At 40.4% G+C, this 106,271-nt stretch overlaps 1 protein-coding gene across 3 annotated transcripts; it reads right to left on the reverse strand.

Moving 5' to 3' along the window:
- Positions 1 to 33,134: 33,134 nt before the first annotated feature.
- On the reverse strand, positions 33,135 to 91,018 carry EGF (epidermal growth factor). 3 transcript variants are annotated; one of them, XM_054632809.2, is made up of 25 exons: positions 90,382 to 91,018; positions 81,248 to 81,379; positions 77,615 to 77,814; positions 76,503 to 76,684; positions 75,286 to 75,516; positions 73,526 to 73,728; positions 69,414 to 69,539; positions 68,299 to 68,421; positions 65,960 to 66,082; positions 64,675 to 64,800; positions 63,587 to 63,723; positions 61,563 to 61,711; positions 59,844 to 59,948; positions 57,888 to 58,111; positions 53,975 to 54,142; positions 53,108 to 53,257; positions 52,504 to 52,650; positions 51,760 to 51,876; positions 50,619 to 50,744; positions 48,351 to 48,470; positions 46,055 to 46,205; positions 43,305 to 43,481; positions 40,352 to 40,454; positions 37,332 to 37,434; positions 33,135 to 35,888 (listed from the first exon to the last, which is right to left on the reverse strand). In XM_054632809.2, the coding sequence occupies exons 1-25, from the start codon at positions 90,506 to 90,508 to the stop codon at positions 35,665 to 35,667; spliced, it is 3,774 nt and encodes a 1,257-aa protein (XP_054488784.2). In that variant the 5' UTR covers positions 90,509 to 91,018; the 3' UTR covers positions 33,135 to 35,664. The 3 variants fall into 3 exon arrangements, with proteins under 3 accessions (XP_054488784.2, XP_077033274.1, XP_054488785.2); XM_077177159.1 differs by lacking the exon at positions 81,248 to 81,379; XM_054632810.2 differs by lacking the exon at positions 37,332 to 37,434 and having other exon boundaries at positions 35,727 to 35,888; positions 90,382 to 91,017.
- Between the last annotated feature and the right edge of the window lie 15,253 nt (positions 91,019 to 106,271).

Below are 106,271 nucleotides of genomic sequence, written 5' to 3' on the forward strand. Positions count from 1 at the left end.
CACCAGAGAAGACTTAAAAGGGGTTATTTATAATGACTTTTACAGTGATGGAGCAGGCTCTGTTGCCTAAATTATTGATCTGGGGGAGACAGGTGAAGCCAGCTGAATTCTGCTGGGGGCACAGTGCTCTGTCTTGCCTCTCACCTACGCTGCTCTTCACATTTTCTCTCTGTTTCGCCAAGCCCCAGGTCCTGCTGCTTCAAGGATTTTGAGTCTGTCTGTTCAGCCCAGGCTGAAATCCATTGCTTTGTGTAACAGAGGATGACTTTTCTGTCCACCTGCTCCAGTCCCCATCCCAGTGTTGCCAGCTGCAGTTTGCAATCCAGTGCTCAAATCCTTTCTGCTGCTGTGCTCACGGTAATTCTTCATATTCTTCATGCATCACATCTCAGCTGCTGCCCCCCAGCACAGCTGGCACCTCCACAGAGTGGGTGATGAAGAAAATCTAACCACAGAAATGGCAGGAGGTGAAGGTACAATAAGGGAAACAGTAATAGAAAATACTGGTTTTTGAACATTAGAATAATTTCCTTTTGCTGAAAGGACCTTAAAGGTCACATGTAAAGGATTTTTTTGGGGTCAGTATTTTTTCCTTTTAAAATTTTACTAGAAATGCCAGGGATCTGATGTTTGTCCAATGCAATGCTGGCACTTGGATACAAATGGTGCCACTAGAACTGCTAAAAGCATTTAAACCCTTTTTCCTTAGTGTTTGTTAGACAGACAGCAAAATACAGTTAACAAAGACTTTGCTGTTCACCTCTTCTGCTTTCTCACTGCAGGTTTTCTTTCAACATGGCTTTATCCATGTAAGATAAGCTTATCCCACAGAGACTGATGGGCATTAAGGGTATCTGTCTGTAGGACAGGTAAGATCATGGCTATTTGGGGCTGTGCTGTCTGTTTGGGAATGTTTTTTCTGTTGTGTAATGGAGTCTTTGTCTAGGGAGATAAAAGCTGTTCAGGCCTGTTGTCACTTAAGAGTGGTAACACTCATCATTTATGCATTTCATGATGACAACTCTGTACCATTCCAGTATTTAATTCACAGCTATTGATGTCCATAGAGATTTAGGCTGGAAGGATGTTAAATCACTTCAAGCATATCTCATCAAACTGTTGCCTCAGGTGGAATTTTGCAAGCCCCAAGCAGAGATGGCCTCCTTTGTTCCACATGGCAATTGTTCCAAAGCTGGAGGGTGCATCTGCAGGTGAGCTGGGCCTGGCATCCTGCAGCTGTGAGAAATACCCACCCTGGGGGATCCCTGGCCCTGTCTGTGGGCAGTGAGTCTCCACAGAGGGGTGCCAGTGCTCCCAGGGAGCTTGGAGAAGGTCTGGTCAGCCTTGCACCACGGGCTGACACAAGGCACGGTCTGTGGGCTCCTCTTGGTGGGGTTTCTGCCCCTCAGCTTGGCCCAGGCAGCTGCTGGCTCAGGCTGGCAGGAGAGGACCTGGGCACAGCCAGGCAGAGTGCCTGGAGCTGGGAGATGCAGTCTGGGGGCGTGTGCCTGGTAATGAAAGTCATGCAAGGATAGCACTAATAACTTCACAGGGCTAATTTAAATCAGAAAAGGACAAAACATACAGGAAACTTGGCTTCTGAAAAACATCTGCTGCTTTTAGCTGATGGAACATTCAAGAGAAAACTGGGAAAAATCTCAAAGACTCCAGCTTAAGGTTTTGGTCTTATCTGAGGTCCTCTGTGAGCTTCCACCCTGCTTTTGCAGCCAGCCCTGTCAGTACAAAGCCATCCAATGTAATACACTGTGTGGGCCAGGAGAAAAATTTGCATGGGTTAAAGAGTTTTAAGTATGAACTACACCCAGGGAACAAAATTTCAGAGTATCTGCTCCTATGCAATATATGTCTCTTCAAGAGAACACCTTTGAGCTGCTATTTTCCCTGCTTTATCCCAGACTCATTTGAATTGAATCAGGACACCTGTTCCTTCGAGCAAGAGAAGAGCACAAGAAATGAGATGTAGCAGCTGGCCAGGACCATTGCATGCATGTAGAATGTTGGTGGCTTGTGTGGATCTGCATCCAGAGGCTGGGAACACCTGGCTTGCTCAGTGTGAGGAAACCATGCAGAAATCCCAAACAGGCAGCTACCATGGGCTTACACAGCCTGGGCACTGGGTCGCTCTCTCCCATGCAGCTGTGAGCACTTTTCACCTCCCTTCACTAAATTGCCCATCCCTGGTGCCCTGGGAGGTGGTGAGCACCATGCAGCAGCACTCTGACACTCAGGGACTGCTCACTTCTTGCACTGCTTTGACACAATAGTGTTTACTCCCTGCTCTGCCACCCCATGGTGTGGCCTCAGCATGTGCATGAGGCAAAGGGCTTTTCCCTGAGCAAAGGAAATTAATTTCTAGCAGGGAAGGAGGGAGCTGCTGTTTTAAGGCGGTGTGCTGTCCTGGAGGGCAGCAGAAATGCCACTGGCAGGTCCTGCATGCTGCCCATGGGACTGGTATGGGCTCCAGGCCACCACACAAAATGGCATGGCTGAGAGAGAGCAAGCTTGGCAAGGCCACTGCATGGGAGCCTCAGGAACAAAGACATCTCTGTCTTCTAAAATCATACAGCACCATGGGGAGGATTCAGTGAAGGAGCCAGCAAAAAACTGGACAACAAAAAGGCTCCTTTCCCATCCACCTCCCTCAGCAGGGTAATGCTTATGAACTTGAGGGTCTTAGGTTGGAAAACAAAAGCACTTAACTTCTAAAAAATTAACTTCAGATATAAAACAGAAAGAAAAAGTTGCTGGTATTTGAAAGAGGACAAACTGGTTGTCATCATTACCCAGCCAGGCTTCCCCAAGCCTGTCTTTTTTATAACTGCAGATACTGCACACCTGACCAAAAGCCTCTGCCACAGCTTGGCAATCCAGGACATGCTGTGATGTCTCTGGTCCATCAGCACAGCCTGAGCCACCTGCTGACCCCTGAGTCCCTGAGAGGCTGAGCAGCCCCTGAGCTGGGCTCCCTGCATGCCCAGGGCTGGTGGATGTGCAGTGCTCCTCGGCAGGGAGAGCTTTCCGCCCTTTAAAGAGGTGAACTTCAACCATGTACAGCTTCAGTAACTCCAAACTGTACAACTGTCTCTTGAAAATTCAATTGCTCTCAACTGTGTTGAGTCTTTTTTATATTCTTTCTTTCTTTTTTTTTTTTTTTTATTTCTTTCTCAAACTCCTTTGTGTAAAATAGTGGCAGTAAGAGGAGCCAGGAGCTAATTTTGCTGCTCAAATTCTGTGAACTCTAGAAAACTTATCAAAAGTATGTGTGTATTTATAGATATATAAAATACCAATATTTTAACTGCAAAGGTCTCATAGGTGAATATTTGATGTATAGAACTTCCTGGAGTCATTTTCTTAAAAGGCAGCAACTGATTTTTTTCTTAAAATCAGGAGATTTTTAAAAGAACATAAAACTTTCATTATGAATAACAGCTCACTGCTTGAAAGTATCCCATGCAAACTTTGAACTTGCAGTGTTACAAGCAGTGCTGTGCAATGGCAACCAACTGTAAAGCAAGTTTAGAGAATACAGTTTTGTTCCTGAGTGTGCCTTCAAAAAGGACTTGTATAACTCCATGTGCAGCATGCACTTGCCAGTCCTTCATGAATTCATTCTTCAGAGGGAAAGTTCTCAGCAGTCAAAACCCCACAGTGCTGGTCAGCTGCCTGCAGAGTGAAAAGTGTATATCAGACACCAGCAAGTTGGTAATTCTGCAGCTGACACTTTTTAATTTTGAAATTAAGCAATAATGCTTAAAGGAAATTGTTTTTTACTTGTACTGATAAGCTTAATCCTTCAGTATGGCAGACACTCTGGGTTTAAGATCTATAATGTATTTTTGTGGACCTTTTTTTTTTTGTAAATTGCTACCTGTTGTAATTCTACTCACAGCTGCTTGTTCCTGAGTCATCCCCTTCTGAGTTGGAATGAAGCACACAAATCACCTCTGGCTTTGTGTCCCTACTCTGGGCAAATCCTTCTCCTTGTACAGCTCCTCTCTAATACACTGGCAAGCCAAAAAGAGGAGAAAAGAGGGAAAGGGCATGAACTATTTTTCCAGAATGATGCCTGGTGAAACAGTGAAAGAGCCACTTTAAGCCACCACATGTCTGAGGAGACACTCACAGCCACTTTGTTGCTACCAATGCCAGGACTGCCAAAAGCTCAGGATGTCTGGGCACTTGGGTCCTCTCTGCTGCAAGAGTTAGAAAATGTGAGTCTCAGGTGTGGCCCCAAACAAACCACAGAAATGGAAGCACTAAGAATGACAGCAAGGAAAGGCTTTGCACATGCAGCAGCCCACAGAGATGTGACTGTGGTATTGTGATGTAGGGAACCAGTTCATTTACCAAACTCTCCATGTAGGGTTATTTCTATCCACTGCTTAATGACTGTCTGCTTGGTGAGATGCCTGCAAGTGCTTGGGGCTGGTCAGTTGTGAACCTGTTGTTAGCCACAATATGTTTGTTGATGAATTCTTTTCTTTCTATTTCTCCCCCTGGTAACACTGGGCTTAAGTGCAACTCTCAACATTGATGGTCCTGTTTTGTACTGAACCCAATCTTTACCCTCTCAATCTGTGTTAATTAGACAGGTAAAACTTCTATTTTTTACTTATTTTAAGATTGCCTGGGTAAGACAGACACCATCTGGGTAAGGCAGTAGTAGTCATTCTACATGTCTCCAGAATTTAAGCTACTTATTTAACTTCCTCAAAGTTCTTGTCAGGTCTACAAGATATTTCTTTATTTCATCATCTGTTACTCTTTTTTTTGGCATGCTCCAATTAGATGCCTTTCTCTGGTTCCAAAAAGCAAGATAAAGATAATATTATCCACCACCTTTCAAAATCCTTTACAAGAGCAGCAAACGTGAAACTTCCAGAAAAGAAACTTGCTTGCTATTTGGTTGAGCTGTTCCATAGCAATAGTCATAAATTGTGCAAGAGGAATACAAATAGTTCTTGCATTCACAAAGACTATTTATGCTCTTGAGCAATATATACCTTACAGGGATTACAGCTCAGTAGAGGGTGGAATAGTTAGAATAAAAAATCAAGTTAAACTATAGACCTTTAACTTTAGAAAGTAGCATCCAGCAAAGAATGACTCATCAGTTCTTTCTTTATGTCCACATTTACAGTTTGAGCTGAATACTGCTATAATTAAATGGGAAAGCTTCCAAAACAAACATAAAGATCCAGACAAACATATTTTTATATTTTAGCTGAAGGAAATCTCCTCATTGGTCATGTCAATGGTAGAATGGGAGCCAATGTTTTTCTTAAAAATAGATATTTCACCAGCAGGACTGTCATGAATTCTATGCTTTTGGGTAATTATTGCAGCAGGACCCTTGAACCTTGAAAACATTTTCAAAGACACAAAATTAAAATCTTGATGTCATAATTAGAGGGCAGGGGATTTGTGTGACCTACTCTCTAGGCATGAACCATCTTTTAACAAAATTCTTGGCACTCATTACTTTACTCATGTTTCTCATGGATACAAATGCCCTCACTTAGCCTGACAGCTCTCCATTTGGAGAGGAGTTAGAAGATGTGCACAAAAAATGCCTCAAAGAACCTCTCCTGATTGATGAGAGGCTGTGCTGGTGTTTCCAGTCTCTGCTCTGCAGTACAGAACTACCACAAAGCTACCTCTGTCCATCTGCAGACCCTCTACTGCTCTGCCTTTCTCTGTTTCTTCCAGTCCTCCCAAAGATGGGATGTGAGGATCAAAGACACTGTGGCTGTTGCAACCTGCCTGTTCACATGCTTAGCCAAGAGGGCAGTGGCTGCTGTGATCCTGCATTTGGATTGCACCTGACTGACCAGTGACTGCTGCTCTTCACAAGTTCCTTCTCTCCAGAGATGGTGTTTTAAGGGATGAGGGATTATTTACCTTCCTTCTACCAGCTGGACCTGGAAAAAAAAAAAGAATTTTTTTACCTTAAAAATTTCTGGAATCTGCCATATCAGGAAAAATACTTCCCAGCTTTCATCACAACCTCAGAGCCTAAGCTAGTAGGTTTTCAACTTTCTCAGCTTGAACTTTACAAGAAGCTGACTTTTGTTCTTGTGGTAACTCTTCTTCCCCTTCCTCTGGCACCAGGATTTAAAGGAAACTTCGAAAAAATTATCTTTGTTTAAAATTCAAGGAAAAACTGTCTCTACTCCTGCCTGGAACAAACTTTATTCCCATGAAGGAAGCCATCAAGTAGCTCCTTGCCAACAGAGTTTCCTTGCCAACAGAGAGTGTGACTGGGTGATCAGCTAACCAGAGGGGTGACAGATCTGTAGACAAAGGACTCACTTCAAACACAAAGTATGTGGAAGAAGTTGGCCTCCAAGATTTTTTTTCCCCTAAGTTGCTTTCCAATTGAGAAATACAATGCCCTTCCCAGCTTCAGCTTCCTTTTTGGCACACAGCATGGAGGTGAAAGCTCTGTGCCAGCCTTCCATCCCCTGTTGGCAGCACATGGATTGTGCTGACCTGGATGAGCAGGTGAACACGAGTGTGTGCCTTGGTGATTGGAGAGCTCTGCCTCTGGGTGCACTGCCTGCAAGCAGAGCCTGTGCCACCCAGTCCCTGGGCAGGGAGGGCAGGAGCAGCAGCATCTGGGCTCTTCACAGCTGTGAGGGTCACCATGGGCTAGAAAAATTGGTTTGATCAGCCATATTTCTTCTCCCTAGAAATACATTTTGCTACTGAACTCCAGGCTAAGAGCAGAGAGCACCAACCCTAAAAATCACAGCGTGCCTGGGCTTTTGCTGTTGCTGCTCAGGAGGAGAGGGAGTGGGTGCCCCAGCTGAGCCCTGGAGGTAGTTACTGTGGAGGATCAGGAGCCCAGGGCTTGCAGAGAGAGAGGGAAATGGAGTAGCTTGGGCAGGCCAGCCTGCAAGGGGAGACAAGCAAGCCCGTGCAGAAGCCTCTGGAGTAGGCATCAAATGGGCTTTTAGCTTGCCTGCCCTGATGTAATTTCTTACTCTGTCTCATCATACTCAGTCACAGATGGAGGAAAGAAGACTTCCTTAGGATCTGGAAAGGGATTGTCCCATGTTTGCATTTGTACAAACTTTCAAGTGTGTAAAGGGATTTCCATGTGAAAAGTCAGCCCTGATGGAAGAAAATATGGATACTCCAGGGAGCACAGCAGGGAAGAAGGAGTGTTTTCTCTCTTATGCTCCTTTTCTTCCTTCACATGTAAGCCTACCTGAGGTTTTCTGGATAGAATCTGAAGGAAAGGAAAAGAAATGAGTTTCCAGCAGGACTGGGTTTTGATGAAGCTGTCCTGAGAGGCAGTGGGTGAGATGCAATTCTGAGCACGTGTCCACCGTGCAGCCATGGCTCTCTGTGACCCATGAGCAAAGCTCACTGAAAGGCATATGCAAAAGCTGGGAGAGAAAATGACTGGCAGGGTACCTGACTGCTTAATGCTGCATAGCTTCCAGGGGAAAATACCTGTTTGACAACCCTCTCAGTCACTCTAATAAGGGGAAAAACCTCCTATTCACAAAAACTCCTGCTTTCTAAACAAGAGAGCTGAGATCAGGCAGGAGCTAGGAAGTGACTGCAAAGGAGTGAATAACAAATATCTGTGACAAGACATGTATCATGGGAAGAAAGTGAATGTCTCTGGGGCTTTCTTTAATCATCCACATAGGAAGCCCTCAAGAGGAGCTCAGGGGACATTACAAGAGAGAAGGAATCTTTCTTTTACTCTGCCATGGAAATTAAAAGTGAAAACCAGTGGATGATGTACGCTGCAGTTCTGGACTCCTGCCTTGCACAGCCTTGTGACCAATTGAAGGCTCTCCCCAGGAAAGGTGGGAAGCCCCCTCTGAGCTGCAGTGCAGCCACAGCCCTGCTCTGTTACAGCAGCACTATCAGTCATGCCAGTCTGACCTGTCTGAAATGCAAAAAAAAGCCCAAAAATAATTTGGATACTCCATGGGACACCAGCCTGAGTGTAGAGACCCTGCTAAAAGTAATGTGGGCCTGAAAAGTGACAGCTGCTCTTGTTTTCCACAAGTGCAAGACTCCTGAGTTTGCTAATCAGGCTGCTTCACTACCTAGTAAAACATCAGTCCCTTGAATAGAAATTTACAGACTTAAAATTAAAGAAAAAGTCATGTTACTCCCCCTGTCTGCAGACTTCTCTTAACAGAGTTTTCAGATGTTCTGCTGGAAGAAAATGGCTAACTAAACTGATTCCCTCTCTAAATCCTCATGTAACAGTACAAGGTGACAAGTGCTGAACATGAAAAATTCAGAGAACAGAACCAGGTAAGGGCTGGCTCAGTGCCACTTGTCCCACAGTTTCCCTAAGCACTTTTGATTTCCATTCTTTTACACACATTAACTAGCTGCTTCCTGCTGGATAGTTTAATTTGCTTCTAGGAAAACCAGAGAGAATTTGCAATGGAGAGGTTCACTCAGTAGCCTGGTGTATCTGGTTTTCCTGTGTAAATGGCCATAGTTCACATTCCTGCTCCCATAAAATATTTTGTATATAAAAGGGAATGCAGTAGCTGTGAAGAAAAGCTGCTCTGTTCACTTTCTCTTCAATTAGTGGACCTTGTCTGATTGATGAGCAGATGATAAGAATGCCTTCCCTTATCAATCCTGATATAAATCAAGGAGAGCAGGGTGTGGAAGCAGCCTTTCCCACACCTTTGGGAAAGCCCCACCCAGCTGCCAGGCTCTCACCTGCCCAATCACACCAAAGCCCTGTGCTGCCTTCCTTTGGCAGATGGGCCACACAGCTGGGAGTACCAGCAATTCCTCCCTGCTGGTGCCCCTGAGGAGCTGGATCACTGGCAGAGCTCTGGCATGGAGAGCACCCCTGGTGCCAGCCCAGCCAGCGTCCTTGGCCCATCAAGGAGAAGGGCAGTAGGACATGGAGAAACGTGGCCTCCTTACCCATAAGGGGACTGATAAAACCATTGTCCAGAGATAACCGTGGCTTTGTAATTTATTTGGCTGCATTCAGAGCACCAGAGGGACAAACAACTGCAAGCCAAGCTAACCTGTATCAGCTTAGAGCTGGCAGCATGGTGAAACACTCTCAGGTGTGTCAGACAGGTCCCTCCATGACTCCCACTAAATCTGTGCATTTCAGATGCACATTCTCACTCCCACCTGCTGTCCCTTTCCTCCTTGCTCCCTTCTCACTCCTCCTACCCCTTGGCCCAGGCAAGCAGAGCAGGGGATGATTGCACATGGATGGCAGATGGGTCAACCCAGCAGTTCTCTTCTTTCATCAGATGCATGAAACAACATTTCAGACATCACTCATGCTTTTGAGTTAATCTTCCAAACCTACAAACTAGCTAAGCCTGGGAGCTAGCCCCAGGGTTTTCTCTACATTAAATGTGGTGCTTATGTGATTTGGGGGAATGTTTGACAGAGTAGGAGGTGTTCACATAAATAATACAGGCCAGCCAGAAAGTCAGTGGGGAACTACTTGCCCAATGGCAAAGATGGCAGCATCCCCTTGAGAAGAGTCAGAAAATTAAATTGAGGCAAAAAGCTAATCTTGTTTCTATTCACTAGGACTAAGTACTCCAGTGTCACTTTCTTTCTTAAGAAAAATTTAAAGACTTCTTGATATTTCATCAATCAATGTTACACACAGCTGTTAATAAGGCCTTGGGAAGGTTTGTCCTTGAAGGAGCCACCCAGAAAGTCAGCAGCCCAAAGGGACAGAGCAGCCCTTAGGAAATGGTGAAGGCAGAAGTGGTCTAATCCTCTGGGACTGCAATCCTGCACAGCCAGTGGGAAGATGGATGCACTGAGGCTGGAACAAATGTGGGGACGGGCAGTGAGAGGAGCAAACAGAGGCTCTGACTGGGACTTGGCCTCCAAGTGAGCATGAGTTCATCTCACAGCAGGAAACCAACCAGCACAAATTGCTGTCCCGAGTTTCCATTGCTTTCCATAGCAGAGGTGAGCAGTTATGCAATGATGTAAGGAATTTTATCAGGATTAAGTAATTTTTTTCTGAATTGAGAGAGTGATCTTTGATCTTTCCCTCTGCAGAAAGGATCTGTACAAGCATGGTGAGCACGTGGCTAACAGGAATGGCTTGCATTGCTGTTAGCCAATACATCAGCCAGGAGACCAACCTCCTGAGAAGTTAAACACTTCATTTCTGCAGGTCTATGCTTTGCCACAAGAAGAAATGTCAGTATCAATATTTTTTGCTTCAACTCACAAAGCCAGGAGACCTCTCAGTATTTTCTTTCCTTCTCATTTTCCTTCTTCTCCTTTCTGAGGAGTCTTTGTCTGTCTCACACATCTTGCAATGTTGTTAAGGCCAGAACAAAGTAGAGCAAATCAATCATTTCTTCATCTTTAATGAGGTGATCAAGGAAAGAATGAACATACACAATCAAAGCAAAGTGGATGCTCAGAGCTTTCAACAAGACAGACTCTTGTTTGGGAATAGAAGCCCCTCTTTTCCTTTCTTATGATGTAGTTACTTATTTTACAGGAATCTGACATAAAGTATATTGAAGCAAATATATCTTTCCTAACAGCCTGACTACCATAGGGATTTTCAGCAGCTGCACTAAAAAAAACAAAGCACTATATTATTGATCCAAAAAAATTTGCTTTAAATGGCAATGCTAAAAACTGTCAAAAGAATCCTTTTTCTATGACAATTCACTCAATTGCAGTTTAGATTGTAAGAATCTTGCCAACGGAGAAAGATCAAAGAGCATTCCTAGAATTAAATTCACAGCATTAACTGGAGTATCTAGGTGTAAAACACAGCAAATTAGATGGTTTGTTATCCTTTTATTTTTAATCCAGAAAGAAACAGTGAAAAAGAGGCGGAGATCTGCCTCCTAGGCCTATCCACTCCCTTGCCATTACTCCTAGCAGGTGGGTATTGCTGTGGGAGTTTGGTGGGTGATCTGGGGCAGTGGTGAGGGGGGCTTCAATTTTAATCCAGCCAGGCAGCACCCAGCAACACCACCCTGCAGGGCTGCACCAGCTCAGCCAGGCTCTGGGCATGTATTCCTCAATTCTTCCTCTGCCAGGGCCGTTGCTCTCAGTGCCAGGCTGTGGGGCTTTGGTCAGAAGGGACCCTAGGCACACTTGAGATGCTGAAGATGCCTCGTGCCTGCACTGAGGTAGCATTTGCAAGCCTCAGCTAAGATGTAGGGCTGGTTGGGCTTTGCTACAAGGTGGTCAGGTCTGCAGTTGCCCAAATGTTGGCTGTCTGGTTTCATGGAAAACTTTGAGGGGAGGCCATTCTCACAGTTGCATCCTTTCAACACATTTTTTTTTACCCCTTGTCAGCACACCAAGACATAACACAGCCTGAGCTCTTCTCTTGATTCACTGTATAATTTTTCCCTTAGAGTATCAAACCACAGAAACAGCTTATAGGAAATCTTGGCAAAGTTATTCCCATTTGTCCAAAGGCAGTCACTACTCAGTGTGATAAAGAGCAAACAAGGATCAGTGGTTTGCTGCTCTCCCTAGGTTACAGATTAACTCTGAAATATTAACTATTTATGTATCAGATGAGATTTGATTTCTTTTTTTTTTATAGTGATCCACTTCCTTTAATTCTTTACAAAATTGTTCTGGGGATAGGTAGAAATTTTCAGGGGCAGCAATAACTTGTAATATTCCAGGGTCTTTCAATCAAAATGACTGGACACAGAAGAACATCTTGTTCCATTTTGACACATAATTTCAAAACTTTGTGAAATATCCCTCACAGAGCTTTTTCTGAAGCATGCAAATCACAGAACATCTCCTTCTCTGGGTGAAACTAATTCTGGTTTTAGACACAAACATGCACAAATATGCAAGTTGCCATTTGGCTCTTCATGTCATGGCATGTACAAAGGCTTTGGTGGGGGGGGGCATTTTTCTCCACTCACACTCATAAGCTAAAATGAAATCATGTTTCTTGATCCTGATTCCTGATTCACTCCTGATTCTTCATAAATCAGAAAGCCCCACAGTTTCAGTGATGCTGATTTGCAAATCCACCATTTTGAGGAAGGTCAGTCAGAAAGTTTTGTTCTAGAACAGATGTGTGGCTTGACTTTTGGGGCTCATCTATAACATTTCAAAGCATCCACAGGCTGAGTGAAGGATTTACAGCTCACACTGTCTCAAGGTGAGACAAAGGGTAGTGGGAAGAGGAGATGAGGACTGCAGTGTGTACTGCAGGCAAGGCTGTGGTGTAGTGTGGCCTCCACCCCTGGAAGTATTGAAGAATGTATTAGGAAGATACAATAAGATGACAGAATAAATATTTTTATAAAGGTAGTTGTTCTTATCCTGGAGCAGAAAGAATCAAGCAAGCTACTGGATTTCTTTTCAGCCCTGTTTGGCTATGATTTTTATTGCAACCCTCAATGGGTTTTCCTCAATTATTTTTTCCAAGCAAAGTATTTGCTAAGAAACATAAAACTCACAATTACCAAATTGTATGGTCAGTAGTAAAGCTGTAAGAGTTCACTTTCTAAACAGGAACAGATGGGCTTTATTCCAGAGGATTATGTATGACCAAGAAAGTGTACTTAACTTGCAGAAAAAGGCCAAAAGAAGTCCTCAAGCGGCTACTAGGCAAAATGGTATTAAAAGCATAATCAATCTTTCTGCCATATACAGCAAATTATAGAAAAACTGTAACTCTCTAAAAATCAACTTGTATTTTTCCAGTGGTCATCCTTGGCCAGTGATGGTGGCAGAATTTACATGGATTCTCAATAGCAAGGATTGGGGCTTAGGGGTCAAAAATGAAGCCATAAGCTCTACTTATTCACTGAGGCCCTGCTTGCATAAATAACCAATTTTTATTTCATGGGGTTTTAATTTTCCATGAGTAGGAATCTAACTTAACTATCAAACAAGACATGTCAGAGCCACAAATAGAGCTTTTGCTTTGTTAGAAAAGGGTCAATCAATTCTATCAATTCTAGGTGCTGCATGAATGTAATTCTAAAACATTTTGAGGTTTTATATAATTACTTTTTCCAAGATCATATCACTGCTCCTACTTTTCATCAGTGTGAGCATATTTTATAGCAATTTTTGAAGCATCCTATGACTGGGAAGGTGGAGTGACGACAGGGGAATGTTTTGGTAACAGACATAACAATACTGCACCAGATGAGTGGTCCAGGCACAAATAAAAATGGGAAACGTCTCCTGCACGGCAAATCTAATGCTACAAACCCACGGGTGTGTTTCCATGGGAGGTGCTTGCTGTAAGTGGATTCTGCTCAGGCTGCTGTTTCCTGCTGCTGTTTCCCGCTGCAGGAGCGCTCGCCCGGGCGCGCAGGGAGCTGCCCACGCCGGCCGCCTCTGCTCTGTGTGAAAGCCCCCTCTGCTGGGCCAGCCCGACATGGAAACAACGCAACATCGAACCGGCTGATCATCCCCAAAAATGATCCCAAAAATGGACAAGGCAGCAAGCCTCCTCCCCAAAAATGGACAAGGCAGCAAAGCAGTTCTCCATCCACCGTCCCTCCTGGAGGGAGCCCTTTCCCTGACTGATGCCATGCGAGTCACAGGAGTGGTTTTCTAAAATACAGCGTGCTTGGATGAACACACACCTTACCTGTCCCACGTGTAGGGTGCACACAAGGCCTTTGGTCCCAAATGTGGAGGACTCCTGAGCTTCAGGCTGTTTCCTGATATCCTGTAAGGCAGTTCTTACCTGGTTGAGGGCAATGCCATTCTCCAGGAGATGTTTTGTGCTGCCAATCCTTTCATCTTTATGGAGAGGATCCTCTTAATACTGAGGAACGTCTAAACTGGAAGAGATGTCAGAAGGTCGAAGAGTGAAACGAAACCAAAGGGTCCCAGTGAGGTGAGCAGGCTACTCTGATATGTTGAAGTCACTCAGCATCAGAGAAGTCCTGGAGCAAAAGTAAAGATTGTTATTATCCTTGACATGGTGTTAAAGAGTTATTTACTCTGGACAGAGAGAGCAACAAAGAAATGAATGTGTCGTACTCTGCTCTAATTTAGGTGACTGTTGTCTATGTCCCCTTCACTCAAGAGGCACTGGAGACAAAGGAACTCCAAGGCTACTTTTGATATATTCTCATTACTATCTGATTCTTTAGACCAGCACCATCATCATGAGCTGTCCATTTTCAGCTGGATCTTGACTCCAACAAAAGCTTCCCAACTGCCCCTTCTCCCTACTATTGCCACACCCAATATCTGAGCTGCACCCAGGGCTGACCCTGTCCAGGGTCAATAATGCATTAGGACATCAGTCAATATGGCTTTTGTCAATGAGCTGCTGCCTACAGCAGGAGTGCTTTTAACATGCAGGAGGGTGAAGAGCTGTGGGTGTTTGCTGGACAAAAGTCAAAAGACCAAAAGAGGTCAAAACTAACTTCACAGGTGTTGCAAAAGCAGGGGAAAAAATAAGGGAGGAAGACACAGCTTGGAGGGGAAGATATGAGGGACATGGCATGGATATTGACAAAAAACAAACAAACAAAAAAAAAATCTTTGGTGAAGGGAAGGCCATGAAAAAGCATGGCATATCATCAAGTGCAGGGACATACACCAAAGCTTGCCCAAATTGATCCCCGTTGAAGGCCAAAACAGAAAAGAAGGACTTAGGAACACTCTGGAATGGAGATAGCACCAAGGGAAATAAAATTGAAGGAAAAAAAATGGGAAATTAAGTGACTACAAGAAAATGGACAGGGATTACATCAGGTGCAGTGCAAAGGACCAAAAGAGGCCAAAAGTAACTTCACAGATGTTGCAAAAGCAGGGGGAAAATCAAGGAGGAAGACACAACTTGGATGATGCTGTTACTTCCTGACTTCATAATAAACCAAGTTATGCTGTTTTGTCAGTGTGAATTCTCCTGCCAGGCACTTCTGCTTAAGCAGGTAACAATGGCACAAATCTGTGGGTTCAGCATCTAGCCTGGCTGTAACAAAGTCATTTATACAACCTGTGTGGGGTTCCTTCTGGCATCTGGTGACAGGGGTTTCAGGTTTCAGAACTAACAAAATGGATTATCTTCACCATGCGGTGTTTTATAACACATGCTGAAAATGACATTTAACACAAGCTTGTAAGTGAGAGGCAGTGATGCAGCCACTCACTCTGCCTTGATGGAGACTAAACATGACAGCAACTCAAATAAACACAGGGACTATCATTAGTTTGCAATGAATCTCTCTCACACATGGCTTGCTGGAGCTGTGTGACAGCATCTCACAAAGACAAAAGAGAAATACCCCCAGTGAGCAGAGGAAAGAACTGGAGGGGAAAGGTCCACAAACCACTGAGAGGTGAGAGTAAAAAGCAGCTGAAACACATGACTGGGGAGAAAGGAGCCCTGTAATTTTGTGAGGACTCAAGTGAAAAGCATGTGAGCCAAGATACTCACGGAAAGGCTCGCAATTAAATTTTTGCAAATGGAGTAATTAGTAGAGCTTCAAATGTAACCAACATTTTCAGTGCAGATAAAAATGGCAGAGAGGCATTAAGAGGTGGTAGAAGAGAAACATAAGTGTGGAAGAGGTAGCATAGATTCATGGAAGAGTATCACAGGGTTGGAGAAGGAGCAGTCCATAAAGCTGTCCAAACTACTCACTGGGAATCAGCACACCTGGAAAGCAATGAAAATAAATAATGCTCATTTCTTTTGGAAAACACATTTTAAATCAGTATTTAATCTGAGCCCCCAAATTTAGACTTATTTTCTGGAACGTGTGTTCCATATGGGCAAACTGTGAGGTAATGACACCTTTCTGCCTCAAACATGCTTCTGTCATAGCACATCCTCTTCCTGGTTCCACCACCTGTAAAATGAGAATAGTAGTACTATCCTGCTCTATCAGACCTTCTCAAAGATAAATGCTCTGGTATTGTGAGGGCTCAGGTACAGTGGTGTCCTGAAGGAGATGAACACAGAGCAGGCTTAGCCTTCTGCTCCAAACATGAATATCCTACCCCTCTGAGCCAAAATAAGGGGCAGTGTTTGCTGCTTTGCTGTTGTAGTCACAGTCTGTTCCTGATGGCCAATCTTTGAACTCATGTGGGAATCAAACAGATCGGTAAAACCCACTTCAAAGTTTACTGTTAAAGTTCACCAAATTTTTGACAAAAACCCCCCCACAAATCTTGGTCAGCAGTGTTAGCTAACACAATATTTCCAAAGTTTCCTCTTTCAATCTCTTGAAACAGGAGACAATAGAAGTATCTGGCAGAAGAGGGTATGACCAAAGCTTTCACAATGCATCTCCTTGACATCCAGAGGTTTTGCTAAGGTCTGAAACAGTGCAGTTAACTTTACCCTTTTGTCTTCTCCTTCTCATTATGCACTCCACAAATTTCGTTCATTCAAGCCCTCCAAGCAATTTCTTGCTTGGACCAAGGTTGTGTCAAAGGGATCTCATCCCTAGTCATCATCTCAATTCAGCCATGTGGAAACGGCTCTTCTTCATTTCTGAGCTTCCACTTACTTGAAGTTTAAACCTCATAGTTACAGCTCTGTAACAACTCTGTAATTTTTGATCAGTTTAAATTTTCTCTTTCATCCACAACTGGAGCTGGAAAAACTGATTCTCAACAAATAATACATCCCATGACCTAAGACTCTCTTTCCATCTGCAGAATATCTGAGAACAATTGTTATTTTCTCGAATGTATTTTGTTTTCTACAACTGCCAAAAGAATTTTTTTGTTCTGTAAAACTCTGGTTGCAAACACCCTTCTGCAAACATCTATGCAACTGTTTAATTTACCAATTAGTTCAATAAGTAAATTCATAATTATCTACTAAGTCAGAGTGCAAAGAAATACTTAATGTTCCAGGCTGAGGTTTGCTCAGCTGTTACTTGCCATGTTTGGGACTGCTTCCAGCCCTTGGCTGAGAGAGCAAAAATAACTGTGTAGCTTATATGTATTTCTGTTTCACTGAACACTTGAATTTAGAGTTTGAATGCAGCTCCTCTCAGATATTCCAGATAAAGTTTTGTACCAGAGAACAGACAAAACCAGACATAAAGTACCTGCCAAAATTCACTCAAATGTTAATTCATAGCAAACATATTTTTGCAATACTGACTGTCAAGCACACTCCTATACACCCTCGGTGAGCAACAAGGAGTCTCACAGATAGTGCTAAGGTCAAAAGCTTTCTGATTAAATTACAGTGTTTATGGCCCCCTCCTTCAGAGAGAATAGGAAAGCTTGTTAACAGGTTCATAAATCCAGGTGTAAAGACTAACCCAGCCATCCAGGCCTATTTGTCATTACTGAATGTATATGTCTTTGGAAATTGGTGAATAACAACATTAGTGTTTACTGTTATGTGCTGAATGCAAATTGGAGTCATCTTTTCCCTTTATATTGCAGGATATATAATAAATCCTGAAAACCATCAGCATTCTTCTACAGCATGCTTCAAAAGAGCTTTTATTCTTCTGGGTCAGGTTGAACAGTTCCTGGATTCCTGATTATACTGAGTGGTGAGCAAAACTAACACAAGATGAAACCAGCTCTCTGTGTTAGCTTGCTGCAGAACTTGCCTTCACACTTATCTGAAGTGGCAGCCCCTCTGGGTATGCACTCCTTACTGCCCTTCATTTAAATGCTACAACTTCTTTTTTTAAATGCACTTCTTTTGAACAGAAGACTAAACAACTCTTATATCCTAATTTAATCCATGTAAAACCTCACATCTAAAAGGGTTGGACAATAAAATGAAGGAAGATGTTAACACTGAGTACAAATGCCCATAACCAGACTCCAGCACACAATTATCTTACAAATAAAAACTACATGACAAGCCTCCAATGTAGTTTAGAGCCTTGTTCCTGATTTTTCTACAAGATACTCTGAAAACCAGAGACACTGAACCCCTTGGCAATTTAAAGCTTGTTTTATCAGAGTTACAGTTAACTTCTGGTTATTCATGGACAGATTACCCAGGTTGCAGCTCAGCGGGCTCCTGCTTTCCCAAAAAAGTTCTTTGGCTACCACACAGAGCCCAGCACAAATCTTCAACTTTTCCTGCAGGAAAAGGAACCTCTTTCTAAATCAAACTCTCCAAATCCCCTTTTTCTTTTCCCAGTTACACATTTCTGTACAGAAATCAAATTCGTTCTTTATCTCTTTACCTTCATGTTTGCCATATTAAAACAATAGTTCTCATTTCTATTCCTTAAATGCATATTTTGTGAAACTTCTTCCCAATTTATAGTCTGGGGAGAATATAAAGCAAAGCAATGTAGATATTTTCTTTCCCAAAAAGGGAAAAAATGGCACAAATTCCCTAATATATTCAATGCTGTTGCTATGCATTTTCTCTAATATATAGTCATTATTGTCAAATTCTCCCAACATGTCCCCAGAAAGGTTTGATATGAGCTTTAGAAGAAACACCAAACAGGTTTTTAAGTACATACAAATTAGTTCACATCTTTGTTTGGTGGCACTGTCAGGCAGCAAGACAGGTTGGACTCTTAATAACATCTTATTTTACAGCTCCAAAGGAAACATAAGCTCCTTGGGCTGTCGACTTGCACTTGTGCATTTTGATAAGATCATTGCCAATACCAGGAACTGGGAAAGTGAAAGTGAAAACAAAGGACAAAACAATGTGTAGTGTAAAGCCAGTGAGGAGCTCACCTGAGATGCCCCAGCTTTGATGATGCTCCATCCATCTGCTGCCTTGGCACAATGTTTCTCATGCTCAAGCTGTCTACCAGGAGCTAGAAAACAAATAGACATCATCTCAATAACAGCAGTTCACAAATTATTTTCCTTCTGATTCCCCACATGGAAAACCACCTGCTGGAAGAGAGCCTGTACCATTCCCTTGCCCAACAGTTCCCACAGGCTGTGATCCTGCCCCAGGCAGCTCCTTCATACGCTTTGAGAAGTTGAAATGAGTTGGAGACCAGGTGGGCTCCACTTGGATTCAGGGAGCTGCTGCTGAACTCTGACTCTGCTCCTGCTCTGGTACATGTGTCCCTGGCATGGTCCAGGATCATGTTGTCCTGGTGATTCATGCAGGGACCTGGCAGAGGCTGTCACAGCTCCTTTCTCTCCTGCGCTTTGAGGTTTCCATCGCTTGGAAAAGAGGTGCCAGCAGAAGCAAGTGTCACTGAGTGATGGTGACACATTTGGCCAAGGCAAACAGGTGACCTGGGAATTGATCCCAGTTTAGACACAAATCCTGGTATCTTGCGTTATTTTTTTCCACCATGTCAATTTGTGGCAGCTCCCGCACAACCAGAAAATACTGAAAGCAATGAAAAGTGCACCAGGAGGTCTGCAGAAACAGCCAGACCTTTGAAAGTGTTTGGCATTTTTGCTTTAGGTGGAGGACACTGAGGACAAGGAGAGAGGGATAGAGGAGGGCTGATGCTGGCACCGTCCACAAGGATGCTGCTGAGCCCCAGGTGTCAGAATCCACCCAGCCTTAGTAAATGCAGCCACAGAGAAGAGCAGGTTGCACAGGTGGACCTAAGTGCCTTTCTGCACTCACAAAAATTACTCACTCTCCAAATGCCTCAGGTTTCCTGTTCAAAAATACAAATAATGTTTCTCTCCAGCCAGGATTCATTAAGACCAGTGAAACACTTAAGGGTTTGGATGGAAGTTTTTTCTCAATAAATATGGCCAATGATATTACACACTGAGCTATTATTCCTCTAAGAAACACAACTAAAATACATTAAGTGTTGTAGAAAGTTGTCTGGATGATCTGTATACTTCCAGGAGCTTCAGAATGGCTCAGAGAGCAAAGGCTATGAGATGGCTCTGCTCCATTAATGTAAGTCCTGCCCTTTAATTTTTGGTCTCACTTTTGTTGGGCAATTATATAATTTTTCCATGACAGCACTGGACAACCCAAGATTTTACTTTCTGGATTTTAAAAATAACAGTCCCATTTGCCAGAAGCCCCTTTATTATTGCATAGTATAGAAAACAGCAACCAGTAAATTTAAAAGGGTTCTTAGACACCTCATAGTAATAATTAGCATTTTACATCTCTTCTTATATTCAAAGCAACTTGCACAAGTTACCCAATTAATCCCAGCTCCTTGGGATTCTCTTGCCCCACTGCACTGGCCAGCTCCATGCCTGCCTGCATGGCTCAGCAGCCCCTGCCAGGAGGAGGATGGATGGTACAGCCCTGAGTGTGCTTCCCAGCTGCCTCCAGCCCACCTGGCCACCCGTGGTGTTCCACAGACCCCCTTTCCTAGCAGGCTTCTCCAAGCATGGCCACTTGCCAGAAGCTGCCCCTCTCTGGGCTGCAAAGCAGCTCTGTAGCAAAACTCAACAGCACTCTGCAGGACCCAGAGAAAGGGCAAACCCTTGTCCAAGCATCAAATTCAGCAAATAGGGCAGGATGGGGTCATGGTGCCATAACCCCAGATTATAGGTGAGGATGCCCCTGACAGCCAGCATTGAAGGTGTCTCCATGTGCTCAAAGCACTGGAGGAACTCCTGGCTCCCTCCAAGAGGCCCAGGACCTTGCTGTGGGATGAACCTGCAGTAAGGCATGATTCGAAATTCAGACCCTCTGAGACCACCCACAGTCTCCCCAAAGCTTTTGCCACTCTCCCCTACCACTAAACACAAAGTTTCTTTTCCTAATGCAAAATACTGTGATAAAGAGGTTAAGCCAAACAAAGCTCAAGTGTCCCTCCTGTCCTCTGTGGAGAGGGCACAAGTTTCTCCCTTCTTTCATCAAACAGACACCTTTGGACAGCTAAGTGGGTTAATGCACATGGCTGAACCATAGGACTGTCCACGTGGGAAAAGTGAAAGAAAAAGCCTTTAGCATAAACCTTGGCAAAGGAGGTTTTTTCCTGCCAGTGAAAACTTTGAATGTGTCCTACTGTCTTTCCTCAGTCCTCCATTTCACTGCCAAATTTGCATCAGTTTGAAGCACTGCTTCAAAATACTAGTAAAGTCACTGATCTCTGGTTGCATCTCTGCACTAAATACGCACAAGAGCTACAGAATTTTTAAAATACAAATTATTTCAATAACTGAATTGATAGTCCATTAAGGCCTAAATTATCTTTGATATTAACAGGATCACGGCTTCATGATATGATGATATGTGTTAATCTGTGATAAAGGTGCATGTTTTAATGACAGAGATCAGCTAAAGTAGTGGCAGCTTATCTCTGCTCTCTAAAGATTCCTTAAATATGGGTCCCTAGATCCCTATTTTATGTGTTCTCACATAAAGAGCACTGTGCTCTTTCACCTCCCTCTGCTTTAATCTTCTCACAGTCAGTGTAGTGTAGTACTGTGAGATTTTGGGGTGAAGGGGTTGTCAATGTTTGGACTTTTAAATTAAATCTAAGTAAACTTTTAATGTATTGCAATCTAGGAATATCTAAAAAGTTATTTAAATATCCTTGTTCATAAACAATTCAAGCTGCACTAAATTCAGACCCTAAGATTAAATCCTGGAATATTCCAGGGAGAGTTTCAGACTGGCTCTGTGAGCTGTCCTGCAGAGCAGATCCCAAACTCAGAGGCACAGGTTCTGTGTGCCCCAGTACACCAGCTGGTAGCAGCACCCCAAATACCCTGCAGACAATATTTCAGAGGTGAGCCAAATCCTAATGTAGGTTTGATGACATGGTGCCTCAATCACAGAAAGATTAAACTGCCTCCCTTGGTCCACCTCCAGAAGAAATGACCTTAGGTGCATTACAACAACTGCTCTTGGACAGACAGACTGAAGATAAATGTGCACACTGTTGAAATATTTTAAATAGTTTTTGCTCTTTTACTTACTAAAAATTTCTTTCTAAGTTAGTGCTTATGCAAACAGTTTTAAATTCCCTGCTCTTTTAGTTTTTCTCCAAACCAGCAGGAAAGAACTTGATTTGAAACACAAGATTTCATTTTCTCTTGCTTATGGCAGACTTACATTGTTTTAGTCTCCTTCCAATTCACTCTTCAAATTTTCATTTCTTGAGAGTGATTTTTTCTGAAGGTACAAATATGTCTGTTTAGAGAAACAAAATAATAGAATCATAGAATACACTGAGTTGGAATCAGTTTTTTGCCTTTCTCTCTCTTTTCCCCATTCTTTCTTCTCAATAGGCCAACCCAAACCCCTCAGCTTAGGGCTCTGAACCTGCCTGCAGCACCAGTGAAGGAGCTGCTGGCAGCACACAGAGCTGGACATCCACCTCTGCAAGGCTGAGCCCTCTCCAGCTCCTGGTGTTCCTCAGTCCAGTCTGGCCCTGGAGTGATGGATGGGGGCTGCCAGCAGCACAGCCCAGTCCCTCTCCTGGGGCTGAGCCCTCTTTCAGCAGGATGCTCAGCCCTGCTGTGCCCAGCCCCTTGGAGAGCTGTTGCTGCCAGCCAGGAGTCTCCCAGCTGAACCAGGCTTGTTTTTTAACAGGGCCTCACGTGTAACCCTAGAAAGTGCTTGTCAGCCCTCTCCTTGCTCACAGCATTTCGTGCCTCACACTTTCCTTCAGGGTGTTTCCAACTCCTTGTCACTGGTGGGAGGTGCAGCTGCATCACTTCAAGGGGCTGTTTACCAGACACCACGGGGCACTCTAGAGGAAAATCATGAAAATTTGATTTTTATAGCTCAAGAGCAGGTCTGTCCAACTAAAGCCTGATGGTAAGAGAGGACAAGGACATGCAAATGTACATTCAATGTGACATGGGGTTTACTTCCTGTACTCCTTTTGGTTGCCACGGATCTTTGCAAAGCAGAAAGGAGATGGATCAGGCCTGAAGGTACCATCCTGGTGTAACAGGTCCAATCTGGTTAACAGGAATTACCCACTTACAGCAGGTCTATACCAGCACAAGGATATTCAGCCTGCTGCTGCCTGTATTTCATATGATCTATAGATACACATTATATGCAGTTAATCGTGCTTACAAGAGCTTCATATTCATTACTCAGTGATATACAAAATATATGTCTTCATCTATTAAATCTTCCCTATCTGGAATTATTCCCCAGGGTACAATAGATAGTGAGTCAGCAGGCACAGATTTAATTATCAGTTTTTACTGTAAAATGATGATGTTTATTGATATCACTATCAGACAAATGAAGCAGATGCTAATCTGAGGTTAAGCTCCAGGAGGCGCCTAGCAGTCTGACCAAAGGGACTGATGTTCATCAGATAATAAAAGAGGAGACCTCCCTCCCTCCCTCCTCCCTCCAGAAGCCTGCACAGAGCTCACAGATATACAGTCTCCTGCAAATTCCTCCTAGCACAATTTCCAACTTCCTCTAACAAGCACTTGCCCCTCATTGCAAAGCATTCAGCCAGCTCTAGCAGACAGTTTAACCCAGCATCTTATTTTGCTTGCACAAGACCTTTGTGGCTGGATTTGATTTATTTTTTCCCCAGTATATCCTAAAGGGTGATGCCAGAGAAGTTGGAAACAGAAGTGAAGTGGTGACAAAGCTTCTGTGACATCACAGTTGTGAGCAGAGCCTGTCACTGATGCCCATCACACCAATGCCTGCCTTAAGTAAATCCATAGCAAGGTAAAACAGAGCTCCCAAGTTCAAATAGTACAATGTAATGGAAAAGGACCTTCTGTGGGGAAGGACAGGCTGACAAACAGCAGATTTCCATGGGTCTCAGAATGCCATCACTTTCTAGCGTTGAGTGCAATAATGTGACAGCCTATAAACTAATGAAAAATATGCTGGCAGCTGACACTCCCCAAAATATATTGATTTTTATTATTGGAACTTGCAAAATGACTGGTGAGCTGGTGCAAATGATCATTTTATAGGTATTTCAGTGGTACACTTCTTTCCTAGCAAGAACATATCTGTCAGCTTCAGTGAGAGATAAAACAAACCTCACATGATATCTTTTCTACACAGACATTCGTGCTGCATCCTACAGCAACCCCATAATTTTTATTTTTACCATTTGTGGATCAGCAAGGGAATTATTTGGCCATACCCTAATGGCCTAATTGCATTCAGATCTTTCTGTTTTGCTTTCAGATCCTACCCTGTTGCATTCAGATCTTTCTGTTCTGCTTTCAGCCCAGAAAAGGCATGGTCCAGCCTCATGCCCTGCCTGCCACAGCAGCTGGGTGATCTCCCTCTGGCCCTGGCTTTGGCTGACATGGACAAGTCTCTGGGCACAGGACTGCAGGCTTTGCAGGCTTTGCAGGCTTTGCACCAGAGCTGGTTATCTTGAGAGGTACAAACAAGAGACTCAGAAATAAAACACCTCATTGACCAACATCAAAGAGCAGTTGAGTGGTGAACCTGGAACCAGAACAGAGAGTTGCTGGATCACATTGATTCATGCAGTCCCTTAGGTCATTTTTGCACTGTTAAAGTCAGAAAGAGTTTGACAGAATGTGAAGATCCTCTCCTTGAGGTCCTGCTCTTAACACCATCCCAGCTTGATATCTGGTTGCAGGACCCTCAAAAAGTTGACAGTGGTATATGTTTAAGTTGATGTAAAAGGGTTGCTTTAAATTACTAGGAAGAGAGACTTAATACCCTAGAGACTAGCAGAGTTTATGAGATGGGGGAGCAATGATACTTTTTTTCAATTAAAAAGATAAAAAAAGGAGAGAGACCAACCTCTGGAATTTTAACATATGAGAAAAGATCATTTGCAAAAGAGTCACACTCAATCTCTGTGCCTAGCTGAAAGGAATTTGTGGTTTCATTTCAGGCCCTTTTGGACTGTTTTTCATGTCAAAATTACATGTTTGCTGTACTTTTTCATTCTTCCAAGACTTACTGAAACAAAGGAAACATTTGAATGAGATTTGAGACAACTTCTTTCTCACCTGTCAGAAAGGTAATCCCCAACCTTCAGATAAATGTGGGCATGTGGTTTCCAGTATTCTCACTCCATATGTCTTCACAAACACCAAATAGATCTAGAGTAAAAGGACAGGTTTTCCCCCCGCAGATCAAAAGGTTAAAGTGATGGACCTCGCCCAGGATGATCCAGACTTTCTTCCAAATAATGCCTTCATTTTCACTCCCTATAGAAATACAGAGTCCCTGGCACAGAAATTAGGAGAAAGATTGAAGGCACCAACCCATCCCAACTACTGACCTCAGCCACATCAGCAATTACTGGAACAAAAGCATTATGCCCAATTTAGGAATTGATCCCTACAGGTGAACCACTGCAATATTTTGACCACTGTAACTCTGAAATGAGGTAGATACTAAATTGTTGTTGTTTTGTCCTGACTCTCATCCCTAAAGAAAAATGGTGCTTAATGTTTTGTGTCAGCTCTCTTCCTCCAGCATTTTGGAGTAAGCACTATACACTAAACACTATAGCTCTAACATCTCCTGCTCACATGAAACCTTGTGGGTTTGAAATCTGCCTTCATGTGCTCATGTTCCCACTGGATTTGGGGAAATATCCATGAAAGCAGAGGGACGGACTCTGGCAAAAAAGCAAAAAGAAAAGGTGGACATAGAAAGCCATGCTTGCACCACACCACACCTCCATCCCCAGTTAAAGGGAAGCTTAGTCTTCACTCCTGGAATTTTTGCTTGTAGAGCTGTTACAGTCACAAATCACATCTCTTGGCACTCTGGCCACTGTTTATACAGTAGGTCCAGCCCTTGCCTTACCCCAGAGGCCAAAATTTCCTGTGCTATAAAATATAACACAGGGTTAAAACCTAGTGACAAGCTCAGGCAGCCTGGATGCAACCAAAGCCTCCTTGTTTCCAGTGTGAGCTCTTGGCTCTGGCACTGGCATGGACAGGCCAGGCAGGGAAAGCAGCAGCTGGATTGACAGCTGCCCAGCTGGCTCCACCACTCTCTGGCTGGGAGTGCATCCCTCAATACCTTTGCTTTTATTGCTACATGGCTGCACAGGCTGCCAGAACAAAAAAATAGTGGGAGAAAAATAAAGGGGGAAAAAAATGCTTTATATGGGATTTTTTCATTGGAGAAAGATGTGGATGTGCAACTAGTTCTTTCCAAGAAGGCAAACACTGAGCTGGACAAGACTTTATTTGAAACCCCATTAAAACACCAATACAACATTGAGCATGCAATACAGGAAAGGCTGTATGACACACTGTGGTGTTTCTCTCTGACATGAATGGACAGAAATTATACATAATGCAAATCCCTAAATGCTGACAGACATTTGCAAGAATGTTTACATTTATTTTTCATAGGCCAAAGAAATCAATCTCTTAGGATATCCCATGAGAGACTGCATTTGGCCCTGAAATACTGTCCTGGGAGAGTGATTTCTGTCTTCCATCTGACACATTTTACAGAGGGTATCAGCCTAGGGATTTGCACCTCAGCCGTGTCATGAGCAAAGAACTGCAATTGTTTCAATATGCTACACTGGGACATTTAAACATTGATATTGTGAGGCTCTACAATTCCCATTAGATTTGGTGTAAAGCACACATTTATGAAACAAAATATTTCTGTACTCACCCATAAAACTCTATGTTATAACAGTATTGAACATCTGGTTTGAATCAGAAGTCAGGAAATTCACTGTTCTAACTGGAACTCCAACCTTTCTTAAACTCATTGTGCTCAACTTCTGCAATTCAGATGTGAACAGGTTCTTTAAAAGTCTCACTGCCCCTACTGAAAGATAAGCACTGCAGGCATAAGGGTTTGGAATTAAATGACATTATCAGGGTCATTTCTGCTTTCTGGGTCTTTCTGAAGGAGCAGCTTGAACAGTGCTAGTAGTAAAGCAGAACAAAAAGACCACACAGAACATCATTGCTAACAGTCTACACAACGGGTTTATGTTGTGAAGCAGGCACATTTGAAGTCAACTTTCAAATCGAAACTCTATCTGAAAATGGTTTATTACTTTTAAAGATTCTGCTTAAATTAATTTAATGCTTCCTTTCTCTGAAATCTCATTAGGGAGTTTGCCAATAAAATACAATCGGGATTGAGAACAAAAATAATCTTTTTTTAATGAAAATATATTCTAAATAATTTTGTTCATGAGTGAATCAAAAATCCATAGATGGAAAGGAAATAAATGAGACCAATGCCCATAAATGAAGTGATGGAAATAATGTTGGACAAAGAGTTTTGACTGCACCATTTAATAATTTTCAATTGATCGGCTTTTCTAGTGAATAAATGAATTTTCATTTATGGGGTTTTTGTAAGTGTTCTGCAATATATCTGGTATTGTCTCATTCATTTCAGTCCTTGTTCTTGAGGTTTTCTCATCTCCTACAACTAAGTCATGATGTCAGCTACAAGTTTGGTTAAAAATTGGGCCCCAAAACCCTTCCTAAGAAAATAAATGGAGCATCTAAGTGTAGTTGAACCTTCAAAGGTTCCTTTCAGCTGTGATGCTACACATTCACATAACTCTTCTCTGAAGCTTAGCCAAACTCTTGTGATCTGCAAAGTTCTGCGAGAAAAAACTTTTCAAAAAAGCCTGAAGGGGCCAAAAAAAACCCTGCAAACCCCCCCTGAACATCTTGGAAGCTGCAGGACTGGAGCTGTGACTGGAAATCTTGCAGAGAATTAGCCAGCCTCTCCATTTTTTTGATTATAGATATTTATCAAGAGGGAGATGCTACCTCAAGCTCTCTATCACTTCTCAATCCAGCAGCCAAAAAGGCAAATCGTACCCTCACAATTATATTTACTTCTTAGAGTTTTAAAGAAATATGTATCATGCTGCTCAGAGCACTGGTAGTTGGATGCTGCTTTCACCTAACATCTGAAACACTGAAGCAATTCACTGCTGTGCCCCTTTCATCTGATAGGACAGAAAATAGTAGGGTACACATTTAAACTAACTCACAGTGTGGTAATGTAAAGATGGGAACACACAAACATACAGAAGAGCCTCAAAACATTGTACTAGAAATGGTAGTTTCACAAATGGAGATAACAGGAAAGACCTGTAAAGAAAAGTTTACATTAATTTATGTCACATTAGATATGATCTAGGTTTGCCTCAGGAAAGGCTGTTCTGATTAACCACTGCCTTTAACTACTGTTTCTTCATCCCCTCTGTCTCTTGGAGAGCATTTACAGAATAAAAAAGACTCCTATTAATTTTTATGATGAGGAGATTCAAAACCTGCCCGCCATTGTTATTTGTTTCCAGTCCTTGTGGGCATTTATTTGGCTTTTATGTTTTTGGAGAAGCACACTGTGGACTCCTGTTATCTGTGCACAGCATGCAGGATAAATGTAAATACTTAGTAGTGTACCAAATGTGACCCTTTGATTTTGCAGATGGGAAGCAGAGGAATACTACCCAAGTTACTAAGCTATCTAAATGTAAGGCTGAATGACCTGTAACAGAACAATAGGTGGTGAAAAAAAAGTAACAAAAACCAAACCAGAAGAAAAAATACACATTAAACTGGAAAAAGGTGAAATGTGAAATCTATCCCTTTTCTATAAACACATGTGGAAAGAATAACACCTAGCCGTTTTTATTCTTGGCTTCCCCCCGCCACCTCCTTTACATTCCAAGAGAAGATCTGCCAACTTTTGGCCATATCCCTTTCTGTGCTGTTGTTTGCCAGTATTAGTGCACTCTAGCACACATTCTTTCCTAAGACTTCAAACTGGAGCCATTTGTTAGGTCCAACTGTTTGAAGGACCCAGCCTCCCTTCCCTCCTGTGCCTGGAGCAGGCTGGGTGGTTCCCAGGCATGCACATCCCCCCTTTCCCAAGGCTGACGAGCCTGGCTTTGGCTGGGACCTCAACTGAAAGGGCTCCTGGACCAGCCTCCACAGAGTGTCACTGGAGACCAGAAATGCCTTGTGTCACTGGAGACCAGAAAACCTCTCCCCAACACATCCAAGTGCTCCTAATGCTCCCTTTGTCCCAAAGGATACACTGAGGCAAGCATACCTGTGCTCTGCTTGTTGAAGCTGCTCATGCAGGCCTCCAGGAGTTCTGCTCTGTAAAGCATTTGGAAAATCTTAGATCTGGGTCTGCTTAGCATTACATATATAAACAGAGGGTGGATTCACCTCTGCACTGCAGTTTAGCACAGTTTTAAGATTTGAGTTGGACTCTAAGGCTCTAAACAAAGGGCTGAGTTTTTACCAAGAGAAATTAATTAACATAATTTAAAATAAAATATTGAGTAGTTAGGGTGTACAGTACTCTCTCTTTGCACATAATAATGTGAGAAAGGGGTAAGACTCAAATCCCATGTAAAATTGTGCCAACACAAGATTTCCAAAGCTTCATCCACTTCAAACAGGTTTTAGTGTGTCCATGGAGAAGAAGGAAATATAAATCTCAATCAGCTTGATTCCAACCACACTGATTTGAATGTTAGCTTTGTTTATAAGAGTAGCCCTTCTGTTGGAATTTCTTTAAAGGATAAAAAACCCAAAACAGCTATCATACCAAGAGCTATTACAATATAGGCAATAATTCTTGTGTCCTGCTTTCTCTCCCTCCCTCCCCCCATCCCTCCCCTCTCTTTCTTCCTCTCTTTCTCTCCCTCTCACAATTTTTTTTCTTCTAGTGGAGAGGAAGCTTGCAAGGACCTGCTGAGTTGTTTGTCTGCTGTCATCCCTTGAGCAGTGGAGCAAGGAACAGATCCAAGAGCTCCTGAGTGCCCACAACCACTCTCTAAGGTAGCAGCATCCTCAGCCACACAGCCCTGGATTTGCATTTTGAGGGAACATTATACGGGATGCAGAAGAAGAGTAGTGAAACACTGGCTGGACAAAGACTTTAGGTTTGGTTTATTTTTACATTCAGCCACAAGGCAAGATCCAGATCCAGCTGCCTCAGCATTTGGTAGTGTTCAGCTCTAGGGTCAAGATTGCCTCTCCATTATGAAAGTGGGCCCAGGGTGTGTTTTGATGTACTTCCTACAATTCCTACAGATTATTAGGTATGAGAAAAGAGAAAAGAACTATTATTATTACAACATACAACAAGAAGTAGGGGGTGTTTTGTTATATATCTCTGTCTGCTGAAGGTGGTGTTTAGCACATTTCTGTGTTTAGGCCAACAAAACTCTCTTAGAGGTAAAAAAAACCATTGTATAGTGATTAAAGACATTGACAACTCCCAAAAAAATGGACAGTTAATACCATGTTTAGGTTCTCATTTAAGAGATTTTGCAGAGAAGAGTGTTACTTAAAACTAACTGCTGTTGACCATTGGAGAAATGAGGAAAGATACTATAATCTTATGCAATCCCAGTTTTGGTCTGTTCCCTTGACCTGGATTAACCTTTTTCCTTTTATCTGTATTTTAATTCCAAACACCTCGCTTAAATGCAACTGTATCCAGGTCTCAGCTAAAAGCTTTAATGAGCAACACTAGGGTCAGCGGAAATGTTTGAACTTTATTATTATTTCATACAAATGCTGTAGGGATCCCTGAATCTCCCACAGTTATTAGTTATTTTGGTCTCCAGTGAGATGTTCAGCATCTGGCTGCATTAGTTTATTGATTTCTTTTTTTAAATGGTTGTCTTTCAAGAGCCATTTAAAATACATGTTTCTTCTTCTTAACATACTTACACTGAACAAAGGCTGCACGGAACCGGGTCCTACTTTCTTTTGTAAAGAAGAAGTAAACAGCAAAATGGTCTTTATAATCTTAATGTAAATATTTCTATTTCTTTCTTTAGTGAAGAAATTATAAATTTATACATAGCACACTTCCAGCACTTCTACTACATTATGGTTAACTGCTCTTAATAGACTCATGAAATATCAACTGTGCATTCTTTCAATTTATTACATCACAATCAAATGTGTTATTTTGTGCAATCAATATTAACAAAGATCATGTCCATTTGAGTGTGCACTCTGTTTTATAGACTGAATGTAACACATAAATCTTGTTGTCTTTAGTCAATAGAGATCCCAGAGCAGCTAATTGTTTTATAAATTATTAAGGATTCTTTTCATTTTCTGCATCCTACTAATACCCAGGGAATTTATTACTGGACCAGCACTCCAGCTGTTCTGTGTCCAGTGTCTGCTCATATAAAAGTGAGTAATTCCCTTACATGGTGTCTTTTGACTTTCTTTTATAATCAATCCAAATTGGTTTGGATAAAGACCACATGGATGAGGTCAATATTGCAACGTGGATTGAAAACTGGCTGTCAGACAGGATCCCAAAAACCACAGTGAGCATACAGTGAGGATCAGGCTGGTAGGGACAGATTAGGGACAACAAGACTATCTCTGAACTGAAGCTCCAGCAATGTGTGTGGTATAAAACTGGGCACTTGGAAAGGTAACAGTGTATGCAGCAGTGAGTGTGAGCAAAAACAGTTCTAGGACTCAGATGTTCTTAAAACTACTCTTGGAGATGATATCCCAACTTCTTACCTGGAAAAAAGACAGTTGCCAGACTACAGGGTCTTGATCTATGAAGTCTAGATATTCCTTTCAGGCTTTGGGCTAGCTTCAGCTTGAACCTAAAATAATGGAAGAGCCACAACCGTCCTCTCCAAAGACAAAGTGGGCAAGCAGAAGATATTTTGGTTGTAGCACCTACAAGTGTTAACCTTGAGGAGGAAGAGGTGACAGCGGCCACAGACCCACTATAAAAGGATCCACTACTTCTGCATCTTTATACATGATTCTTGCAGCAGTTGCCTCAAAAGTCAGGTTCCAAAGTCTTGGAGTTGCAGGGTGTAAAGGATGCCTAGGTCTGGTTAGGAGGGATTAAGACTTTCCATGGGTCTGAACCTAGTCCACCTCGGTACTGAGGAGTGTCTGAAAGTTAATCCCATGATGAATGGTCTTCAAAAGTTAGCTGGTTCTGGTCCACATCAAAATCGGCATTAAACAGCAGTCTCAATAAAAGATCAGAGAAACATAAGCCAAATTAGGCTATCATCCTTGCAGATTGTGTTTGGGGTGCATTCCTGGCCTCTGGGGGAGGCTTCTAATGCCACTAACTTCTTTCCTTTTCACATGCACAGAGATAAAGATGGCCAGTTATCAGAGAGTGAAGCAATAACACCAAGCGTGTCCTGAAGACTAATGGAACGCTGTAGGCATTACCCTGAAGTAACATGAGATAAAATTACTCTCAATATGACAAAAACACGATATGTATTGAGAAGGAATAGGCTTCCCCTAACTAATCCCATTCTGAATAACTTTTCACTTTTTCCATAGTTTTTTTTTTTTTTTTTTTTTTTGGTGGGGGGTGGTGGGGAGGTGCAGGGGGGAGGTTTTCATTCTGGAAGAGATCAGCAAGATGAAAAAATTTTGCCTGAACAGATAAACCTCTGCAAAGCTGCAAGGAACTGAAAAAGAGATGTAAAAGTAGATGTGTCATGCAGTTGTATGGCTAGGAACCATTGCATCCTCTGTGTCCCTTATGAATGAACATGAGTCATTCCTCACTTGCTTACAGTGAAAATATAGCTTTAGAGGATTGAAATGCTAATTTCAATAAGGTCAAAATTTACTGAACGAAACAAAGTCACTTTACTCTTTAAAATGACCTATGGTTTTCTCACTTTGGACTTGTCAAGCTTTTCACCCAATGTGTTTCTGAATTCCTCTTTTACAGCTTAATATAACACAGGGTAATTTCATTTTAAAACGTCAGAGTACACCAGTAGGATTTAAGATCAATGCTAAGTTTGTTAGGTACACAGAAATTCTAATAATTTTAAAAAGCATTTTTGACAACAGAAGTTTAACCAAAAAAACTGAGCAACCTCCAGGATTCAACTATTTTACTTCAACCAATAAGCATGTAAATCCTGAACAGAACATCTTGGCAACAAATTAAAAAACATATCCTGAAGCCATGGATAATATTTCCAGATTAATAAGTAGCAACATTCCTAAGAGTAATTTAGATGTGAACAAAAAGTATTACATGGATTTTATTGGTTTATGGGAAGATATAAATAAAATATAAATGAAAACTTACCATATTCAAGGTGGAATCAAGGTGTGATCTGCAGCAGATAATCCTCATTAGCATAGATTCTCTGGCTGGAGAATAAGAAACCCATGATACCTGCACTTGCTGCACCAGCACAGTATAGACTGTGGCTGTATGAAACCAGAGGAGCTTTCAGCTTACCTGATGGGAGTCAGCTGAAACCAGAATTGTGCACTCTCATCTCTTAAAACAAGAGGGACACCAAGGATTTTTGTCTGGTATTTTTTAAAATTTTATTTTATAAATCAATAACTTTATAAACATACAAATAAACCAAATATATTATATTTGTGTTGAAATATCATTTCAAGTTTTTACACTAAAGATTATTTTGAGTTTAGAGCTGAGTTTAGGAAACATTTAAAACTCCAAACACTCTAATTACAAAACCATATCAGCTTGGTTTCCCTATCTTATTCTATTAAGAATATTATCAAATTTAAACTCAGATCCTTGGAAGGAAAGCAAAATAAAAAAAAATACCCAGGATAGAATAGCAAACTAATTTTTAAGGAGTCTGAAACATCTTTATTCAGGCAAGATTCAAAGTTACAAATCTTTATTTCTTTTGACTGGGGAAACTTCCAATGAAAAGTTGACTGTCACTCGACACAACACTTGCATTTTAAGCACACAAACATACTTCACCAGAGAAACTCAAAGTGCAAGGATCAAAGTCTTTTTACTGGGAAGATCTCATGGGAACAAAATGCTTTTTTGGACTGGGGCCTTTAGACCTGGACTCTCTTCACATTAAAATACAAAAGATCAGTAACTGAAAGACCAGGGAATCCAAACTAGATGCTTTGAACAATGTTAGTGAAATTAAACAATACCAAACTTAAAATCAAATCTATCAAATCCTAATGATTCAACACAGTTGTTGCCTGCTCCTGAGCACAGTTTAGTATGCCAACACCTCTCAACTATTTCTCTTTCTGTGGAAGTACCCTTGATACCATTCACACAAGAGAATGAGTCTTCACTGCTAGTAGTTCCTACTAAGCTTTGGAAATGAGTATTTTACAAGTTTGTTCTGAATCCAGAGTTGGTGTGGTTAGAAAACAGACTCAACAATTCAAAATCACTTTAGAAGTTAAATAAGTGACAACCCTCTACAAAACCAGGACTCAGTGTCATTATTGTTTCAACAACATAAAACAAAACTGACTTCACAAAGTTACTCCAGTGTGTAACTATTTTGGATAAGAGGTAAAAGCCTTTCATTACTCTTTTCCTTATTGGCCTACAGAGCTGGTAAAAAAAAAAAAAATTACAACATTCCCTACCTTTCTGGCAGGATTCAAAAAGAACCCAGAAAAGCAGAATAGTAAACACAGAAATTAGTAATATTTGCCACTATTATCCATCTTATGAATTACAAGGAGCATTAGTGGTGGGCACCATAGCAGAGTTTAAAGGTTACAACAGCAGGCTTCAAAAATGGAGGACTGAGAGATCCCCCACAAATAATAAAATCATTATTAGTAATTCAGCTGATGTTCAGGCATCTTCCAAAACATTATGAAAACAGCCTTAGGAAGTCAGGACAAGTTGGTGAAAGTCACTTGATATCACAGAATGCTCTGAGTTGGAAGGGACCCACAGGGATCATCAAGTCCAACTCTGAAGTGAAAGGCCCATATAGGGATTGAACCCCCAACCTTGGTGCTACCAGCACCAGGCTCTCACCTACTGACCTCATCTCTGTGTACTACAGAGCTTTGCAAGAAGCAAATAACCTGATAGGTGTTAGAAATCCAGTTACGAGAAAAAAATGGTTCAGTTTTCCAATTGTTCCCTCAGATTCCACAGGCAGCACAAATCAGTTGAGTGGAAGTCAGTCCAAACTGAGGTGGCTTTTTTGTGTTTTTGTCCCACTCCTCCGGGTCTTTTGGAACAGCAACTGGACTTCTGTCCTCACACTGAGTCCCATATAATGGACGAGGTTTTGGTGCCAGGCATACCTTGTAAGACAAGGACAGCTCCAGCACATGCCTCTCCACAGGGCCGAAATCAGACACAAACGCACTTCCTCAGCCCAGAAATAATCCTGTTATGCTCTGAAGGACCAGTGTAGGCTGGGAAAAAAATGGAGGAATCACCTTTCCCCTCAAATGCTGCCCATGATTAATAACATATGCCTGCAAACCATCCTCCAGTACACAAAATCTGAGAAATTCAAGATCCTATTTGGTGCTTGCTAGACACAAGAACATCTCAGGTGGAATCCAAGAAGTTGCACTGGTCTTTCAGCAGCACTGGGGAGAGGCATATAGTGTCTATAAAAATCTTTTAATAGTAAGAATATTTTGAACTAATTTTTCTGCTATATCCTCCATTCCTGTTTCTCTGCAGCTGTCCTTGTGTACCATTTTCTAGGCAGTTTCTAAACTCTGTGTGTGTAAAGATCACTACTTGCAACAAGCTCCCTTAGAAATACTTATCACTGATAAATCACCCACTTGACTCTCTTCCTCCCAGTGACCTTTTAGCAGGCAGTTAGTTGGCAGTGAGTACTCTATAAGTGATACTTATAGAGTACTCACGGCCAACATGTTCCTCACGGTAATTCCTCCAAGCAGAGATGACAGGGAAGGAGTGGCAAAAACTCTGTTTTGTTCTGAATAACGGTGGGGTTTTTATAAAGCAGGAAAAAAAAAGAATGTTGTTTCAGTGTTTGTGAGTTCCCATCCTTTGCTGACTTCTTCCTTTTCCCATTCAAACACAGACTGCCTCTAGTCTGGCTGCATCAGCAAGCTGGCTGGGGCAAGGTTGCAAGGCTCCCTTTCTGGCAGGGGATTGGGATGGGTGCTCCAGGGAGCCTGGGGAGGGCCCTTCGCCGCTGCCGTGGACTGGCGCGATTTCTCACCAACAGGACCCTCTTCTCGGTGGCCTTGCTCTTTCTCCTCTTCTGCCAAAGTCTCTGCTGCTTTGTCACATGTTACAGGCTGCTCTTCCTCTGGTGAAAACAGATATGTGTTACTGAAAGCCAGGTGAAAAGATTCACATTCATTTCCTGAAAGAAATGTAGTGGCAACCTTGAGAGAAGAAAGCTGTGAAACAATGCACAGAATCAGGTTCAATACCTGACAGAAGAACAAAAAACCAGGCAAAGTCAAGAACTTGTATCAGATTTTAAGAAATTACTTGTTTTAGGCTAGATTCATGGTTTTCTCTTTTAATACATAACAGAGAAAGGCATGCCAAGACTACCTGCCTGGAAAAATTAAAATCTCTGCTTTAAAGCCAAAAGATCATAGAATTATTTACTGACATGGCATAAGAACTTCCTTTAGCATGTTAAAAAAAATACCAGATTATTTACCCATCTTGTTGTCCAAGAGAGTGGAATCACTTCTGCTAAAATTTTAATGAAAAAATCAGACATCTGTCATGGGAAATTTCTGTTCCATACCTGCATCTGATAAAGCTGTAAATGAAAATAGAGTCTCCTAATGGGAAACATTAGTGTTCCTTTGCTACACAGTAAGGTTCTACACATGTTCGCAATATGAGTGCATCTAAGTAAATGTGAGGCACATTTTCTACTGATGAATAAAGTGACTACTCAGTGTATGCCTAAGGACAGGACTGGATATTCTGAAAATATCACAAGATGCCTGGATGTTTGTATCCTCAAACATTTGTATTTGCATATTTCTAAGTGGCTGAGGCAAACTGGCTTCTCTAGTAACTTCTGCAATTAGGAAGTATATATGGTAAATAAAAAAAAGTCTTAGGGTATTAGTCTTCTCCATCAGTTTTCACCATCTGAGCAATTAACAGATCCAGTTGCCACCTAGAAGGCAGTAGTTCCTAAAATTCAGAGTGGTTCAGCTGGTAATTTGAGGGCCATGGAGGGCCATTCTGTGCTTCTGTGCCACTTGCTGCCTCTAGACCAGTGATGAGAGGTGCATCTCCTCCATTCATCTCGTCTTAATTTAAGCACCAAACACTGCCAAAGCAGTCAAATACCTGGTTTAACACAAAAAGCAGAGCTGCAGTTGCTGCCACAGGGTGAAACCTGGACTCCTCACACCTTTCCAGTTTTCCTGCCTGAAGGAATAAGGGCTGTCAAAGTGTGCTGTTCAACAGACATCCACTCTCCAACAGTGTGATGGGCATAACTTCACCTGCAAACTCTGAAGGTCTATATATTAATGCAAACATCTAATATCACTCTATCACAAGAATCCTCTGGCTTGTTCTGTGTGAAAGCATTGTTGTAGTGTAGTTTTGCATGATTAATCTGCAAAATGTAGGACTGAGTGGTCTGTTCACATCAATAAAAACATAGGCTCTGCCAGAAAAAAAATCTGGGTTTTTCTGTCTCCTCTACCAGTCACTGCTACTGCTGGTACAAGGTGAGGAGAGATCTAATAAGGAAGGACATCCTACTCACCAGATTCTGAAGGACAGGCAAGATGAGGATCTGCTGTCTCACACTCAATTAGATCAACTGCTTTAGTCTCCAGAGAACTGTTACCCTCCTTAAAAACCGCAAACTGCAAATACATACAATATGCACAAAATATGCAGAGCCCAAATTAATAAAAAACGAATTGGTTTTCTGAAACCCAAGAGGCAAACTAAAAGGGCCACACACACCAACCACAGAACAGGGAAAAAGGTCATCCTGGCTTCTGGGATGACCCCTCCCCCTGCAGGTAATTAAACATTTGAGTTGATGACAGCCCCAGTCTTTCTTTGGAAAGCACACAGTCTCAGTCTAGCTAAGAACTGCTGTCTTGCTTGCAAATCAACATTTCCAATGGCAAGGACAAAAGTTCATGAAAATCAACCCTCTCCATAGTACTGAGGGCCATTTTAAAAGTATTAAAGATATCTGCAGGAATCTAGACATCAGGAAACGCTGTCAAACACAGGGAAGGAAGCAAGTCTCATTTCCTGGCTTTCAGCATCTCCTGCAGGATGTGGCTCCATCACGCCACAGTGACAGTGCAAGTCAGAAGATGAGACCCTCTGGGGGAACATGCTGAAAGAACCAGGGGTAAAATTGAAAAAAATGGGGTAGAGGAAAACAATGTGAAGCGCTATGATAAAATTGTACAGAGGGAAAGATGAAAAACCCTTAAAGGGGGAGGTTTAAAGAGCAGAGACAGGGAAGAAAACATCTGTAAATAAGATGTTCCAACCAAAGGACTGACAGATTCAGGGGTCCAGGCGGATAACTGGTGGATTTATGTGATTAGAATACACATGTAGCAGGTGCACCTATTTAGGCACCAGTTAATTTCTGTAAAATCAGTACTCTTACATCTGCTAACTCACATGTGACCAACCCCTGGCAGAGATACACACAGTTCTGAAAAATATATTTGACTGTACAAAGCAAAATGGTTGGTGGATGAAAAGTCTCAGAATAGCATCAAAATCCAGGCACATGCAGAAGTTTACCAAGGCTTACATATCAGCAGGAGTAACCCAGCCTGGCTTATGGAACTCTAACATGAATGAATAAAAATATGCAGGCATACCCTCAGCTAATTGCACCCTCACCTGGCAGAAAAGATGTAAAGGGAAAAGTGAATGATGCTTCATCAGTTTGTAGGTATAGTTTCAGTATCATGATACCTAACTTTTGATGTGTGTGATAGCGTAAAATCTTGTTATCCTCTGCATCAACCCAGACAGGCAAAAGCAAGTAAGTCTTTGCACTCTCTCTCAGCAGCCTCACAGATGAGCAGCAGCAGTGAGGACCACCAAATGAGTGGAATTCATGAGCTCCTTACAGTTACTGCATACACCAGACACAGTCCCAATATGAAGTCCTTTGTTAAGATCATTAACATTGTGTAGCTCAATAGTACCCAAAAACCCTAAAAGTTGAGCAGCTATAGTTTTCTGTCCCTGATGTAGTATAACCTTTTTTTTTTTACATAAAGCTCTGCAATAACCTCCTTGAAGGTAATTGCACAAATGGACAAGTTCCTGCAGCTTTTTGGCAGCTCTAGATGTTCTTACCTGCATGCATGCATGCATGAAGCCCTGCTGAACTTAACAATCAATGGCTACATCGGCACAGAGAAAATCACATGCATGAAACCACAGCAATCGTTACTGAGTAAGCACCAGCAATTAGCAAAGGGTCAGTGATTTCCTCTTCCAGTGTGCAACAAGCCATTGCAATAAATTACTTTATTAATGTATTCCATGTCTCCTGGTGCATAGTGAAATGTAACACAAATGTATAATAGAAGTAAGAGCTTGATTTGTTTTTGTTGATTCAGTCCATTGCTTAGCTGTTTAGTTACTTTATATTCAAGCAAAAGTGTCACTGGTGACCGGCATTAACTGCAGGGTCAGCAGAAGGTGGGGACAGAGCTGATGGGCTGCAGGCCTCATAGAGCTATGCTCCCTGGCAGTGAATTGTTCTCAGTCCTAACAAATGTTTCTGCTTTTCTCAACTTCAGGTATTTTACAAGCTATGGATTTTACTTCTGCTGTGCACAAATTATGGCATTGCCATGACTCAGCTCATTTGCTGTCCAATACCTGAAGGAAATGTGCTGATAATAAAATGTGCATAAGGGTATGCAGTTGACCAGCTAAGGAACAATATGCCACAACCAGGGTCAAGTCGACTCAGTACTACCAACACGTGTTTGACAATGTGCTTCAATGCCTACCCACTCACAAGTCCTGCCAGACGCTCTCACCAAATCACTTGCAAGGCCATTCTAAGAGTCTCAGACTGAGCACAGAAGCAGCCACAGATGCCAATTATGTCACTTGACAACTTCAAGTTCCAACTGCAATCACCCAGCAGTGTAATGTTATTCTAATGCCAGTCAGAATCAGATCCTTAAACCAGATTTTATAGGGCTAAAAACAGCTTCAAAAACGACAAGAGCCACAGGCCCGTACAACCAGACCATGTCGACATTCTTACCTACACCAGTGCAAAATTGGAACTTTATATATCCTACCAAGCTGCCTGATAAAATCCTGGTTATTTTTCTTTACAAGGCAGCAGCTTCTAATACAAGACATTTAATTTCATCAAGCCTCAAAATAGAGCTCAACATCTCATGTAGCACACACAATACTTGGCTTCCAAGAAGGCTTTTTTACAGAGGGCATACTTTCCTGTGAAAATAACTGTGTGATATGCCATGTCATCACATTGCCATTTCCTTAATTTAGAACACAGTTCCCCAACTGTTGTGTTCAAAGCTAACAATAACACTGGCTAATGGTTGCAATACATCCAGGCAGCTGTGAACTTTGAGGGATAACAATGAGGTAAGATGAACTAGGGTTCACAGCAAAGCGCTCGATGACTCTAGCAGTTATTTAATGTATTTAAGATGTGAATTATTTGATGGATAATCTCAAGTGGATCCCTAACACTCTTTGATCCTTCCTGATTCCCTCTCCACTCCACATTAATATGGTTACCAGAGAGTTGTTGCCAGTAGGTGTTACGCTCTCGTTGTCAGCGCGGCTGCTGGCAGCTCTTATCGCTTCTGCACAGAGATTCTTCTTATACAAATTCTGACTTCTGCAACAGAACAAAAGCTGAAGCCAATTATTTTGCTTTGAGAGGAACAGATGCTTTTTTCACACATTATTCTATCAGCATTCACAGAAGTACATATATTTTGTTTTCTCTCACTGGTTTGTGTATTGTATCCCTTACCACACAGTGGTTAAAACAAACAGCTTGTCAGAAAAAGAAGTCAGTAAGAAGTGCACAAATGCTTGTTCCAATGTGCCATCTGTAAAGGGTCATTCATTGGAATGAACAATAGGCCTCATAATTTTAACTAGAACCTTCCATTTTCTTACATTATTCTATTTATAATACATTTATCTTACAAAGATTTGTTTCAGCCAATGCAATGAAAAGTGTTTGTGGGCGAAACTCAGAAATAAAAAGCTGACTGTACTTTTGTACACTGTTGGTAGCTACAATTATGAAAGTCACTTTTGTATTCATCTGCATCATTTATGCAAAGCAACAGTTTCAGAAGTTTCTATGAAATAAACAAAGTGAAAGCCTCAAAAATTTGGAAATAAGCTCTTCCAGGAAAAATTCATGACCCGCAGAAATGGCTTTAGGGGAAAAAGCTATGAGTACAATCTGGAGCCAGAAAAGGTATGAATAATCAGCTCTAAGAGGCTACTTCCATAAATTCAAAGACTATTATTTTTGTAGTTAAACAGTAATCACTTATAAGGCAGTATTAAAAGCCCATATAGGCCCAAAGAAAAAAAATTATTTTACTTCTCTTGAGATCCAAATCAGTATATATTTATTCACTTTACAAACACATTTTTGCCCTTCTAAGCATCAGCTAAAAAAATTAATGTTATAGTCTTCAAATTCTGGAAGTCTGAGTTTATAACATCCTTTTGCTTGACCTATTTTAACTAAAATTTAGTAGATATTTACCAACAAAAATAGCAATTTTCCTTTTACTTAGGAACTTTCCTTTTATTTCTACATAGCTTTTATATACTAACTGAGAAAGTTCACATGGCACAATTATCATATATTGCTCCCTTCATGAAAATACAATGTAAATAAATTTTGCTTTGTGTGGTCTTTGCCAACTGAGGTGGAGAAATTGTAAGTGTTGAATCTATGCTTCAGGTTTGGCTTTTTTTTTTTTTTTTTTTTTTTTTTTTTTTGTGGAAAAGAGTTATTTCTTTTCTTTCCAAGAAAGATAAGAAATTTGGCATATTATACAGTCAGACTGCATAAACGTTACATTAAGAATCACCCAGTGCTCTTCAGCAGACAACAGTGATTGAACAAACAAACACAATTCTGCAGCACACTTGGCCTTCAGTTCCCACATTTTCAAATTGGCAGGTGTAGACCTCCAGCTTCATTTCCTTCAATTAAAAGGAGATTGGCATCTCCTTTTTGCAGGGGAAGAAACAGGACTATCAAAGACTTAATCGGTACATTTTGAAATACAGCAGATTATCTGAAAAAGTGGTATAGCAATTTCAACCCAAATACTGGTTCCCAGACTCCACTTAAATAGGGATTTTAGATCTGCAGTTTAATTTTGATCTGGTTATACTAGTAATTGCTGCAGTTCAAACTCAGTCAAGTGTGTAATTGAAAACCTGTTGTTGTGGTAAATAGTTATATTGATCAAAAGCATTTGGCAAGAAAGAAACATAAATCTGGGAGAAATTACAAAAGAGAGAGGAAGGGAAGAAATTTAATCCTTTCATACATTTAAACAAATCATATTCTGTCTATTTTTCATAAGACAATATATGAAATATATAAGAAATATAAGAATCTTGCAATTTTTCTGTTCTTTTTATATCCACTGATTGAAATCTGAACCCCAGGTTATGAGAAAAAAACAGGCTGCACTTAGCTTTAATTCTGGACCCCTATCACTAATTAATAGAAAATAAGAAATTTTGCTGCTTTCCTACTCTTGTGGACTAAATATGCCAAGAACCATTACATAAGAATGAAAAACACTAGCTTGCATAGTTAACTTCTTTTGTAGCTAAACTTTTTATGTCTAGGAGAATCTAATTTTAAAATTGACCTAAACCACAAACAAAAATCCTGCATTTAAATCAGCCTCTGAGAACAGCTGTCTGCCAAGGTCATGGCCAAAAGACTGTAGCTTAAATGCTTAATACTTTCCAGTCTAAGGGACACCAATGACATTTAATTTCACATCAGACTGGGTTCTTAAATAGTGACCGTTGGAATTCTTTTTGCCACAGGAAGAATCCCAAATCTGTGCAATTCATTACAGCCATGGAAAATGCCAGGGAGTACTTTTACAGCAGATGTGCTTAGACTCACTCCCCTGATTTTACTCTCTCTGCTGCCAGGAAAACTGTTTCCATGTTCACTGCTGGAAGCATCACTCTGTAAGTTTGCCTTGGGAAGGTTAGTAGGCAAAGAAATTTTCAGGTGGAATTCTACGCTCGTTGAATAGCTGGCAGAGAAGAGCATTTTCAATTTTGAAAATGTTTCCTATTATAGAGTAGGAAAGGGCTGCTAAACTAGTGCCTAGACCAACCCATTGGAATTTTCTTCAACTAGTTCCTATCTGGAGGTCTGGGAAGCACATGAGAGTTTCAGACACCTAGAGCTGTGAAGGAAAGGCAGGAAGAAGTAAACGACATGTTCCTGAGCTCTAGCAAGGTCTGTTCCCCTTCCCTCTAGACACATTTGCTCACTACCACCAAGGTGAGTTCTGCGGGCAAGGAACATGCCAGAACTCTCGGCATGATTCCCAGAGCCAGTGACTGAAAAGAAAAGACCAGGAGCTCCCCTCAGGTGAGGAGCAGCTCCCGTTCCGAGCCCCCGGCCCCTGTGAGGGCAGCAGCAGGAGGAGCAGGCCCGTGTGGGCAGCAGTACCTGCGGCGGAGGGCAGCCAGCGCGGCCAGCAGCAGCAGCAGCAGCAGCAGCGCCAGCCCGGCGGCCGCGCCCGCGGTGATGGCGATGCTCCGCACCTTCGCCCGCCCGGCGCGATGCTGCTCCCACCACTCCAGGTCGCTGAACTGGCAGCGCTCGCCCACGTAGCCCGTCACACAGCTGCCAAGGAAAGAGGGACACGAGGGACACTCTGAGCGGCGGCAGGGCACGGCCCCAGACCGTGCCACCCACCACCTCGCACCGATTCACCGCTGGTCACCACTACACAAACATCTGGCTCACTTTAGCATGGGGAAGACAAAATCATTTTAAGGGTATGTGGTTGAAACCTGTAGAAACCAGTATTAAAAGTCTTTTTATTTTTCTTATTTTCTCTCTCTCTCTTTTTTTTTTTTTTTTTTTTTTTTCTGTACTGTTATTTTTTAGTGGTCTTGAATTGCCTACAGAATTGTACAGAGAGGTTGTTATTACCAGATTCCTATGGGATAAAAAGTAGGAAAAAAAGTTTCTTAAATCCTGTAAATCCTGCTGTGTGATTAGTGTTTCCCTAGGATTTTCCATTAAACTTCTTTCAGCAGCAACCTTCCCTTTAAAGTAGGCAGGACAAGACCAACTTGTATTTTCAGAGAGACTTGATTAAGAGAATCAAGTTTTAATCTCAATCTTTACTGTAAAATTAAAGATGAATGAAAGTGTTTAAAAAACCCATGCATAAGAAATATCTTCATTTAGAAATATCTTCAAAACTTACTTTGAATATAAGCTTTTTCTGTACACAGTTTTTGTTTATTTGATTGGTTTTACCATTGTAAAACCCAGCACAAAAATATCCTATCGATGCATGAAACCCCCAAATCAAAATTACTAGAAAGTGAGAAATACATCAAAAAAATCATCTCAGCCTAGTTTTACTACACAAGGCAAGACATAAATAATAAATGGAAAAAAATGAAAAGTCTATTCAGTTCATAACCATCCCTCAGCAATGTAGGCTCAATTCATCGCAATTCTAATTTGTCTAATTTTACTCAAGTCCAAGAGCTAGTCAGATGAGAAAAATAAGCAGGATTTGACCTGCAGCAGCTTTTACCTAATGTCATGAAAACGTTATATCAGCATTCATTATTAAGTCAGGCACAAGCACTCTCATTCTGTTAAAATTTAGAATGTGTGTGTGCTGGAAGGCAGAAAAAATGCTAATTTTTTAATGTTAAATTACAATAAATTTCAAACATGCTGGCAGATCTACTTTCTAGTGTATGATCATTTATTAATTAAAATACAAATCATATTTGGTATGTGGTTTTTGCTGGATAACACTTTTCCATTCCTTCCCCTCTGTAGTTAATAAATCGGAGTCTACATGAATGAATGCTGCCATCTAGTGAGGATTCAGCGGGGACAGAATCCAGCAGCACCCACACACATATCCCAACACCATGGCTAAGCAAGGTTGCTCTTAAATTTTTTTACTGCTTCCATTTCCAATACTGAAAAATATGTACATTTCTATTCTCATTATGCACTAACACCTAACAAATAAAAGAAAAATAAATGTGATCTAATTTGAAAGTTCCGCAGGTTTAGACTCTTCTAAAGAAGAAACTTCCGAGGTGAAAATAGATGGTTTACTATGCCTCTAAAAGTTACGCTAAAAATTCAAACCCAGAGACAAGTACTTCAAAAAGTACCAGAGATGACCCTGAGTCTGTCTCCAGTAATGTCTTTGCCCAAGGGCTTTGCTGAGCTCAAGAGATCCACAGCACAAAGCATTGACTTCATTCCCACATATGCACATGAGACACATTCCTTTCATATTCCTGCTGGTACAGAGGTCTGTAGGCAGGGGAGACCACTCATCCTTCAAAATAGGAAAGCCTGAGACACAGAGAGAGATTTGCCTACCCTGGAACAGCATCCAGCCCCTGTACAGGTCCTCACTTACCACCTGTGACCCCAAGGGAGGAGGCAGGCATTGGATTTGTCCCATTGCAAAGATTTTATGCTTGATTTTGAAGAAAGATTCTGAGTACAGCTTCAAATATAATCAGGTTACACACTTAAATGCCAGCATTTAAAGTTTTGAAGAAATTATTACCCCATGGAACTAGGTTGTCACATTGACTAAGCCAAGGCTGACTTCTGAGGAGATGAGATTCTCCTTGATTTATCCCTACCTGCATTTGGGGAACCCAGAATTAGGCTTCACAAAAATATTGACAGGGTTAAAAATATCGACAGGGGAAGTAGGTTTCAAACTTGAGGTCTCATTGTAGCTCTCCCTGTTTTTAAGAGGGCAATTATATCCTACCCATTTCTGCCTTTCTGTAATGGAAGATTGCTCCCTGGCCCCAGTCAGAGAAGGCAAGACAGAGGTGTCCTCTTCCATCCCAGTGAATGCTACACATGAACAGCAAGGCCAGCAGGGAGGTGCAGTCAGGGGGACGTACAGGAGAGAGAGAAGGCACCTCTTTCAAGTCATTTAACAACTTATCACCCATTTCCAAAGTAAAGAATCAAGCGCTCAGGGAACAAATCCAATCCTACCATGAATTGCAATGGAGTGGCCATGCACTGAAAATTACACTGATGACTTACAGGAAAGAGGAGATTCAAACACGAGGGATGAGCAGATCATTCATGAACAAACTCTTCACTGCCTACAGTAAACTGAGGGTAGCATTCCAAGGGTGCCATTGTTCAGCAGAGAAAATACAAATTTCTGTACTTACTTGCAAGCATAGTCTTGCAGGTCAGAAACATAATTGCACACTCCACCATGGAGGCAGTATGACTCGTACGAGGGAGGACATCCTACAACATCACCTTGCACAGCCTTTGTAGTGTACTCACTGCTGACAGCAGCTGGGGGAACAGTAGATTCTGAAACAGAGAGTTTCAAAAGGACATCTCAAACTTTTGGCCTCATTGGTAACAATCTTATGAAAGAGTTCCAGAACTTCAAGGTACTAAACTAGGCAAAAATATCCAATTTCTATTAATTACTTGTTTTTTCCTATCTTCTTATGCTGTTATCAAACTTAGGCAAGCATAAATATAGATAAAATTATTAAATATGATATATTGATATGGAAATATTATTTATAAATATATAAATTATCGATTACTATTTATAAGTATTCTTGTTTCTATATTATTTATAATTTAATTTTATAAATATATATTAATATATTAATATTAATAGTGTTATTAGTATGATACAATAATATCTTAATATATTAATACAGTATATAAATATATACATATTTTAGATTTACAGTGAAAGACCTACAGTGATTAACTGAGTTCTGTGTGTTTACTTGTATGAGCCTAGCCCTGAAGAAAATGGGACCAACTGTCTAGGTACTTACTCTGAAATGATTTTTGCAATTTATTCAGCTTTGAAATATGGTAAATCTCTACTATGTATAAATCACCAGAGTGAGAGGCAGAGGTGAAGGGTGACTGTATTTCATGCACTTGGATCTCAGACTCAGAAGCTTTCACAAGAAACTTGTCATTCTTATGCAAATTGTTTCTACTCTGCTGCCATTCAGTTAATTGCACCTATGTGTGACAGCAGATCATATTTTTTACTGTTTCAGGCTAGTTCAGGTGCAGATAAGAGCATCACTGGGGGAGCAGGGAGCCCCGTGGTTCTGCCAAAGTGTTCTGCAGCCTGCTCTGAATCACACTTGCTGCCACCTACACACCTATCCAAACCAGCTGGTTTTAAAGGTAGCACTAATATCTCTGCACAGCATGACCACAGTGCAGACATGCCCCTACAGAAAAGGAGTGCTTTCATGCCTACTTGGATGCTACAACAAACCTGTAGGTCAGAACAAAACAGCTGCATGGCACAGAGTTTCTGGCAGCATGGATTGGCAGAGACACACCTGATCATTCTCATACGATTATGGGGTCAGTTCCATGACTCACACCAGTTTTATTGCAACATGACCTTCAATGACATTTGGGCTTTAAAATTTCATTTGCAGGAGAACTGCCATGGCAAAGAGCCTGAATAGAAAGGGATGAGTGATTATAGTGAACCCCAGGTGTGCATGCATTCAGCAAAGAAAATTTCATCTTGCTAAAAGAGCTTATTAGGCAAAGAGCTAAAACAGTGTGTTAACGTCTACAAAGACATGGGATCAGACTGACACATGAGGGACCTAGGAAACATTACTTCCAAGTCATGCATCATTTAAAATCATCATTTCCTGAGTGACACCTGAAACTACTGAAAGATTAAGTGACTGAAATGGGAGTGGAAATCCTGATAGGTGCTCTATTTAAGAAAGCTGTAATTTCCTTGTTTTTCTGAACAAACAGCTCTGTGTCAATGTCCCTCCATCATCAGAAAGCCACTCAATCTGGAGTAAAATTCACCCTGACCAAGTGGGCTGACACAGAGTAAAAGAATCAGTCACTCTCAATTTCAGAGAATGCTGCTACCTCACTGAGGCACCAAAATGAAGGTCAGATAGTCACTAGTGCTGAACTTTTAGCAGTTCCCTTCAGTAAATTGATAATCAGATTTTCTAAGGAATTTCAGAGCCCTTTTGAACAATTAGTGACTGGAACTGAAAGACAAGCTTATACTAAAGAATCAAATGGCACTTAAATCATGTGTATTTCCTCTGCTAGCCTTCTGAAGAAAAGTAACAGAAGGCATGGGGAGTTTGAAAAATGGCACTGACTGAAATTACCCTCAAAAAAATGTTCCAAGGAGCATTTACTTCTGCTGTAGATTGTAAATGACATTTGATAGATTTGTTGGTACATTTAGACAGTAAAAAATTTACATTGAACCTCAATGTAGATATTTCCTTACTAAGCTTGGATCTGTTCTCCTTAGTTCACTATAGAACAGCCTCCTAAAGGCAATGCTAAATGGATCCACAATCTGGTCAGGATGTTACTATACAGGGGTGCCTTAGTTTCCAGGTATAACAATTTATCTAAGGACACAGCTCTTAATTTAGGGCCACTTTGCTGTATTTGCTCACTCCATTTACTCACTGCAACCGTCGCCAGTTCCAGAAGCCTGATCAGCACACGAGCAAGTGAAGTTTCCTTCTGTATTTGTGCAGGTCATGTTCTCTCCACAGGTGTGGGACCCCGTCTTGCACTCATCAATATCTGTCACCCAAACAGTCTGCAGTTAGAAGAATGAAATGCCTCAGAGCATCGGCTAAAAGGGCAGCAGTAGCAGCACTGCTCTCCCCAGGCAGTGGGGAAAAACTCCAGAGACCTCTCCCTGTGCAAATATGCCTCCATGGAAAGCCTAATGGGAAAGCAACCAGCCTACTTCCTATAGCAAGAGCATGCTGTGCTGCTGCAGACACTCTCCACAGGGAGAAGGAGGGAAAGGCTTCCCCAAGAAATGTAACAAGTACAGCAGAGTTGAAGAGGAGACTTATTTGTACCAGATGCATTCTCCTGGCATTGCTAGTCCTAGCTTGCAGCCTGGATCTATATGTTGGCATTCTTGCAGAAGGGTTTCGGAGTGGGGAGCTGCCCGCCCCTGTACCACCCACCTAGTTCAGCCTAACAAGAGTTTAGGCAGAAGAAAAGTGTCTAGAAACCTACAGGTTTATTCAGTTTGTGTAAACACTTCACTAAGTGAGGTTCTCAGTGACTGTGAAGAGGCTCTCTGACTACAAGAGTTTCCAGGCTCAGAGACCATGTTAGGTTCATACACATCTCTCACCCCCATTCTGCTGCACACCCTCCTCCTGCCCCCACACCTTCTCTCCAAAGCCCATGGCAGCAGCTCCTGCCAGGCTGGCCACCTGCACCTTGCTAAGTGATGAAGCACCCCCCTCAAAGGTGAAACCTTTGGTTCACACAGCAGAGTTTGGGAGCTTTTGATTCATTTTATGACTGTCAGCAGAATAAATGTGACAGGTCTACTTCAGGGAATCACAGATCTGCTTCCCCAATTTTTGTGAAATGATTGCTTAAACTGCTTGGAATTTTTCTACAGTAAAATTAACACAATCTAGCTCAAAACAGTACAGAAAATTCAGAGCACTTAAAAGAAAGGGGGAGAGGAGGGGAATACAACTGCTGCAGCATATTTCACAAAATGTGATTTCACCAACACCATATGAACTCATTGTGTGTTATCACTGAGCATACCATCACGTTCCTGGACACTGTGCATGCATGCAGGCACTTACAACTGAAGCACAAAGTCACTTACCAGTTTCTGGCTTTCATAGTACATTTCAAGTCATCAAACACAAAATTAGTTTCAGTTATGTTTACATCTTAGTAATACTACATCTTTTATCAGCTGAGAATCTATTTTCTGGACTTAAAAGACTTCAGGAAAATAATAGACTGTTTGTCAGTGACAGTGGAAGGTACTACATCCTGAACAACTATTCCACAGTGCAGTGGTAAGTAAGACAGTAAAGCCCAGGGCTGCTTGAGGATTTGCCTTCTAGGTTGTGCTGGGTCAGCAAGAGGACCTTGTAACTTCTGCGTGCACTTCCATCTGCACTTCCAAACACCCTCAAAGACATGAGCTCTGCCTCTGACCCCTGCAGGCAAAAGGCCTTCTTGATGCTTCTGCCTCTGATACATTCCACATTCTACACATAATAATGATATTGTTTTTAATTTTTCAGTCATCCTAATCAGTGTTAAAGAACCAAGACCAGTAAAGATTATGTAAGAATTGGTTAAAACTTATTGGGCTTTGAGTTAGGCTATAAAGGAAAAAAGTAAAAGAAAAGGACAGAAGAGAAGGCAAGATTCTCATAAAGCTCTGAACAAACTGTGTGCTAGTCAAATACTGGAGAGAAAAAGCTTCCTGTTCATATTTACCACTAAAATGGATTAAGAATTTAAGAGACGTAGGGAATGAACTAAAGACCTGGCATTAGAGCTGGATGGGAAAATCAGTGGGTCTGATTATTAACAAGACTCTAAATGTACTCAAGTTGTCAGTGTCACACCTTGAACCTCATGCCTATTAAACAGACCTGGAATTATTTGATGAGTATTATGACACACTCAATACCTGCTTTCGTTTATATTCATGGCAACGATTTCCAATAAAGCTCTACTGCTTCACCTCCCCTTCCCTCCTCCTCTCTCTCTTTCTATAGCCACCAAGAAGAGTGCAAACACTGAGAGGAGATATTCACTGACAAGTACAAGCTTTGCATATTGATCAATTGCTGATGTTACCACTCTTCAAACAGGGAGGACGGCACCTACAGGGGCAGAAATGCCTCAGCCTTCCAGACAGGGCAGAGCCCTCCCACGTGCCCCTACCATAGCAATGGACTCCATCTCCAGTGTAGCCGCCCAGGCACTGGCAGACGTAGCCCCCCTCCGTGTTGATGCACTGGGACACGCTCCGGTTGCAGCCGTCCGTGCGTGCCGCGCACTCGTCCACGTCTGTGGGACACAGCAAGGGACAGGACACTGGGTCAGGAACCAGCACATCAGTCAGTACACTGGGACATCTGCACCACAGAGCTCCCTCGCACTCCGCTGTCACTTGGCAGTTGTGCACGTGAAGCAAATGGGAAGAGAAGGACTTTGTGGTCTTTTTTGGTATGAAGTTTGATGGGGGTGTTCTAAAATCCAAGAGAGTCAACAAAATGATATCACAAATATCATTTGCTTAAAGAAAAACTGTTCAGAGGAAATGATCTGATTCAAAACCAGCTTTATCTTATACAATCATATAATCTATTAAATTGGAAAAGATCTCTAAGAGCATTTAGCAACTTTGTTTTATAAAAGGATGCATAGGCTTAAAAAAAGAAAAAGTACTAGAGTGGAAAAAAATGTATGCTCATTGCAGCTTACAATTTTTTCCCTTTCCACAGCAACACATATTCTTCTGAGTCTTCACACTTAGCCACCAAGTGGCATTTTTTTTTCTGTTTCTAACACCTTCCTCTCTTGACCTTTGTGGGAGCAAAACAGTTATTTCATTTATGTTGCAAATAAGTCCAGAAACTTAAAGACCACCCTGAGCAATGTTTTGCATGGCTCTTAGAGTCTTTTTCTAGTGCTAGAAAGAAACTACTTTTTTATGCAAATATTACATCAGGAATACTAATTTTGAAGAGATTTCTTATGTCTAAATTATACATTAACTATAATGCCTATGGACTGAGCTTTTATAATTAGTCAAATTTTACAAATAAATACATTATACTTCTATTATCTGTGTTATTGCTTGTTAATATTAATAGGATTAACACTCATGGCTCAAGGGGAAAAAAGGCATGTGATAATTAGCCATTTCATCTCACATGCTTTCTGCTCATCATCCCTTTTATACTACTGACCTTTCTGTGATGCCTCACACAGCAGAGCTGCCAGTGTGAAAGGAGATAGATTTTCTTCCTCCCCCCCAGTCTACAATTTTTCAAACATTTATAATAATGTTTTTTATTACCATAGCATGATTTCCCCTTCCTGGTAAATCCTTTCAAACACTGGCACATGGCACCATCTTCCAGCAAAACACACTCTGCATTGACATAACATTCTAGGGCAGTGCAGTCATCTTCATCTATAGCATAAGCAAAACAAAAGAAAAACCACTAGATGTATTTGGAAATATCAAAGGAGGTAGTGTATATCTATATTACAGAAAACAAACTGAGAAAACCACAACATACAGTCAAAGTTTGAAACTTAGCTCTCCAGGATTAATAATGGCAAGCCAATACACTGCAGCTGTTCTCTTTGTCTAGATAGAGTTGACATGTCACTTAATATCAGGATTTCTGAATATTTTATTCAAAACATATTGCAAACGTTAATGATCTAGTGTCATCAAAGATATGTAGAATTCAATGGGCTTAATTTTAACTTTTTTTAAAGGAATGCAATATACTTAAAAACCTAAGGGAGAGACTTTCTCAAGTGTTCCAAATTAAAAATGTTTGTTCTCTAGACTATGATAATATTATCAATTTTTGTTGATTTAGCCAAGGAATAAAGACACAAACAAAAAAAAGCAGTCCTACCTGGAATAATTGCACAGACCCAAGTTCTTGTTAGAAGCTTAAGAGCATGAATACCATCAGTCTCAACAATGAACCTTTCTTTCTTTAAGGTCTATTACTTCTTTCTGCTCTATAAACCTGTTCAGAGCCTCAGAGTAAGCATAAGGAAGATAACCATCAGACTATACCTGATACCATGATTTCAGCAGTAAAAAAAATTATTTTCTGCTTTTCCCCATTGTCTGCATCCTTAAAAATCCCAGTGCTCCGTGTGCTCTGGAGCACAGTCTCTGGTGGTGGCATTGGTATTACCTCCTTGTGCACAGAGACACTTCCTGAAAAAGACAAGAAAAAAATGACATAGACTATTTAAATCTACTGAAATAGCCATCTGATTTTCAAATACTTCTGTATTTTCCAATAATCATGGTGGTTTCCTTCTAAAATAAGCATCAGTATCCTCCCAGACTAACCTGTTTCTGGCATCAAATTATTCCTAAAAGCACTCACTGGTGAGTTTTCTCAAATACAAAAGAGAAGAAATGTGATTCATTGCTCACAATAATTGTCAGCATTGCACACACTTTTTTCACTGCTAAAATGCCAAGGGAAGAATTACAGTGGTCAGACAACATCTGTTGCCTTGCTGTCCCAAGGACAGCATTTCCAGCATTTTCATTCTTCAGAGAAACCATCATTCCTTATTTTAGAGCAAGGTGAATTTTTCCAGTGCTCCCTGTCAGGATCCTCAAGGGTTTGAGGGAGGGCTTTTTGGGAGCTGGAGGACTGTACCTGCTGTTGAGTTGGAAGAATCCAGAGCACGACAGGATTTTCTGCCTTGAGTTTTCACAAATCCTGGATAGCACTTGCAGTGGACAATTCCAAAACTGTTTTCACAGATCTGATCACAGCCTCCATTCTCATAAAGGCAAGGATTTGCCCCTAATGAGGAAAACCAGGAAAATTAACAAGCTGCTTCTTCAGTAAACATCTCTGTTTAGATATGCAGAGTTGAAGCAGCTAGAATAAGGACAAAAACTAGGATTTAATTTTTTTTTTTATATAAAAACAAATGCACATAGTAAAGCGTAGATATTATCACCTAGACGCTGTGAGAAAAAGAGATTCATGTACTCTGTATCTAATGCATGTACCACATTTTTAAATTTTATTTCCTTTATTGTTTCTCCTTTGATATCTAGAGTCCTAATATTTCAAGGACATAAGGAACCTGTGATTACCTTCTCTCAATCCTGACCTATTGAATTACTCGTTTCTGCTTACAGGGGGATTGTTCCCAACAGAAAATCAAATTATTTGGTCAAAAACTAATAAATCTCACAAAATCTTTCCCCATGTCATTTTTTATTATTGGTGTGTTGGGAGGTGCTAATAGACTAGGATAAATAGGAATTAGAAGACTGTGGTAGCCTCATGGCAATTGATCAGCATCTATTCTTGGGCATGAACATAAATCTGTCAGCATTCCTGGGACACATGCCCAGATGATGCTTTCAATGAATGCCAGTCTGACTATGCAAGCTTTTTAAAGAGCCTATTTCTGAGAAGATAATCCTCTAGCCAGGGACATCTATTTTACTGGTATCAGTGAACAAGAGGAGGCTGGAAGGGAATGACTGCTGGATTTTTGCAGTGTACCTGGTTTCGCCAAAGGATGAGCTACAACCACTGATGAGGGTCTCAGCATGCTGCCTCGCAGACGTACCCTGTTTTGGCCGGTCTTCTTGTCCACCCTCACCAGTGATGGCCTAGCCCAGTCAGAAAACCACAGGTGGTCCTCAAACACCGCTACAGCAAAAGGCTGCCCTACAAAGACATGAGGTTTGTCATTTCCACGTCTGTAGAGCAGACACAAGAAACCCTGTAAAGGAAAGCATTATCTGCATATAGATCAACTTCTAACACAGGGACTTAGCCATAGCCTGTGCTCCCTTTGATTTCCCATGGGGAGGGATAAGTGTTCGTGCGCTGTCACTGACATGTTTTCTGAAAAATCCCTTCACCAGGATTTCTTCTCCTGGGAAGCTGAGAAGCCTCAGAGAAAAAGGAAAACAATATTATATCCTTTGCTCCTCCTGTGTTCTGCTGCTTTGGAATGCGGTTGGAGATTGTTTATCCAACAGGTGAATTGCTTTTACTTAATGACCAATCACCATCCAGCTGTGTTGGGACTCTGGAGAGAGTCACAGGTTTTTCATTAGTATCTTGTTAAGCCTTCTGTAAGTATCTTTTCTCTATTCTTTAGTATTGTTTTAGTATAGTATTCTTTAATATAATATAAGTACGTAAAATAATGAATCAGCCTTCTGAGAACATGGAGTCAGATTCTCAATTTCCCTTTCGTCCTGGGGACCCAGAAGATACCACAATGAGCAATGGACCACAGGCACAGGTTACTTGTGCTCTTAGCAAGGGAGGCTGGCACACTTGCCTGGCTCAGTTCACACTTTATACTTCTTATGGCTTCCAACCAGACCTAGTTCACAAGATGCTTCTACCTCAGACATCATCATTCCTTGAGGCAGCTTTGGGACCAGCCTTTCAGAACTAGAGTACCTCCCTCCTCTGCCACCACGTGGGCTGGCAGAGAGCTGCTGAGGTGCACAGCCCCTTCTGCAGCCTTCCCAGGGCAAGCAGGAAAGGAGCTCATGGCATATGCCATCCTGCACAAGCATCCTGTGCCAGGGCAGCCTGGGAGCTGCAGACACTGCAGCCACTGACTCCAAAGCTAGTGTGTGGCCTCTGCAAGTGCCAAAAGTACACACAAGTGCAATGCACAGGGGCATACAGCCAGCTAACATAAACCACAGGAGGCAATAGGTCATCCAGGTAACTTCCTCTCTTTTCACTGATGACAACAGGATCCTAGACATCAGCTTCAACCAGGCACCTAACAATTATAGGACTAACTGTAGCTGCAAGAAATTCCACCCCAAGTTCAGAGCACAGGAACTTTTCCTTGGTAGCACAATATTATCTGCACTAGGAAAACTCAGATCCCTAGTTTGACTTCCAGAGATAAGCTCGGCAATTCAGAATCCAAAGAGTAATTTCATATAAATAATGGCAGACATAAAGATCTTTGCAAAATGATTCTGACTCTTTTTAATCTCTCATGATAGAAAATTGTCATTAGTTCACCTGGGACTATGCATTTTTTCTATACACTCAGAAATCTCCCGCTTTCAAGGTAGTCTTTGGGCAAGCTTTTTGCAATGGAAGGTAAGAACACATGCTATTCTTCCATGGGTGTACACCTGGCTTCAGAGTGGATGCTTCCTGGCTGAAGCAGGTTTGCTTTGTTGTGGTCCTGAGAGCCTCAGTGGCACTGCACTCTCCCACTGCAGTCTGAGCCCCTCTGAAAGGTATGTTTTTTAAGTATATGATTTTTATGGTCTTTTTTGCTTCTTGATGTAGACCCCAACTAGATAGTGTTTCATTTCAGTAATGAAACTGGGATCCCAATCTTGTATTAGCTTAAAAAAAAAATCAAAGGCAAGCAAACAAGAAAACAACACAACAGATAACCAATACAGATAACCATTAGAACCTTGGGAAAGGAGTGTGTGTTGGTATATCTTAAATTCAACTCACAAATAAACTGAAAAAAACAGTCCTTTACAAAAAAATTTCTAAGACACTGTGTAAATGTTCTTTAGTGTTATTTGAAGAGTGTATTATTGGCATCTAACTACCTCCACTGACCCATGCTTAATCACTGATCTTGATTCTTACCTTTTCTTCCCATTAAATTTGAACAACTAGACCAAGATCTAGATACTGTCCCCAAACACCCAAACATTTCCTCACAGTTTTAGGATCTGTAGTTTGCACTATTCACAAACAGCACCCTGCTTTGTCCAGCACTTTATTAACCTCTTATTTTGCAAATACATTAAGGATTATAATCAGAAGTGTAGTGTCAGTCAGTGGAGACAGCAGGAACAGTGCAAATGCGACCCACTGCATAAACAAAAGTTATGGTTATGTTCTTCATTGCCTCGGGCAGGTTATTATGGGCTGTTGTACTTACAGCTGAAATGGGGTTAGGTGGAAGAGCAGAAATAATTTAACCTGTTTTGCATGCAGCTCTACTGAACGAGCTCTCAGTACAGGGGCACTAGAGGGAGCTGCTGTAATAAAAATTCATGTTACAGCAGAACATCTATGAAGAGGTGCCACCTTCCGTCCTCCAGTGTACAGCTGTTCAACAACAAAATCTGAATTCCAGTCTTCACTAGCAGCATTAGCAAATGATCAGGACATGCTTCTCTAAATTCATACCCCTACAGGCCTTCATCTCTTTTCACTTCCTTGCATACAGTTCATGTCCTTTTCTCTCACCTCCAAACAGCTCTATTGCTGCTCCTTTAACATAATCCATGTTTCTATAGTGCTCCTAGCTCTCCTTCTCTTTTTGCTCCCTGTAAGACACTGTCCCACTCCTTGTGGAGAAACAAAATGAAACTTGGATCAGATTTCAAGGTCCTCCTTTGTGGATCTGCCCCATTCCTGGAGGAGGCAGTTGCCGTGGGAGCAAAGGGAAGAGAGAAGAAGGCTGGAAATTACTAGGAAATTACTTCCTGAGCCTTTTGATGTCTTATAAACTGGAGAACACTTATTCCTCCAGGATCTCACTTTGGTCACCTCCAAAAGACTGGGAGGGTATCTGGCTTTGGTGATGAACACAAGTCTTCCCAGAGCACAGACTAGAACAGAGGCTGCTCGACAAAGTAACCGTAAGGTTACCCACAGCAGTCATGGCATTGAGCTATGAGTCCTCACTCTGCCCATGTTTTGTATGCACACCTACAAAATGGCCCCCAGAAAGATCCCATGATCAAAAGAAATCATCCTCTCTAGAAACTAACTTGTCATGTACAAGATTCTTAAACACATGTTTTACTTTAGACGTGGTACAACATCAGTTCCTTGTTGCCAACACCTCTGTTCTTTTGCTTCAGAACAGCACAGTTATGTGTCAAGCAGTAGAAAACTTAGCCATAAAAACTACCACCACACTGTAAAATCATTTTTCATTTGGTATCTATTGTGTGTTTAGAATCCTTCCAGTGCTCAATGCTGCAGATACAGGTTTGCTGCTCAAGGACCTTAACGACCTAGATTAATTCCCTTTCTTCTTCTGTCAATACAAATCACTGATGCAATAAACACAGCAAAACCTAAATTAAACTAAGCAGCCATGCATGGGAAAAGCAAACCACATTTTTTGTTCTTTTATTCTTTTATTCTTTTATTCTTTTCATTTTTCTATGAAGGCAGAAAGAAGGCATCGCACAAACCTCTCTGTGCAATGCAAAGTGACTCGTTAATGAAAGCAGAGAGTGTTAGAAAGAAATGCTTTTGCTAAAATTAATAAAAGTCAGCTGGATAACAAAATGAAGAACTCAAGTGCTGTCATTAACCTCAACATAGCATGGGATAAATAACACAGCAGCTGGCCAGTAGTTTTCATGCACATATGCAGACACACACACACACATGCACACGGACAACCAGCACTTGGTAATTATCAACCCCAAAGCCTCACCTACATCATTCTGTGCAAGAATTCGACGACCAGAACCATCCAGGTTAGCGCTCTCAACCACGGCCCGTTTAGCATCACACCAGTACACCTTGTCAGCCAAGTAGTCCAGAGCTATTCCACTGGGCCACAGCAGGCCAGTGCTGGCTATGACCCGGCGATCGAAGCCTTCCAACGAAGAGCTGCCAATCCGCGGGTTGACCCCCATGTCAGTCCAGAATAATCTCCTTCAGAAAACAAAATGAATACAGGCAGTCAGTAAGTAAATGTTTGTCCTCCTCTCCATGGAGTTCTTTCAAAGCAGAAAGGTCAGATCAGAGCAATGCAGCCCTGACTCACAGGAGAAAAAGTGCACACATCAAGTAAACATATTGGCTGCTCATCTTTCCACGCTTGCCATGAGACCCCAGGTGATTGCACTGAGACTTATGCAGAATCCTCACTCTGTTCACTGGCATGAAACCTTAGGAAAACAACTCCTCACTATGTTAACTGCCTATGTTAACTATGTTAACTAACTATGTTAACTGTTAACTCTTCATATCTGCTTTTTGATTTTCCATGTGACAGCTGATGGTGTTTTAGCAAACGCAGACAACAGAAAATTATGCATCAGCCAGACCCTATCTAAAGAGGGGTACAACAATAAACAAATGAAACTAAAATTACCCATTACCCATGAAAAACAAGCCAAAGTAGGAAGATTGTTTAAAAAAGATACACCAATATCAGGTTCAGAATCTTCTTCCTTTATTAAAATCAGGATTCTCAGGGTCTCCCTCTAGATTCCTGTGTGTTACTCACTGGGTGTTTAGCAGTTTTCAATGAACAGACAATGCTAGAAGGCAACTCAATATGGGGATAGCTATAATTGCAAATAATGTCTGAAGTTTGGGCTCATCTTCCCAGGTGCCAGTTGCCTCTGTCAGGTTTACTTAAATAACTCAGAGATTCACTTAGCTTTAGTTACACAAGCAGTTTTGCTCTAACTAATGCAAGGATCAGTATTTTCAAGAATTTTAATTGTGTTTCATATTCCTCTTTAATATTTCAACTACGGACATTGCCATAATGTCTGTTCATCCTTTCACCATTACCTTTCTAAAAAGTTAGGTTTTGATGATGTTTCCTCCTCCCTTTCCCCTTGCATGCTTTGCCTCTACCAATGATTCTAGAAAACAATCTGGCAGAACCTACCTTTCTTCAAAGTTTTCCTGCAAAATGTTTCTATAGCATTCGACCTCAACTGAAAGGTTCTTTCAGGTCTTTTATGGGCAGAGGCAAGCTAGCAAAACACCCTCCCCAAACCTGCTGCTTTCTGATTCATCAGTTATAGCAGGATGTGAGCATCAAAACAAAATTTAAAGGACCAGATTTAAAATTTTCCTACTATAAGCATACTGACTAAAAATCCATGGGACTTTGCCATTGATTGAAACAGCCAGAATTTCATCAAGAGTGTAAACACATGGGATCATTTCAACACTAGTTAAGAAGATAGAAGGTGCATTTAAAACAACAAATCTCCAGTACAGTAAATTAGGTTTAGTTTCCTCTGAAACTGAAACATGGACCAAAAAAAAGGCATTTTTGTAAGAACTGCTCATTAAAAGTGATTACCTTCTTCACACTACTAGATATGGAGCCATTAAAGTTTGTACTGAGGCACCTACAGCTGTCAGTGACCTCAGTTGCTCATGCTTATCTTTAGCTTAAACTGCATGTAGTATCATTAATGCTCCAACTTTCTTCTAAAATCTATATGAGAAATAAACATGTCCCAGCTCATGAAAGAAACCCTGCAATAAAACATTACAGTTCACACAGCCCTGTGAGGCAATGACTAATCCAGCACGAGACCAATGCATATTTTGACTGCCAAAAGGGCAAAGCTTGCACACTCATTTTTAAAAATCATCCACAAGCATTACATGATTTACTGTGTTTATCACTCCTTACTTAGCAAACGGGTGAATGGCAATCCCTCGGGGCTGGGAGAGATCCTCCCAGATGATCATTTTTCTTTGCATTCCATTCAGATTGCTCCTCTCAATGCAAACCTTCCTGCAACACAGAGAGCACTGTTAGGTCCTCCCTGCCATCTTTTTAATTGCCTTCTTGGGCTGAATGCACTAAGATTTTGCATTGCTTTAGTTTAGCTGTAATAAATCATTTCACAGTGACAGGAAGTAATCCTGCTGATGTGGGATGTCTAGTTGCTTTATCAACAAGTAATTCATGTTACAGCTTCATTATCTGGTCCAGGGCATGATGATAAAGTACCTGCTGGTCTGCAGAAGACATGAAGTTCTCCTTCTTTGGGTGAATAATGAATTGCAAGTATGATCACTAATAGATAAATGCTAGCTTTAAAAGGAGTCAGGAGGAAAACCAGCTCCTAACTGAATACCATTACCAAATGTATAGAGAATTTTTTAAAATAGTACTTTTACATAGCATTTTTCATCCAGAAATCAGTGGTCATTTTACATATTACATCTATTTTGCAGGAAATGATGAGGCTAAGGTTCTTAAGATTACTCATAAAATCCGTGGTCAAGTCAAGTATAGAATCTACATTGCCAATCTTTCAATTCACCTTTTTTCCAGAAAACTGATTTTATTGCTGCAATATTCATCTTGCCAAGCAAATATCAGCCTCTACCTGCAAGCAAACCTACAGCCTTCCATGCCTTTTTGAACCTTCAAAGAAAGGCCCCACAGAGATGGAAGGAGAAATACATTCCTGCAAATGTGGAATACAAACGGGTAAATGCAGTGGGTGAGAAGGAAGTTCCAGGTTCAAATTCTCATATTCTCCCTGAATATGTTCTGTCTTGTGGAGAGAAGCACCATAATCTCCCATTCCACAAGAAACATTGGCATATTTCTACAGCAGCTCAATCATATGACAATATTGTACCTAAAAGCAAGGAAGTGGACTAGCAGAATATTTAAAATGGAGAATGAGGGTGGTCTAAACACTCAAAATTACTTTTTACTGACTAACGAATTATGGATCATGTTGAAAGTTCATGACCACTCTTCAAGGTGTCTTCATTATCTGTTGTGATCTGAAACTGCCTTTTCATCAAAGGTCATTTTTGCTTCCCTCTGCATATAAGGTTAGGTATCAGCTGAAAGGTGGGCACATTGTCTGGCAGCGGTCATTCCTCTTTTATCAGAGATAATTGACAAAGACTCTCCAATAACATGATTCTAGCTGCCAACAATGCTGACTTCTGCCCAAAATGTACTCAATACCATAATAATCTTTTTTATCTTTTTTTCTTTTGTATAATATGTATGTATATACAAAGATATACCTATACACACCCACTCACATGCAGAGTATGTATATAAAAAACAGTGTAAGGAAACATATTCATGTACACATATGTATGCATGCAGTCCATGCTTTAGATTCCTTGCAACTGAGTCCAAATCCTTGCTTCTTGGAAAGACAAAGATAAAAACACAATACAGACTGCAAGTGAACTTCCATCATTTTAGTTTTACAGAACCTTCCAACTGTATATACTTGGGACTAAAACTACCCAATCAGAATGGGAAGCACTACTGAACTAGAGGGATATCTCAGCTATTTCTGCATCACCAGTCATTTATTCCAAATATTTAATGGCATGCTTCAGCATAAATGCCCTGTGTAGCATGTACCCTCTGTCTGTCCAGTACAATTTACGGTTAATCCAGTCCACAGCAAGGCCTTCAGGTGTATCCATAGCTCCATGAATAATCTTTTCACGATCTGAGCCATCCAGATTAGCTCGTTCTATCCATTTCAAGGCAGTGTGGGCAAAGTAAATCTGTGAATAAATAAGAGACAATGTGTCATTAGTTCTCATCTCACTCTACCTCCTCTGTCTAGTAACTCCATTTCGAAAACACCTTTTTCGTCTGGAAAATTCCCTAAACTGCTTATTCACAAAAGGCTGCACAGGTAACCTGTGATCCCTGATCAAATAAAAAGACACTTATCCTTCAACCAGGATGACTTCTACAGGCAGCTTGTGCTTAGCTGTAAATCCTGGTTGCCCTATATACAGCCCTCTGAATATCCTGTAGTTTTGTTTCAGCCAGCAGCTACTTCACATGAAGCACAGCTGAGGAAGCCAAAGTAGGAACAGGCAGAAAGAAGCATGTTGTCATTTCACTGGCTGCTCATGTTGAAAAGTGACAAGTGTGGAGAAGATAGCGGCACCCTATGTATATCAAGGAGCTGGGAAGGGGAAAAGGAGGTATAAAATTTACTTGTATTTTTTTCCACTTTTCTATCCTGCAGCTATCTTAATTTTTTGCTAGGTGTCTATTCTGTAAGGTTCCAACATTTCCAGAAGAGGTTTCTTAGTTTGAGGTCAAAAGTAAAGTTCTTTGCTGGTAGGGAAACCAGGTTTGCATTTTCCAAGGATGTGTAAATTTTATCTTGTATCCAAATACCAGAGGAGGCAAACATTGCATGGCACAACCATATCAAAAGTAGTGCTGAGGCTTTCTTTGGAAATGGTAACAGCAAAACAAATAACTTTGCTTTGATGCTGGCCATGAGGTCAAACAAAACAGGAGGGAGCCTCTAGCCTTAGCCCAGCTAATTCAACACCCTGGGAGCACAAAGGGGTGCTGCCTTGCCCCTGAGCTGACACAACCAGGCTCCTGCAGCCTGGCTGGCCCCTGCATGTCCCCCCACCTCTGTTCTGCCACCCAACACCACAGGAGGGGATCCCTGGTGCACACCAGAGTCCCTGGCACAGCTGATCCGCACTTGGCACAGCACAGGGCAACTGCTGCCTCTCCAGAAGGGCTCTATTTTGGGAGTAAGTGGAGATGTTCCAGGAGTGCCTGAAGTGCTCCTCCTGTAAATGCAGATCTGGTAACATTCACATTTGTTTGGCTGTGTCCCTCTGGGCCTTGAGGTGCTTCCAACAACTTAACTGAGCTCCTCATCAGCTTTCACTGTACCATCCAGTATTTCTTTGCAACACTTTTACAGTAGAAATAAGGCTCTCCATGGGAAAATATAACTGTCTGCCACAGAAGATTTAGCAAAGCACAGCTGAACTCCTATTCTTCCCAACTCTGCAGGCAAGGAGTAGGGCATTAGGATGTAGCCACAGACAAACAGGTCTTTATACAGATAAGATTCCTCTTTCCAACAGCACTTCTAGTATGTGAGGAGTGCATTTTGGAAGAGCAATAGACTCTGTGAGCATTCAGTAGTTTTGCTCAATAATACCAGGACACGGGAAATAATTCTTATTAAGATTACTCCAACATTTACTAGAGATCATACAGATTTAGCTGGATAGAATAAAAGATACTTTTGCTTGTACCACTACACAGTGAAGAAACTTGACAATATATTTCCAGAAAACAGCACTGCAGTCTTAATGGAGAAAACTCACACAAAAGTTCTTTAAAATTGAAATCATGCCTGAAGTGAATTTAGACATCGAAATTCTCTGCAAAGTATCATTTTCAATGTACAAAAAGGAAATAAATAAAGGATGAAACTCTTCAACTAATGTTTGGCAGCCTGTACCAGTTGTGCTCCTAGACAGGCAACAGAACAAGGAGCAGCATAATGCATAATCCAGATCACTGACAGAGGAAAGGTTAAGGCACATGAAAGCTCAATCCTTTTGTCCTTGCAACACTCCAGAATCCTCTCATTTTTAATGCCTTACCTTATTTTCCACCGGGTCAGAGTCCAGTGCTAAGACTACTCCCATCTGCCAGTCAAGTAAACTTGTGTAATCTGTTCCATCAAAACTGATCTGGCGGATATCTTGGCCATTTGCAAATAACAAAAATGGCTTAGGACCTGCCAATTAAAATTTGCCAGTGTGTTAATTGCACTAAGTTCAAAGTGATCTCTAACTTGCATTACTACCTAAGTAGCGTTGCAAGTAACAGTAAAAGACAAAATGGGGAACAGAAGCAAAAAGAAATTAGGGCAATTTTCCTACACTCCACTTGCCTAAGAAATTAAAGATAAATGTGAATATAAGTTTACAGCATCAGTCTCAACATTTCTGACTAAAGGAGCCACTAGTCCTGCTGCATTTCACACTGAGTGCCTTAGCCTCGAGGCAATCATCTCTCTACATTTCACAGTATCATCATAAATGCCAGAATAACTTGAATTTGCATATGGAGAAGTCTTTTGTAGTAAAAGCAAGAAAGATACCATTCTCAAAAAAACAAAAACAAAACATACAAATCAAAAGCTTTTTTTTCCTACTCTCCTTGGCAATTGCTTATACCTTGCTGATCACCAGAGTCTGTCCTTTTCTTAGAAAGAGCAGAAGGGTCTGGAATCCAAAAGTGCACATCAAACACTCAGCTTCCGGGGGCCAGAGGGGGAGAAATATCCTTATCTGGAAAGTCCTTTGCAGACTATTCCCTATCCTATTCACCAAGTGGACAGACTTCAGCCCCAGGTCTGTAACACTGGGCAGGAACTATGCCATATTTATGTGAAGGCACAAACCCATGTAGTGCAGGACAGGCCTCCACAGTATGGGAGCCCAGAGTGAAATGGTGAAGATGGATCACAGACTGAACTTTCTGTGAAGGAGACAGAACCACATACTGGTGCTTGTTCTGGTTTATTTCCAAAATAGGCTGTCTTTCCTAACAACTAATACTTCCCAAATTTCACAAAGTAACCTAAAAACAATGCAAGAAAGGGATCCCAGTTGATCCACCCTAAAGAACTCAAAAAGGATTTACTTTTATTGGCAGAAATATGCAGGCATACCAAGACACCCACCTATAGCAGTGCAGTGCTTTCTGTCTTGCTGAAGCTTATATCCAGGAAAACAAGCACACTCCCAGGAGGATGGGCTTAAGGAAGAGCATATCTGACTGCAGCCACCATTATCTGGAGATGTACAACCTTAAACAGAGCATTTGTAAAATTTTACTGTGCCGTTCTAAAAGAAAAATAAAATACAACAAAATCAGAGGTATAAGAGAATGGTTCACTCTGCTCAGGATTTCTACAGTGCAAATCATCTCAGTGACTGGTAGATTTACCAAAAGGCCTCCTGCTGAAAGCAGAAGACTAGAGAAGTGAAAACAAATTAGTAGCAACTTGTTCCAGAGTTTTGCTGAAAACTTAGAACACAGGATGCTGTGTTGTAACACAAAGTGGGAGGGTGGGATATGTAAAGAGAGAGGGTCTTTCATGTGTTTCAGGAAACTCTTCTCCCGTGCAAATCTCATCCCATCTACAACAAAGTAATAAATTTTGTCGGACTTTGCACTCTATTCAAAGAAACAGCAAATTAATGCAATTGTCTCCCCAGAAGTTAATTAGGCTAGGATGACAAATTGATACTTTCTAAGAAAACAAACCAAGATTTCATATAAAAAGAAACCATTCTTCTGTTATTTTTTTCTGTTATATTGTCAATACCTACATAAGCTAGCAAAACAGAAATAATGACTGAATCTATGTATAAAGTACAGTCCACGATATGAAAGGGATTAAAAGGGAAAGAGGATTTTTCACAGCATAAGGCTGTCAGTAATGGAGCTATCTTGACCCCTAAGACTGAAAAGATGCAGTTGAGAAGTTACAGTCCCTTGAATTTGGAAAATTGCTGAAGTGGGGAATGACAGATTGAGTGTAGCAGCTTCAAGTATTCTGACTGCACAAACTCCATTTGTGGCTAAGTTGGAGTGATTCTGAACATGGGGTGCATGACATCAATAAAATTATCACCCGAGCCTTAATGTTGTATATATATGTCCTCTCAAGTATAAATTTTAGATGTCTGCCACAGCAAAAATCTGAGACATGCCTTGATCTGTGCTGACAACAAAAGAACTTGGCCAGCAAATATTGGATGTTGCTGCTACTAAAAATCTATTAAAAAATGAAGATGAATGCTGCTCATGTCAGCACTCAAATCACCTTACATTCTATTATCTTGTACAATCATTTACAGCTGTTCAAAATGAGTGTAAAACGCCTTCATTCAATTCTGGCTCTTGGTGCCAAGAATAAACAGAGCCTGGCAGTGACTTCAGCTAAGAAAATTGTTCCTTACCTGTGCATGTTTTGCCATCCACTTTGAGCACAGATCCTTCTGGGCAATAGCAAACAGGGCCTTTAGATGTCTGAAGGCAGCCATGACTACATCCAGTGTCATTACTTGTACAGGTAATAAGCTCTACAGTAAGTTAAGGGGAAAAAAAATCCTAAATGATGATAAAAATTTTTACTAAGCCCCCAGTAAGAGATTTCAATACCTTCTTGAATAGCAAAAGAAGAAGAAGAAAAAAAAGTAGGGAAAATAAATATATAAATAAATATAATTGTGATGTTTAGAGTACAACACTTCTGCAATCTTTCTGTGGTTTGTTATGCTGTGTTTCTGTTTTGCTTTTCCAAATTTTTTCCACACGTCCTCCTAATTACAGCCCAGGAGAAAGCCAAAATTGCCGAGTCCTGAAGCCATTGTACTTATCAGGTATTAATTTCTCCAAAATACTCTGAGATTTGTTAGCACAATAGAAGTTCATTTTGAAAAATTTCTTTCTTGTACTTCATCAAAAATAGATCAGGTTCTAAAAACTACAAAGAGTCTATACTGAAAGAATAAGTATAAAAGACCAAGAGAATGAGGAAGAACTAATTTCCTACTACTCCAAGTATAAAAGAGCTAAGATCAATCAAAACAGGAGATGAACCTTCCAGAAACAAAACTATGTTCCTTAGTGTCAATTTTAGAAGTTATAAGGGCAAAAACACCTGAGGACTTGGCAAGAGCTTTCCTTTACTTGCTATTAGAAATATTGCAGTGCCAACGTTTTTTTTTTAGTATTTCTTTAATGCAGTTTCACAAGATGTGGTCCTTCCACCTTCTGCACTGCAGTACTCCATCTCTTTGTCCCAAGTCTAGTGCCATATGACTGGAACCAATGCAAGATTTCCACAGCTGCTTCTATGAATCAGCAGCACACTCTGGCCTAAATGGTGCATAGCTCCTGCAAATATTGCTTCTGTAGGAGAACTGCATTCTGGATTGGGGTGTGCCAACTGCTTCAGCACAGAGAATAGGGTCCAGAAAATTCCTTCTGACCAGAGCTTCTGGCTTTAGATGAAGAGCTTCATAAAGGACTTGGAGGACAAAGCATCAAAATCTCTGGCCAGCATTTGGACTTCTCATCTTGTGTGTGTCTCTCTCCCAGACTGCACAGTTGGTGAACATCTGCCTTGTGCTGCAGGTCACATTGTCCATCCTGCATCCCTAGCCTGTGCTAGAAAAACTTTATTTTCTATCTCATTTGAGCCACCCAAACTGCAGGCATACAGTTCAAGCTGGTCATCCAAAGCAGGATTGAGTTTCACAGCGTCTCAATGTTGTTTTGGATGCAAAATGATATCCCATCTCCCAGTAACCTCTGGCTGCAGCCCTCCCATAGTTCTTCTGCTGCAGTTGGCTGCCCTCTGCAGCTGTCACACACACCCTGGACCCCCACATTGGGTCACTGAATCTTGTTCCTGACTCCCTCTTAATAAAGAGGAAGAAGTGGCTCTTACAGAATCACAGAATATCCTGAGCTGGAAGGGGTCCATGGAGATCATCGAGTCCAACTCCTGGCCCTGCCCAGGGCTCTTGGAGTCTAAAATAGACTGACTGCTAGAGTCTGTTAGATTCTGTGGCTATATTTACTCTCCAGTAGTGATATTTAATATACCCTAGATCCTTATCCTGCCATGATCCACACAGAACTCATTGGTGTGCACTGGCACTCCTGCTTAGGCCTCATACCAATGTTTTATTTCAAATAAACAAAGTAGAGGGACCTTTTTCTATGCATAAGCTTCACTTCAAAAGTGACTGACAATATTCCAAGACCTCAAAACTTCGAAGCTTTTCACATTTTATGCTCTAGACTTACTTCAGAAAGGCTTAATTCATTTGTAGGCTGAGCATACACATTTAATTCCACTAATGTCATACATATTAGGAATGCTGTCAGCCCTGATCTGAAAATAAAATACATGATGCTGCGAGCTGCTCTTTCAGACTGGGCAAATTCCTTAGAGAGTGGGCCAAATTCAGAGACCACATTTAAAAATACATAACTGCTTATCCACCTGGAATGTGTCACTGGGCCTAATCTGAGAAGAGGTCTCTCTGGAGACATGACTTGTTTCTTTTTTCCTCCTCTGAAGAAGTGGACACAGTTTCTCACGTGTAACTTCTGCTTCCTTGAACACGACACCTGAAATCAGTTTGCTCACTTTAAGCCGATCCTGCTTACATAACATGGGATTGGAAGCAGCAATGCAATACACAAAACTTTCAGCAGTTCCAGTGTGAAATGAGGACTCTCTCCAACAGGATACTCCAAGTGTTTGTGTATTACAGCTCCTTACCATGGCATGTTTTCCTGTCAGGCAGCAGAACAAAGCCTCTTGGGCAGGTGCAGTAATAGGAGCCAGGGATGTTCACACAGCCTAAAGTGCAGCCGTGATTCCAGAAGCCACATTCATTAATGTCTGCAAAAAAAAAAAAAAAAAGATAATTTGTTGTGTCAGAAAAACCTCATCAGCCAATTTTAGGGAATAGATTAATGAAACAAAGTAATAGTCTGAAAAAGTACATCCTTTTTTTTTCATTCGTTTCACAAAAATGTGTTTCTTCTAATGAACCATAAGAAAACAAGTTTGCAGACCTCATTCAAATCAGTGTTAAAAACCTTCTAGCAAAATATACTTGTGCTCTGTGTGTCCAGCATAGGTGCCTAGAGGACTACCAAAAGATGCCTTTTCATACAGATTCCAGTGCCATTTAAATCCTGTGCACATCCAAAACATGTACATTAGACACAGTCTTAAAGCAAAAGTTCTTTTTAAAAATTTGGGTTCAACATGACTTAAGTAAAAGCCTCAAAACAGAAGTGTAATAAAAGCTGAAATTCAGAAATCAAACCTGAGAATTTCCTGAGAACTGGGAGGCTGATGCTCAGGCAAGTTTGTAAATCCTGTAAGCTAGGAATTCTGATGCCATTATGTCTTATAAATGAGCTAGTCATGTAGTGAAAGAGATGCTTTAAAAAGCATTTTGTTATGTATTATTAATAGAAATTTTAGATTTATAATAAAACAATCCAGATAAAAATATTTAGAAGCATGTTAAGTATTTCTGTCTTTTTTGAAATTATACTTCAGACAGACTTCTTGTTACTGGATTATTCCATGTTTCACCTTTGGTGGTACATCCAGTTTCATCCTTCTTTTAAAATTAAATTAGCACACATCAGCATTTCTACTTGTCTGAAGCTCCTTGCCTACTCAGACTGAATAGCATCTGTGACTCTTTCATAGGTCTTGTTTTAAACTATTTCAGACTTGGAAGGACACAAAACTGAAATGTCACACTGAAATTTTTAAAAGCTCATAGTAATTTTTCAAACTCAAGATACTAAGTGAAAGAACAGAAGAATTTTTTCATGTAATAGAATAAAGTGGATGAGAAATTCATGTATTACCTTCACAAAACTGTTTATTTCGACTTAAAATAAAGCCACTAGAACATTTACACCGATGAGTCCTTAAGTCTGGCCTGCAGATTCTTCTTCTGCACTTTTCTCTGTTCCAATCACAGATTCCTTTTTCTGAAAGAACAATTACAGTGTAAGTAGATTGGAGTTCTTCTCATATTAAACCTCCAGTAGAAAGATGGTAAGAGATGTATTCTCTTGTCAACATCTGCTTGCTCAACCAAGCTGAGGAACTTCTTATTAATGCAAAATAACTTCATTTCTTTCCTTTGGTAAAATCAGGCAAAAAGCAGTCACTGTAAAAAAGAAAGTACTTGGAGCACTAGGAGTAGGTATGTCCAAATGATCATTTTGAGCTCTATGTCAGCACAAGCAGATTTAGAGAGAACATGAACTAAGGGATGGTTTGGTTTGGGTCCATACCTAGAGTCACTATGAAAGGGAAAATTCAAGTTTCCTATACCCCCAGTCCTGCAAGTATTATATATTACTTTGTAAAACACTCAGAAATAAGAACAACAGAGAGGGAGCACACATGCAAAAAGGAGAGAAAAGAGAGATTTTTAAGACACAGCATACAAAGACTGTTGTTGTTATTGTTGTTATTGGAGTATCATTACCACATTATTACTCATATTATTTAACAAAAAAGATAATGGGAGATTTCAATGACCATGTGTTTCATTTGGGCAAAAGGTCCATTTGTCCCATTTCAGAGAATCTTTGTATTGGTGTGGCTCTATGAGAAATACAAGAATTATAAATGTTGAGTTCAAATTTCAGACTCAGAACCTTTCTTCAAAGGAAGAAGAAAGATATGCAGCACTCATTATTTTCTTTTTGTCTCCAAAATGGTAATTTTTGTTTGAACTGATGCTGCTGAATGTGGGTGTGCAGCCACACAAAATGCTGTCTTTGCCCTGGGCTGTGTGAGTAAGACATCAAGGGCTCGTAGAGGCAAAGAAATGAGTATGTGACCAACTTTCTTCTGCTGTTTCCCATTCACAATCTAAACTCCAAAAGATGGAAAACTGCATAATATTTAAGCTCCAAGTTTATTCTTCTGCCAGCCACAACAGAGAAAACATTGGCCCCTTGGTGGAAAGACAGATCACATCTATAAAATAATACATAATTTCCCAGACAGCTTGGCTACAGGCACAGACACCTTGCACATATTTGGTTAACTGGTTAAGTCTTCTCTAGCAAAGGTCATACCATTAAATCCAAAATTATGAATGGATGACTAGGTAGATATTATCTATGTTATTTAGCATGTTATCTTTCAAGAGGCTAGAATTTTGTGTGGTTTTAGGTGAGCCTCTTGTTTTGTAGAATTAATTTTAAATTGGACACAGTCTTTTTCTACTGCAACTGAATTGGGAACATAAAGTAATAGAGAGTCTAATCTTCAAATAAAGAACTCATTAGAAAAAACAAAAGTGTAAGTGCATGCAACCACAAAGAAACAGAATCCACAAACAAGACCACGTTCAAGGCTGCATCATATGCTTATCATTGTTTCTGATTTTTCTCCCCATAGTTGTACCATTATTGATCTAAGTGGTCTAAAAAGACCTAAGACACCTTGGAGTTACAGAATAAATAATAGAAGCTATAGTTTTGCCATTTGGACAATCTCTGGAAGATAATAATTCTTAACTAATATTAGAACTCTATGTAGCCATAACAATACAGAAAAACCCAATCACATTTCAAAGCTTAAAGAGAATGGGGACTAAATTATGAATCACAAAGTCTATAATGTAATATTTTCTGGAAGAACAGCATTACAAACCACTCTTACTAACTTATTTGTGTTTTGCAGGGTTTTTTCCCCTCCCATCACCTCTCTTACATGGAAATACATATACTCAGATATTAACCGATGCCTGCATTTTCTGTATTTCTGTAAAAAAATACAACACAATTTCTCAAAAAAAAAAAAAATTACAAGAGTACTGAATATCATTAATCTGTTAGGAAAGATATATTTTATGAGCCATTATTAAAAGTGACACACCAAAGTTGTTCTGTGGGGTTACAGCAAACCCGTAGATGAATGAATGCTCTTCTCTCTACTAATTGGCCCTGACCAATCCAAGGAAGTCATTTGAAAGAGAAATGGAAGAGGGAACCTGAGGAATTTAAGTAGCAAAGTAAATAATTCAAATGACAGTAAAAAAATCAAATCATATCAGTTGCACACTTCTCCTAAGTTCCCTTTTCATCTGAAGGAACTCACTAGTTATCTGCTTTAAAGAAGGCTTGATAATTCACAGCTGACACTACATTGTGATGTACATTTTCTTAGCTTGTACAGAGCATCCAATTAGTCTAGGTATGCTTTTATCTCCAGGTTTCTCTGTTGTAAGATCAGCTATAAATCTCATTTGAACTCCAGGCTCATTAGTCCTCCTTTCATCCCCGTTCTTGCATTGGATAAGCCAAGCAATGCACAAAGTCCAAAAGGTTCATCTGGATTCAGCTTCTTAAGCTTCTTTCTTTCTACTCCACCACTTCCCAGATATTTTACAAGAAGTTATTTGGAATTTTTTTTAAAAAGCCTACTGCTGACAACACTTCCTATAGTACAAAAATTTACTAAACATCTTGGAAATTTACATCCATTTGAAAACATTGGTAGGTCATATATTAATAAAACCAGAGAAAGCCCTTTTCCATGGAAAGAGAAATGCCAGAAAGCAGAATGCTCTGGTGGAAGAAGTGGAGTAAATCTTCTGAGAGAAGAATAAAGGCTAAGTGCGCACAGTCACTGAAATTAAGCTGCACATTCTTGCCTTAGTTCCTCTATGTGAGAGCACCAAATGTGTCAGTAGGAAAAAGTGCTTCCATTTGCCAGGACAACCATTTTTCCCAAAGTAAGGACAGATCAAGTATTGTCTCTGAATAGAGACTCCCTGTGCTTACAAGGGTAAGCTTGATTTCCAGGAGCACTATCTTCTGCATCTCAACACGTCTTGGCACGGCAAACAAAGCAAGTGAGGGGGAAAGTGCCTTTGAAGGTTTTGATTTTCCCACTCAGACCAGTCTTCAGAGGGCACAGACTGCATGGTACAGCTGTTGGCTGGCGTGAAGAAAGACAAAGCCTATTTTATAGTAGCTATTTAGGAATAGTTCAAAGATACATTTACAGTTTGATTTTTGTTCATATGAATTAAAACAAACACTATATTCTCCCCATGTTTTTTATACCTCTCTGAATCCATGGCTGTCTTCCCTTGGGAGCTGTGCAACCATTGCTTGACACACAAATGCCTCCACACTCTTTGCTTCATTACTCTTACCCAAGCAAAACTGGTGACAAAAGCTATTCCACTAAAGCAAGAATGTTCTGCTCCCCAGAGAGTAGGGGACAAGACATTATTTCCCTGGACATCCCCCACTACTGCCTCAGCAGGAATCCCCAAGGAAGGTGAACTATTGATAGCCAATTACCTTCATTTTTGGATTCACAGTGAAAGGCAGCGAGATGACCAACTCACACTGTGGGCTGCAATCGGTATCACTTAAAGAGGCAGGAGTCTCTTATCCTATGGTTGTTATAGCAGCTTCAAGACTGTCTAAGATCTGCTGAATTTTAATTGAATCATTTCACTGTGATGAGTGAGCAAAGCTGAGACATCCATTTGTAGAACATAATGTGTGCTTAAAATCCTTCGCTGCCATAATAGTCAGAGTTGTTTAGGTGTGCTTTAGACTAAAACTTCCAGAATGAAGCAGACATTTGGTGAGGATAATGTAGACAGAGGGTTAAAAATCTGTATGCTTTGTGCATTTAGCAGGAAAGCATAAAAATGTCTTTGTGTAAAGAAAGGCAAGAGAATGAGAAAGTCACATTTATTTGCATGTGTGTATACATTAATGAAACAAGCAGTTCATGCTTGGCATGCTTCTACCCTGATACTCAGCTGGAGCTGCACGCACCAAGTGGAACTGTGGACCACTGAAGTGGAAAAAAAAAACTTTTTCCTTCATTTCACTGAGGCCTGGAATTGTGCCAAAGACAATTCTTACTGCAGAGAATCAGAATGTATGGCATTATTATTCTCACGCATAGCAGCATTACATTTACTTACCCAAATCCTGAGAAGCAATCCTTGCACCTGGCTGCTTAAATGGATGTACTATTTTTATCTCCACTGGTGGGAAAAATGATGGTTTCAGGCTAATTGTGACTACAACATTTCCAGTATATTTGTTGGCTCTCCATATCATGCCAGACTTCAAGTCTGAGTAGTACAGGTGCTCAGCAAAGAGAGACATACCAAGCAATTGGTGTCTACAAGAGAAGATAGCAAAGTGGCACATTACATGATTCCTATATATTTACTCAGTCAAACATTTCAGTCAGGTTCACCTAAAAAATTACCTTTTTTAAAATATTGTGTATATATATATATATATATATACACACACACACTATAGTATCTTCTATATATGAGAATCAGAGAATCAGAAGAGGTGCAGAGACATTCCCAAAATAATTCAGCACTCATAATCCTGCTAATTTGCAAGAAATAGACACGAAATGGATAACCTGCATTTCTCACAGGTTTAATGATCTATTGGTCGGGACTGACTTAAATGGGAGAGAAATTCTAGGTGTGACCCTGCTTCTGGTGAATCCAGCAACCAAAATGGAAACTTGGTCTGTTCAAGGATGTAGGTCAGATAAGTTCCACTGTTTCCCAATATCCAGTGCCTGCTCTGACAATTCTGTCTGAGGATATCAGGGTGGAGATGGAGTGGCAGGAGTAAGGCACTCCTAAAACCCATCTTCTGCTGCTTCTCCTATCTCAGGAATGTAGTTTCCATTCTCTGGTCAGTTGTAGCAGCTAGCAGAAATCACAAAAGGGCCAAGTTTTAAATAAGAGAGAAATCAGAAAAATACTGGAAAAGGTATTTTTGTCTTCTGCTTTCCAGGAAAACATATTCCAGGTGGAAAAGAGAATCCAGATCCAGAATCCAGATCATCCAGGCAAAATTAATACTCCAGTGAACAACAACCAACACAATGGAGAAAGGGGAAAAAAGTAAGGAAAAATCCAAGCTGACTGCTGGCATTGCTGGGAGAAGCCAACTTTGTGTTCATCACATGAAAATGGTGGACCACATATTTAAATAAGCAGACTAGCAAAACTGATTTTTTCTCTACTGTCGGAAATCCCTTTTCCACACCTGGAGACCCAAGCATACTGAAAGACTCTGTGGTGACAGCCTTTTCCTGATCCCCTCAGTGGCCACCACTGGCACCTGAACCCCTGCACAGCACGAAGACCAGAAGGACATGGGTCTGAGAGCCCCCTCACTGGGCTCAGCACTGGCACTGGGGCAGGACAATTCTCTTGCACAGCACAGTTTTCACCACATCTGCTGATGCTTCTGGAGAGCCTGAGCACAGGGCCAAGCCTCCCCAGGCAGCAGCAAAGGAGGACAACAGGCTTAGATGAGGATGGAGTTCAGTCTCCTGAGCACAGCTCAGACACCTGAGATCACCCACTGTGACCTTGGATAAATCATTTAATCTCTCCTTTCAGCTCCTCTCTCTGCAGAAAAAGGCCACTAATAAATACTCAGAGAGGATTTCTAAGGATTAATTAGTTATCATTTGCTGAAAGCTTGGAAGATGGAGAGTGCTGAGTGGCAATTATTATCCTTATAACAGCGACATTTTTCCATTTTCCTATCATTAATGTTACATTTACAGTCACAGGCCATCTACATTATACTTTATACTCCTCATGTTGTGAACTGACCCAATAAAAGGGAGGATGAGGAAGCTTAATTGCATCCCTGAAATAAATGTTTTATTTCTGACAAGCTGAGGAAAACTCACCGGGCAGAATTTCTGAGGAAACGAACAGCTCCACCTTCATAGTCACATGATCCAATGTGGGAAATCTCTTTTCCGTGGTCATGTTGGATCCAGTAGAGCCTTGTGTCAACCAAATCTAGTGAGATGGCCTTTATTTTTTCTGTAGTTTTCAAAATATTTATCATATCACTTCCACTGAGGGACGCTCGGTGTATGCTGGAAACTGTACCATCTGAAGACAAGAATAACAGCCTGCAGGGAAGAGAGGCATGTTCAAAAAATAAAACAAAACAAAATACCCCGCAACAAACAAACCCTACATTTTCAAAATAAATCACATCACAGCTACACACTCTTTATTAAATTATTTACTTGCTCCCGTATACAGAGTTTCTCAGTGTGGTACTAGAGCGACGAGTACTGCTGGAGGTACTAGAAACTAGTATTACTAGAGGTAGTAGCAATTTCCCTCAAGTAGGTCAAGCAGGAATCAGCCCAGCTTAACCACAAGGCACTATTGTCTGTCTCTCTCTACTTTGTTCAGACATGCAGTCAAGGAAACTGGAATTACTTCTCAAATCTATGGGGAGCTCCTGCAAATTTGAGGAAAGGCAGGTCTGATGTCCAGGCCCTAAATCCCACAGAGATGGCAAGATTTCAAAGAGTATTAGCAACGCTACTATCATCAGAAAATTGTTTTATGTACAAGCAGCAGCAGTGGACTCAGAACCAATATTTGGAGATGCTAATAAAAAAGGGAAACAGCAGCAAACTGTCAGTTTTGACTTTTTCTTTTTTTTTTTTTTTTTCAGAAAATATACCAATTTTTGTTCTAAGTGTGCTGGGTCTGGAGCACAAGTGACTCCCAGCATTTGCAGGCATCATTCCCTTTGCTTCTCCAATACTGCTTTCCTACCCAGAAACTTTGCTGAAAGAGGGTAAATTGAGAATGGATATTAGGAAGAAATTCTTTACTGTGAGGGTGGTGAGGCACAGGAATAGGTTGCCCAGAGAAGCTGTAGATGCCCCCCACCCCTGGATCTGTTCAAGGCTGGTCAGATGGGACTTTGTGCGACCTGGTCTAGTAGAAGGTGTCCCTGTCCCTGCTGATTGGGTTGGAACTAAATGACGTTTAATGCCTCTTCTAACCCATTTCTATGATTCCATGAAACCACAGTCGTAGTAGTCTGCATATTTGGAGTCCATTTCAATGAAATTGCTGACGCCTTTAAAATTACCTTTGCTCAGCATCAATGGTAATCCTTGTGGGACGACCAACAGCTCTCAGAAGGACTCGGCGTTTCTTCCCATTCATGTCGGTTGCTTCTATGGTTCCTTTCTGCCTGTTGGCCCAGAGAATGTCTTGATTTATCCAGTCAATAGCAAATCCTGAAATGCCTTTGTCTATGTAACACAGTCTCTGTAAACAAGAAAAAATGAGTTGACAAGAGGAATCCTAATGACTACTCTAAATTTGGCTTTTGTTACAGGGAATAGAAGACCCAGCTGAAACTTTCCCGTTCATTCCTTTGCCTGCTTCATTTTCTTTCAGACCTGTAGCTATTTCTCTTTCTTTTTCTTTCATGACTTTCATTTAGTCTTTGTGCTTACACGTACCCCCTCTGAACTGAGTGGCTCCCTGCAAAAGGAGAAACTGTTCTGCACAGGAAATTATCTGGATTAATATTTAGCTACAACTTTTCGATTTGGCACACTATGAAGCATCCAGGCCTGTACTGTCACAGATGGAAGTTTCCTAACACAGTGCTGCTGGACCTAGATGCCTTAAAATCAGTGAAAATGTATGAGTGAAAACTCCACAGAGGTAAATGATACTGGCACTCTCTCTCAAACAAAACTCTCACAGCAATAAAGTTCAGCCTGTCTGCCCTTCCTAATCAGCCAGACACAATGAACTACACTGGTTTTTTTCTGAACGAAGAATAAAGTGCTAACAGCATTTATGCAACCTAGAAACCAACAAAAGGTTTGAGAAAAAATTAGTAGGAATTCAAGCACATTTTTCTCATAGCATTTGTGTCAGCTTGTGTTACAATAATCTTGAAGACAACGTTGTAATGCCAGAGAATAATCTATAACTGATAGAAGCATTAAAGTCTACAAAGCCTTAATTTGTTTGAATTCCCTCTCCTGCATTCACCTGATCCTGTATGTACTGAATGTGAATGCCAGTAAAACAGCCTGGGCTCAGGGTCAGAACCATTACAAGAACAAAAGCAAAGTGCTAATTGATGAACAGTAAAGGAAGAACTGTACCCAAGGAGTAGGTGGTTTCCACAGAGGGGTTTACACATTAACTGTGAGAATTCCAAAGAACTGATTACTTTACCTCTTGTTTTGTGCCATTTAGATTAATTCTTTGAAGTAGTCGCCTTTCAGAGTCTACCCAATACACTTTCTCTTCTATATAATGAAAATCCATAAGTGTTGATGGACCAGTATCAGAAACCAATCTTTCATGATTTGTCCCTTCAGTGTCAATTCTAAAGATGGCATTTCCATGGCTAAAAAGCAGGAATGGTGCTGGGTCTGGTGTGGAGAAAACAAAATGAGACCAATTAATTGATAATCATTGTAATTTTGCTGCATTAAATTCTCATCAGTTGCATACTAGTCAAAGAGAAAGTTCAAGATTTAGAAGTCTCATTTCTTAATAGCAACTTTCTAGGTGTATCACAGAAAACCAGTTATATGTAAATGGAATGGTCCTTTCACATTTGATGCTGAAAATTATGGCAAAAATCTGAGTTAGGAAACTGAAATGACAGTGGTTGTTACCACATATCCCAAACCACTACAGCCCAGTCAGAGGTCAGAACAACTGCTGCATGCTTGCCAACTGAGGTTGAAAGAAGTTTGCCATGGATGTGTCTCCAAGCTGAAGATGACTTCAAATTATTGTGCTATAGCAAGAATTTATCACAGAGAGGTAGCCTGGAACCTTCCTTTAACTATCAAAAAAGGGAAATTGAAGATCCCAAGACAGGAAAAATGAAGATACTGGAGACTGAGGAGGTTTCTTGTGCTGTAGAAGGCTGAAGGAAAACAAAAGATCTGTACTTAAAACTTTGACAGCTCAAAAGCAACAACTTCTTCCAGACAAAATCTCTATTTGTAACAAGCAAAGGGTAAGAATGTAACAGTAACTTTACATAAAATATGTTAAAATGAAAGGTGCTCCAATTATGCCCCATACTCCAGAAAACTAATTAAGGCTGAAAGTGATGAGCAGCTAGGATGATCCCAGTAGCCTTGATGCAACCTTAAAAAAAGGTATGGGAGTACAACTAGTATGGCAAAATAATTTGGGTTGATCCAGTTTTATTAAGTCCTCTTTGTTATTTTTAGGGTGTCACTGTAGAGTACAATTAAGATTGTACAAGGAACCTTGACTACAATTAGGAACCCTATTGTTCAAGGAACCCTAACTACCTTTCCAAACCACAAGGGTTTTCATTTAGGCTGTCTGTCAAGTGCATATAGGAAAGTAGTTCTTCTGTAACCAACATAATTTAACTTTCATTTTGAAAATAAACATGGGTATGTTGTTTGCTTTTTGGTTTGTTTATATATAATAACTTATTTTGGGCATCGAGTCTATTCTTTAATTTAATTTTAAACTAAAAAAAAGTACAGAACATAAATCCCACTGTGTTAGTAAGGTTGGAATTTTAGAACATGATGTTGCCTGAGACAACAGATCCTGGCATACAAGTAGTACTCAAACCAACTGACTTTGAAATGTAATTTTTTATATAGATCCAACAGGATGACAGCTTTCAAGCCTGTGTAATCAATTGCTGAATTATTCTACAATGAAGAAGCAACTTTCCATTCATTGGGAATAGATGCCATCAAAGATGCACTACCACCAGTTTTCTTACACATATACCTTTGAAAATTAAACTAGTTTTATTGACAAGGTTCACTTCTTTTGTTAACTAAATATCTTTACTATTAGAATGAAAACTGATACTTTAATCTCAACAAAAAGCTCTTCTACAAAATTGAGACAGATGCTTCACCTTCATAGTTGCAAGGTTGTTTAATTCTCCTTTCAAAGCAGAGGAATGAGTCAAATTTTGATTTCTCCAAGTGAAGAAAGTTCTGATGAGCACCCAAGATGTAATTTTGTCTTGTTCACATGGAAGATGGTCAGTACACTCTTTCTATGTTAGTAGAATATTTTGTATCTCAAATTTTAAAGCTATTACCTAATTATAACAGCTGCTTACAGGATTTTAATTACTCCCTTTTCCTGCTGCTACTTGAACTGCGCAACCCCATACAACAATGAACTTGCTTCATGTGAGTGCTAAATGAACATTGAAGAGTGGCCAGGCTGATTTATCTAAGGGATTTGACAGCTACTGCCTTCAGTCTTGCCAATTAGTTGACCAAGAAAACTTTGGTTTTCTCCTTTCCACTCTCTGAATTCCCTACCAGGTACCTGTGAATGAGGGCTCTAAATGGAACAAGAACCGAACAAAGCCAACTTTTGCTACAGAGGCACCAGTCAGATTTATAATTCAATTTTATCAGAGGTTTAATTACCAGGTAAACCATATCTGCACCAAAGATCTTCCTGCCTTTATAACATGAGGGTATTTCACCTTGTGTATCCCCCACAGAAGGGTTTATACCTGACTTAAGGGTTCCTTATCCTTCACAGGAGCTCTGTCACTTTCTGCAGTTACTATAAATGTTAGTAATAAAATGTTAAAAAGTTTAAGTATTCCAATATGAAGGAAAGATTGTTCTTTGAAGGATACCTGTGCACAAATATCACTGGGAAACAACACGTTGGTTTTCACTTCAGTTCAGGAGTGGAGAGTTTGCAGAGGAACTATGGATGTTTAGACAGGACCACAAAAAATCCAGTTTGGGTCTTTGTGAGTTACATGTTGCCGATAACTCTGATGATTCTAGGGCCTCTATTCTAAAATAATTGTGTTAATGACAGTTTGGGAGATCTACAGAATAATTTTGGTTATGTTCATGGTCCCAAAATCTACACACACAGGGACTCAAGTACAGCTCCCATTTCTTAGGTCAGAAACGTGCCTTGTCACATCCCATCTCTGCATTAGCAAGATAAATACTAGCCAAAAAATCCTAGCCAAAAAATAGAAAACTTGAGGTCCTGGATCAGAAGGGAGCTATGGTGTATCCCAGGCAGGAACCAAAGCCAAGCATTCAGGAAGTCAAAGTGGAGAGGTAAGAGATGAACTTCAGAGCACTCCCACCTCAAACTCTAGATGCAATATAGGATTAAGTTAATCAATAAAATCCAACTCTTTTTTTTTTTCCTGGGTAGCATCAGTTGAGGACAAAATGAGGTTTAATCAAAGGCTGTAACTGCGAATATTTTCCTCTTAGAAGAGCTAAAAGCTTTTAAATTTAAATGCACCTCCTGCATTTAAAAATCAATTTATACACTCATGTCAGAGGAAGGGAGAGAAATAACTCACAGTGGCACTTATGTTTTAATGGATGAAAACCAATGGATGAAAGCAAAAATAAGGGCTTCCTGCTTCTGATCTTACAGCACTGTCCCTAGAACCTAAACATACTGGGAAGACACCAAGGCCAGCAGACTGAAAGCAGCCAAGGTAGCAGAATCTTGTGCACTGCCAGGTCTTCTTGGAAGTAAGGATGGGATAAGAGAGTTTACAGTTTTAAACTGGCGGAGAGGGAAAATAGGAAGTAATTTTTAAGTTTAGTGGGTTTTTTTCATATGTTCATTCATCTTTCTACTACCATAGTTTACATTCTTCACCATCATTCTTCTGTGGCACCCATTTTTGGCCTTGCCTCTTACCCACACAGTAGCAGGTTTTTTGTCAGCAAACCAGAGAACCCCAGTCACTGACCAGTAGGGACCAGCAGGCCTGGTTCACTTTGAAAAGGAATGCTAACTGAATCTCTAAAGCCCGTTTTCAGTCATCAGAAATATCCTTACCATTCACATAGCAAGACTGCTTGTCAATATCCAAGGAGTAGCCAGGCAAACAGGAGCAGATGTACGACCCTGGAATATTGATACAGGTTTGGCCACAGGTTCCCAAACCACCTTCAAGGCACTCATCAATATCTGAAATAGGTATTTGAAAAAGATCAGGAAAATTCAGCTAGCAAAAGCAGCAAATAACAAGGAGAATGAATACCTTTGACAAACTTATCTAATAATAAGTTGTCACAAAATTTAATATCCCATCATTAAAAAATTAAGTGAGGATGACTACGTATTCCTTCATGCATTGGTTTTAGAGTTATGGGGGGATAATTTGTCATTGTCACATTAACAGTGATTTTGCAGGGTGTTGGGTCCTTATTTTGGGTTTTTTGATTGCCAAGGGAAATTACCTCTTTCCCTCATGTCTGGGCACTGGTCTCTAATTGCTCAAACACAGGGAACAGACTTGTCTTGATTTGTGTTATTATTTGCTATGCAAATGCAGCTTGCAGCTGCTTGCTTCTGTCTTTATCCCTTTTCCAACAGTAATAATTTTGCCAACAAATTAACAGATTTTGCAAAACAGCAAAGCAGAAAACAGATTGTCACAGCACCGAGGTCAACACTGAGCTCATTTTTGTTTGAGTCAAATCTCAAACAGACACACAAAGCACTAAAATTCCCACTGTATTCTGACAGAAACAAGCCCAAACCAAGGCACTGAGCAAATTAATTAGAAACTAGGCTTTTAACTGGTAGGTTAGGCTAGAAGGTTTAGGAATTGAAAGACGTTTGAAGTATTTATGGTGTTTTGTCAGGGCTTGAGGAAGTGACTATTAATTAAGTCCCAAACAAAGGAATCTGCTTAAAAAAATAAGTCTACCACTGAGGACTGTAGTTTATACTAAGGGGGAAAGAAATTTGCAGGACCATGGATAATTGTCCCACAAAATTGAGATAAATTTTAGTTCCTGCTGAAAACAAAAACATCTGATATTAACTTCCCAAGGTACTTGACATCACACAGTACCGTATGCTGCTATATTTCTTGTATATTTTCCTTCTTCAACTACTGTGTGATGGTTGTTCTAAGGAGTAGCTTTTTTCTTGCCCATGAGACTCGGCACATGCAGGAATGAAGGAATCAACACATTTTGTTTTAAAGAGATACATTTGAATAAGTCACTAAAGGATGTGGATTCACAACAAACTAGGTCTGTGTGTGTTATGTGAGAATTCCCTTAGTTTAAAGAACGACACCTTGACTACAAGGGACAGCAATTTAACAACTCACTAAAGACTTTGAAAGAAACTTTCTCAGCAACTCAGGGAGACCTAAGCAAGCATGTGGTTCTGCAAACCAGTCTCCTTTACTGCTTTAAGAAACTATGCTTAGAAAGAAGAGTTCCAAGGGGTTTCAAAGTACCAAAGGTGTTCAAAAAGAATGTCAATGCTTTTCAGCCACCTAATGTGTCTGTACCAACTAGGGAAGGCTTCCATAATGTTTACAGAGTTTTCCCACAAGTTCATGCTCCAAACAGTAGCTGAAGTAATTTGACAATGTATGAAATGTAATCAGAGCACATGCAACTGATTCTTGTTTGATTAGAAAGATAAAGCAGAAGCATTTTCAGCAATGTAATTCCATAAAGTACTCTAATTCCACCCCCCAATTTTCTCCAAACAATCAGCTTTCAGGAGCATATTTTCCCACAAGTACTAGGATTGTACATTCCATTCTCCACGGCATTAAAAGAGAAACTCTTCCAAATCCCCTCTAGGAAGGTTTGATGGGCTTAGAAGTGTGTTAATGTGCTACAGACACCATAGGCTCCAGGTCACCTCTAAAACAAGATACTCCTGGCAAACACTGCCTGGATGCCACTGACACTAAAGGGCTCTTTGATGGCCCAAGGGGAAGGGCTGTGATGACCTCAGCTCCTTGTCCAGCTGCTGTCAGAGTTAGACATAAACACTGTTTGCCACTCCCGCCCTGATGCACTGGTTATTAAATCAAGTAATTGGCTGACTAAGCTGGACACTTGACCTGATCCAGCCACCAGCACCACAGCAGGTGTGAGAATGTGTTGATAATGTAGTTTAGGTCTGTCAATATACTTTTATGACAGTAATAGCTTGCCAAATGAGCCTGAAGTTATTTCTCTGTGGAAATCACAAGTATGGGTGAAAAACACAGCTGTGTAGATATAGGATTACTAAAGAGAGAGGTTTTTTGATTAAGCAACACGAAGCACTGATGAGCTATTATTCAATCACAATAAAGAGCACATTAACTAAGAGGAAAAAATTTAGGCCTGGCCTATAGATTGCATCTGAAAGACTGCTTTCTCTGAGAAGGATTTGTGTTCATACTGAACACAAAGCTAACTTCTTAGCATGTTACTGGGCAAGAAAATTCAAATCACAACACAAATAAACACGGGAGAAATTAATGACTATGAGCACAACAAATGCTTTTCTATATGGCAGTGGTCAGACTATATTGGAATGCTGTTTGTATTTCTCAGATAAAGGTTGTTAAAGGATCATGAAAAATTAGAAAGTGTATTTCTAATAGGACAACAAGGATAGAAAGCCTGATTTGAAGGTAAAGAAAAGTGCCTTTCTATGAGAAATTCAAGAGCTCAGAATGCTTAAATTATCAGAAAGAAGCTTGGAAGAAGGATTAAGCACCACAAATTAATACCTTCACAAAGAAAATGTAGTAGATTTTCTAAAAGACACTATAATCTTTTTCAGGAACAATTTAACAAGCAGTAATAGCTGAGAACTAAAGCCAGGGAATTCAAATTCAGATATTAAATTCACATTTTAACAGGAAGGGTGAATCACTAAGGGAACTAGTTACCAGGGAAAACCCTGAAGGCAGTGAATATTCTAAAGTCAAGGTCATACTGGGAAGACATGCTTTTCCAAATACAGGTTACTGAGCAACAGACAAAGGTAAAAGGACAATGACCCTTTATTTCCAGGGGGGATTCTCCGGGTTTATATGAGTATACAAAACTGACTGTCCAAGAATGAGAACACTGATTGGTCAGGCTGCAGAAATTTACACTCTTTTCTCAGTAAAAGTACTTTAAGAGAAGATTTCATTGATGTCCATTTTCACCACCACCAAAATTCACACAGTAAAAGCAAATCCCATACATACTGAATACTGAAAAGCAAGCCATGGCTCCAGCTGAAGACTGGCTCTCGAGGAAGGAGAGCTGCCCAATAACAGAGCAGGGGCCCAGGGGCACAGGCAGCTCATCCACTGGACAGTGGCCTTCCAGTGGTGAGCAGGAAGAGCCAAGAGACACAGTGTTATTGTGAAACAGGCCACAACACTGTGAATGTTTGGCTTTTATGGCTTTAACAATGGAAGAGGATCCTATGCTTATCACCCTCTTTTCATTGTTTAAAGTACAAAAAAAAAATCCAGGCAAAAAACCCAAATCGAACCGACCAATCAAGCAATCAAACCACCAACCCCAAAGTAAAATAGACCAAAAAAGGCTGGTTTTTAAGGTTTAGGAGAACTCAGTCAGAAAACCATCCATCAGGTGTAACTAGCAGTGCCTTCATCTGCACTTTTAGTGCCAAAGGAAAGCATGGATTTGCATCCTGTTGAAGCTGTTTTACGTGTCCTGGCAACCACATCCCCCAGTGGGAACTTTACCCTGTGAAAGAAATCAGCTTAGTGAACACAAAAGCTGTCTGCAGTGCCCTGACAGCCAGCCCTGAAAGGAAGAATGAGGTTCTGCTTAGTTCTCAAAGACTTCTTTATGCAAAAAATGCCTTGAGAATCAGCAAAAACGATGAATCATGTCATCACGATGTTGGCAGCTCTCAAAGACTTTGCATACAAATATACTACTTTATTGAGAGTCCTGAGAAAGGCTCTGCTTGCAGAAGGTTGAAGCATTAGTATGCCTGGCAAGGACACAGAGAAACCACAGTGAGCCAGAACTTGAATTTGATTATGGCCCCAAATTCATACATTATATACATAAAGTATACGTGCAGATACATACACTCAAATAACCTCATGCAAATCTAGTTCCTGGAGAGTTGGACTCGTGATTCATTCAATCAGCTGGGTCCAACCACCACCATAATCTTTTCAACAAGGCTTAACATGAAATTTCATCTGGGTGACAAAGAAAGGAACCCATCATTTTTATCTATTGTGTTTAAAGCATCCAGCTCAAAGAACAGAAGACAGCTAGAAATGGAAGAAGACACTCCGGCTATCAGCAGCTCAAAATGAAACAGATGATGCACAGTTCAGTATATTTTATCTCCAATTTTAAATGAGGCCTAAAATACAACCTGATCACTGACAAATTTTGAGAGGGTAGAGGTTGTGAAATGCTCATGTACCATGGTTAGAAATACAATATGAACACATTGAGGGCATTACAACTCCTGGTGTCCAGAGATGATCATGTCACAGATATGACACCAAGTGAGAACATATGATTTATTGAGTATAAAATCAAATCAAATTTAGAATTTAAATACAATTTAGAAAAGAGTTGCAGACATCTTGTAGAGAAAGGACAAAAAGATCCCCAGGAACAACAGCAACTCTTTTTTTTCCCTTTCTGTACTCCAATCTCAAGTGTTTGCTCACTAGAATCGAAAAAAAATTCTACCCTTGAAATCAATTTTATGTGAAATAAAGCCTATGTGTAAATTAGTAGCTACAAAACAGACCTCTACTTCCTGGATCATGCAACTTCCAACATATTATTGCTGGCTTGCCTTTCAAAGTTGGAGGCCATGAGGCATCATCAAATACTGTCCTCCAGCTCCCTTTACAATCAGATTTCAAATTAGGTACTAAAAAGTAGTCAGGGTTTTTTTAGAACAGAATACAAAATTAGTAACTGCTATTTTACAATGAGTTTTTTAATATTATTTACTGGCTCAGGAGTCTGCCCCTTAGCCCTCTTTAGTATTGGGCATCATGTGAGGGGTGATGCCATTTCTGTCTTTTCTTGTAACATATTTGCCTCCTTCCTATTTTGATCCAAGTTTTCATAGCTGAGGATAGTATTTCTCCACATTCAGCTGCATCCAGCTGAATGTGAATCTTCTCATGAATTGGTCTGTGGTTCAGACCCATGTTCAAGAATTCCTGACTACTATTTGGTAAAAATATTTACAAGCTCCTTTTTCCACATCAGTATAATAAGAAGTAAGCTAGCTGGAAAACAGCTACTGAAAACAAGGAAAAAACACAAATCCACTGCAGCTCTTCTGAAATACAGAGGGAAGTACAGGCATCTTATTAGGTTTATTCCTGTCATGACAGGGGTAGGGAGCGGTTGCCCATTTCATTGGCTCTTACTGCTCCTTATGAGATGCTTGCAAAGAAAGAAAGGAGAGTTAAAAAGGTTTTGGCATTTCATATTTCTCAGAATATACACAAGAAGTTTTAACAGTATGTCTTTAGAAGTATGGAGTAAAGTGAAGACAGGATTTAGATAATTAAGGGGAATTTAAAGATGTAAATCAAAGACTAATAACTTGATGTTCCTCATCTCAGTGGTAAGAGAGAGGTGAACAGGAAGAAAGAAAAGAGTAAAGCTTGACACACAGAAGGAAGCATGTGACCAAAAGAGCTGACCTACATAGCTGCAGTTGTCACCTTCTAATTGCAGGCTGTAGCTCTGTAGGGATGAGCAGCATGTTAGCCCTGTAGAAGTGACAAGGGCTCAGCAGTTAATGTCAGAAATGTCTTAAACTCAGATGTGCTGAGTTTAAGAACCTATGATCAGTCAAAACTTCAATGATATTGCCTTGTTTTGCCTTCTTCCAAGACTTTTTTACAATACTGTTTGGTATCTTAAAAATTATTATCTTTCTTCATTTTTCAAACTTACATAGTATTTAAAGTCAGCCCTGAAACCAAAGTACACTTCCAGTCTTGCAGTATCCAGAAGATAATATATTTACCTAGGGTAGCCAAGACTAACAGACATTAATATCTACTCTAGAATTGATAATTCAAGAGGCTGCTCTAGGCACTTCTTCAGACAAACATGGAAAACTTTTTCAGTCTTGAGTAGGGAAAGCATCTATGCACCATGAGAGAATAAAAAATACTGTTGTTAATGTGGTGTTTCAGGAGGGCACAAGGCAACTGATTCCAGCAGGTGTAGGCCCATCCTCTGGTACACGGTGTTAACCTTACATTGTCAAATATGTTACAAATCAAAGCCCTCCTGGGACCAACTATGCATGTGGTTTTTTCTTTGTAGCAATAATAGCTCCTCTGTAGGCCAGACTATTTTTTTTCAGAGGTAGAAGGTTCTATGTTTCCACTGGGGTCTACAAAACAGGAGTTATTGAAGGTGACTCATCCTCATAGCATGTTAAAATAAGCTATTAATTCAAGATGGTGTGTCAAAAATTGCAGAAGTGCTTCCAATTCTACCATAACTTGTCAATTTATTGATGCATTCATTCATCAGACTTGTTTAGCTCTGACCTTGTGATCTCTTCTCCCATACCTTTTTTCCTATAAGCCTTGCTGTTATGGGACTAACAGTGCCTCAGAAAGGTCCCTTCTCTCTTGTCATTACAAGTCAGGATTCAAATAATCTCTCTTAAAATAACTCCAAAATTATGTGAGACATTTGGCGTTAGATTTCATTATACTTCCACAGGATGAGGAGGTCTTTAATCTTTGAATATCTATAGAAATTAAAGGAACTAATTAAGGAGTGAGCTATTTAGCAATGTAAGAAGATGACCTAGGCCTTCGTCTTAAGCCGCAGTGTGGAAACCAGATCTAGAAAAGCCTACACACATTCCGGCATGTATCACTTGTGGCAGCTCACTAACAAAGAGCAGACACCTTCTCAATTCAGGGGAATCCTTATGGCTGGCAGGTTGCCACCACAGCCTCAGATGATGAAGAACATTTTGCAGTCGGTGTATCTATTACAGCTCGCCAAGAATGGTGGCCAAGCCACGATTCAGCTTGCTGTCATTGTTCACAGTGCAGTGGTATGGTCACATCTCCCACTCACCACTTTTATCCCCAGTATTACCTTCAAAGCCTGCCTCCAGCTTCCTGCCACTTGCTTCCACTGCACCCTCTGTCTCACATCATTACTGAACTAGAACATCACGCGTCTGGTCTTCTGCTCAGAGCACCAGTTGTCCAGGACACAGAGGAAAGAGAAAGGGAAATCCCTTACACCAAAGCATCCTGCAGTCTTACATTTCATGTCAAAATTTCACCTTTGCTTAATCCCCTGTAATCCAGTGGCCTGTAATTGAAAAATTACCATAATGCTTCTCATTTTTCGCTTACTCTGTGTCACATGGAATTGCTCAGAGTATGTCACAGTAACACCAACTCTTATGCAGGAGATTTCTTCTGCTGATATTTCTTGAAGAATTTGCTGAGCTACCAGCCAATCTGTTTCAGTGCTTTATCTAGAGCTCTTCTTTCATACAGCAGCTAATTTTCAACAGAAGAGACTTTATGCAGAGCTGGTTATGTCTTCATTAATGGAAGAGCATTATGCATCAATGTGCAAAATATGTCCACTGGGAAAAAAAAAAAGCCTTTGCAGCCTTTTGCATATTAATATTTAGAGTGGTGTTTTTAACTCATTGAACAGTAGCCAAGCAATTCCCTTCATCTCAGTAGGATTCTCCCATTATACACAAGCTCTTAACTGGGAAACCCAGTAATGCAGAAGCCATAGCTAATGGACATCCTAAAGGGCTCTTGGAAGCTAAGTACATGCTAGCAAATGGGATGGATCTATAGGAAAGGCTGTGTAAACAGCAACAGCTGCTAAGGATATGGCACACCCACTGCATGTATCTCAGCCTGAACTTACAGAGACCCAGGCCTAGGCTGGTCCCATGGACCAAATGGCCACCAACTGCAAAAAGAGGGAAGATGATCCCTACAGGGACACCCTCTGGTTCAAGTTTGCCTAAAGGGAGTCCAGTCTGTGCACTTTGAGAGTGCTTTTCAACATGAAGCAAACTTAGTAAGAGGTGGCAATATGGAGCTTAATTTCAGAAGTGTACTTTTCCTTTGAACTGAAGCATCAGGGTAGGAGCACTCTAGGTGTGTTTGGCTCTCAGATAAACCTTCAGTCAGGTTTACAATTTGTACACAAAAAATGTCTAGCTCCCCCCCCCCCCCCCTCAATTTGACAGCATTTAACATGCAGGCTTCTATTTTGTGCTTACGAGATGATATTTCTTGGCAGAAAGCACAGAGGAAGCACCTGTTACTGGATCACTAGAATCATGACAAGAACTGAGTCAGAGCCTCTGAAGCCCAAGGAATCTAAGGCAAAAGCATTAACTCCAAGTATCAGGAGCTGCTTGAATCCTTTCAGAGCATTTCCTCGTCTCCTAACTGCAAAGCTCACAACTTCATTGGTTCTGGATTTCTGGAAAAAATTGGACCTCAGGGTAGCAGGGGAGGGAGAAGGGTTCTGTCATCCTTTGTCTTACACTTTGTAAAGAATTGGAGCCTGCATTTTACGTGCTCCAAATCACTGGAGATGATTACAGGAATGTTGGAGTTGCACATTTCTCCCAGAGCTCTCTACCACAGTATTAAGCAACCTGCTATTCATGTATTGTATGAGATGCATTATTAGCATGAGCATACAGACCTATATGCAATAATAAGCATAGAAAAAATAGCTTTTTAAGTTATCTAGCCCACATCTAAATGCATACTAATACATAATCATTAAAACACTCTTCATATATGTATACAGAAATAAAAAATACACCTATACCCAAACTTTTCATATATTGAAGCATGAATACATGCATGCTCATGTACTGAAACTATGGAGACACTAAAGCTATGGTAGAGAACAGTTCATATCTCTTAATGATCATATGAAAACCTATTCTGCTTTCTGATAGTTAAACCGACAGACAAGTGCTGATTTCTGAAAGAAAAAAAAAAAAGGGTTCTATTCATTTTGAAATGCAACAGATATTGAGAAACTGATTTTTCAGTTCTGCCAGTACAATACACAAGCAATCTGTAAAAAAACTTTTCGAAAATTATAAAGCAAAATGAAGAGAATATAAATGCAGTTTTCTTCATCTGGGAATGTTCAGCAACTTACCTACACAAGCAGAGTTTTCAGGCTTTAATCTGTATCCATTAGGACAGTTCCAGTGCTGCAGAGCTGAGAGGCTTACAAAACCAATTTTAAAAACCACTGGCAAAAAAGCAACAAGGAAGAGAAACATAATCTTGAGGGGTTTTTTGAGCTGTCACTAGATAAAAACTAGCTTGTATTCAGTCATATCCAGGACAAGATGAGCATGTGTAATTCCAAAAGTTTTCTGCAATCTGTCACTTTAGACTCAGACATCTTATCACAATTTCAAGTTTTATCTTTGCCTTGCTTTTCTTGTCACTTTAGACCTTACTGTGTCTGACTACAACCTTGAAGAAATTCCTGGGAGATTTCTTCCCCACACACATCAGGGCTTTTTTCTCTCGCTCTTTCGTTTCTTTTTTTTTCTCTTTTGGAAGCCAAGTATGAAATGCCTGACACTCTTGCCACAAATTTAACACAGCTCAAAAGCCATGCTCGCAAGGATCACTTCAAATTTCCTTGCAACGAGGCTGCTGTTTAAATCTTTAAAGCAGAGAATTCAGAAAGCTCTTCAGCACAGGTCTCAGTGGAGTGCAGGGAGCGAAATCCCCAGGTACCGTCCTTCTCCGACACGCAGTTGTTTTTTACATCCAGACTTGGATGGACTCCTCTTTTCTTTTTAAAGCGCTGCTTGCCCCACCTCTTCTCTTTTTAGTACCACTTGAGTGAACCCTGTGTTTGCACATAGTAATGTGGTCAGTTCCTTACTACAGGGAACTGAGCCAGCATGCAGATATCCAGCCACCCATAATAAATACAGTCTCTTTAGAAAAGCAACGCCTCCTGCTTGAGAAGTACCTGCAGCTTGCCAGCTAAGTTTTTTCCACAGAGGTTGTAGGCAAATTTATTCAATTCCTGTTCATTCTCAATTAGTGCATTCCTCTTAATATCATCCTGTGTTTTACCACCAAAAACAAATTTTGTCATCAGAAAATTTCATGCAAAAATCAGGGGAAAAAAAAATCCCTCTGGTTTCTCTGATATATTTTTACTGGAAATCCAAATCAGCTTAAGGTCAAGATCCAGGGTATGTGTTTGTAAGTTTGGACTGAAACTCTCTCTATCAGGTCTGAATTTGGCCCTTATGCATTTCCAGAAGAATACCTGTTGTCAGAGACTGGAGTAATGTGTTCTGAGCCTGCATCACCCACAGATGTTGCAGACATTTATATGTACCCTGGTGCTGCACAAGGCTGCTGTCAGGGCGCAATGCTCTTTTACACCTGAGGTATAAAAAGTAGACAAATTCCAGATGCTCATAATTCTTCAGTATTGAAAAAAAATCTCCTTTTTCCCAGTCCTTCAGCCTAGACCAGCAAAGCTCTAAAACACAAGCATAAGTTTGTGCTTCTAAGATTTACTTTCAACAAAAGTGCTGAGATTTAAGCATGTGTTTAAATGGTTGACTGTGCCAGGCTTTGTTGAGCTAACTACTGTGAGGCAATCTGGTTCTGTCACTTTTTTTTTTCCTTTGATTTTATAAAATTTTATTTCTGTAGTGCTGTGCTGGAATGAATACTAACACAACAGCTGGATACAGCAGCAGCATCAGAAGGTACCTACAACTGCATGAGTTCTGCCTCTCCTCTCCTCAAATTTCTCTGAATCACTAAGAGTCCAGACTTGTACTGTCAGAAAACAGAATTAAAACCTTTTTATGAATTGAGCCACTCTCCATTAAAAGTAATGTTTCTTGGTGTTTCTGTCTCTGTGAAGGCACATTCTGGTCTCTCAATCTTCACTGCTACAGCCATGGCAATTAAATCCAGACTGACAAATGGAGCCACATTTCCATATACTCTGTTCAGAACCCAGTCTTTATCCCACATGCTATGCTATAAAATACAATAACAGTAATGTAAATTATGCAGGGCCAGACTCATGCCAAAGAGCATTTGCTTCTCCAAATAGTCCCTTGGAATACAAAAGGGCAAACAATGTGAAAGCACAGTATAAAGCCATCCCATCTAGGATTACAGGATCCTGCTCAGGAACTGTGGTATGTTCCACATGAACCTCTTTTACTAATTCTGCATTCATCAGTTCCTCCTCACACAATTTTCTTCACTGTTCAAGCTGGGAGCAAGCAACCCTGACAGTTTAAAAGGAATGTGTCACTTCTTTGTGAGCAGCCACCAGCAGAATGTTTGCCAGACCGTGAGGGTGGCCATCCCAGCACATCCCTGACCTCTTCCAGGGCAGACTCAGACAAACTTATTGAAGGAGACAGAGTGAATAAGCTCTCCCTTTCCTTTTAAAACCCAGAAACAATTTCTGTCTCACATTCTTTTCATCTCTCATTTACACACATTGTATTTTCTGAACACCTCCCTCAATCTTCCCCCACTGCTCCATTTCCATATTTGCCTTTACACAAAACACAGTCAAAGGCACACCGCAGAATTTCATTTTTTTCCCTCTAAATTAAATATGAATACAGAACTTTCTGACACGCCAATACCCCAACAACCTTTTCTGAAGGAACAGTTCACTTTAGCCAAGTAGAGACCAGTTAATAAATTTGTTAATTTTACCATTCTAGAAGTACAGGAATGGCTTAAAAACAGGAAGAAAAACACTTTAATATTGGATTTTTTAAAGTTTTTTTTAATTTTTTTTTTTTTTACTCTTAAACCCCAAATTTAACTTTGACCAGAGCTAGCTACCAAACCCACAGTATGATATGATGTGATCTAGGCCAAAGAAGGTAACTATCCATTTGGAAGTGGATAGAATCAACCACCTCCCCCTACAACAAACCATAAGCTGCTCAATAAAGTATTAAATTCATCAGGTTGTGCCACATCTATGCTTTTAAAGCATATGGTTTTTCACCAAGTGGTTCAGCATACTGCTCACAATAATTCCTTCACACCTGAAGTCATTAAGCATTTCAGAGGTTGTTCAAATAAGTTTCTAAAAAAACAAACAATTGTGCTCACCTTCAGGCATCAAGTACAGCAATATACTTTAGTCTGGCACTCATATGATAAATTAGACCAAATTAGCTCTACAGTCTAATTTGCAGGGGCCACTGCAGAATCAGTCCCAATGATCTTAAAATCATCCCAGTTCATCAAATGTGAAGAATTTAGTTGAATTTGACCTGCTGACTCAAAATATTTATGAACTAACAGCAAATAAGAATTTTATCCCTTTCTTTTGGAGTTCTCACTATCTTTGTGGGCTTTGGAAGTCTTTTTTTACCAAAGTTGGGAAAGATCATCTAGTAATTCAAGTACTGGGGGGCTTCTTGGCAAAGAGCTGCTGTAGTTCAAGGACAGTATATTCTGACTGTTTCTAAACTGTTGAGGAAACAGCCCTCCCTCAGCTTCCCATTATCTACATTGTATTAATTAACACATTGTTTAAGTCATATATTGGCTTTTATTCTTGCTCACTACACGTTGCACTAGCTTGTCAGCATTTGGACTTCTTTTTCTGTTAGCCTCTGAAAGGCTAATTCTGGCCTTTGGCATATTCTAATGTGGTTAAAGTTATATTTTTTAGTCAACATAGCCCAAATTACCACCAACACAGGCAAATTATTAAATGTGAATTCAGTGATGTAGCATAGGTAATGTGATGCAGCTATCTCTAGAACAAATAGCACAGAGCAGTGAGGAACATTCAGATCCCACAAAACAGATTCCAGAACCTCTCCAACGGCCCCAGAAAATCTGCCAGCCCCTGGGACAAGATGCTCATGTATGTGTCATTCTGTCACAAAAGGTATTGCCACCAGAGAATCAGCTGATTGACACAAGCAACTTTTGTGATGCTACTGGGGATTTCTCATAGTACTCAGAAAAAGCCACCCAACAATTGCCTAAGCCTGCCTTACACCTCCTTGCTGCAGCCTGACCTCAGGGTCAGTGTGGGGCTGGCTGACTGATCTCTGTGTTTCCTCTGACATGACAGTGCTTGATTCAGTACTGTTTTCAGCAGGTTCAGCCTGCATCATCTATAATTCTGACAAAAGGGACATTATGCAATGTCCCTTATTATGCCTGTCAGAGCAGAGAGAGGCCCAGCATGAGAGACTGGCATATTGCAGTGCTCTCTAAAAGCAAGAACGCCTGAAATCTCCTCCTGAGGTATGATGGCCATTCTGGCTTTGTCCTCAAGCATGCCACTCATCACTTCAACAGTTTGGAGATTATATTTGGCTCGCAGGATGTTTTAATTTAATTTACTAATAAAATTAATTAAATAGTGGGGCTTTAAATCATGAAAGTTTTTTGAAAACCAAGTGTTATTGTAAGTAATCTCTTTCCAGTTGTCTGTTGCACAGCAGCAATTATGACAAACATCTACTGGATTTTTTTGGGAGTTTGAGTACCATAATTTTTCTGCTGTGATTACATTTTTTTCCTACTACAAACTGATTCTAAGCAAAAGAAAAAGTTTAAATAATCTGTGTTTAAAGCATTCTGTTAACTATAGCTAATATTATATTTTTTAAAGCATTTTTGCATTTAACATTTTAACAGGCACTTTTCCCCAGCTGCTATACAGTAAATGCTTATTTCATCAGCTAGACCACACTGGAATCCACAGAAGGATCCAGAAAGAAAGTTAAATATACTTTCTCTCCTATCCTGACAGCCAGAACAAGAGTGAAACATTCTGGGGAAGCCACATAGCACATTACTGACTTATGACATTTATCAATGTTAGATGACTACTTCAGGCCTCCATGTTAACAGACATGAAGGAGTAGTTAAAATAGCATGTTGAAACAGTCAGTTGGCTCTCTGAGGTGGAAACAAAGCTGAAGATAAAGCAAGTCATTTTTTACCATGAATAACATCTTTCTTTGCAGCTTGCTATGTGAGAACATTTAACAAAGGATGTTAGTAACAGGTATGGCGTAAGTTCACTATCAGCGTTAAAAAATGTATCCTCTCTGTGTGTTTTGCTGTTTCCCTCCCAAGGATAGCTCTGTTTCCATCACAGCAAAATGATTTCCAGTACACATACTAGAAGAGCTGCTCTAACAGATCTCTCAGAACAAAGGCAGTGGCTGAAATCTAATTTCACTGATTTTTAGAGTTCCTGAGCACTCACCATTTACACTAATACCAGTAAGAGATTAGGAATTTATCTGTCAGTCCATACGCTCTTATTTCAAGTCCATCTATCACAGGTACTGTTACTTTTACTTTTTTTATCTTGTAAGTTCTGGCCTGGGGAGGTGAACAATTAAATTTAGTTTTTTATCAACTTTTTCTACCTCATTACAGACATTTTCAGATGGTTTATTCTTCTTATGACCATAGAGAATAAAGAGCAAGGAACATTTTGTAGTTTTGTTTCATAGTTGCCTTGCTGGCTATGTGGAACAGAATCACTGCACTTGCCAATCCAGTTCACTTTGTCCAATTAACTCCATTTTACCTGGTGCATCTGTAGCACCAGTTTGGCACATCTACACAAACCCACATCTGCATAAACTTACATCTGTCTAGCACGCCTCAAAGACAGAACCAAACAGGATGGACAATAAATAGGAGTAGAAGCATCAACAGGCATTGTTATAGTCAGCTTTCCACAGCAAAATGAAATTGTCTTGGATTCAGGACAATTCCAGTCTTGAATTGGAATTCAAGAGAGAATTGAGACCTTGCCAGGGCCCAGTACTGAGCTCCTGCAAGCAGGTTGCAGGACACTCCCAGGTGCTGTCACACTCAAACACTCTGCAGGAGGCAATGACATCCTGAGCATGTTGCAAGCCACATCCTCTTTGTGGAAGGTCATTATTCTCCTACAAATGCCCATGCTGCTGGTGTCAGAAGGATTCTCTGGTGAATTGGTGGGCAACCAAGAGCAGGTACAGTAAAACACACTTCTGGCTGCTGGGAATGTTCAGTTTTCCTACAATTCACAGAACAGGTTCAAGAGCTCTCTGGAAGCAACTTTTTCCTGATTAGTAGATCTTTGAGCATTGAGCATTTCCTGAAATATTTGCTCAGAGCCTGCTGAAAGGAAACTTGCACTTGGAAGTACAAGTTTTTGATGTAATGGCATTTCTTGTGTGAGACGATTTTATGGGTGCAATATAGAAGAAAAGCAAAATAATAAATAGGGTCAGACCCTACCGAGAGGGGCCAGAGTGGATTTCTTATACCAAATTGGGAAGCAGTTGGCACAGAGTGACCAGCAAGGGCTCTGCCACGCAGGAGGCAGCGTGACCTGACAGCACCTCAGGGAGCTGCAGGCAGGGCAGTGCCAGAGCCTCTCACAGACCCAAATGCCTCTGTGAGCCTGATATCCCAGGACTTGGCATCCAAACCCTGCAGCTACCAAACACACCCTGCTCGAGGCCACAGCTGCCAGCTCTCCATCTAAACAGGGACAAGGAGAGAAGAGCAATGGGGAAAAAGGCTGGGGCATTAAGCACAAGCAATAACCCACATTATATTTAGCTTTTAGATAATGGTTCTGTACTTCAAAGCTTTGAACAGATTCCATATTGCTGGTTGGAGTGTGAATATGGAAGCTCTGGGTCAGACTCCACTGAGAGTGGTGATTTTAGAAAGGGGAGAAACCATTCCTTGCAGCTGTCATTTTCCCTCTGGAGTCCTGTAAAACACTACTGCACTACAGGAATCCCCTGAGACTGCCTGCAGGAGTCAGGAATTGTATTATTTCTACAGTAGTTTTGAAGAAATTGAAACGACCTAACAAAGGCTTGGTCTCAGGGACTGAGCAGACAAATACTAAGAACTGTGCTAAGCATTAGGGATGGGAGAAAATCACTTTGCAACAGAGCAGCATAAAATAATTGTGTAAGGAACAAACAAACAGCAAGCAAAGTGCTCACTAACATTCACACACATTCTCACAGAATGTCTGCTTAGCTGCACACAACAAGCAATGTCTGTCCAACTGAAGGGCAAATGAACAGATTCCTGGAAGCTACAGCTGCCTCCTTTACAATTGCCAGTGTGTGCTGGCTGGCATAGCCTTACCTGACACCAGGCTAGGAAAAGCAGCAGTGAAATCAATCACAGTTAGGCTTTGCAAAATAAATGTCTATGGATGCATGGAGATGTGGATATGTGCTGTAACCATATGCAGAGGATATTAAAAGGTTCCTTCATTTCACCTACATCCCTGCCACAGGCTTGGATGGGTCAGGTAGTACTGAGTGATCCTGGCATACTGTGCAAATGGTCCAATACTTCCTTTTACATGAAGAAAGTTTATTTAACATATTTAATAATATTTAATAATTAAATAATTATTTATTTAATTTAACAGCTGTTATAAAGTACACTGAGACTCTTGCCTGTAAGGTAGTACTCAAAATTGCAAAGTAGTTGTTCATTTATTCCTGCTAAGATCACATAGAGAGAACAAACTCGGCCATAAAATACAAGGTAAAAGAGAAAATTAATTTGGATTTGTATATGAGTTGTATCAGAAATACAGTGGGGTTGGAAAGCACTGAAAACTTCTAAATATCACTTGCTATTCTCAGAATGCAATATATGTTTATTTCTATATGGAAAAGCACAGTAAAATACATTTCCTTCAAAGGAGGTATATTAATGTTTGTAGTGCTCTTGTACCATTGCAGTGTATAATAGAAACTTACCTTTTTCAAAGTGCAAGATAGATTTATTATAATAAAATTCCTATTAGTGCTATGAGAGCATTTTTGAGGGCCATTGCCCCACACACTATATTAAAAAATGCTCCACACTTTCAAGTCACTTCACAAACTACCAAATTAAAATTACTATAATAATGAACACAGTATCTAGCCCAAGATCACCATCTATAAGATGCAACCCAACCTATTACAGTATCTTTATCAAAAAATAGAGTATTTCAAGGCCATTCTGTATAATATTACAAGTGGGCATTAGGAAAATACTCTAAAAAGGAGCCCCCATGCAAATTCTCCTCAGCAAAGTGCATGGAGAAGGTTCCTGTACCTCTTGGGCAGTGCTTTGTAATTTAGCCATAGGTGCCCAGTTTTCCAAAATGAAATAAGACTCCAGTAAGGGGAGAGGGGCACAGGAAATCTATTCTGGGAGCCTGCGCTCTCAATGGTGAAGAGACTTCTCCATTTGTGCATTTGCATTTGGCTGCCTTATTTAGAGCTGGGCTGGCAGGCAAGGCAGAACATGTCAGAAGAAACCCCACCACACCAAAATATCTGGGGCAAACACCAAAATTCTGTTGCAATCTATGTATTGAGAGGGAGACTTATGGAAACGCCTACCTTATGTGTGCTGGCACAGAAGCCAAAGACACTCATCCCTGCTTACATTCCCAATGCTCACAGCCACTCACAGCTGCAAAATGTACTGACTAAGGGCAGGGGCTCTCCTCCAATGTTGCTGGATCACAAGCTTACCTTCACATTCCAGGATGAAATACCCAGAGTGACAGCTCTTCACTTTCAGACATGAAGGAGAAACTGATCCTGAGCTCACTGATACCAAATTCCCACTGATTACATAAAAAACACTGGACCAGACCTACCTTATGGAAATGACAGGTTCTTGTCTTGACCATCAGCACAGCTTAAAGAAGTACATTTCTATTTTATCCCTCAGAAATCAAAAGTGTTTAAGTCCTTTAGTAAGAGAATATCACTATCATATGCTCTCCAAGGCCCACTTAAGTATTATTTTTTTTAAAACAGGTATGGTTTAAATCAGGCCTGACATTAAGAAATAAGAAAAAAAATTGGAAAATATTTCTAATATATTAGAAAATAGTAGCAAGCATAGCAGTAAAAAAAAGAGGACAGTCTGATTAAGGCCTTGGGATATGGTTTTCATGTCATGCCCTTTTACACCTGTCCCAAACAACCAGGTGCTACTGCAGGAGAATAGGATATGGACATTTCCCAATCCTAAGTTTACAGGAGGTTCCACCAGCAAACACTCACTAGCAATTGGCATCAGTATTCCTTTTCCTCTACTGCCCAAAGCAGGCACCTCTTCACTTATATCAACAAAGAAATAACACCTTCAAAAATTATCAGTTAATAAAGATTATTCAAGGCATGGTGTTCCGTGGATCAAGCATGCAGCTACTACTAATGCTTTTATAATAAGATGAAGAACAATCTATTAAGTGCAGAAGCCTTCAAGAGAGGGAAGTCTTATAAGCAGTTAATGCTCAGTGGTTTGCCTGTACTGATGTTTGGCTATTGAGAACTCTTGCTACTGCTGCACCCAAATGAATAAATGACAACATTTATCTTTCACATCCCTCTGGTTTTACCAGGACTCATCAGACTAAACATATTGTGGAGACTAATGCACAAAGAGGAAAATACTGCCATATCTTAGCTTCATGTGTTTAACATAGACAGATTTACCATGCAAACTTACCTCTGAAATTGCCAGGATTTCTCCTCACTAACCAACTGAACTTTTCATAGAAGTAACGTAGTGCCTATTCAGTATCTGAATAAGTAAAGTCTTTTTGATGCAGCAAACTTCTTGGCAGTCAGTGCTCAGGCAATATTGTTAGGGCTTGAAATAATGTTCTGGAGACTGGAGTGCTGGACTCAAAGCAGTTTTCTGTGCTGGATTGCAGACTTACTGAGAAGCAGCATTTCCTCAACTAGAATTCAGCCTACACTAAAGAAGGACTTGGTGTGCTACATTGTGAGTGGCAGTCACTTTTCCTTTCTGCAGCATCATTTCTTACACAGTGGACGTGCTAAATTCTGTGAGTAGCAACTTAATGGCAGCTGGAAGCACTGTTTCTCGTAAACTGCTGAACTTTCACCTCCACATAAACAAAAAAGCACTCTTGCAGAAATGTGCTGGGCAGAACAGAGGTTGCTGATGGCTAGTAAGGCCAATTCAAAAAATCATGGAGAATTTTCATTTGTTTGCAGTCAGCAGTGATTATTTATCCACACCAGGTTCACACAGTGACCATTCAGTTGCACCTCCATGAGCCCATTACCCTGCTCAAAATCTCAGTCATCTCCAGTCTCCTCAATAAACAATTAGTCAGCCTCAGAGGCTTTTTTGGTACAGCGTTTTTTGGGATAGGTTTAAAATACATTAATAAGGGACATTTTATCTATTACTTTTTTATCAATACTGCAAGAGGCTTTCCCTCTACCTGACACATTGCTGAAGTTACCAAGATGTGGAAGCATATTCTGAACCTCTCACACATCCCAAGCTCTCACCAGACACTCCTGCTATTTATGCCTGCTTATTCTTGGTGTCTGAGCACTGCCAGAAACAACGTGGGACAGTATTCATCTCACTGTAACTGGAGCACCGCCCCCCTAAATCTTGCACCACTGGCATTTGCTGAAATGGCTGTGGGCTCAGAAACATTGTCAAATGTCAGTTCCCAGGATGTTGTCAATAAATCATTTAGAGCATCTTTTCAGAACCTATTCCTGTGTTTTCTCTCCAGCCCACACAAGGATGGCATCATACAGTTCACAAAGAACATGGCCTTTTTACTCCAAGCATTCATCAGAGGAAGAAATCTCATCATTTCAGCTATATTTTTAGGTGGTGACATTTGATTTCAACTTCCTCCAGGCCTGTCCCCCTGCCCTTTTGATGAATCACAAGCTATTTGTACTGTAATGGGCTTCCTATTGTTAAAAAGTTTTGTTAATTCATTCTGCCCAGAACTAAAACTGGGAAGGATCAGAAAGATATGCAAGGTGTGTTTTGAATGTAACATATCTAATAAAAGTACATCACTTACATAGCTTATTTCTGTCTTCAGTTTCAGTATTCTACACAGTGAGACTGACAATCATTCAAGGAGCACTATCCAAGTTCATTCCAACTACCTTTCTAGCTGCCAGCTGTTATCAAACACTGGTCTAGCTTTTCCCACTCAACATGTGGCCCATCAAATTTTTACAGTTCAGTTAGATTCCATTGATGACAAAGGTGTCAATCTTGCACCTCCTTTCCTATGCAGACTCTTCTTCTGTCCTTCAGCCTAGGTTTTACCTATCCACAGGTCTTGTTGCAAAGCAGCTACCTCAGCCTCTGAATTGATATCAAATATAGTGGAAAAAATCACATACAACAATAGAGTCTTTTATCCCCCAGGTCAGATTTCTCTAAATTCTACTGAAGATCTTTCCTTTAACCATTACTGGAACTGGTGAATTGTTACGATTCTTTCTCCTCTCAGTTCTTGCCCATAAGTCAAACAATTGGAGGATGAGATCCTTCCACTCAGGGAACTGCATACTGTTCAGCAGAGTGTTTTTATTCTTTACTTTATCTTACTTGTGTGTTTTCTGTAGGAATCTCCCTTGCTTCTCATGCATTCCTCTCCACCACAGCCTTTTTGTTAGTTTAGAATCTGTGTTTGATCAGGTGCCAATTTAGTACTCAACTTCAAGGCAGACTTGCACATAGATAGTTACAATAAAAATTCTTGTTTCCTATTCCAGCCACAAAACTATCATTTATGTGTTCTGCTTATACTGAGCACCTTTCTAAATGTTAATCCAGCAATTCTGGGCTTTTCCAGGATTTTATTTCAAAAAGAGCAATTGTTTAGTATTATTCCTTTTTTTGGTACAACTTCTGGCTGATCACCCCTTAAAAGAATTTTCAGGACCATTCTTCTAGTTTCTTTATACAGGTCAATGAGCTTTAAGAATTACCCTTTTTTCTCTCACATCATTTGATTCAGATTTCATTTCTAAATCTCTGAATCTTCAGTAGTGAGAAACCAAAAACTTAATCACCTTGTGACCAGCCAAACTCTTGTCTCTGCCAGCCCACATTCAAGCATTCTCTAGTGTTAAATTATTATCAACAACACAAGAAAATGTCACTTTACATCAATGAACAAGGGACTTTATTACTTACCTCTCCTCATGAACTCCTGTTACAGTTTGAAAGAAATATTTCATATAGCTACTGGATACAATGTCTATTCAATCATTTTTCCTGACCAGAACAAAGACCATTCTTTTTCTGCCTTGTGAAAAATGCTTCTTTCCTTGTTTTTGCTGCTGATTACTCTATCCAAAGGGAATGTCTGCTCCTCTGTCAAAGAGTAAAGAATGCTCAAGCAAGGAACAAATAAACAGCACTTTTGTGTATGAAAATATGCCTCCACCATTCTAGAGAGTTCCTTTCCTCATGTTGAGAAGTAATTTAGCACAATCTTCTACTGAAAAATGCTATGCTCAGATTTTAGGCTGAAGCCAGAATGATTGACACAGAACTCCAGGAACTGAGTGCTTTGGAGATATTGATCCAGACACAACAGCAAACAGTACAATTGCAAGGTGCTGTGCCTAAGTTCATGTGGAAGTTAAATCACAGAGGGAGAAAGGGGACAAAATAAGATTACAGTAAGCAGCCAGCTACAGAGAATGGCAAATTAAATTTAGGATAGTATTACATTCTCTAATCCTCAGCTATGAAGCACGATGCTCAGAACAAACAGGAGTGTCACGATTCCTGTTTTCACATTCATGCTTCAGCAGGAGGAAATCCCTCCACCATGCCACTTCTGTGCCAGAGAACAAGAAACACCAAGCATATTCTTTTTTGGAGAATCAGTGAGAAACCAGAACAGGTCACTCAAGACCTGAGAGCATGCTCTGGAAAAACACCCACAGATAATGTCATTCCTGTGCAATCTGAAACAAGCCATGCACTGCAGGATTAGCTTAACATTGAAGAGGCTCTATGCAAAGAGAAAAATAACATTAAAAGAATAGTAACATTATTCTGACTTTAGTTTGCCATGCCATTTAGCTGCCTGTTTACTGTATGCTTATATTGCCTTCTTTCTCTCTCCATCATTTAACTTCCACATGATCTTAAACACAAGGGACTGGGCTATAAAACAAAAAAATATAATTGATCCAAGTTATTTTTGGAGTCTCAAGAAACTGGCCAGGTATTAGCAGGAAAAAATTCAAGACACATGACTCAGTAGTCCATCCAATCAGTCCATGGCACTAGATTTCATCATCATTAATTAAATCAGGTTCTTACAAAAACCAGTACTTATGAGTATTGGATTTATTTTCCTTTTTCTTCCACAAAGGTGTGACTGTTTTAGAGACTGGAAAATACTACAAAGTAGACTATACATAGTGTTTTGTTCCTCTTTTCCAAAACAATACTAAACTAGAAAGAATAAATGAGAGTCAAGCAAGAACCTGATCTAGAGATTTGTTAATGAATTTACTTTTTTGAGGATGCTAGAGGTTTTCTTCAACTGTATGTCTAAAGGAAGAAAAATACTAAAAAAAAGATAAGAACAACAAAGTATTCATTTACTTGACCAAACAAGCAACGTATTGAATTTAAACTAGAGTTGCACCAAATATACTAGTAATTGTCATTTTGGATTGTTCTTAATTTCCATCTAGTCCAGTAGCATTCTCAAGTGCCAGCAGCCTATACCAGAGGCCTTAGAAGAAACTGCTTGAACTTTTCAAAGATCATAACAAAAAAATAAAAACCAAAAACCAAAAAAAAAAAAAACAAAAAAAACAAAAAAAAAAAACAAAAACAAAAAAAAAAAACCTAAAGAAAAAAACCAAACTGGACCAAAAAAAAAACCAAAACCCAAGAAACCACAAATTCCTTTGCCTCCTCCTTAAAAAAGAAGATATTTCAGTAAAATATTTGACAGCTCGTCACACTTTAGAATAAAGTATTTTCTTGTCAGAGCCACTTCTGCAAATGTAAACATTCATACACTGTCAGTAAACTGGTATTCCATTATTATGAGAGGTTAGTTGTAGTTGTTTGCACAGTCAGCTCCTTTCATAATACTCTTAAGTCAATCAAGTGTCTTTCAGAAATACCAGACATGAAGTTAGAACAAATATACTTAAAATATATACCTGGCAGGTGCTATTCATCTTGCTGCAGCAATTTAACATTCTTCTTTAAAACACTAGGTTAGGATGTTATTTCATAAAAAATAGAAAATGGAGAAAAGTGCAGTTACTTCTATATTGGAAAATATTATATCCTTTTGTTCATAGCTGCTTTCTGCCTTTTTGATTGAAATTATTCCCATCTTGAACACCTATGAAAAATACAGCTTTGTTAAAATAAAAAAAGTCTTCATACAGGCTGTTTCAGACTGATATTTCAGCTTGATTTTCCTCTGTTTAGCAAGGGAGTCTTTCAGATATATAAAAATGACACATTATTTGTGCCTGCATTCTGAAGAGAACTCTGACCTCTTGAAATTCAGAATAAAAAAATTCAGTTATTTGTAAATAAAAAAGAAAGCATCTGTTCTATAGAGAACTTCTCATTTTCAACAAAGGAACGTGACAATGCTGACCTGGAGCTTTTGTGGCTTCCTATAACACCTAGAACAATGCAATGAATTCTGTGAGAGAAGGCATCCAGGTCAGCAGGCCTCCAATCTACACACATTTAGATATTTTTTTTAAAAGTTCATTTTGAAATTTCATCTGTTGTCATGAAGAAGATTCAAGTTTGTGTTTACCTCCCAGCCACAAATCTAACAAACTGGTTGTTTTTAAAACAAAGTCATAGATGAAGATGGATGATTGTAGTATATTATATCTTGGTTTCCGAGTCTCTCCAGAACTGCTGCTGATGCATGCCCCTCTTTTTTGCAATAGACTCACAAGCTGCCTGCTCATCCCTTTTCAGTTTAAAAGCAGTGCTCTCCAAAAACTCCTCACAACTTTCACAGGGGCACAGGCAGACTTCAAGACCAGCTTCAAGTGCATTCTTCAAATTCCCCCAGTGCCATTGTCCCACACTGCAATTTTATAGCTGCCCCCACCTTGTCACAATTGGGCATGTGTAGAGCTCCAATCATTGCAATAATCCAGCAGTATCTTCAGGCATCATTTTATAGCTACCTGTCTGCAGATGCCCCAGCACCCCTGCCACTCAAATGCAGAATTGCAATAAAGGACATTGTGGCACACAGTCACAGAATTCTCTAGGACATCACCGTTCCATGGTTTCTCAGGCTTTCTGTATTTTCTCCGAAAATTCATTTCTTTTCAGACTTCCTTTTGTCCATACAGTTACACTCATCACACATTGTCTAAAGCTATAAACAAAGATGAAAGGGTCAGGCATACACACTGCCTTGTACAAAAACATTTTTTTATTTTCACATGAAAACAACTTCTGGTTTACTTACTTCTTTGAAAAGGTATTGAGTTTGAAATGTCCTTTGTTTAGCCCCCTAGACATAGTCCAAGTGTGAATGCTTTTGCTATTACAGACATTGTCATGTTACACATTAAAGAGTTTTCTGTCTTAATTGCCTCCCTGAGAAAAGTATGAGACTCTGATGATGGTGCAAGGAATATAAAGCCTACTGTGAACAATGGCAAGGACTAAAATAGATGCACAGATGCCTTAAGTTTGGCTTAGTAAGTGCACATTGAAGCCAAGATTATGGTTTAATATGATAAAGTACTAAAAAGTATTATGATAAGTACTATGCTCACTAAAACACTAAGTAAAAATGAGGTTTACTTAGAATTCAGCTCACATTACTCAGTTATTTCATTAGTCATCCAGTTTTGACACATCCGTTGTAGGTAATGTATAAAAAGATGTCCAACCTTTTTGGGAAAAGCAGAATGAACTCAGAAAACAAAGTGCAAAATATATGCAAGGCGACACATAAACACAGGCTAAAATCTCTCTGCATTTTCCTACACAGATTATATTCCTCACTGCTCATACCAATGCTTGATCCAGTGCTGCATTTCAGAAGACATTATACAAATGATCATGGGTGACAAAATCTATCTAGCAATGGTTCCATCATTAACAACTGACAATATAAAAAATTACATCTGTTAGCAAAGTATTTCTTCAGCATTTTAATCAAACCCG

Source organism: Agelaius phoeniceus, chromosome 4 (genome assembly GCF_051311805.1).
Source record: "Agelaius phoeniceus isolate bAgePho1 chromosome 4, bAgePho1.hap1, whole genome shotgun sequence".
Classification (NCBI taxonomy): Eukaryota; Metazoa; Chordata; class Aves; order Passeriformes; family Icteridae; genus Agelaius; species Agelaius phoeniceus.

Excerpts from the sequence above, each read along its gene's own strand:
- EGF (XM_054632809.2), bottom strand. The coding sequence starts at position 90,508 with ATGTTTCTCTTCCTTGTTGCTTTTTTGCCAGTGGTTTTTAAAATTGGT. Across the intron at positions 61,712-63,586 it reads CTGACCCGGTGGAAAATAAG|ATTTACTTTGCCCACACTGC; the intron begins GTAAGGCATTAA and ends ATTTATTCACAG. Across the intron at positions 59,949-61,562 it reads TTGTACTGGACAGACAGAGG|GAAGGTTTGCATTGAGAGGA; the intron begins GTACATGCTACA and ends TCTGTGTTGCAG.